At 39.4% G+C, this 106,971-nt stretch overlaps 3 protein-coding genes across 4 annotated transcripts; 2 read left to right on the top strand and 1 right to left on the bottom strand.

Annotated features, from left to right (window-relative positions):
* Positions 1-17,202: 17,202 nt before the first annotated feature.
* Positions 17,203-42,770, bottom strand: ppp1r12c (protein phosphatase 1, regulatory subunit 12C). The gene is made up of 20 exons (XM_039804306.1): positions 42,409-42,770; positions 38,778-38,952; positions 38,536-38,666; positions 38,003-38,121; positions 35,029-35,188; positions 34,037-34,181; positions 33,782-33,856; positions 33,631-33,695; positions 32,815-32,927; positions 32,651-32,712; positions 28,885-29,015; positions 28,591-28,678; positions 25,058-25,175; positions 24,106-24,221; positions 23,034-23,086; positions 21,903-21,942; positions 21,521-21,625; positions 21,175-21,225; positions 20,746-20,796; positions 17,203-18,681 (listed from the first exon to the last, which is right to left on the bottom strand). The coding sequence occupies exons 1-20, from the start codon at positions 42,615-42,617 to the stop codon at positions 18,595-18,597; spliced, it is 2,094 nt and encodes a 697-aa protein (XP_039660240.1). The 5' UTR covers positions 42,618-42,770; the 3' UTR covers positions 17,203-18,594.
* A 5,363-nt stretch (positions 42,771-48,133) lies between these two features.
* LOC120562765 (nicotinate-nucleotide pyrophosphorylase [carboxylating]-like) lies at positions 48,134-60,630 on the top strand. Its single transcript, XM_039806684.1, has 5 exons — positions 48,134-48,227; positions 51,795-52,040; positions 52,632-52,942; positions 59,516-59,647; positions 59,736-60,630. The coding sequence occupies exons 1-5, from the start codon at positions 48,215-48,217 to the stop codon at positions 59,943-59,945; spliced, it is 912 nt and encodes a 303-aa protein (XP_039662618.1). The 5' UTR covers positions 48,134-48,214; the 3' UTR covers positions 59,946-60,630.
* Positions 60,631-60,882: 252 nt separating this feature from the next.
* On the top strand, positions 60,883-93,430 carry zmp:0000001082 (integrin alpha-D). Of its 2 annotated transcripts, XM_039794694.1 has the most exons (32): positions 60,883-62,089; positions 64,028-64,154; positions 68,986-69,077; positions 70,139-70,221; positions 70,332-70,446; positions 70,587-70,717; positions 70,817-70,959; positions 71,177-71,327; positions 71,631-71,769; positions 71,885-71,958; positions 73,105-73,222; positions 73,850-73,992; positions 75,740-75,886; positions 75,999-76,196; positions 76,663-76,793; positions 78,160-78,317; positions 78,413-78,579; positions 79,504-79,620; positions 80,860-80,930; positions 81,010-81,151; positions 82,695-82,796; positions 82,980-83,059; positions 83,191-83,271; positions 83,386-83,461; positions 89,450-89,557; positions 89,662-89,715; positions 89,810-89,935; positions 90,009-90,119; positions 90,233-90,265; positions 90,373-90,483; positions 92,482-92,653; positions 93,107-93,430. In XM_039794694.1, the coding sequence occupies exons 1-32, from the start codon at positions 62,032-62,034 to the stop codon at positions 93,193-93,195; spliced, it is 3,648 nt and encodes a 1,215-aa protein (XP_039650628.1). In that variant the 5' UTR covers positions 60,883-62,031; the 3' UTR covers positions 93,196-93,430. The 2 variants fall into 2 exon arrangements, with proteins under 2 accessions (XP_039650628.1, XP_039650619.1); XM_039794685.1 differs by lacking the exon at positions 70,139-70,221 and having other exon boundaries at positions 60,886-62,089; positions 64,028-64,147.
* Positions 93,431-106,971: the final 13,541 nt, after the last annotated feature.

Raw genomic sequence — 106,971 nt, 5'->3', positions numbered from 1 at the left:
AAAAAGAACCACAATATAGTATGTCGAAAAAATTATAAAAAGCCATAGTATAGTATGTCGACATTTTTTAATAAAAAAGTCATAGTATAGTATGTAGAAAAAGTGATAAAAAGCAATAATATAGTATGTAGAAAAATCCATAGTATAGTATGTCAAAATTTTTTTATAAAAAAGCCATAGTATAGTATGTCGACATTGTTTAATAAAAAAGTCATAGTATAGTATGTCAAAAAAAGCCATTGTATAGTATGTTGAAAAAAATAATAAAAAGCCATAGTATAGTATGTCGAAATTTTTTAATAAACAAGTCATAGTATGTTGAAAAAAGTGACAAAAAGCCATAGTATAGTATGTCGAAAAAAGTGATTAAAAAGCGATGGTATAGTATGTTGAAAAAAGTGATAAAAAGCCACAGTATGATACGTCGAGAAAAGCCATAGTATAGTAGGTTGAAAAAAACCATAGTATAGTATGTCGAAAAAAACTGATAAAAGAGCCACAGTATAGTATGCTGAAAAAAGCCAAAAGCTATAGAATAGTACGTCGAAAAAAGTGATAAAAAGCTATAGTATAGTAGGTCGATAAAAGCCATGTTATACATATTATAACATGGCCTTTTTCGAAAAAAGCCATAATATAGTATGTCGGAAAAAGCGATAACAAGCCATAGTATAGTATGTCGAAAAAAATTGATAAAAAGCTATAGAATAGCATGTCGACAAAAGCCATGGCTTTTTATTACTTTTTATCACATACTATAGTATGTGATAAAATAGTATTGTATGTTCAAAAAAGTCATAAAACAATCATAGTATAGTATGTCGGATAAAGCGATAAAAAGCTATAGGATAGTATGTTGAAAAAAGTCCAAAATGGTCCAAAAAAGTAATAAAAGTACTGTATGTTCAAAAACTTGAACATACATGAAATGTTAAAAAAAGTCATAAAATAGTCATAGTATAGTATGTTGCTAAAAAAGCCATTGTATAGAATGTCGGAAAAAGCAATAAAAAGCCATAGGCTAGTATGTTTAAAAAAGCCATAGTATAGTATGTTGGAAAAAATTTATGAAATAGTATGTTCAAAAAAGTCATAAAATAGTCATAGTTATTTCGAAAAAAGCCATATGTCAACATTTTTCTATAAAAATGTCATAGTATAGTATATGGAAAAAAGCCATAGGATGTGATGAAAAGTAATAAAAAGCCATAGTATAGTATGGTCAAAAAAGTCATAAAATAGTCATAATATAGTATGTCGCGAAAAAAACATAGTACAGTATGTCGGAAAAAGCGATAAAAAGCCATAGTATAGTATGTCGAAAAAAGCCATATTAAAGTATGTCGAAAAAATTGATAAAAAAGCCATAGTATATTATGTAGAAAAAAGCTTTTTTTATAAAAACATTTCGACATACTATACTATGGCTTATTTCAACATGCTATATTATGGTTTTTTATCACTTTTTTCGACATACTGTACTATGTATTTTTTCAACATATTATACTATGTCTTTTTATAATTTTTTTCGACATCCTATACTATGGCTTTTTTCAACATACTATACTGTGGCTTTTTATCACTTTTTTTGACAATCTATACTATGTTTTTTATTAAAAAATGTCGACATACTATACTATGGATTTTTATAATTTTTTTCGACATACTATACTATGGATTTTTATAATTTTTTTCGACATACTATACTATGGCTTTTTTCGACATATTATAGTATGGCTTTTTTCTACATACTATACTATGGCCATTTATCAGTGTTTTTGACATACTATACTATGGCTTTTTTATTAAAAAATGTCGACATACTATACTTGAAAGCCATATGGCTTTTTATAATTTTTTTGACATACCATACTATGGCTTTTTTATTAAAAAATGTCGACATACTATACTTGAAAGCCATATGGCTTTTTATAATTTTTTTGACATACCATACTATGGCTTTTTGCGACATACTATACTATGGCCATTTATCAGTATTTTTGACATACTATACTATAGCTTTTTTATTAAATAATGTTGACATACTATACTATGGCCATTTATCACTTTTTTTTACATACTATACTATAGCTTTTTTATTAAATAATGTTGACATACTATACTATGGCCATTTATCACTTTTTTTGACATACCATACTATAGCTTTTTTATTAAATAATGTTGACATACTATACTATGGCCATTTATCACTTTTTTCGACATACCATACTATGGCTTTTTTATTAAAAACTTTCGACATACTGTACTATGGCTTTTTTCGACATACTATACTATGGCTTTTTTCGACATACTATATTATAGCTTTTATCACTTTTCGACATAATTATACTATGGTTTTTCAACATACTATACTATGGCTTTTTTCGACATACTATACTATGGCTTTTTTCAACATATGGTTTTTTTCGACATAATTATAATTATGGCTTTTTTCTACATACTATAATTATGGTTTTTTCTACATAATATACTATGACTCTTTTCGACATACTATACTATGTTTTTTTCACATAATTATACTATGTTTTTTTTCGACATAATTATACTTATGGTTTTTTTTCGACATACTAATTATGGCTTTTTTCACGATACCATATACTATGGCTTTTTTCTACATACTATACTATGGCCATTTATCACTCTTTTTGACATACTATACTATAGCTTTTTTATTAAATATGTTATATAAATCTTTATTCTATCATACTATTTTTCTTTTGACATACTGTACTAGGCTTTTTTACATATATCTATGTTTTTGCATACTATACTATGCTTTTAGATTTTTAATTTTTTTTTTTCCATTCAATATTTTTTCTACTATATTTTTCTTCCTCCTTACTTTCATCTTTTTTCTACTACCCCCCCACTATGGTTTTATAATTTTCAACCTACTATATTTTTTAGACATATTATGCACTATACTTTTTTCACCACCATACTTATATACTATATTGGAATTTATCCTCTTTTGCATATACTATGGCTTTTTATTCAATAATGTTGACATACTATATTGTGACATTTATTGTATTGTTCACTATGACTTTTTTTATTCAACTAGACATACTGTACTATGGCTTTTTTTCTCGTACTATGCTTTTGACATATACTATGGTTTTCGACATATGGCTTTTTCGTTTTATCTTATTTTTCACCATATTATACTATGATTCCTCCTTATTTCCTCCTGTCCATTTCCTCTCCTTTTCCTTTGTTTCCTTCCTCCTCCTCTGGATTCCTTTTCTCTCTCTTCCATTTCCTCCTTCCATTTATCCACCTCTGCCATTGTCTCCTCTTGTTCCTCCTTTTTTCCTCCTTTCCTCTGTCCTCCTTTCCTCCATGGATTCCTGTTCCTCCTCCTCCTTTCCTCTGATTTCATGTGTCTGTGTCAGTCCTGTCCTGTCTCATGCCTGCGTTGTGTCTGTGTCTCCTCTGTCTGTCTCTGTCTGATTCTCCGTTCTCTGTGGCTGTCTCTGTCTCTGTGGCCTCTGTCTCTGTGCATGCCTTGTTTCTGGATTTGTGTCTTGTGTTTCCTGTCGGTGTGCCTGTGTGTGTCTCCATTTTCCTCCTTGTGTCTCTGTGTCTGCTCTGTGGTTTTCATATTTTTCCTCTTTTTGTTTGTGTCTCATTTTTGGTCCGGTCTCCTCCTGGGATTTTCTTGTGCTTTCCATTGTGTCTCTCTGTGTCTCTTCCTCCTCCTCTTTTCCGTGGTGCTCCTCCTCCTCCTTTTCTCTCATGTCTGTGGTCTGTGTTTTGGCCTTCTGCTGCCTTTGCTTGGGTTTGTTCCCCACTCCCATTCCATCCTTTCCGTTTCCTATCCACTGTTCCTCTCCTTTCCTCTGTCTTTCTCTTCCCATTTTCCTTCCTCTCTTTCATTCCTCTTTCCTTTCCGGCCTTTCCTCTTTTCTTTCTTTTATGTTGCCTGGGATTTTATTTTCTTTTCTCCTGTGTCCTCTTTGGTCTGTGTTGTGTTGAGGGTTTGTGCCTGTGTCTCCTTTTTTCCTTCCGTTTTCCTTTCCTCCTGTGGCTGTGGTCATGTTGGTCCTCTTTGTCTTTTGTGTGTCTTCTCCGGTGTCTGTCTGTGGTTGTGTCTCATGGGGCTGTCTGCTGGCTGGGCCATCACTGTCTGTAGGCTTTTTTCTACATGATGTCTGTGGCTATGTGGCTTTTTCTATGCTGTCTGTGGGGTTATATGGGGCTTGTCGATTGTCACTGTGGTTTTTTCACTGTGGGCTTTTTTCACATCTCATGCTGTGGCTTTTTGTTTGGGGCTTTCCTGTGGCTTTTTCTGCTGTCACTATGGGTTTTGGACATACTATATAGCTTTTTGTCTTGCACCGATTATGCCTATGCTATGGCACCACTGCTCTGTGGCTTTTTTTCTATGGCTTTTCACGTTATGTGCTGTCTGGCTTTTTCTACATGTGTCACCTGTGGCTTTTAGACTGTCACTAATGGCACAGACATGCTATACTATGGCTTTTTGTTAAGACATACTATACTATATGGCTTTTTTGACCACATACTAATACTATGGCTTTTTTACATGCTGAACTATGGCTTTTTTATTTAGCACCACATGCTTACTATGCTATGGCTTTTTTCACCACATGCTAATACTATGGATTTTTGGACTACTATATTTGGCTTTTATCCTTTTGACATACTCATACTATGGTTTTTTTCTGCATACTATACTATTGGATTTTTTTCCACATATGGTTTTTTTAAACATACTATCACTATGAGCTTTTTTTTTCTATTATGCTATGTCTTTTTACTATACTGTGCTCATGGTTGTTATATACTTATTGGTGCCCTATGACTTTTTTTATTAAATGTGTTGACATACTATGTTATACATTTATGTACTATTCTACCTACTATACTATGGGTTTTTTTACAATACTATTGCAAACTTTTAGTTACATGCTATAGCTATGGCTTTTTTCTACATGCCTGCTCCTGCTTTCATTTTACATGCCTGTTTCTTTCCTCATCTCCTCCACTCTTACTCTTTGTACATTCACTATGCTCCTCGCTTTTTCATTTCATGTTCTACTATGCTTTCTTCCATTTCTATTTCCACCTGTCTTTTTCTCTTTCGACTCTCCTATACTATGCTTTTTATTAAAACTTTTTTTCCTCTCTGCTCCTCTGCTGTCTTAGTGTGTTGTCGTCTGTGCCTATGTGATTGTTGGTCCTCCTTGTCCTTGGTCTCTGTGTGCCTCTGTGGTATCAGGGCTTTTCTGTCCTGCTATACTGTTATGTGGGCTGTCATTGTGGGCCATGCTCCACTGTAGCTAATTTTGTTGTTGGGTCTGTCTCTGTGGGGCTTTTTTTTTATATGCTGTGCTATGGCTTTTGGTCTGCCTATATTCTCAAGCTTTTTCACACCCTTGCTTTTCGACATACTATACTGGCTGTGGTTCCCCATGCTGCTATGGTGTTTTTTTGACATACTATTTGGCTTTTTTAAAATGTCACATACCTATGCTTATTTCTACATGCTCTATCCTCCTTTTTAGACATGTTATCCTTCTGTTTAGATCTATATACTATTGCATTTTATCTATATGTCTTTGTTTTCTACATACTATCACTATGGCTTTTTTTTAAATGTTGACATGCTATTGTCTCTAATGCTTTTTCACTATAAGCTTTTGTTAAAGTGTTGACTGCTATTACTATGGCCTTTTTTTTACATCACTATACTATGGCTTTTTCTACCTCACTTTATTATGTAGACTCTCATATTACTATGGCTTTTTTTATATTCTTTGGCTTTTTATAGCGTATTTTTACATATACTATAATGTTTTCACTATGGCTTTTTTGACTCATCGATATGCTATGTATTGTAGGTTTTTATGCTTGCTATGGCTTTTTTTCTACATACTATACTATGGGGCTTTGTATGTTAAAGTTCACTTTACGAAATACTATACTATGGCTTTTTGCTCTATGGTTACCCCGGACATACTATATGTGGCATTTTTATTCACTTTTTTAGCGTACTATACTATGGGCGCCTATTTCTATATGCCTGGCTTTTTTACATGCTACACTATGGCTTTTTTCTACATACTATGTACTGTGGTTTTTCTGCTGCTTATGCTATGTGCTTTTTTTCACCGTTATGCTATTCTTTTCACATGCGTTATTTTTTCTACATACTATACTGTGGCGTTTTTCTATACTTTTATACTATTGGCTTTTTTTACAGGCTTTTTTTTTTTGGGCTTTCTACTATGGTGCTTTGCTATATGCGTTTTTTTCAATATACTATGGACTACTTATGTTTTCTCAATTTTTTCAATATACTTACTGCCTATGACTTTTTTTTTCAACGCTTGCTTGTATTATGCTATGGCTTTTTATACACACTATACTATGGCCATTTTATCACTCTTTTTGACATACTTCACTATAGCTTTTTATTAAAAAAATGTTGAGGAAAATACTATATTATGTCCATTTATTACTTATTTCGACCTTACCTACTATGGGTTTTTATTAAAAACTTTATTCGACATGCACTATTACTATGAAGCTTTTTTTTCTATATACTATACTGTAAGCTTTTTTAGACATACTTTATACTATCGCTTTTTTCTACATGTGACTTTTTTCGATTGTCCTCATACTATGCTTGCTTTTTTACCACATGTTATACTATGGCTTTTTAGTACATGTTCTATATATGGCTTTTTAGACATGCTATGCTTTTTTATTAAAACTTTTAGACATGTACTATGCTATGGCTTTTATTCTAATGCTATACTATGGATTTTTTTTTGACTCCTATATTATAGCTTTTTATCACTTTTCGACACTACTCTACTATGGCTTTTTTGACTGCTATACTATGCTTTTATTTATACTATACTATGCTTTTTTTCTGTACTATACTGTATTTTTTCATGTTACTCGGCTTTCTTCTACCGTATCACTATGCTATGTTTTAAGACATATTGCTAGTGTATGCACATGTACTATGCAAGCGTTCATCCGGTGTTTTTGACATGCTATACTTCATGGCTTTTTTGTTAAAAAACATACTATGTAGCGAAATACATGTGAGCTTTTTTTCAAAGATTTTGACATACCATACTATGGCTTTTTTCGTTATACTATATACTACTTAATCACTATTTTTTGACTACTATACTATATTTTTTTATTAATCGTATTTCGAAATACTATACTATAGCTGCATCACTTTTTTACATATCTATGCTATGGCTTTTTAGTTAAAAATGTTGACATACTTCTTGGCCATTTATCACTTTTTCCGACCTACTATGCTATGAACTTTTTCGACCGTACTATACTAAGCTTTTTTTTGATAATATTATACTATGACGCTTTCGTTATATTAATACTATGGCTCTTCGTTATACTATACTATGGCTTTTTTCGACATACTATACTATGGCTTTTTTGACATACTATACTATGGCTTTTTTCGACATACTATACTATGGCTTTTTTATACATACTATACTATGGCTTTTTTCTACATACCATACTATGGCTTTTTTATTTAAAACTTTCGACATACTATACTATGGCTTTTTTCTACATACTATACTATGGCTTTTTTGAACATACTATATTATAGCTTTTTTCACTTTTCGACATACTATATATGCCTTTACTCTAATTGGCTTTTAACCTATACTATGGCTTTTTTATCTTTTTTTACTATTGCTTTTTATACATACTATATGCTCTTTTCTATATACTTAGTTTTTTTATACTATGTCATACTATACTTTGACATATATAGTTTTTATTAAGATCTTCGACATACTATACTATGGCTTTTAACGACATACTATTCCTATGGCTTTTTATCACTTTTTTATACTATTGCTTTTTTATGAAAAAAATTTCAACATACTATACTATGGCTTTTTTATACATTTTTTTCGACATACTATACTATGGCTTTTTCTAAATACTATACTATTGCTTTTTGTCACGTTTTTCGACATACTATACTATGGCTTTCTATAATTGTTTTCAGCATACATACTATTTCTTTTTTTGACATACTGTACTATGGCTTTTTTATTAAAAAATTTCGACATACTATACTATGGCTTTTTTGACATACTATACTATTGCTTTTTTATAAAAAAAATTTCAACACACTATACTATGGCTTTTTTATTAATTCTTTTCAACATACTATACTATGGCTTTTTTCTACATACTATAGTATGGATTTTTTTCGACATGGTGGCTTGAACGCAGCATCTGTCTTGTTTTATGGTTGTGCAGAGGCTTGGGGGGTTATGTAATATCCTGCCGGTGCCGATTTATAGCGCAGCATGGCGAGGTCGCGTACAGCTCTTTTTTTTAAGCGGTGCGCGACAAAGCGGAAACAGGAGGCCTGAACGAGTTCGTTGAAAACAACGCAATGCCAGGACTCTCTTGTAAACTTCCTGGGTTAAGATGAGTTCTTTTATGGCGAATGAAAGGCTTGATCCGACGAAGTAGGTCATCCAATCAAATCGAAGCATTGATGTCAATGCTGCTGCCAGTTCTGCCGTTGCTTACCTTTTTCTTCTTCTTCTAATCCGTAAAAAGAGCAACGTCGGAAGCCTTAGCGCCACCTCTGTTCAGGAGAAGACTGCAACTAGTGTCACGACCACCAGCGCGGGTATAAATAGACACGGCGATCCCATGACGTTACATTTGCGCGCACCAGCTGGGCTGCGTCTAACATATAAGAGCCTTAAGTGGCCTGATGTTTATACTTGTGCGCTGGTGTGTGCGTTGAGCCGGCGTGTGTGTGTGTGTGTGTGTGTGTGGGGGGGGGAGTGGGTGATAGAGCGAGGGAGAAGTGAGAGTGACGGCGAGCGAGTATGACTCTGGAGTCATAATGAGTGTCCCCCCTGTGTTTTCTGACCACGGTGGGAAATCTTTAGCAGGAAACGCTTCAGCATTTAGTGTGCAACGCTGCTCTGCTGTCTGCTCTGGTCCCTGTCTGCTCTGGTCTCTGGTCCCTGTCTGCTCTGGTCTCTGGTCCCTGTCTGCTCTGGTCTCTGGTCCCTGTCTGCTCTGGTCCCTGTCTGCTCTGGTCTCTGGTCCCTGTCTGCTCTGGTCCCTGTCTGCTCTGGTCTCTGGTCCCTGTCTGCTCTGGTCTCTGGTCCCTGTCTGCTCTGGTCCCTGTCTGCTCTGGTCTCTGGTCCCTGTCTGCTCTGGTCCCTGTCTGCTCTGGTCTCTGGTCCCTGTCTGCTCTGGTCTCTGTCTGCTCTGGTCTCTGGTCCCTGTCTGCTCTGGTCCCTGTCTGCTCTGGTCTCTGGTCTCTGGTCCCTGTCTGCTCTGGTCTCTGTCTGCTCTGGTCTTTGGTCCCTGTCTGCTCTGGTCCCTGTCTGCTCTGGTCTCTGTCTGCTCTGGTCTTTGGTCCCTGTCTGCTCTGGTCCCTGTCTGCTCTGGTCTCTGTCTGCTCTGGTCTTTGGTCCCTGTCTGCTCTGGTCCCTGTCTGCTCTGGTCTCTGGTCCCTGTCTGCTCTGGTCCCTGTGTATGTGCGCGTCGCAGAGCCACCCACAAGGCGGCCTCTCGGGAATTATGTCAAACAACAAAGTACCGTAGTATTGTGTGCAAAGCGCCACTCAGTTTAAGTACACGCTTAATGGTCCCATGAAAAACAGTGAAAACCGGACATTTTCATGAATTTATAAAAAAAAAAAACGGACGCCCCGGACAGTAGGTAAAAAGTGGACATGTCTGGGCAAAAGAGGTTTGGTCACCCTATTACCTAGTCTCAGGAAAAGGCTGTTGTAGGGCCCGCTGGAGAGGTGCTTAGTCCAGAGGACCCACTGCTAGTTGACTTAGCAGTGGGTACGTCCCATAGCCCTTAAATTGCATCCCCGACTCCTCCACTTGCCTCCCTTCCTTGCGTCTTAGTCTCTCCCACTGAGGAGGCACGGAAGAGAAGGAGGAAATCATCGGAGGAGGGAGGCAACGAGCGTCTTTGGAGGTATGAGCATGGATGTATTAAGAGAACGGGTATGAGACTGCAAGGCTTCCGGTGTCCATTTTTGAGCGGGGAAATATTTGTCACGAGTTTACACGAGAAAAAGATAGGACATACATTAGATTACATACATACACACATTTATAGGACATACATTACATTACATACATTCACACATTTATCATGGATAAAGACATATACAAAGGTATTCTCTGATACTTATCAAGTGGTGAGTATCCAGAGGGATACTCCAGTTCGTCTGATGGCCAACACTTTTGATGTGCAAGGTAAGAAGACATCGTGATGCATTGCATATACGTTGTCAACCACCACGCATTCATTAATTTATAGATAGATCAGTTTATATTTGAATGTGTGATCTGCTCTAATGCAATAACAGATTATGTTAGTAATTAATTAACAGAACGCCTGTGAGTAATGTTAGTTATGAAGTGCACCAATATCACATAGATTATTGTGATTTTACGGTACAGTTTCATAATTTATAAAGGCAACTTTTATACAGGTATTTATATAGAATAGCCACCACCAAATAAGTCTGTGCTCTCTATTATAGACCTATACATCACTTTTTTTATAATCCAAACTAATACAGCCTACTATTTTTTTCCAAAGATGGAAAACTCTTCTCCAAGAAGAAAAAAACACACCATAGAGGTAGTGTGTGGACCTGCAGAGGCTGCCACAATTTTTTAAGATTTTCACGACAGCAGCACAGGGGCGCACTGTGGCCAAAAAAAACAAAAACAGGGATGCCATCAGCAAACGGTTCTACTGGCCTGGAATGTCAGATGACATTGACACATGGGTAACTGTTTAAGGTGGCCTCTACAGCCATAATCACACTGTATGCTCTCACACTTAAATACATGTAGGTCTACTGTAATTCATCAATGTTTGAAATCTTAAATAACAAAAATACTTGACTGCTTTAACAAGCTATTATTAAATATTATATATATATATAATCTTTTAGAATAATAATAAAAAAAAAACTTAAATGTCATCTCTCCCATACCACACACACACAAACTATAATGGCTAAGCCTAAAACTTAAAGCCACTGAGGGGCTGCTATGCGGACTTAAACAATCAAACAGTCTATGGCTAGTAAACGAGCTGACGTGCTCTCTTCTACCTGACCTACCGCTCAGTAGTCTCCTGTTGAAATCACTGACTCCAATAGTCATCGTTGCGTTTTGCTGGGCATTTATTGATCACAAATATTCTTCATATCAACATGCAAGAAACCATGTGTCCATCAAGCTCCATCAACAAACATTTCATCATCCATATGAGCGTTGCGCACTGTAGCGATTTGATGCGGTCAAAAACTGTTTGTGCTCCTTCGCTTAACAGCACCCCCTAGTTACCTGTTGAAATGTTCCTACCTATATAGACGTGGCTCATATGCCTACTAGTGCCACCAGTGGACAATTTGTGTCCTACACCCAAACCAATGAAAATGGCTCTTACACAAACTTTTAAATCTTCTTCATTCAGGTGGCCCAGTGTGTGCACTGCCAGGCCAGTGGAGCTCAAATCAAGGAGGAGAAGCATCCCTGACCAATCACTGTAAGAAAAAAAATCCAATATTTGTCCTGATTCATTCACCTCGTGCCCATCTGTCTAGTGTCTTTTTCGTATTTTCCCCTTGGTCTGTCTTTCTCTCTTGCATTGTCTCAGTGTTTTTCCTATGTCTTTTATCCCACTTATCTCACTTGTGTCAGCAGCTGTTGTCCAGTCATGTCCTATTCCTTGTTCTTGATGTTCACCTATATGTCTTTTAGGTAATGCATCCATTTGAGCTTGTTGGCATGGAGCTGTTAGGGAAGCTGACTGTGACTACTGAGAGATACAGTTACATCTGTGTAATGATTGATTACCTGACCAAATGGGCACAAGCTTACCCTCTTAGAACAGAAAAGGCTAAAGAGGTAACTGGCTGCATCCTCAAATTGGTTTACTAGTTTGAGGCTCCCAAGAGGATCCTTACAGACCACGGGAAGGAGTTTGTAAATCAGGTAAAATAAAACTACTTGCTATGTAGCTACCAACAATAATTTGTGAGGGCAAAATAAAATACCATCAGTCACTTGAAAATTTGTTTGTAAAGTGAGATAAATGTATTTCAGATCAACACTGATGTCTGCAAGATCCTTTGGATAAAAAGAAGCCTTTGTACCCCTTATCACCCTCAAACCAATGGTCTTGTTGAGAAAATGAATGGTACCATACAAAGGTAAGCAAAATGGGTGGGAGTTGTGAACCTGTATCAAGAAATACAGCCCCTATTTCTACACTATATAGGGATTAGAGCAGAAATTGGTCATGCACTCTGCATTACAAATCTTCCCAGACTGCATAAGTAGCTGCAGTTAATTATTTATGGGCATTTTTTACAACATATATTTATATTCAACCATATATAAAAAACAAAAATAAATATAATTAAAGCTGCAAGCAGCGATGACGGGCCCTCGCTTCTTGCCCCAGGGGGTACTGGCAGATGCAACATCACATGTAGACCACACATTCTAAGTTTCATGTAAATCTGAATAACTTTTGCCAAGATAGAACCGTTCGTGTTTCGACACCCACCTACAGGAAGTTGTTCCTCCATAACTTGATCATTGTGTTAGCTATCAAAATTCTTTTGATAACTTTTAGTCACGAGGTTCCACCGAGTCCAATATCCAAGTTTTCGTGCAGATTGGACTCACGGCCCTGGAGGAGTTAGACAAAGTAGGTTTCCCATATATCGCGATGTGAATAATTCTAACAGCGCCATCTAATGGCCGATTCACTCTAAATTTGGCATGGATGCTCAAGCCCCTATGCGAAACAACTGTGTCATATTTGGTGGCAATCGGAATAAGTCTTGGTAAGATACGCAACTTCCTGTTTCGACAGCCCCCTACAGGAAGTTGGTCCGCTGTAACTTGCGCATTGTGTTAGCTATCAAAATTCTTTTGATAAATTTTTGTCATGACGGTCAACAGAGTCTACGTGCACATTTTTGTGCAGATGGGACTCACGCTCTAGGAGGAGTTAAAAAAAGTAGGTTTCGCTCAAAGCAAATTAGCTAATTAATTAAAAAAAATTAAAACAGCGCCATCTAAAGGCCAATTGACAACATATTTGGCAAACAGCCTCATTGGCACATGAGGAACAACTTTCTTAAGTTTTGTGTCCATTGGAATAGCCGTTGGCAAGATATAACCATTCCTGTTTCCACTCCCACCTACAGGAAGTTGGTCCTCCATAACTTGCGCATTGTTTTAGCTATCAATATTCTTTTGATAACTTTTTGTCACGAGGGTCCTCCGAGTGTATATGCAAGTTTTTGTGCCAATCGGACTCACGTCCCAGGAGTAGTTACACAAAGTAGGCTTCCCATATGTCAATATTTTGATGATTAAGTAAAATAAATTAAAACAGCGCCATCTAATGGCCGATTGCAGCCAACTTTGGCACAGTTGCTAAACCGGCCAGGAGGAACATCCTTGTCAAGTGTCGGGGCAATCGGAATAATTGTTGTCAAGATAACGCAACTTCCTGTTTAGACAGTAAGTTGCTATAACTTCCGCATTTTTTCAACTATCAAAATTCTCTGGATAACTTTTCATAGATAGATACTTCCTGCAAAGATTCAAGAAGATTGAAGTCACGGCCTAGGACGAGTTCGAAAGAATGTAAAACACCTGAAAAATGCATAATTAAAAATGGCCGCCTTCCGGTTGGGCGGAGCTAATGAATGTAAATGGGAAATATGTCTGCAATGATTAGAGCAATATGGGTATAAAAATGGCCGCCTTCCGGTTGGGCGGAGCTAATGAATGTAAATGGGAAATATGTCTGCAATGATTAGAGCAATATGGGTATTAAATCTGGTGAAAATCGGAGCAACTATGTCCAAGTTAAGGCCTTCTACGCATTAGGGGGCGCTATGGAGCCCGCTTACAGGTATGGGCCAAATCGCTGTACAGTCTCGCAAAGCCCCCAGGTGTTTATGTGGGCGCCAATTTTTGTGAGTTTTCGTATATATTGAGGCCGTCAAAAATGTGCCCAAGGGCTAAAACCAATTATGGGGCGCTATAGAGCAACCATACCACTCCCAGGCCTAAATGTGTATTCAGATGAAAGAGTTTAATATTCTGCACATGGCTGCAAAATTTTGAGAGTTTTCGTGCATCCTAAAGTCCTCAAACAAGTGTTCGTATAATGAAGATTTTTGCACGAAAACCAAGATTTTGGAAATTTTTGAATTTTGTAATTTTTTATAAAAATAGCTCCATGGAGTTCAAGATGAGACCTATGTTCCCTCAAAAGTTGGTATATTAACTTCTTACTTTTTCCGAATTAAAGGCGGCGTTAGGGGCGCTATGGAGCCCCCTGGCAACACCCGAGGCCAAGCACTACAGAACTTTGCAATTTTCACCAGTTGTGACAGGTGTGCAAATTTTTGTGAGTTTTCGTGCATGCTAACGCCCTCAAAAATGCGACAAAGGACTCGGAAAAATAATAATCTGACGAAAAACAATAGGTTCCTTCGCACTTTCAGTGCAAGGCACCGTTGGGGCATTGCACTTTCGTGCTCGGGCACTAAATATATTTATTAATATATATATATATATATATATATATATATATATAGAGAGAGAGAGAGAGAGAGAGATGGATGGATGGATGGATGGATAGATAGATAGATAGATCTCAACTCAGGACAGCAAAGTCTGACAATCACCCAATTTGCTATAGTTGCATGGTATGAATTAGGGGTGGAACGGTACACAGAAGTCATGGTTGGGTTCATACCTCGGTTCAGACATCACGGTTTGGTTCGGTACAATGGAGGGAAAAGCAAAACAAAAATGCAGAAGGCAATTTTTTATTTGATCCTCCTAATTGGACAGATGGACTGTCTGTCTTTTAACAGGAAGGAGAGGTGAAAAACATGGAAAAGCACCTACTTTTAACAGATGGACTGTTAAAAGTCCGTCTGTCCAATCAGGAGGGTCCGTCCTCTGCTACCTTTTCTGGTAGAAGTTAATGCCGTTGTGTTTTATGATTTGTTGAAGTGTTTTCATATTTGCTGTCGTGTTTTCCTATTTGCCGTTGTGTTTTATGATTTGCTGTTGCGTTTTTCTATTTGCTGTTGTGATTTGCACTTTCATGTGAAAAAATAGTCAAATATCTGAAAATTGCTGATCTGCAAGCTTTTTAATATTATAATATTGTAACATTTTGAGAAAAAGAAAGTTACATCCTAATATTACAAGAATAAAATCACAATACTTCAAGAAAAAAACACCTGCAATATCGTATGGCCGTGCATTATGTTATTGCTCTGCTGATTTGGTAGTATCTGAGTCTGACAGACAGACATTCCCGTTTGGGTCTCTGGTCTCTGAATGAGACAAATGAACTGAAGCTGCTACTGTACAGCTGTGTTGCTCGTCTTTAATTTACAGAACAGACACGAAGCGACGCACGGGTCTGCTCCAGAGCTCTGTGTGTGAGCCTGAACCATATAGACGGGAACACGGGAACTGAAACTTTGTGTTGCCTACAACAACTAGGCTAATGACATTCGGCGCTGAAGTCCTTCAAAAATGATCTAATATTGGTGCAAATAACTATTTAGACTAGTGCCCTTTATATAGAGAGTGTGGCCAACTAGGGAATAAAATGTTCTGAGCTATCCCTTGGTTCCGAGCGAGGTGGTCACGTGTTTCGTGGACTCCATGTTGGATACCAACATTCATCTGATTCCCATTGACATAGTGCAGGGAATAGTGGAAAAATGTAACAAATTATTTAAAAAATGACATAAATCACTGAAAAAATGCCCAACTGTTGTGCGTTTGGCTGCAATGAAAGACAGGGAAGCAGCAAAAGATTTCACAAGTCCCCCCGTGAACAACAAAGGCGAAAAGTATGGGAGCTGTTCATTATTGTGTGAGGTAAATGTCAATTTCTCTCTGCGATATAACAACTTACATAGGACAAATATAGTAATACCATCGTTAATGTGTACCATGCTGTCAAAAAAACACTGCTTTAGAAATGAATGAAGTTTGAATTTAGCCTTATGTCAGGGTTAGCTTTTTCGCTAGCACTCCATGTACCTAAATGCTTGCGATCTTGCCATAGTCATAGCTATGGCTTTTGGCCTCGACCGAGTCCAGGTGTCTTTATTATGTTCATAAGTTCATATTGGAGGGAAAGTGAAACACAGCTTGGACGGGGATGTTGTTCAGCTTTTCACAAGTTTAGACAGCTAACGCTACGCCAACGTTTGCTAATGTTAGTGCAACAGCGTTAGCCTAGCCTGCTAGGTAAATATTACACTGGAATATTTCCATAAGGGCCTTTTACATATTGACAAACGTTGATAATAACATGTATATGCCTGTTTATGGTGAAAATAAGCGATTTATTTCAAGATAGCATATTCGACCCATAGGGTAACACTGTAGAGTCATCTGACGTTGGTATCCAATATGGCCCCCATGCTTTGAGTTGGTCACACTCTTCCATATGAAGGGCCAAAATGTATCTGAATGGAAGGCCAAGGGCCAAAAATAAATGTCGAAGAATACCATAATTCTTGTAATGCTTCGTAGATAACACGCATGTAATTTAATAGGGAAGTTTACATAGCTGTAAAACTGGGATTAAGTACTTTTTAGCTGCACAAAATGTACGTGCCATGGTGGGACAAAAAACAGGCCAAATTTGGTATAGTATGTAAAGTCAGAAAAAGTCATAGTACAGTAGAGCTAGGCAATATGGAGAAAATCATCAGTAACATGAATATAATGACTAAGTGGGTAAAGGCAAATAATGGAAAAGCTAGAACAGTCTGGTAAGTTCATAGAATTACATCACTTTACTGTAATGCAGCCTGTAAAACCAGGAAAAGACTAAATGTATGCCATATTACGATATCCAAAAATCTATATCTAATCTTGTATCACAATATTGATATATTGATAAATTGCCCAGCCATAGTTGGGTGTCAATACAGGAGTTCAATGCTAATATAAGTGTTTGCTAATATTTTCATTTTGTTTAAGTTTCAGGAATTGTGCCAGATATGTGCAGAATGGGACACTTCCCTACTTGAAACAAATGTAGAGCTCTCTGGTGGACCGAACATGTAATGGCAACACTTATTTTTTTTAATTACCATTTCAGCCTACATTTTTTGCCTATATATCTGCAAGCAGATAATATTGGCAAATATACTGTCAGGTCTCTAGTGTCAACCCTTTAATATTAAGTTCTTTTCAGAGTTATACTGTTGCATCAACTTTTTTTTTTAAGTCAAAGATATTGTACTTTGATTTGTAAAAACAAAAAACAGATACAACAGAGCCTTAATAATTTATGCCCATACTGTATTTTATACTTAACAGTGTACGTCTGCCAAAGCAAAATAGAAATATTACTTAGAAATGTATATCGAAAGGCACAGCATCAAAATACAATTTGACATGCAAGGTTTTTCTTTAAAATTGGAGTAAACATTCAAACGTTGACCCATCTGGCCTGGTCTGTTCAATACTAACAGGCGTCTGTCACAGGGTGAATACTTAGCTTAGGGGTCGTTGCTTTCAGAAGTGTCCAGTCAAAATGGTAAAGTTAAATTACTACTGACTCACAGTACTAAAGGACAGAGCATGCGTTCTCCTAAAGCTCTTGAAAGATCTGACGTTTGTAACAAACATTTTTCCGTAAAAATCTCTCTGAAAGTGAGCTGCACCTGACTTCCATGATTAGCACCCGAAACTCTCAGCCCTTTATACATCAAGAGATCACGACTACACCTTTACATCACTGTCCGCACAGATGGCCCCCTGTACATAAATATACATATTAAATATACATTCAGAGGAGCAGGGAGAAATGAGCAAGCAAATTTGGTCCACCTTTACAGCAGTCAGCCAAAACAGAAAGCATCGACCCAAGACTCATCCTGAGAAACAACACTGACCACTTGGGAGTTTTTCCCCAAAAGGACATGCAAAACTGGGGCTGGCTTTTGGCACATTAACGGCAAGTCTTTTTTTGTTATTTTTTGTCCCCTTAAACCAGACCCACCCCTTCAGGAGGTCAAGAAAGCTATCTTAAACATTACCGTGAGCTCGCACTGTGCATGGCTTTAAGTCTCTTAATACAGATTTTATAAAAAAGTATCAGAGGAGCAAAGCACATTAAAATAGTCCCGTTAAAAAAAATACAACAATAAAGACTATATATAAAAAGTGGATGTGAACAGGGATGTCCCGTCAGTCCACAGGAGGTGCAGTTCAGCTTGTTATACAGTAGATCTGCCAAAACATAAAAGGCCCAAACACAGGCGAAGAACCCTGAAATCTATACGTTGTTCCAGTTACTGTTGAATGTGCTGCGCAGGCGTTTTGATGCTGCCGTCTCCCTTTCCCGGTTTGTGTCTTCTGAGTTGGGCAAAAGAAGAATCTGTAATACTTTTTTATCTCCATGTAGGTTTTTTTTTTTTTTTTTTCCTTTTCTTTTTTTTTTTTTAAGGTTCATCTAGAGAGTTTGCTGATGACTCGAATGAGCGCGGCGTTCTCATCCTTGAGCCGCTGGTTGTCTGCTCTGAGGTCCACCAGAACCTACAGAAAAAAAACATCATCAAACATTGGTTTTAACACTACTTCAAATAGAACAGTATCAGTGTCCTCTTGTGCTTCTGCTCTTTTACCATTAAATAAAATCAGGGTTCAACAGTAAGAGTTGCCCGACGGCCCAGGGCAACGAAAACGCAATGTCGGGCATCATCGTTTCATAAATGACTACTTTACGTGTTGTTTTTTTCCCCCCTGACACTTTTGATGTTTTTTTGGAGTTTTGACATTGGTATTTATTATTATTTTTTTTTTAAGCTTTTGACATTTTTTCGATGTTTTTTTTTCCTCGATAAAAAACATTTGCCTGAAAAGTGAAAGTGAAAAAAAACCTTAACGTTGAGCGCTGTACATTAATCTTTATGTTAGCAGTCTTTGTTTCAGGCACGGTGGTCTACCTCGGTTTTAAAACCCAACCTTGGGTGATCATACATTCAATCTACAGTGGGAACTGGTCTTGCAAAATGAAAAAATATAACTAACAAACTGACCACATGTCCTTGCTGCTGTACTGAACTGTACTGTGGTGGTTGCTATGACTGACCTCTTCAGTTTGCCAGATAATCAGTTGCTCAAAATGAACTGAGAAAAAGGAAACTTTTAAAACGCAATTACACAATATTAAATTAGTTTCAAAACATAATAAAGTTGCCTTTGTGGGATCATACATGGTAAAGATTTCAATATTTAGAAATCTGTCCCCATACTGAATTGTGTGAACCCCTGTTAAAGCAGGTCTGCAGCAGGTTTAACTTCAACCTCTCTTATGATGACATCTAGGGGTATTTTGGTGATTGCTATAGGACACGGGAAATGGGGTTTAGAATGAACAGGTGCATTTTAAACTGTAGCTCCTGCAGTGACTACATTTACATGCACATAACATTCCGGTTTTTGCCCTTATTCCGAAAAAGAAGATATTGTGACTAAGCTGTTTACATGGCTATGGAAAGTGAATATTCCACTAATATTCCCCTTTACATGCAGCCGTGCAAAATACGATTTTTTCTAAGTTTACCAGCGGTGGTGGACTTGTTGGACCGTGCGAACACAGCGTCCCTCTTTCATTCCTTCAACCAGCTTCTTGAAATGGTTGGCGTAGCGATGTGTGTGCACATCCAAAAACCAGTTGATATCCAAGTCTTTGATAATGTTTAAAAGTAGCGGTGTTTCTCCTTATCGGGTCTGCAGCCTTGCAAACTATTAGCTGGTTGGTTTGTGTAAAGCAACCATAGCAACGCACAGAGCTGACCATAAACCGTAAACAGGCAAGAGGCCGCAAACTGGGCGTAAACTGCGGTAAAAACGCCAATTGAGACACATTCTGAATGCGCTGTATACATGTCCAAAGAATGCCTCTAAAGTCCGAATAATACCGGATTATCCCACGTCTTGATCTGAAAATGCTATATTCAGAAAAAGGCCTTATTCGGAATATCCAACCGGAATATGCTGTTTACAGGATCTGTATCAAATTAATTTTGTCATATTCAGAATAATAGTGGAATATTGGTGTGCATGTAAACGTACACAATGAGGTTTGAGTACATGTGATTTTGCTCCAGACAACCGATGTTTGAGTCCATCTTAAAACTGTAAACTGCAGCCAACTCTGGCCCCCAGTTTGTCTTATAATTTTGCTTTAGAGCAAAATATTTATTTTCCACTTAATTTCCCAACTCGTCAAAAGATGGGAGGACAGTGCTGCGAGTGAGTGACTGGGCACTAAGGACGATTCATTGCTGAGCAAAAAATATGAATGCCCTGTTAACGGACCTCCTGATGTTGTTGGCTGTAATAATACAATAAATACAATGATCTCAGTTTCTCGAAACTAGTGAAACCTGCAATAAGTGCGGTTAGGTTCACTTTAAGATTGTGGAACCAATCTTTTTGTGTATTGTGGAACTGACAGTTGTAGTCATTTCTTATTGTATGCGTTTTGTCTTGTATTTGTCTGTCTTTTGCTATGTTTTGTATTGTGCTATGGACCATTTTTTTGTGTCCTGAATAAAGAATCTGATGAATCAGTGTTGAAGTGAACATCTGTACCTTCAGCTCATCCTCCAGTTCCACTGCTTTCCTCTGAAGGGCCAACTTCTCCTGTGAACAGTTTCAACGTCACAAACTGACTGACAGGCAAACATTTCACATGGTGTGACTTGAGTGAGCAAATTCTTCTATTGTTTGACACGTCATGCTTCATGCTCTGCTGAACTTGTAGAGCTGTTTCAATGCAGTCATTTAACGTATTTTTGTATTTGTAGATTGTCTTGTTATGTTAATGCTTTACTGTATTCCTATTTCTATTCCTGCTTTGTTTTAATGTCTGCCGTTTTTAATGTAAAGCAACTTGGGTTTACATGTAATGAAAGGTGCTATACAAAAACAATGTGCTATATATTAGTATGTATTTAAACAGTATGGGAGGTTTGTTACTAAAGAGGACGGATGCGGTTAAAAAAAAAAAAGCAGACTTACAAATCTTTCCAGTTCCAGCAGGGCCGGTCTGTCTGTGCTGCTGTCTTGACTCTGCCATGGAGAGAAGAAGTATTCATAAATTTGATTTTTACGAAAGAATATAACCTCATAAAAAAGGTTCTGATTGATATATCCAAACTTTATACAGAGTGGATGGTTTATGCCTTGGGGTATGCTGGTTTAAAAACGTGAAACAAACAAACTATTAAATGGTGATTTGTGCTGCTGTCCCAGTTCACACACTCTGCTTGTTATGGCTGACTCAGACAAACATACACATAGCATCCCTCTGTTCATAATATAATACACTTTTAAAAGGTCAGATGTATCAGTAAACCTGTCCAACCTGTCGGAGTCTTTCCAGCTCCACTTTGTTTTGGCTGAGAAGCAGCTCCTTCTCCTGCAGCTTGTCCTTAAGAGCCAGGTTCTCCTGCAGTACCTTAAAGTACAGCTACACACACACACACACACACACACACACACACACACACACACACACACACACACACACACACACACACACACACACACACACACACACACACACACACACACACACACACACACACACACACACACACACACACACACGTTAAGCCTGCAGGTGAAAATAGCTGGGTTGATTCTACAGTACAGCGTTTGTCTACATCTCAGCTATAATTCACTTTCAGCCCTGTGTTTTTCAGGAATGTGTGAGCTTTTCAGTGAGAAGAGAGTCAGACACGTACCGTTCTGTAGTCAGCCGACGAGTCTCCCAGTTGACTCTCACTGCAGAGACAGACAAAAGACTTTTAAAGCCCCATCAGACAGAGAATCCTCCACACAATTACAGGGCTATACATTTAGAAAACTAAGAATTTACCTTTGTGACCTGAAAATTATACATTTGTGTTACTACCTCACGGTAACCAGCAGGTGTACATACAAATTCAGAGTACACCCAGTCAAACATTTTTGAATAGTCTTCCCCTGCGGCCCTCATATTCGACCTTCAACTCCACAACTTAAAAAAAAAGTAACACAAGTCATAACATGATCAAAATCCAGCTTTGTACTTCTTCCTTTTTTGTTTTCTTCAAAGGGAAAGAAATGTAGAACCAAAAGAAGTCCCAAAAACAGTTATCTTGGCTCGTCTTTCAATTGTGTGAAATTACAAAAAAAATGTCACAAAGGAAAAAAGTTAAAAGGGATACTTTGCGGATTTGAATCCAGCTCTGTGTCATCTTTGTGTGGGCAGTGTGTTTAAATGAACGGTGTTTGGCTTTGCGGGGCCAGTGCACAGAGGGGCGGGGCAGCAGAGGTCCGAGATCTGCCCGGATGACACAAAACTTGACGTTTCAGATTTCTGCAGACCGCTGCTGATCTGCTCCGCGGGGAGCTCCCAGCACTCCCAGCAAATCAGAATCAGAATTGACTTTAGTGTCTTTCTAAGTCCATACAATGAAATTAAAAGTGCTATTCTATGGTGCAAACACACATGTGAAGGTAGTAAAAAGGATTAAAACTAGAATAAATAGTAAAATAATTTACTTTGCACATTATTACGTAAAGTGCAGGTGTGTAGCAGAGTAGATGAAAGTGCTTATTGTTTTTTCCTATTCAATGTGCAAATTGCTTATGGAAAAAAATCTGGAGGTGCGTGTTTTGGCCGACGTATAACGCATCCAAGAGGGCAACAGTTCAAAGAGATGATGGCCAGGGTTTAACCTGCTGAGATAGTGTGCAGTGGCAATATCCTCCAGAGAGGGCAGTGGGCAGCCAGCGATTTTCTCTGTAGTCTTTACTGCTCTCTGGAGCGCTTTTTTTTATCCGTACCTAAAGATCTTTTTAGGGGCTGAAACCAAATACAAAACACTCACCTGGAAGTACTGTTACTGTTTGCTTCGTCCAAATAAGCATCCTCGTCTTCATTCTGGAAAAAAAGAAGCTCCACATGGTCAGCTGCACAGCACTCCTGTTAGAACAGCACTTTACCTGCATGTCTCACTGAAGTAAAACGCACAACAGGGCAGATCACGTCACATGACTCTGATACTCCCCTATGTGATATTTAAAAGGTGGACATATGTGGTTTTATTCATTTATCCATCCAACATTTGGTTTCCCAGCAACTTTAATGTTGTTCAAATCATCTTATTCTACACTGTCTGACAGTATCATATATAATCTATATCAACTTCTTCTGGCATTTTAATAAAAAGTATATGATGTTCACACTGATGCTCAAATGTGGCTGCTACTCATGGACTGTAAATATTAATTCCATGTTTGAGATATGTTTTCTCTCGTTTGGTGGGTGAGTCTCTAGTTTATTGGCTCAGGTCACAGGTGATACCCAATCAGCAGACGTGTCTGTAAACTTGTGGTAATAAAAAAGGCAGAGCGCTCTCTCCCCGTGGGGTCGAAAATCAAGCTGTTCCACTTAGCTGCTCCCTCTAGACGTCTGGAGAACTTCCCTTGTGTAATCTGGAAGCGTTTTTCTGTTGCATTTGTTTTCGTTGTCAAATTTATGAAGAGGTTTTCTTAATTTGCGTGCGTTTCATTAAGTTGCAGTGCGTTTGCCCCTGTCGGCCACCATATTTAAGAGATCATATAGTATTACAATCTTGATGCATATCAGTCAAAAACATTTCACTAAAAGCACCTATCATTAAGACTTCCTGTCAGTAATGTTCCCATTTTGTAAAAGACCCAGAAGTGTGCCCATCAAATATTCAGTTACATTATGACAAAAGGGGAAGTGGTTTGGCTGTCCTTTCCCTGACTTAAATACTCACACATCGCTGCAGAGATGAATACATGTGTTTGCTAAAACCTGATGCTAGCTGTACAGCAAACCTCTGCTTTGGTCTGTTTGACAAAAGTCTTGGACCTGGTTGGCGGTGAGCTCTCTGCCATGTTTGCAATGATGTAAGGTTGTTTCTCTCTTACCTCTCCACCTGGCTGAACGATGCCAGTGGAGCGCCTTTCCCTCCTCCCTCTCCTCCTTTCCTTCACTCCCAGACGCTTCTCTCCCTCCGTCTCCCCCTGGCTCACCGGCTCTGTATCTGAAAACACATGGAGGTGGACAGAAAAACACTCCTGAAAGGACATTTTGGTTGAGTCAAAAATCTAAGAACCACATCTAGGGCTTCAAAATTAATCAGGTGGGGGTGGGGGGGAGGTCAAACCATTCTGAATGAAATATTGTGGTGCTAATATTATATTTATTATATTTGCTAATAATATGTTGGGTTCATGATAAGACATTTTAAGTTTTAATAAAACTTTCAAAACAATAATATGGTGGCCCTCTGAGGAACCTCTATGGGTCCCGGAACCCCTGTTAAAAAGGACCTCTGGGGGTCCCTGGACCCCACTTTGGGAACCGCTGGTCTAAGCAACTATGTAGTCATCAGGTAGATTAGTTTCCTGGACCTTATCTTTCTACTCCAATCTCTGCGAGTCGAGGCTTGAGAGCAGCAAGCACAGTTACAATGAAACAAAGTGCTGTGTTTGACTGCTGGGAGATAATGTTCCAGCAGGTTAGCGTTCAAAACTGACCTCATGTGTTTACTGAGCTAACAGGCCGATTCATGTAAACATGGTGTCAACAGACAAGACAAGGAAATGCTCACTTCCCCATATATAAAAAAAAAAAAAAACACAGGTGGGAAAGGGGTGACAAAAACATGATAAAGAGGAAGATGTACGCAACTTTTGACAATCTGAGTATAAGGTAGCCACCCTGCCGCAGAAACCACACCTAATGAGCCGCATCAGCAGTAGCCCTTGAAACCCATGTGAGAAACCTCCTTTCCTTTCACAAGTACCCAGAAGAGCACTCCACCCAAAAAATACATCATGTTTATATTTAGTAGTCCTGCAGTTCATCCTCACTCACCCCTTTCAGCAGGCGTGACAGTAACAATGGGGCTGACAGGCTGGATGTTGCGAGGCAGCGGATCCGCAGCTTTGACCACAGTCTTCTCTGCTTCTTTCAGGTCTGTCAGAGTCACACCCTGCCAGCACAGAGCAAAAACAAAGTTGTTGGACTCAGAGCTCAACAGTCTCTGAAAATAAACTATATATATATATATATATATATATATATATATATATATATATATATATATATATATATATATATAAAAACTTGGTGTGCTGCATGATGCTGCACTTAAATCCTGCAATAATCAGGTTAGCCACATCATTACTCAGTCAATGAGTCACTCATTCCAAACTGTGTTCAGGCAGGTTAGCTGTTTCCTCAAATGTTTAAGTATCCACAGCATTAGAGAGATTATTGCACCAAGTGAGCATTGGTCAATCAAAGTTTGGCTTGGTTTTGTTTTTAGCAGTTACTACTGTTGCTCCTGATACCCACAACAGCAGCTTGCAGCATTGAGAAAAGGCCGTGAAAGCTATGTGACTATACAGTGCAGAAAAATGATTTACAGCTACTAAATGATCTCAGGGCCTCGTCATTAAATAGAAAGACAGAAAAACGGAATAAAGTATGATTGAATGTAAAGATACACAGAGTTTAGACTCCAGAGCTAGCCTGACGTATAGGGAAACTAAGCAGCTGCTGTGTCCCCGTGGTTACTAGAGGGCCCCCAAGAGTTCTTCAAATGTCCCACACGAGAGTTAATAACAGAGTGGGTCAGCCCATACGCTAACTACGCAAGTTGGGTATGCCCTGGCAAATTAAGCAAGGGCCCGCCTCCCTGTCGTGGGTCAATGTTTACAACTTCGATGAGGGAATTAGGCAGAACGGTCCGGTCTTGAAAAGAGATAAAACACACCAAATGAAAATGGAATAAAGTATGTAAAATGCATAAACAGTTATTAGGTAAACTTGTGTCCCCTCCTCTCCAAGTTTGATGTCAGCAAATAACAGTAATGTTAAGTTGATGTCCTAGCTTGCAGTGCATCGCTTTCTTTCTTTTTCTTAAAGATTTTTTTTGGGGCATTTACTAAGGCTGAGCAATTTTATCGATTCTGCGATATAAATCGTTATTTTTCCCCCCAAGAAAGTAGCGATTTTTAAGCCACGAGTATCGATACATAAGTTCCATTCAAATCCCCAGTGTATACGTTGCAGGAAGAGCGATTTGGTCAGCCAGCCGCTAGTGTCGCTGTAGAGCAGCCAACGTCAACTGGCGGCCCGCCGCCAAAGCTTTTAGTCTGGCCCGCAGAATAATCATGAATTCACAAAATGTAAAGAGGAAAAAATGCATTCTGTTATTTATAATTTCAAGCATTTAGAGCAAAAACCCAGCCCCCTGTATTTACATCTCTATTCACATGCCGGGATTCTGTACAGCGATGCCCGAGCTCCACACACACGGCTGAGCCGAGATGTGTGTGCGTTAAAAGTTAAAACACGCAGCACCTGACTGGGAACGATACGGCCGCTGGGGCAGATGAACTCACGCTAGTCTCTTTTCTGTAAATAGAACCTTCGTGAGTAGAAAGTCAATACTTATCAATGCACTCACCTGTGTAGACCAGCATAAACATGTAGAAAGCGATATTGCGCTGTTTTACGCAAACACAGCTCTACTCTGCAAATAGCGAATTTTTACAAACAAGCTAAAACAAAAGCTGTCGGTTTATAGTCTAACTGTTTATCTTAGGTTGCCGGGAATCTGGAAATTTTGACAAATTCTTGTAAACCTCACTGTTGGCTGAACAAACCAAACTCTCCGCTAGAACGGACAATCTGGAGCTACTTAATATGCACGTGAATGACGCGATCGTTTTGTTCGAGTGATGATGATGATGCTGGTTGTATTATTTTGCAACAACATCGTTTCATTGCAAATGAGGCATACATGACGAGTGCATAGCCTGCTTATCAGTCCATTCATCATTAAAGCTGGGCTTTTGAGCTTTCCCCATCAACGTCGCCAACGTCAGACGCCGGCTTGACATGTTTACCTCGACACCCCCCCTTTTTTTTCACCTTTTTTCCCCATCAGGTTCCTCCTTCTACAAAAATTTTTTCTATCACAAACTTTAACCATCACTCCTCAGTGAACTGCCTCCTAGTCTGAGATCTTTTTCTAGTTAAAGAGCCAGTTATCATTATGGAGTTTCCATGTTTTTTAGGAGTTTGCTCACACTAATACATGTAAAAAAAAAAGTAGCATTAATTCAGCAAGAAAGTGAAAATTTCGAACAAGAATAGGCTGGGTATAAATTCTTTTTATTTTCTTTATTTGAAGGTCGGCCGCCAGAGTGCTTAGAAAAATTCTGAAAAAAATGTAGTTGATGATCCCTGCTGTAGACTCTCTGTCCAGTCAGAGACATATATTGTCTAATTGATGTTTTCAGTTCAATTAATTAAATCCAAGTAAATGGAACACTCACAAGATGTCACCAAAATCACTCTGTCCCCTTTAAATCTTTCAGAAAATGATGTAAGTGTATCGAATTATATTGAATCGTATCGTTGGCTGAATATCGTGATATATATCGTATCGTGAGCTGAATATCGTGTATCGTATCGTGAGATTAGTGCATTTACACCTTTAATGGATAGGACAGCTAGACATGAAAGGGGAAGAGAGAGGAGAAAGACATGCAGGAAATGGTCATAGGTCGGACTCGAACCCTGGACCTTCTACGTCAAGGCATACACCTCTACATGTGCGCCTGCTCTACCAACTGAGCTAACCTGGCCACCAGTGCTGTCTGTCTGTGTGTGTGTCTGTGTGTTTTCTCGCTTGCAGCCCCTTCCAGGGTTCTGTGACTCTGCCTGACTAAAGTGAAATATAACTAACGATATTTATTCCGTTTGAAAACGAGCAACTGTGTTTATAAGCTGCAGCTCAGAAAAGACAACCGTGCAGCAAATGAACAGGAGGTCAAAGGCACACATCATTTTAAAACAAGACGATTATTCAGTCTCTCAGTCAAGGTTTATGGAGAGCAAAGGATTTACAGTGCCTTGCGAAAGTATTGTTGAACTTTTGCCTTTGCCCATTTCCTTGTTTTTGTAATTGTAATCTGCTTTTATTTTAATTTTAGCTTTTGTTTGGTTGTCACTGTTTTTTTTGTTTTTTTTTCTTAAAATTTGAGGCCGGGAAAGGTGAAACGTTCAAGAATACTTTCGCAAGGCACTGTACATTGACCATTTGCAGATGCACATCTCTCAGTAAATCATAACCATCAAGTATTCAGCCAAACCAGAGTATAAATAGGCTATATCATTTATTTACATATGTATAGAAGGAAATCTGAGGGAGCCAGTACTAGTACTAGTAACAGTACTGTCTATAAGAGATATAATTGAGTTTACAAAGTGACTTTGCTTTTGTAAGCATTGCTGTTGCTGCTCTAGAAACAATATTTTGTAATATTGAAGAAATATTAATAAATTACCTGGGTTTTTCTCAGCACAGTATTAAAACAAATAAGAAGCAGTACCTGTGTGGAGCGGCGAGACTGCCGCATCATCCGAGAGCGAGCTTTTCTCTGAGACTCAGACTCTTCGTCTCTGACTGGAGCTTGAAACCTTAACACACCAACATCCGCAAAGTATATATTACATACACAGTATAATATACATTTCAACTATTATGTGCCATGCATGCATATGAAAATATAGGAGAAAAAAAAACAATCACAGAACTGTTTGGGTAGAGCATAAAGTAAAAATGAACTGGTGTAGAACACAGAAATGTTTTGTGTTCCTGTTCAAACCACTGTGCCGTTTCTTACTTGCGCCTGTCAGCGTTGGGGGTGTTGGGGCTCTCAGCCGTGCCATCCCTCGTCTGAGGAGTTGGTTGGACTCTGGCAGTGCGGTTTGCCTTGTCCTGCTCCTTCTCCTCCTCAATTTTCTCCTCAGGTGTCTGAACAACAGACAACACAAGGGGGGGAAAAAGCCAGAAGCTTAACTGTAATCAACTGTCCCTAATGAAAGGGTAACTACTGTTTGTTTTTTTACCCTATGTTCCTATGTTTCTGTGTCTAAGTGACTTATGGGAACAACCATCAGTGACATTGGTCCAGTATTAAGCGAGATCGCTGCAGTCGGCAGTCAGTGAAAACAAGCTACAATGTAAGTTAACAGGGCAATTGTCACAAAAATATTTGTTTTGCCACTGACAGGGAAGTGTCTGACAACATTATTGAAAGGATTTCTAAGGAGATCAACCTTTCTGTTAAAGAGTAAGATCCTTTTTTAAAAACCTAAAAACATCTGTGAAATTGCCTTCGCTAAAGCAACCAGACTCCATGTAAATGAATTGTAATTTTAGCAACGTAAAATACACTTCATTCAAAGTCAACAGAAAAATGAAAATATGTTGGCTCTATAGACGCTAAAAGTATTGTCTTTTTAAATTTAAAGTGATGGTTCGGAGTAATTCACCCTAGGGTCCTTTGCACCATGACCTCGAGCCAAACACCCCCCCAGAAGCTTTTTTCACCTGGGTCTAACATTGGGCGAGTTAGCGTAGAGTAGCGTTAGCCGCTGAATAGCTTAGCGCGGGGCTAATGGACCCACGTTTGTATCTCTTAAATGACCCCACTAATAATGCCCGAAATGATACCAAAGGTCTACACTAGTATATATAGGTTATGCTCTCATAAAACGATGGATTGGAAAGTTTGTAAGTACACCAGAAGTTTATGTAAATAACACTTGCCTGCTGGCTTCTGCTCTCTGCTGTTGTTGTTGCTGCTGTAAGACGAGTGCTAAATAAAATATATTAAAAATAAATACATATTTTTGTTGTATCTCTTTTCGGTGTAGTAATTTATAGACGGCCCTAAGCACTCGTCTAACTGCAGGTAGCACCAGCAGCAGCAACAGCAACAGAGAGCAGAAGAGAGCAGGCAAGTGTTCTGGTGTACTTACAAACTTTCCAATCCATCGTTTTATGAGAGCATAACCTATATATACTAGTGTAGACCTTTGGTATCATTTCGGGCATTATTAGTGGGGTCATTTAAGAGATACAAACGTGGGTCCATTAGCCCCGCGCTAAGCTACTCAGCGGCTAACGCTACTCTACGCTAACTCGCCCAGTGTTAGACCCAGGTGAAAAAAGCTTCTGGGGGGGTGTTTGGCTCGAGGTCATGGTGCAAAGGACCCTAGGGTAAATTACTCCGAACCATCACTTTAAGGGGTGATAGAATGCAAAACCGATTTTACCTTGTCATAGTTGAAAAATTACGGGGTAAATTGGTGGGTAACTAGGACATACATAGAACCTCTAAATCCCATTGACACCTCTTTCCTCTGCAAATCTCACAATTTGAAACTGCCTCTGAAAACGGGCGAATCTCAACAAAGCTAAAAGTTGACTTCTCAACTCCACCTCATTTGGCTCTAGTCTCTCTTTGTCACGCCCCAACATTTACATAGGCTACACAACTGACCTGAGGTCAGCTAGTCTTCTGAATCTAGGTCGCACAGATCTCTGCTATTCCGTTACAAAATTCACTTCTGAACATTTGCGAGAAATCAACTATGTAAAGCTCAAATATGGGCCGTTTTACGAAAATTGATGGCTAATTGTAAATTTTGTCCGACTGCGTGTCGGAGTTCAACTGCCGGTGCTGCCTGGGTTGCTACATCGCCGCCCTGCCTGTCCTCCTTCACAGACCCCAGCCTACTGTGAGCTCAATTGAGGCAGCCTGCGGTGCTCAATACCCGCGCAAACTCACACTTTCTGGGTGACTGGACTACCAAACGCCGCTGCCCTCACAGAGCTCAATGGCCGGTGTGTGACTGAAAGCAGGGTCAGCGAGCTTGTTACGCCTGCAATCTCTTACCACAGGTTCCAGTTAATCTTATAATGTGTCAATATGTGTGTTGAGTTATTTAAACAAACGATTGGGGAAATAAACGCCTCTTGTCCGCGAGTCTCATCTATAGAGCCCGCGGTGAGCTGGAGTCCATCAATGAGAGCTAGCTAGCCTCCTCCTAACGAGACCTCTGAAATTCACAAAAATGTATTATGGAAATCTGACAAGTATTAGCTTTGTAAGACTGTAAAGATACTATAGTTATGCCAAAAGTGTAACTAGCTAGTCGCGATCTTTTCCCATTGTATTGAATGGGACATATAGCTAGCTAGCTGCTCAGAACGGCACAACCTCGGAGCCCCGGTAGTGCAGTAAAGGGTGACTTTGCCCTGGGTATGGAGCCCAGAAGGCTGCCGCTTTCTCGTCAGACTGTGTGGGGCTCCTAAAGTCCGACACTCTTACCAAATTTGCAATTAGCCATAAATTTTCGTAAAACAGCCCATATTTGAGCTTTATATAGTTGATTTCTCGCATAAAAAAATATGAGATTCTGTCGTGTCTCTAACGTGTGTGTATGGGGATTCGCTCAACCAATCAGCGCTCGTCTCTAACGTGTGTGTATAGGGATTCGCTCAACCAATCATCGCGCGTCTCTAATGTGTGTGTATGGGGATTCGCTCAACCAATCAGCGCGCAGCTCATCTAAATATTCATGAGCATACCATATTTGGAAGAAAAGCTCTTGTTACAAATAGAGCCAAAACACAGTGATGCATAAGAGCCAATAAAATATCAGCCAAGCCATTTTCAGCCCAACCAATGTTACATACCCCATTAGGAGACCTTAAGGAACAGTGTGAAATACCCTATATCAAAGATTGTTGCTCCTATCAGTCACTTACACACCAAAACATAGGAAAATGATGTCCAGGTTGAAAAAAAAACTAAATTGCCCTTTAAGATTTGGATTCATGGCCCCGGTGGGGAAACTTAATTAATGTCAGCATACTAATAAATTCATCTTTTTAGTTGACCATCCAGACCAAAGGCCTTCCCATCTGGAGTTTCCACACACGTCTTTATCAGGGGTGGGTTTAAAACCTCTGTTCAAATGCTTAATGCTGGGTGTGTACTTCCCCAATGGTAAATATCTACTGTATCATTCCTGTTGGTTTTGAAATTGCAGGTACACAACCACATTCTGGCTTTTCTTCAGATTTTCCATGTTCATAATATTGCTGTTGGTCATTCTTTTTTGATATAGTTAAAGTATTGACTGAAAATGAAAGAAATACTTGCAAAATCCCAATCCAAAACAACAGCTACGTTTCCATCAAACTGCCGTGCAAATGTGGGGTTTTGCTTTTAGGAAATTTTACAAATTAGGGTTAGGGTTAGGTTTACTTCCTGTGAACACCTCAGGCGAGCATAAAACTGTTTGCAATATCAGTGATTGATCACATGCTGTCTTTTCCTTCTAGCCTTTCTACAATGTACCTGATACAAAGGACTTGAGAAAGAAAGCTATTGTATGCCACATTGGACCAGCAGCTCTATAGCTTGATCTGTCCGGTCTGTCACAGTTTTTGCCTTAGGAGGCTGAAATTTGGCAATGAGGTCAAGTTATATGTGTGTGTTTGTGTTCATTCCAACTGTCCAAAGGGGGGGTGTCAATGGATGGATGTATGCATGGACGTCTTGGTCACAGCTATTGCGAATTCACGCTTTTTACCTTGTCAGCAGGGCTGACTGTGGATGTGGTCATACTCTCTGGACTGGACACGGTGGAGCTTTCTGTGAAAAGAGAACAAGCTTCTTTTGGAATCAGCACAATCAAGCGCATTTATAGAGTATGTAGTACCACTGGTCAAACTGTCAACACAGCAGCTGGCTTACCAGGGCTGCTCTCTTTCTCCTCACTTAGCTCCAGGCCTCCTGAAACACCCCTCTCTTTAGACTGGTCCTGCACGTTCATCTTGTCTTTACTGCTCATCCTGCACACCGAGCTCCTGGAAGACATGACATGGAGACAGATGTTGGCATCTGAGGGACCTCATTAGTTGGCACTGCCCAAGGAGACATTTTTCAGGTCTTCTGCGTTGATTACATGGTAGTGTTTACTTTACCGTGTGTCTCACTGCAAGTAAGTAGTATCACAAACTTTGTTATTAGGCAATATATGGAGGAGTTACTGGGAGATATTCATTTGTTTTTAGTTTACCTGTCCTTGGTGTAGGGCTGCACGATATGAGGAAAATATGCCATAGGCGATAACTTTGTTGAATATCATGAAAACGATATAACTTGCGATAAATTAAGATATTGAAGTGTAATCAGTTCTGCCTGTTTTCAGTATTCTGCTAAGATACAACAAATTGATTGTTGAATTTGAAACAAATAAAGGGAAAGCATTTCTAACATACTTTGTTGAACATTGAATTGAACATAAAAGGCACCACTAAAAAACGAATGAGTTACATTTTAATTAGCAGTTTTCTACTGATATTTTCTTTAAACGAACACAAAAAAAAATCTCGTAGTGTCTATGGCAGCCTTTCGCCATATGTTGATATTGCAATGACAACAAACATACATACATACATATATAGTGCAGCCCTACCTTGGTGTTCACAGGAAGGAACTATTCTTTTTTTTTTTTAAATTGGGAACATATTTAATTCAGAATTTCCTTATTGTACAGCTGGTACTAACCTCCGCCGTTTGTTTTGTGCGTTTGCAGCGGTGGAGCCTTGTTGGTTTTGCCAGTCCAATATGGACTGGGGAGAGAGAGGCAGCTGTCAGTGATCTTTCAGTACATAAAGTAAATGCATAAAATACCAGGTAAAGACAAACTCTTTCTTACATTTGCTTGTTTCTGTGCCAACTCCTCCAGGAGCTCCTCAACGCTTTCATCAGCTACATCAAATGGTGTCTGACCCTATAAAGTAAGAAACAACATGACAAAAATGAAACATGGAATTTACAGATTTGCAGTATAAAGTTCGCCCTATAAATTACCTAAAAGTCTTGGTAAATGTTTCTTCTGTAAATGGAAGAACAAGCTGGACAAAAAAGTATAATGTAATAAGAAAAGGTTTTTATAATTTTTTGGGCCTACCGCATTGCTGCGGGCCTCCATATTGCACAGTTGTTCAGCCAGAACGCGACAGGCCTCCCCCTGACCCCAGTGTGCTGCAGCATGGAGAGGCGTCCAGCCATCAAAGTCCATGGCTGACACGTCCAGCCCACACTGACACAATATCCTGTACAACACAACAGCAAGGTGACAACAGCAGAACTGTGTGAGACATTGTATGACAAAACATAGACTCCCTCAAGAAGTAAAGAACATGTTTGTTTTTTATATAGATTTTCCATGACAGAGAGACATACAAGAAAAACAGTATGAAAAATAGAAGGTTATGACTTTTAAACAGACATTACTTTGCAGAAACAAATACAATGAGACCAGGACTGAATACTATGAATTCAGCAAAGACCTAGTTCTATTACAAAGAGTAGGGCATGATGTTGTGAGTGAGTCCAGGAATGACCCTATTGTGACGCATAAGGCATCTCTACCCCTACCCAGATATGACAGGGATGATGCAACTTCTTCCATACTTATAAGGTGCAGGTAGTCCTCTAGCCATTTATTTAAGTTAAAACAATTGTCCTTTCAAACTTTTTAGTTTATAAGAATTAATCATTTTGTTGCATGCTAATGTGAACATGTTTTATGCAAATTTACAATTGATGCATGTAGCTGGACATAAGGGTTCAAGTTTAACATCTTTGAGAAATGTATGTCTAACTACATCTCAGAAGGCCACAACATCTGGACGGAACCAGAGCCTAATGAACAGATTGCGTGATAAGAATCTGTGACATGGCTTCACTTTTGTTCCAATTTATTTTATATCCAGAAAATAGGCTAAATTATTTGGTTGTCTCTAAAATCTTGGGTACAGAGGTAAGTGGATAAGATAGTGTTAATAGGATATCATCAGCATATAAATTAATCTTGAACTGATGTCTGCCCATTGAGAAAATAACATTTCTAAGCTATGTCACCTACATCCATTTAGAAAAACACCAGGAGATGCTTACTTGAGGGCCTCTAGGTAGCCTTTGGCAGCGGCTACATGCAGTGGGGTGGCCCCGGTCCTGGGGTGTCGTACATCAGCGGGTAGGCCCTCAGTCAGCCAGGTCCGGGCGTCTGCCATGATCTGTTCCTCCTCCAGCCGCTTGGCTGCCTCCAAGTCCACACCTGGACACAAACAGAAAATGACAAATGTTTTTTCTGCGTGCAAGTAACAGAGAATAACATCTCTGTTAAGAAAATGAACAGTTGTATAAAAACACAATTATAAGACAGTACATAGTCACTGTACAACAGCAACAACAACAGCATCATCAGCAACAACAAGATTTCTCAACACTAAGGGGGCTTCCACACCTACCTCGTTTGGTCCAGACTTTCAGACTTTTCAGTTTGATCCGAACCAAAATTACAGTTTTGAAACCTCCTATGGACCAGGGTCTGGACCAAACAGCCGAAATGTGGTCCGACCAAAAGGGGTAGTCTGTATTTGGTCTGAATCAAACTGAACCAAGGTTCCGGTTTGAAAGCACTTTTTGGATGGTTCGGACTAAATACAGGAACTTCTGGCAGGATATCGTCATGTTATAAGAGAAGCGTAGCTCTTTTAAGGAATATCTCAGTGCTTAGTGTGTAGCCTACATGAGAGAGAGCGACGGTGAATGCGCTTAGAGCAGACAGCTGCTGGCTTTCAGAGCAGAGAATATATCAGCAGTTTACTTGATATGTGGTAGTAAATGTACAGTGTATATTTCAGTTTGTCTCTGAATAAATGCCGCAGCCCCTCAAAACCCAAGTAAAGTTCCCGTGTCTTGCTTTTCAAAAACGTAACAAAACGAGCAGCGGTAGCACGGGGAGCAGCATTCAGAAAAAAACTCAAGACACCAGAGAAGATACGAGAGGACGGGGAAGCCCATCTACAAACCAAACAATTACAAGTATCAGGAGACGTATGTGACGATGACAGGACGTAGTCTTGTCATGTATAGTTCTTTAGCGCGGTCACATAACTGCAGTGTGGAACCAAAACTAACCGGATCAAATGTATACAATGGAACAAAAACATGAACCATGGTCCAGACTTTCAGGTGTGAAAAGGCCCTAAGAGACACATCAAGTGTTGCGTTCAATAATGATAACCCCTAAAATCCCATATCAGTGCCTCTCTACTAATTATGCTTCCTATTAGTAGTATGCAGGGTTTGAACTTATCTCTTAAGCGTTCTCCCCTCCCCATTTTTTACATAACCCCTCCTGTCATGCATGCCTTCCAGAAGAGAGTATCGTGATATGGTGAGAATGGTGCATTAAACAGATATTGTGTCAGCTCCCTCTCTACGTGGGCCGGCTTTCACCCCGTCCTCGACTGTGGCCGCTTGGAACCGGTATAAAATACTTTTTCTTTATAACGTGCTCGGATGACATGTCATTAGGGCTGCACGATATTTGTTACATCGTCTACATCGCCATGTGCGCATGCGCGAGAGTCACATCCCAGGATGTTGCGATGTTGACGCTTAAACTTTTTTGCTGCTTGATAGAAAAGTAAATGTTTCACCGTTCTTTTACATGATTGTAACCTGCCGATCCTTCCCCTTTAAGACAGGTAGCCATGTGGGCAACGTGTGTATGTGACGGAACGCTAGTCTGACGGGGTTTGTTATGGGAAGTGAGGCTCTCCGTGTGTAGAAAAGTACAGTGCCGCTGACACAGTGATACACTTTTCCATGGGTATTGAAGCGACGGTAGTCAGTGTTTTATGTTCGCTGCAACGATGAACTAAATCACCTGATTAATGCAACGTTATCACGACATCTCCCGGCCATTTTTCAGCACAGAAAGCTGCTACCAGCCAGGCTAAAGCTAATACAGTTAGCCTAAAGAAAAAGTCCCAACTAACGTTACGGTTCGGAGCCGCAACGCTGGAAACATAACACTAATCTACAACATCAGTCTGTGCCTGATATAACGTAATTTACACTGACTGAAGTGTTCTTGGATACACAGTTTGCTGCTAGTGCATGACATGCAGGTCTGCATGCACAGCAAACCACCAATCACAATCTATGTTGATCAATTTATCTAACAAACAAGCAGGCCCCGCTAGTCGACCACAACCTAAAATTTAGACGAAGCAATATGCATGCATTATTAATATCATTTACTTTAGCCTGGACTGATAGTATTATATGAATAGGCTACAATGGTGTCATGTCAGTCAACCAGTGTATTTAACTACCAATTGTCCCTCTCCAAAATCACTTCAGAAGAGTAGTCACGGCGCTTACTTGCTTTGGTGTTTGTAAAGCATTAAAGTTCATCAAAGAATGGTTCACATTAGAAAAGTTCCTTTTTAATTTTTACTTTCTATGTAGATGCACTCCCCTACAAAATCACCCCAGTAGTCGAGAACGATTTTTGACTTTGACATCTTTTTTCCAATATCGTGCAGGTTTGTTTCAAGCACATAACCCTGCTTTAAATCCTCTGTCCTCCAGTCTGTGAAATACACATCAAGGCTCATCAAAGATATTCCAAATTAGTGATAGACAGATTATCGGCCTGTTTTCTGGCAGTTTGCAGTTCATCTGTACTGGCGTTTTTGTTTGCCTGATAACCGATAAAGTTAATGAATTAAAAAATTTAAAAACTACTACTACTAAACTACTTTGGCTCTGCTACAGCTCTGTGTCTGTCCCTCTGCTTCGGTTTTCACTCACCACTGAGTCTGTTTTAGTTTTATAAGACTTACCTACTGCATCTTTAAAGCATCTAAACAAAGTTTTATGTTGGATTTTAAAATGGACTTTTCCATACCTTATCCTTGTTTCTATTGAGCTCGGCAAACATATACAAAAACCTATGCTGTAAATTTAACAGGACATGCTCTAGAAAGCAATACAAACACATTTGCCATAGACAGGAATGAAAGAAAACATCCTTTTAAAATGGGATGTGTAGTTGTCAAAGGAGAGCACTCACCCTGTCTCCGAGTGTAATCCTGAAGGAGGGCCTCAGTGGTCTCATCCAGAGCAATATCCAGAGGAACGTCACCATCACAGTTCACAGCAGAAAGAGACGCACCTTGCTGCAAAAGAAAACTGACAAAACAAACATGAACAGATTGAGAATGCATTTAAGTGCAGAAATGTTTACAAAGTATACACAAGGACAACCAGTTCTTAATAGAGACACCTAATCCTATCACATTATCTACAAAGCGAGACCAAAAGGCATTATTCACAGAACAAGAATCTGTCGGAAAAAAGGTGCAACGATTGTTAAATCGTTTGAGCTGCATGCATTTGTGTGTCATCCCACTCATGCTTTAGCTGACTTGTTGTGCTGCCAAACAGGACAACAATGTTAGTATTGTTGAATGCACAAATACTCTGGCACCCACACTGCTTTCGGACTTATTTAAAGTGGCAAAGAGTACTGTATTACACATAGCTGTTACGCTGCTCTATTCTGAAAACTGTATTCTGCTAACTATAGAGACATATACTACACACTCTGCAATGTCGGGGTGGCCGCAGGAGGCAGCAACATGCAGCGGTGTCCATCCCTCATTGTCAACCTGATTCACGTTGGCACCATGATCCAAAAGAAAGGACACTATGTCCATGCTGCCATCAATGCAGGACTGTGTAGAAAAGAGAACAACAAAAAGTCAAATAATGCAACTGTAAATGTTTCTCATTCATCTCAGCATCAACTGATAATTTTGATTAAACAAAAGGAGTAACTGCCTCACCTGGTGGAGAGCAGTGATTCCATCGGCATTGGAACAGTTGATAATTTCTGCCACATCCTCCCCCTTCTTCCTTTTGGTTTCTTTGGCCTCCTTCAGCATCACCTGGGCCTCCTCCGTGTCCCCGCTGGCACAGGCAGCCAGGAACTCTGCAGCCCTGTCAAACCTCACACTTTTCCTAAAGACAGGGGATACAGACAGCTAGATGACCTCATTGGTTAGCTGTTGTAGCTGGTTTGCCAATTTGAAGAGAGAAACATGTCGTGCAGCACCAGTGTGTTCCAAAAAGGGAATGGACAAAAAAGACACAACTTACAACTAGGGTTGCACAATATCAGGAAAATATCTAATTGCGATTACTTTGACTGATATTGCGATTTGCGATATGATTCACGATATTGGAGGGAATGATCATTTTTGTATCATTATTCTCATTTTCATTGAAAGATATTCACATAAAAAATGATTATAGTGCGATTTTTGGAAGGATCTGTACCAAACAAAAGCTATGTTCACACCGCAAGTCTAATGTCTAATTCGGATTTTTTGCTCAGATCCGATTTTTTTTTGGGCTGTTCACATTACCTTTTAAAATGTGGCCTATATCAAATTCCAGTGTGAACTGTTTGCAGTTTCGAACTGACCCGCATGCGCAAAAGAACAATGATACTAAAGTTATGGAGGAAGTATTTTCGCTTTTATTTTAAAATGTTTGTGTAATGGCAGCCATAACATTAATGAGCAGGTGCTGAGGAGGAGAAGAATGAAGAGAAGGAGAGACAAATTGGCTATTTTGGCCTTTTGCGGGGTTATGGCTGCAAATTCACAACAGAGGTCTGTGTGACCGGACGACCGATTTGCACATGAGGACCGTTACTAGAGATGGTCCGATACCACTTTTTTGCTTCCCGATACCGATTCCGATACCTGAACTTGCGTATCGGCCGATACCGAGTACCGATCCGATACCAGCGTGTCATATATTTCATTATGTTTTAACATCTGTATACTACTATCTCTGTATGGATGTGATATGTTGTCGGTCTGGCTCAGGTTAAACTCTTTGTGAAACATGAACAAACGCAAACAAGGAATGCCCCAGAACTTTCTTTTATAGTTTTAATGAAAAAGAACATAAATAAACTACTTTAACGTAGATTTTCTTTAGGGCTTCATTACGTGGTATCGGATTGGTGCATAAACTCCAGTACTTCCCGATACCGATACCAGCGTTTTAGGCAGTATCGGAGCCGATACCGATACTGGTATCGGTATCGGAACATCTCTAACCGTTACGGGCCTCCACCAGAGTTTTACACCGTTTAGCTGTCAGCATTTTAACCGTGTTTACTCCAGCTGCTAGCTAACGGTAGGCTAACGTTACCTGCTGCCGAGTGTAGTGTAGTTGTCCCATGTGGCGATGTTTCAGTTCCCTCTAATGTTCCGTTTTCGGAGCATCAGAGAAAAGCGCAGGCATTTCAGAGGCACCTAAATAAGGCACCGAAATCCGGATTGCAATTCGGTCCGGCAGACAACGGTCGTTAAGGCACCGGTGCCGTATTAGCACCGGGTCTCGTGCTAATAATTTTCCCATTCAAAACGGCGATTTTCGCCAAAAAGCGACTAGTTTGCAGGTATGTGGATGGGTGCACTGCATATGGTTAACTGTGCAAGGGTAAAAGGCTTTAATCAACATCTACAACACAGACTTGCTGACATAAGACACATATAATCAGGTCAGGTCAAAATGTCCTTTGTCAACACATTTAAATAATTTAAGAAAACAATAAACCTGAAAAGTAGCCATTGAAATAAAATGCTTGATTTTTATTTTAAGACTGCCATGGTGCTAGTGGGGGTGGGCCAGTGCATGGTCTGCACGTGAACTGCAGCGTCTCCACGATAAAACCGGTCTATTACTACTGGCGAAGCGACGCGGTTGAAGCCCACTGAGGACAGTCCACCCCGGTCGACAGCCGCACCGGGAGAAGGGGGCCCCGCCACCTCCGCCTTGGTTGTTCACACTGCGGCCGCATTGAGAAAAAATAAATAAATCTGATCTGGGCTAGATTTGAGTGTTCACACTACTTCTGAAGAAGTCTGACCTGGTCACTTGACCCCCAAAAAATTGGATTTGGGCCACTTTTGCCTGCAGTCTGAACATAGCCAAAGAGGTTTTCTGTAGTCTGTATGATATGGTTTGTAGGCTGGGGCGTCTCTTCAGCACCACAATACTTCATTCAGAATGGTTTGACACATATTTTGCCTTTAATAAATATTGCTCCCCTCCAGAGATTTGGATATTGCACTAGTCCATTTTGCGATTTCGATAAAACTGCGATTAATTGTGCTGTCCTACTTACAACACAGTTGCAGTAGCCCATGGGAAAAGGGGGTTAGTTACAGGATAAGCCTGGCAATATTCTATGGTTTTGTTCGTGTCCACAAATATAAAAAAAACAAGATTTATCATCACTTGATATTTTTAGGCATCCTTACCCTATCTGTGGATCTCAGCCCCAAAGCCATTTGTTCTTACAGAAGACTTAAATCTTTATAAATAAAAATATAATTTATTAAAAAGGACTAATATCAATACTCAAACCAGAGTAAGTTATATATTTCTTAGGGACTACTGTCAACTGTGTATTTGGTGCGTTAGTGATAATTTAAGGCAGCAGGACAGTGTATGTGGAATCGACTCAAAATAAACCACAGTGGCCTTCTTCATATTACTGAAGGAATAGGTCACCTAGCGCAACAGTGTGGGTCACTGATGTGTTTTAATAATCTTTGGACGACGATGGAAATCTATGGAAGGAAACATGCAAGACCAGCTTTGAATACACAGGCAATACTTGCTGTAGGTTCAGTTCATTGGTTGTTTTGGTCTTCTCGTGGGATTGGTTAACAATAAGAAAAATATTAAATAACACAATGATTACAACATAGTCATTTCTGAAGCCATATTTTTTGGTGTTGTAACACAAATGTCCCTCTAAGTGTCTTTCAGTCAGCGTTGGTGAGGGTCTTCTTGTGACCACTCTTTGCTAATGCGGTTGATGTTATCATAAATATTGATCTTCCTTACCATTACCCATATTGTTAAATTGAACACCAATTTATCAGTGAGGTAGCTATGTGTCAGCTTAACAAGAGATAATCACTGCCTGTATTGTACACAAGTACTGTAAAATTATATCTTATGGCAACACCAAAACTCATGATATATGAAAAGGTGAGAAGTGAATTAGCAACAAGGTGCTAGACAAGCACACCCTCAACAACACTGACTGTATGACACTTCTCTTGTTAGCTAGCTAACGTTAGCTAACACAAACACAACACTAGAAACTGTGGCCTCAGCAATGACCACTGACCACTGACAGTTTCAACAAAAACAGAACATTATGACCTTAAATAAACGCCAAACGTTATTTAGCAGCAGGGGGCTATATGTGGTATAACGTAACGTTACTGTAAGACATTTAGGGTATGTTATTTTGTCCACCCCTTGTCCAAGCCCACGCACAAAATTCCTCCTTTAGCATTATCTTCAGATGTTAAGCTAAGCTAGGTGGCTGTTAGCCGGGCCGATTTTGTAAAAACGGTTTGGCAGAAGACGTTTCCTCACCGTCGTTTGAGGAGGGGTCTGATTTCATCTCTGCCTTCACACACTGGCTGGTCTTTCGGCGGGTCGCTGAGCTCGGCCCCCGGCTCCCTTGCTCCGTTCTCGGCATCGCCCCGCCACCTCCGCCTGGGCACGGCCAGGGCTTTGTCGGTGCATGAGCCGGCCCAGCGCTTCAGCTGCTCCCGCCGCTTGGTCCTCGCCGAGTCCCCCATAATTTATCGGAGGAGGACTGGGTTTTTAAAAATAAAACATTCACTGGCAGGGAACGACACACCCTCCATGTGTATACTTTCACTTCCTGGTTCTTGCTCTGGTGTAGGAAGCCTCGGCTCGTGGTCGTTGGCGTCGGGAGCGCGCAAAGTTGCTCAGGCTCGTCTGTCTGACGTCACCACCGCTGTTCCGTGTAGAGAGTAGATCATAGACTGTATTTTAAAATGTAATTTTCTGCCAATTAAATTGACAATTAATTTATCAAAATTCCATCACCAAGCCCTTCTAGCTTGGAAGCTAGCCTTTGTCCACAATTTTTCACCGCATAAGACTTGCCTATGGAACAATTGTAACATACTCATTAGGAACAAATCCTTATTTTTTCCTAATTGGTTCCAAAGAGATTTAAATCACATTCTTAATCTTTTCGATGGATCTGGTGATATGCTATCTTATGAATAGTTTATGGATGTACACAGTTTTCCAATTCCTTTCAGATAATTTAATTCTTTAACTCGTGCAATCCCAAATGGTTTAGCCTTTTTATAAAAAATTACTTAACCTATGATGCACACGTTATATATATAACGTGTGCATCATAGGTTAAGTAATTTTTCGAAAAAATAAATCGAAACATAATTAAACGGTGATTCAACCATGAACCATGACGTTGTTTCAACCGTAAATAAACGTTGAAATGCCAGCTGGTATCGCAGCCTTTACTATCATTGGATGGAATTGAAGAACGCACATAAAGTGTAACAATAAGCGTATTCGACGAATTTTTCAGAGAAAGAATACAAGGGGCAAGTTTGTGTCAAGATCAAAAAATTTAGAACATAAATTGGAGAAAGGCTTGGCTTCTACCGTATAAGTAATGTGTTTCTAACAAAGCTAAGGAAGTACACCTCAAAATTTTACATAACATATACCCTACTAATCACCTTGTTGCTAGATTTACCGACATTGACTTTTCCTGTACATTTTGTAAACAGAATATTGAAACAATATCTCACCTTTTTTTTGATTGGGAAATTTCCAAAAGATTTTGATTGATTTTGAAGATTTTGACAGATTTGGAGTCTTACTTTTTTGAACCCACCAACTTTATCTACTCCTTTAACCTTAAAGATATTATCTGTTTCTACGATAATTCAGGTAATGGTGCTCTTTGTTTTTTTTTGGTTTTTTTTTTATTTTTTAATTTTTTTTTTTTGTTTTTTTTTTTTTTTTTTTTTTTTTTTTTTTTTTTTTATTTTTTTTTTTAAAATATAAATTAAAAAAAAAATTAAAATATTTATTTTTTTTTTTTTTTTTTTTTTAATTTAAAAAAAAATTTTGGATTTTTTTTTTTTTTTTTTTTTTTTTTTTTATAAAAAATTAAAATAATTAAAAAAAAAAAAAAAAAAAAAAAAAAAAAAAAAAAAATAAAAAAATTTTAATTATAAAAAAATAAAAAAAAAAATATATTTTTTTTTTTTTTTTTTTTTTAAAATTATTTACTAAAAAAAAAAAAAATTTATTAATTAATTGTTAGGAAAAAAAAAAATTTTAGAAATTTTGAGTAGGCCTATCTAATTAATTTCGTTATTCAGTATGCAAAATTCTATATTCACAAGCAGACATTTTCTAACTCATCTCCTAATTTTGTACCTTTTCTCATAGAATTTAAATCTCTACTGAAGTCACTTAGAACGTTGGATAATAAAAAAGTATTAAAATTGTGGAAACTGTAGAGCTTTTTTCCCCTGAAACCCCCCTAAATTTATGTCTTCTTGTACTTTTTGTTTTGTTTGTAATTCAATTCAATTCAATTTTATTTATAGTATCAATTCATAACAAGAGTTATCTCAAGACACTTTACAGATAGAGTAGGTCTAGACCAGAGATCTTCAACAGGGGGTCCGGGACCCCTAGGGGGTCCTCAGAGTTACTGCAGGGGGGCTGCCAAACTATTGTTAATTTTTTTTTTGTGTTTTTTAAATAATTAAAATGTCTTAACATGAATCATAAATATTATTAGCAAATATAAATGAGCCTATTTGTGAAACAAATACACTGATGATAGGCTAACTGGCCTATAGGTAAGGTAGTCACTAAGATAGCCAAAAGGTATGTAAAGGCTTTAGGTCACCCTACAAGTTATTGTAGACCCAGTTATGCAACTTTATTGTATGCAGTAGGGGGTCCCTGCTCCGTCTCTCTCTCTCAGTTAAGGGGTCCTTGGCTTAAAAAACGTTGAAGACCCTTGGTCTAGACCACACTCTATAATTTACAAAGACCCAACAATTCCAGTAATTCCCCCAAGAGCAAGTATTCAGTGCAACAGTGGCGAGGAAAAACTCCCTCTCAGGAAGAAACCTGGGACAGACCCAGGCTCTTGGTAGTAAGGCATGGATACCCGACCCGAGTCCGACGGAACCCGACGGAACCCAACGGTACCCAACGGGCCGGGCCGGGTTCGGACAGATATTTAAAAATTATGGTCGGGTTCGGGTCGGGCTCGGTCACATCAGCGTGATAAGGCATTTGTTGTGAATTGGTGCTGCGGCTCCTTTAAGAGAGCTCACTGTGTGTGTGTGTGTGGAAAGTGGGCAGAAGAGAGATAGAGAAAGAGGAAGCAGACATGTTGTAGGCTATGCAACCAGAGCAGAGTTGGTGGAATAAGTTTAAGTTTTGTAGGCTACACAGTGTGTGCGGTGTCCGAATTAAACCCCAGACTGAAAGCCAAGTTCATTCAGCTCACCAGAAACGTGATTTTATCCCCGACGATATTCATTTTATAACCTCGGCCCTGGAGGTAACCAGTCTCCCTGGTTTTCTGATCACGGTCAGAAACGAAGCGATCAGGAAAGGTTAACCCATTGAACATTTTAACAGCTTATTAACATGCGCTTGTTGCCCCGTGTGCGCTGATGCGCTCATCTGTTGACATTTCCGATAGTTGCTTAATAAAAGCTGGTTTTCCACACAAAAACGTAGCCTACATGTGTCATTAGTATGAGAAAAAAATTATTTTAACTGTCTGGCTCGGGTCGGGCTCAGGCACAAATTTCTTAATGCCTGTCGGGCTCAGGCCAGTTTCGGTCACGGCTCTGTTGGACGCGGGCCGGGCTCGGACAGAAAAATTCGGCCCGATCCGGACTCTACTTGGTAGGCGGTGTCTGACGGTCCCGGTTGGGGGTGTGATGAACAGTGGCAATAATAGTCACGTTAAAGATAATGGATCAGTGACTAGAAATAGTAGTTGTAGTAGTTCATGGCATAGCAGGGCACTGCAGGGTGTCACAGGATGTAGCAGGGTATAGCAGGGTGTCACAGGACGTAGCAGAGCACTGCAGGGCGTAGCAGGAATTAGCAGGGCACTGCAGAGTGTAGCAGTTGTAACAGGGCATAGCAGGGCGCGCAGCAGGACCACGGCGACAGTCTGCAACCATGACTTAGGGGCCAAGAAAACATAAGGACTCCGGGGAATAAGCTCCCCAGAGCTAGGTTAGTAACAAGCATTTCTGGAACATGGAAGCACACAAATGGAAAGAGAGAGGAGAGAGAAGCATAGTAGTGTCTCTGTTATTTCTCTTTTGTATTGCCTTGTATGTTTTTATTTATATATTTTTTCATAAGTTTGTGCACTTGATGTTCATGCTATTATTGCTTACCTGATTCTCTGAAAACTGTATTTTATCAATAAAAAAGAAGAAAAAAAATAGATCAAAAACATGAGTAGAATATATAAGGATTATTTTATAGAAAATCATCCATTACCCATACACCATCGCTCATGGTTTGACAATGGAATTATGTTAGTTCGTCAATTAATTGAGAGGAATAGCGTGTTATGTCATATTTAGAATTTAAATTCCCAATCCATCCACAAATCAAAATGGCCTGACTTCAAACAGTGTTTTCATCGATTTATTATATTTCAATATATAATAATAATGATATTTTTATAATGTTATTTAAAATGAACAAGTCTACATTTTCTTTGCACTCTAAAAGGACTTTAAATGAATGGACTTCGGATTTGTGTGGCTCGTTCAAAGTTATTTATTGTTTTTGTATGACAATTTTACATCTTTGTTTAAAAAAAAGACCCCAGAGGGGAAATGTAGAAATAGCTCCATGCCTGGGCATTGTGCACAATGCTGCACATAGCCTACAGTTAGCACTACACTTCCTGTCATTGTGCTTCTTTTGAGAAATATGCAAGCTCTTGCCTTAAGGCAGTAAGTGAGGTGCGAGTCCTCCTGCTCCATTCATACACTACGAATAGGCCTCTCAGGTCTTCTAACCAGGGATTACTGGTTGTCCCACGCACCCGTTTAAAGACTAGAGGTGACCGTTCCTTTGAAGCGGTGGCTCCAAACCTGTGAAATGCTCTTCCTATTGTCTTACGTTCTGCAGTCTCTGTTGAAGCTTTTAAAAAGCAGCTGAAGACTTGTTTAAATTTGTTTTTGATTCCTGTATGTAAAATGTTGTCTTTTAATGACTGTTTTTAGTCTTTTTAGTTGTATAACTTACTATGTTTTGTACAAATTTGTATCATGTGAAGCACTTTGTGACTCTGTCTGTGAAAGGTGCTATATCAAATAAACTTATTATTATTATTATTATTATTACTTCACCGGGCATGTCTTCATCTAGCACTGCTCTGTCTACAACGGCTGCTAGCCTGAGGCTGAGATAAGCAGCGTTCATAAAGTCACCAGGTGTTTAAAAAGAAGCAGTCTATCTTGTCTGCTGCAGGCTGAGTTGATTTTATTGCGTTTCACTGTGGTTGGTGTTGCAATAACTTCCCTGTGCATAGTCAGCACACTGCTGCTGGCCACCACACCATTGGGGCAGACATTGAGAGTAAGAGAGAGACCCAAAATGACCTGATTACTGGCGTAGAGCCTGTTTTAGGAAACAGGAAGGAATAGGCTTGTATGCAAATGCTGAAGATGATTTTTCACAATGTCCAAATGCAAAAGAGTTGCATATTGTAGTTGTTACGCACAGCCTGTGGGTTAGCATGCCTACAGCAGGTTATGCATGTATGTTGCTTATGCCGACTTTACACCAAACAACTTTTCAAGCGATTCCACTGTCACAGACAAATTTCCAATATTGGAATGAAATCACAGGAGTCTTGCTAGAATTGGACACGCTCCCATCGTTTCAATCGTTTGGTGTAAGGTGGTCATAAAACTTTTGTTTTAAGTTTTTAAGTTTCAAGTCTTGGTAGTTTTTAAGTTTCAAGTCTTATTAGTCTGTAACTAAAAACTCCGTGAGATTATGACAGATTGTCTTGTTGATGTGAGATGATTGTCTTTAGATGTGAGAACGTGTCTGACTTCCTCTTTTCAAAGTCTTTTCAGAGTCTTCTAGTGTATGGTAGGCATTGACTCGAAATCTTGTATTTACCTCAATTCATTTATCCAAATATGCATTCTGGCCTGTGAATCAGCCTTGTTTAAACAATCAATGTTAAACCTAGAACGCTAACAAACATTCCAACATGGACGCAGGGTCAAATTCCATATCACATTTTTCCTGTGGCTCTGTGTGCTCAGCACTACAACTCTACAACTCTACAGTCTGGGACCAACAGAAAATGAAGAGCCATTGTAAGTAAATATGTAATTTGCATTCATTTGTGCTGTTCCAATCTGGGACTAGACAACTATGAACTTGTGAACCAAGTGTGACAGAATATACTGTGGTTGTAATCAGCGGTGGAAGAAGTATTCAGATCTTCTACTTAAGTAAAAGTACTAATACCACACAGTTACATTGAAAATGTTACTTAAGTGAAATTATGCAATTATCATTAGGAAAATGTTCTTAAAGTATCAAAAGTAAAAGTAATCACTGCAGAAAAATCTGGAAACGATCCAAACAGTTCTGTGTTTAATGGTCTAATCATTTTACTTTGACTTTGATTTACTTGACTTGTAGGCCTGTAAATTGTTGGGTAGTTTAGTTTATAATAAAACATCATATTTTATGATATATGTGTGCAAATTTGTAAAGTAAATAGTAACTAAAACTCTCAGGTTAATGTAGTAGAGTAAAAAGTAAAATATTTATCTCTGAAAAGTAGCAGAATAGAAGTAGAAAGTGGCATGAAAAGAAAATACTCAAGTAAAGTACAAGTACCTCAAATTTGTACTTAAGTACAGCACTTGAGTAAATGTAGTTACAATCCCCCCCACTGGTTGTAATAAATCCTTGTATACTAGTTGTCTACATTTTTGCAGCTTATGATACAGCACTAACTTCTTCAGTGGAAGCAGACACGTTCACCCTTTTTTAAAATGTAGATTAAACTGAAAACAATGATCAAAGTGAAGCATGTACAGTTGATATGCAGCACATATGCATGACAAATTAAAGGGAACACCAACATAAAGTGTCCTGGTGGTGTGTTGGTTCACCACAAGCCTCCAGAACAGCTTAAATGCTCCTCGTCATAGATTGTACAAGTCTCTGAAACTCTACTGGAGGGATGAACAGCATTCTTCCTAAAGATTTCCCCTCGTTTGGTGTTTTGATGACGGTGGTGGAGAGCTGCAAAATCTCCCATGGGTGTTCAGTTTGCTTGACTGGTGACTGTGAAGGCCACAGCATATGATTCACATAATTTTCATATTCAAAAAAAACATTCAGTGAGCACTATGTGAGCACTTGTGCCCTGTATTATTTAGGTTTTTCCTTTAATTAGTGCAGTGGCCGTTGAAAATGTGCCTGTTTGGAACGGGCCGATTGCTTGGCCTGTGGTATTGCTGCTTGTAGAATTCTTCAAAACCAAATTGTACCCCAAAATTACTTACAGAAGGACCCCAAACCACTTAATATGCAACTCCACTGTACAGCCTACTACTGACTGACAGTGTAGGCTACTTCTACATCAGAGGCAGACATTGTACCACTATATTTGACCTAACAGAGAACACTGCAGATTCAGAATTTAATCACAAAATATCACAATGAAAATGTGGAGTAATCAGACATTATCCTCATGGACTCATGGCAGTGCCCTACCCACCTGGCCCATTATGAGAGCTAATCAGCACCTATCTGCGTTCATCAACCACCAGAACTGGACCGTGTGTGCGCGTGCACAGAGAGAGAGAGAGAGAGAGAGAGAGAGAGAGAGAGAGAGAGAGAGAGAGGGGAAAAAAGATTTTAACACTTCAGCAGAGGACGTGTTCATTTCCATACAGGTTTAGTGGCTTGATGGTTAACGGTGAAGTAGGGGATTTGATTCGTGGGGGTATTTTGGCGACGGTAATGTTATTAGTGTTGTTAGTTAGCAGTAGACTTAATTAACTTGCCCCAGAGTGACTCTGATGAAAACTGATGTGTCTGCCCAGTTCAACTCTGAGATTTTCTTACATTGCAGTGAAGGAATAATCTCAGAGATTACATTATGTTCTGCCAGCTCACAGCAACTTAATACAATAACAAGAAAAGAGTCCCCCCGCTGTTCTAAAGCGTTCTGCATGTGGCGTCTGTGTGTGACGTGCAGGTTACCTTCCCCCCAAACACAGATATACAGATACGTCTCGCTTTATAACATAAATAGCCTGCATCACGCTCTGTCTGCACTTGTTGTCTGTAGCTGGTTGTGCTTTGCATGTGTGGGATTCTGAAACGTCCTTAAATTCGGGAATTGTCGTTTGTTTATTCAAAGTCAAAGACAGTCCAAAGTAGTGCAACTTTGCACATTTTTGTGGGTCTGAGGTGTATGTCACATTTTAGCTGCCAAAGCTCTGCTGCTCTCTGTCCCTGGTCGTCAGTGTGAGAGGGGCAGTGGCCAGCGGCTAGAGCGGCAAAAGCCAATGTGTGCTTCTTTTGCCGATATATATTTAACGATATCTTTTGCATTTCTAATCCAAACAACGTCAAACTTGGCACTGCACTTACTCGTGCCCGTAGCAAGACACCTGTCAAGTTTGAAAACCATCGGACTAACGGTTCGAGAGATATGCACATAACACATAGACAGACAGACAGACAGACAGACAGACAGACAGACAGACAGACAGACAGACAGACAGACAGACAGACGTTCCTGCAATTTATAGATAGATAGACAGAAAAAATAGTTTGACATAAAAGCGGAATTTGGTGGACGGGTTGCTGAGAAACTGATCTGTTGAATGTAGTCTCCATACATAGATATTTCTTTAAATTCTCTCTTTTTTTTTAATCATGCTTATGAGGTTTTATAATAACAACAACTTAATAACTTCATAATAACAAACCCCCTTGCAGTTTTTGTAGCTGCCACTCAGACAGGAAATCTGTCACAGTGTAAGATCTGCTTTTGTGATAATTCTCTTCTGGAAACAGAGTGAGAGAAGAGATGGATTTCTATATCACACTTTCAAATTCTATATCTACTCCCAACCAGGGTACTTGTACCCATAGGGGTACTTCTGCAGTTGCCACGGGGTACACAAAAATGCCTAAATTAACTCAACTAAAAATAGAGAATATGATTTGATTAAAATAATATATCCACATTAACATCAAGTCAACTGTAACACCTGAGCACTAATGTATATATATATTATTTATGTAAGAGAAAACGAGCACAGAAGTTTGAACAGCTGAAAATAATGAACAAATTCTAGAAATAAATAGGTAAAAGTAAGGACTGAATGGTCGAAGGGAATTGTTTAAAGTAAATGAGTAACTGTTAATAAAGTTAGCAAAAAGTATGGTCGAAACACTCCAAATATAGCAGTACTATTGCTGACCAAACCAACCTTAATATGGACAATTCAATTGTATGAAAAAATGAACAATACACACACTTTTATATAATAAATAATGTTATACATTTGGAACATACATCATAATCAGAATGGAGTTAATTAGTTAATTCACCCTATGTGGAATTTTCCTGGGTGAAAGGTGCAGACATACACAAACAAACATTTTAAACATTAATAAGAATAAACAATAAATACAGAAACAAATATATACAAAATAGCTGTTTAAGTAATTGGGAATCAATGGAGGGGTACTCAACGTGAGTTAATTCATTCTGACGGGGTATGGGGGTACCTCAGACCTGATTTCTGAATCACACTGTTATTGTGAGACCAGAAAGCAGTTTGAGAGTCATTTCACTTCATTATCTGATTTCAGTTTCCGCTGATACACGTTTCCTCCATTACCAGGTTACTCACACAAAGCAGCACACTCCATTCCACCTCACACTCTGACTCGGCTGGCACGGGAGTGGCTGGCAGAGGACACACCAAACTTTGACCTGGCAGGAGTGTGTGTGGGCTCGCTGGAGGTTGAGGCGAGGTTGCTGTGTAAAACACCACACAGCGTCCTGGCAGGGAGCCCCTTTTTCACAGCAGTGTTCACTGAGGTCGGCTGCACCGTGGACTGGATTTACCAGGAGGGAGCTGAGATTGGTAGGCATTACGCAGTGTCTTTCAAAGCACCAATACAGTATATCACATTAGAGAAGTTTATAAACCCTAGAGGTGGAAATTAGTTTGTTCTCGCTCAAGCAGAGTGACAAATGACAAAAGATGCACCAATCAGACAGCTCACAGCAGACATATATACTATCACTACAGTACTAACACAAAATCACACTTGCATATTGCCCCTGCTGCTGAGTTGCATTGTGGGAATTCCACCAGTGTGTTGACTAAAAAGTATAGTTTATTGACATGCTTTTATTAAGAATAGTGAAATATATTTGACAGTATTATTTTTTTTTTGGGTCATTTTTGTCACTTTCTCTACCGCTTTTGACGTGATTTTTGTTGACATAAAGCTCTACAAAAAAAAAGTAATTGCAGTTTGAAAAACACTTTCCTGTCTTTTTGGGTTTGGCGCACAACTAGATTACATTTATTGTGAACTTAAATTGATATGCAGGCCGGATCAAAACCTGAGAGGGGCCTTGAGTTTGACACATCTTTTGGAACTCTCTAAACTGTCCTAACTCTCTAAACTCTCTAAAATACACTAATGTCTTTGCCTCACCTCCACAGGCCAAGATGCCATCACACTGACTGCTGTGGTGAGAGGCCCAGCAAGGTGCCTCCTCCTCGGGGAAAGGCCAGCTCTTAACTGCCTGGCCCGAGCCTCGGGGATCGCCACCCGCTGTTCTCAGCTCCAGGCAATGGCAACAACAGGAGGATGGCATGGCGAAGTGGCTGGCACACGCAAAACCACCCCAGGCTTCCGTCTGGTGGAAAAGTACGCCATGCTGGTTGGCGGTGTGTCCATGCACAGGCAAGACTTGAGTGGAATGGTGATGCTGAAGGACAACCATGTCTGGGCTTCAGGAAGTATCACACAGGTGAGCAGCTGCACCACAGGTCCAGTTAAAGGTCCAGTTAAAATGGCTCGCACAATGTATGTTCTTACAGTTCATTGGAAAGTAGGCTACAACACCACTAACCTCTCCAAGTTAAGAAGTTTAAGCAGTGTTAAAGAGAAAACAAAAAAAGGCCATAATGATTTTTATTTTGAATTTAAAAAACAAAATACATAAATGCAACATTTACTGAACACATTAGGTAGATATAAATGCCACTCTGTTTATAGCATTTAAATATTTTACTTTTAAAATGACCTATTTAATGGTGAAATTATGTTCTTTCCACCAACAGTGCTCACTGGAACTTTCAGAAGTTTAGATATTTGTCTGTAACCAGTGCCATCCGTATGTTTTTCTACAATAAGCTTGCGAAGGTCTTGGGACAGCTCTTTGCACACCATGAAATACTTCTTGAGTCACACTTTGGTAATAAGAAACCTTTTATAGGTCATCAATTAGGACTAATCCAGCTGATATTAATTTGCACTAATAGGGGGCAGGATTGCTTCCTAAATACTGACAGATTTCAGCTGGTTTATTGGCTTCCCATGCCTTTTTAAAAAATGTTTCAGGGCTAAATTATTCGGTTTTGTACTGGTGCATTGACTCGCGTACTTGTCGACATTGTTACCAGCAGTTTAGGCAGCACGGAGGCTTATCTGATACTGGTATCGGTATCAGAACATCTCTACCTATGACAGACGTCAGTCTCTCCTGTCAGGCTTTCGTTTTAGAGTTTAATGTTAGACTCTCATTTATTATTTTTATAGATTGGTTTGATCAAAATAATATTTACTTGCAACATGTCATTATTTTATGAAGGCATACCAGTATTAATGTTTTTACTGTGTGACGCTAGTTACTTTATGCCGGCTGTGTACATTTGAGCACCTTGAATATATTGTTTTTTTATTGTACAAACAAATACAATCCGAATTTGTGAACCCTACAATTGCACAACTTTTAACAAGATAATTGAAATGACATACTGTACATTCAGAGAGATGGTCTTCAAAGTCAAATATAGAAGTAAAGAAAGGGTTTCATTTTATGAGCAACTGAATATACAGAGAATTGAACCTCTTCTGAATACAATTTTTAGATTTTAGATCCACATTTGACCACTAAACGTGAGCAACTTGAATGTAGTTTTTATTAGCCATGCTAGTGGCATGGCTTTGGGTATGGCACTGTCTGATGTCTTTGGGTCAGTGAGTGGGATGGATTTTAATATAGGTACAGACTTTCATGGTCCCCAGAGGATGAAACCAATGACTTTGGCCTTGAAAGTACCATTAGTTCAAAAGTTTCAACTTTCAAATGACAAAAACCTATCCCCATAAACCTTAGCTTCATGCTAATTGATCTTCCCCCCTCCCCAAAAAAAAAAAAAAAAAAATAAAAAAAAAAAAAAATATAGAAATTCCCCCCCCCCCCCCCCCCCCCCTTCTGGTTTGGGGTTAGACATCCTATCACATCAGTTATTATTGATGTTTTATTCCAGAACTCATGCACCTGTTCACACTCCCAGACCATGTGCAGGAAAGTTCCAGTTTGTTCAGGTTGACAGAACGTGTAATAGGCAGTAGGAATACCTTTAGAGACGTATCTCTTCTGAGGTGTCCAATATGTCCTATGGCATATGTTGAAGTGGATCTGCTAGTGATTTGGGTTCTTGGAACAGTGGGAAATGTTGTCCCAAACTGTCTCCCAATTAATTACGTTACCCTCCGGGCTCAGCTCTTGCTCCCATTTATTTACTATTGGGTGTTCTCCTACGGATACTTGCATCAATTTAGCATAAATCCTGGACACTAATCCTCTCACAGGAAAATCAACAAGCCATTTAATGATTGGGTGGGTCTCGAGACTGTTTCCCCATGGTACTCCATAACATTTTAGGGGAGACCTTAAGCGAAGATGAAGGAAAAAGGATGTCCTAGGGATCTCAAAGCTAGTTCTCAGGTCCTCAAAGCTCAACATACCTTCCCCATTGAATAACTGGTCTAGAGTATAAATACCTCTGTCACGCCACTGGTTATAAACAAAAGGATTGTTACCAGACATTAAGTGCATGTTGTGCTCATATGCCAATTATTGGTGTAGCAACGTTGCTCTTCTACCTGTTTAAAGTTGGTCAGTGTGTTGGTGATAATAGGGCCATAGGCTAGCATACACTTTTTTGGACACACACCTGCAAAGACGAGGTCTTGCAGTCTTAGACTTCCAGTGAGGTTTTGCTCTATTTCTCTCCATGGGACTGTAGATGAGGGGTCTATCCACACTTGTAGCTGAAAGGCTCTATGGTACATTTTAAGGTTAGGGAGGGCCAGACCTCCCGTGTTTGTGGTACGTTTCAAGGTAGAGTATTGTAGCCTGGGTTGTTTACTATTCCAAATATACTGCCAGATTATGGTATCAAGTTTCTTCCAGAAATGTAGGGGATCATTGTACTTAAGAAACGCACACAAGAAACTATGTTCATTTTAACGACAGCAATCCTGGACCGTAGTGATGCCGGCAGCACAGACCAATTAGTCAGATCTCTTTGAATACTACTTAGTATAGTTTCATAGTTGTCCTGGACAACTCGCTGTAGCGATGCATGGATGGTGATGCCCAAATATGTAATTTTGCTTTGGGTATTTTATTGTATCACTAATAGCTGATATCACCTGTTTGTTGTTCAACAGGAGCAGATTAGATTTATTCCAATTGATTTTATAGCCGGAGATTGAGCCAAATTTGTTAAAGATCTTAAGGATTTTTGGAACAGAGTCCTCAAGGTCAGATATGTACAGTACAATATCATTGGCAAAATAACGATATTGAGTTGTTATTGGATTTAATCTGGACATTACATATCCTATTTTGTCTTATGGCCTGGGCTAACGGTCACAAATAGCGTAGGAGATAGCGGGCATCCCTGTCTCGAGCCCTGCGTGATGGGGAATGGCTGAGAATGCAGGCCATTGGTTGAGACTATGGCCGTGGGATTCGCATATAAAGTACGTACCATGTCAATGAATTTGGCTCCAAAACCAAGCCTCTCCATTACTTGCCACAGGTAGTTCCATTCTAGGCGGTCAAAAGCCTTTTCCGCGTCCAGTGATAAAACTGCTGCCGTTGTTGGGAGGTTTTTGGCTTCTTCTATTACATGGAGTAATCTGCGTATATTGTCTCCAGCTTGACGCTTTGGTATAAACCCTGATTGGTCGGGGTGGACTAGCTTCTCGATGAAGCATTCTAGGCATAGTGCCAAGACTTTGGAATAAAGCTTAATATCAGTCCCAATGAGGCTGACGGGCCTGTAGTTTGAGCATTCAGTAGGATCTATGCCCTTTTTGTGAATGACCGAAATCAGTGCAGTGTTGGTTTGTTGATGAAAGGTGCCCCTCTCTATGGCCGAGGTTAAAGTTTGTAAGATGGTACGTCCCAGTGTGTCAAAGTACTGTAGTAAGAGTTCTGATGGAATTCCATCCAACCCGTGGTGTTGTCCCTTTCTTAGCTGTTTTTAACGCTGACTTGAGTTCCTCTGACGTAATAGGTTGACCCAGTTCTTCTGCCTCCTCTGGGTCAAGAAGAGACAGGTTTAGCTCTATTAGGAACTTTTGGCACTGTGTCGGATCTGGATTGCAGGAGGATTGATACAGCTTTGAATAAAAGGATTGGAAAGTGGCAGTAATCTCCTTAGGATTCGTTGAGATACCTCTGTCCGTGCGGATGCTATTGATTGATAGCCTTATGAATTCAGCTCTACTTTTTAGCAAGTCATTTAGCTCTGCTCGATTTGTGACTAAAAGAGTATGCGTAGATTTAGAAAAACAAGTCTTAAGAGATTGCTCTAACGATTTACAACGTTCTTCCAACTCCGCAATCCTTGCCTCTCTCTTTTTCTTCAAATTTGCTGCAAAGGAAGATGTGAAATCTCTAATAAATCCTTTAGTGGCTTGCCAGATGTACGCCGGGTCTGAAACTGACCCAGTATTGAGTGATATGAACTCCACTAGTTTGGCTCCAAATTCTGTATTAAAAGCTGTGTTTTGGAGAAGGGAATTATTGAATTGCCACCTTAACATATGATAATGGAATGTGGTTATCAGTGCATTGTGGTCAGACAGGATTACTGGTTCCATTGCTATTGTGTGGAACATTGCCTTAAGTTCACTGGAGCACAAAAAATAATCAGTGCGGGAGTGGGTGAGGTGACGTGTGGAAAAAAAGGTGTAATCGTTGCTAGTAGGATTGTGCATTCTCCATATATCTGTAAGATCGTGGGATTCCATAACTGCATTAAACATGTCCGATATGTGTTTTTGGGCTTTCGTGTGGTTGTCCCCTTATCTGTCCTGATTTAAGTCTAGTACCGCATTCATGCCTCTCCCTATAATTAATGAGTATTCATTGAGAGAAAGCAATTCATTAGGTGTGGGGAAAAGCTTTCATCATATGTAGCGGTGCCTATACACGAGACAAAGGCTATTTTTCTACTCCTTATTGTAATACATATATATGATATCCTGCCTGAAGAGTCTTCTACTTCTGTCTACGGTGTGTGTGCATCTTCGTGACAGCAGCACAATGGAGCCCTTGGTTCTGGTGTTGTCACTAGATGCAGCAGCAACTTTGAAATATTTATTTTGTAGACGATTTACATCTCTTTTACGCAAATTTGATTCTTGAATAAGCGCCATGTTTATGTTCTTCCTTCTTAAATAGTCCATAGGAATTTAGCTCGTTTGATCGGCCATTTGGCCGCTGATGTTAACAGAAAGGATTGAAAGTTCAGCCATTTTCAAAATTTACGCTTTTATACTGACTATAATATCTCAAGTACCCTACCGGAATTCACTGATAAATTTGTAGCAAAGGGTGAGCTGTTAGATCTAAGCACAGTGTGGTGAAAACACAAAAAATAAAATAAATCCCCTAGCCCTCCGAGACCACAGACCCCCTTCCCTCTCTGTAGGATATCAAATGCAACTCGCACAAAAACTCAGCTCAAAACTGCCCCTCCTGTCTAAAGTCACAGGTTAACTGAAACAGGTCTAATGCTTTCCTATGTTAAACATGAACAATGTTGCAAAAAAAACTTGAAACTATGTCCCAACCATCTATTAAGTTCTGAATTAAACTGTATGAAAAACAAATCAGCCATGTAGGAGTAGTAGACATAGATTATAAAATGTAGTCTAATCAGATGCTCCTTATAACTCGGCTCCCAAGCTCATACACTATAATTCGACCAGCTATTACGCTCTGAAATAGACTATGTGGGAAACAAACCATGTAAGAGTAGTAAATATAGATTATAAGATAAGTGTTTATCGTGTTCGTAGGCTGTGTAAAGTAAGCAGTCCATGTCCCTCATGTTTTCAGCCTCATCAAACATCCCTCCAAAGTCAGTTTGCTAAACTTACATGCAGAGTCCTCGGTTAAACTTGCACAGTTTTCCAGATACGTCAATCCACAGTCCTTGGGTCCGCCCACTCAGCTTCCCGCACCGGAGGCCCGCACGCCGCCCTCTGGCCCGATAACAGCTCCCGATCCGATTGCAAGCGCCCAGCGTGAGCGCCCAGCGTGAGCGCCACGTCTCCTTTCTTCATCTCCAAATCTCAACAGAACTTGTCCGCCTCCTCGGGTGCAGTGAATGTGAGCATTCTCCCTCCGTGGTTTACTCTCAAAGTTGCCGGATAAATAAGAAAGTTTGGGATGCCTTTAACATGCAGCTTATTCTGCACTCTTCTAAATCCCTGGTGCCACTGGACAGTGAGAGCGCTGTATTCAGGCTTAAAGCACAGCGTTGCGACATCATATAGGAAGGATGAATGGAGAAATGTACCGTGACATTCTTGATAAGAATCTGCTGCCATCCACCAGGATGCTGAAGATGAATCAATTGGTTTCAGAGAAAGAAAATCAAGCTGTTAGAATGGCCCAGTCAATCACCACTGAATCCAATTGAAAACCTCTTGAAAGAACTGAAGATCATAGTTCATAGAATATGGCCTGGAACCTTCAAGATTTGAAGACAGTTTGTGTGGAAGAATGGGCAAAAATGTGTGTGACTAGTTTCTTCATACAGTTGGCATCTTGAAGCTGTCATTACCAACAAAGGCTTTTCTTATTAACTAAGTATTAAATAAATTTCAGCAAGTGTGTTCAATACTTTTTCCCTGTGTCTTTTCACTTTATTACACACAACTTCATTTATGGACTTATTTGTTTTGACATCTTTGTATGTGTGGATTACTTGGGTTGTTACTGACATCTGGTGAAAATTTCATCCTGATAGCCCCATCAGAAATATCTTCACTGAGAAAAATGTTGACGCATTAATACTCATTTTCCCCGCTGTATATATATATATATATATATATAGTCGACGGAGAATTTCTTAGTCAAGAACAGACCTAATCTTTTTTTTTTGCTCACTGGTATTGGGTTGGTACTTGGTATATATCAGCCAATTAGCAAGTTTAGGTATTGGAATAGGTATAGGGAAGAAAAAAATGGTATTGGAACATGGAAGAAAACCTGTTTGTTCCCTAGGCTGTGAAAGCTGCCCGGTCAGTGTGTGGCTTCAGCAGTAAGATTGAGGTGGAGTGCCGCTCTGCAGAGGAGGGCAGAGAGGCAGCTGCCGCTGGAGCAGACATTGTTATGCTGGACAACTTTCAACCTCAGGTAATGAATAATTTTTAATGCCAGGTTTCCACTCACTCACTTAAATACATGAAATAATACACCCCCTCCTCCCTGTCTCTCACTATAGGAGCTCCATGTTGCAGCTAATGCACTGAAGAAGGAGTTCCCAACACTACTGATCGAGGCCAGTGGAGGAGTGACTCTAGAGAACTTAGTTATGTATCTCTCTCCACATGTAGACATCATTTCTCTGGGCTGCATAACACAGGGCTGCCCAGTGGTGGACTTTTCTCTCAAGGTTCAAAAGCCTCTTGTTCACTCAAGCCTTGAAGAATGATGATCTTTGTGTCGCTATAGCTGTCTTTATGTCATCTGTTGATGTATTAGTCTATGTATATTGCCATGTGCATAAAACAGACTGTGAAAACAAATTTCCCCCACGGGAAAATTAATATCTATCTATCTATCTATCTATCTATCTATCTATCTATCTATCTATCTATCTATCTATCTATCTATCTATCTATCTATCTATCTATCTATCAGACACAGGTATTGAGTGCTTATTGAATGAGAAAATGATGTGAGATTTTGTTCTGATGAACAGAGGAGATTTTTAGCGTGCACTAAAAACTACACTACTTTATTGTACTGCAATTACAATGTTCTACTGTTTCTAAAGATTGAGAAGTAAGTGACATCCCGTTTGCTCACTGTGTCATCAGTCAGGTGATAGAATAAAAGAAGAAATGAAAAAGGAAACAAGACTGTACTTGCTTCTCTGCCAGAGCCATGTAGGCCCAATGACAATTTCATATAGTTCCTGAAAAACAAATTATGAAAGGCTGCTTTGCCAAAGAGGAACAGCAGTCACATGTTAAAAACGAATCAGCAGAGATTTCGCAGAATAAAAGGACAATTGACATTATTCTTCTTAACTTAGCGCCGCCCAAGACGATTGTGATTGGTTTAGAGAAATGCAAACAACCCAGAGCGTTATTTTCCTCCTATCCTAGAATGTATCTGTGTTGTAGCCATGGGCTAAAAAAAATAATGGACAAAGGTTCCTGGCCTAAAAAAATGAAGCCAATGCGGAAGTTCCTTAAACCTGCATTGTATCTAATTTCCAGTAGGGGGCGACTCCACTGGTTGTAAAAAGAAGTCATTTAGTCAATCTATAGAAGTCTATGAAGAATAGTTGCCCTTTAAACTTTGACCCTCTCACTGTGTGTTTTCACTTCAAAGTTAATTGAAAATGTTGCCTAAAAATGTCTTGTTCAGCGTTCTGCCAACCAAGCTAGCTAGCTACCGCTAGCATTAGCTGGTAACTTAAGGGAAAGTTTGCTGTTTTTTTGTGTACTGCTGTACATGGAGATGTGCCAGATGTGAAGTGATTGCCTCCAGGGGGTCCTGAGATATTTAATATTACCCCCTACCATTGTCGCTCTTACTATGTCATTTTACAGCTGCATTATACTAATTAATAACACACTAGTTATATTACCCAGTATATAAAAAGGTTTAAATTAGCTCCACCATGACAACATTAAAATGCTGCTCACATGATAATGCATCAGTAATATTTCAGTGATGAATGGGCCAATCCTGTGTAAGGGTAGTTTTACTTACTTAATACTTTGTACTTTTACTCAAGTATAAACCTGAAAGCAGGAATTTTACTTGTAATGGAGTATTTTTACACTGAGGTACTGCTACTTTTACTTAACTTAAAGGTCTCAATACTTCCACTACTGGAATAAACCAGTTTCACCACATTTATGAGATGGTATAATTTTCAGAGCGCACTGATCGCAAGTTTCTCACTTTACTAACTACTGTTTCAAGGCACAACAAGTACAGTGGAGCAGTCACAGCAATACAATTCTTGTTCTCAGCAAATCTTTCTTATTATGGTGTATGTTGTGGGGGTTACCCAAAATGTGGTCCAGGCTAATGTTAACGTTAAATATGATACGAACAAACAATAAAGAAATGTAAGGGAAAATGCCCCAGTGAATTGAACCCTATCACCAATAAGCTTGAACGTGCATAATATCTGTGTGTCTATATCTTCCTCCCTTGTTTAGTAGACTGTCTAACCACAAAAACGTCTGCAGCTATGTGTGTTTGCTCGTATGTTTGAGTTACACTGAGATGCCTGTGGTAACAATAACTTCAGTTGTTAGAGGTTAGAGGCAGCTAACTTTTTCCCCCTAAACCAAACTATTTTCTGAAAAGGGCAAAATGAAAAGAAAAGATTTAAGCACGAGGGCAAAGTTGCATTCTTCTGAGAGAATTGCAGTGAGAGCAGAAGTGTCATAACCACCTGTTACGGAAACACCCTCATTTAAAAAGCACACAGGAAGTATTGCACAGTCACATTTTGAAAAACACCCGCAGCACTGTTCGCTGAGAGGAGAGTGATGGGAAAGATGCATGGGCAGCGTTGCATCTTCCTGCTCACCTTCATGGTGGCTGTTGGTAAGAGCTAACATTTTTGCTACATGTAGAGTTATTTATGAGAGAATATTCATCTAAAAAAGGAAACATAGGAATGCTTTTTGTGTGTGGGGAAAGATGTGAAAGTGATTTTGAGGCCAAAACCCTTACAAAATGTTTGATGATGTCTGAGCTCATTTTTTAGGGGAAAAAATAATTGCATTTTTTGTAAAGTTGTAAAACCCTATTACGTGTTTTCTTTTACTTGAGTGTTCACCATACAGATTTGATCATGTTGTATTTATTATAATCTATCTTTTAAAGTTTCATGTAAAGAAACTGTGCTGTGTGCAAACACCCAGGAAATCTATGGTGAGCCAGGGTAGACCACGAATTCATTCTAGGCGCAATGTGAATTATTCATGCAGTTTCAGGTTTCATTACAACACTGACTCCAACAGTTTTAACTAGAACTACTTTTTACAGAAGAAACGGTTGCAATAGAAACTGAGAAGTCTGGGGATTATTTAGAGGAACCAGTTTTTTTTTTTAATGAAACAAATTGCTTTTGAATTTTTTCAAAAAGTGTCCGTTTTTAATTTCTCTGAGCAGCACACACTTTAATTTGTAAACTGTAGTAGGGTGGCAGAAAAAAAAATCAAGGGTGAATATTACAAAACTTCAGCACAACAAAAGAAACTATCAATACAACTAGTATTAAAGGGGAATTGTTTGGGAGATTTAGGTGAACTGTCTCTCTAAATCCTGACAATATGTTGTAAAAAATACACAGAGAGAACTGAACACACTGACTTTTGGCCTGGGGGCAGCATAGCATTGAGAAAACATCACCATATAAAGCTTTTTATGTAAAACTTGTTGACACATCCACCAGATACGTAGCAAATTTATTTCTGTTATGTTCTTTACCAACTCTTGAGGGAAATATGTGGCTCTTTAGCTGCTAAAATGCACATTTAACACAGAAGAATAACATTTAAAATAATTCCTTCCGTTTCAATAGGGTCTTAGCCACAGTTCTTTTTGTTCTTCAGTCAGTTCTCTTCTTTTTCTCTTTGTCTGGCTTAGTATCAGCCACAACCACAAAATATAAGATCAAAAATAAAAGGTCCTTAAGTAAAAAATAACCTCCTGCTTCTTTTTAACTGGCTAACATGCAAATTATTTACTGGGAAACTTTGCCTGAGAAAATTCCGGTCTGTGTGCCGTGAATAATTTTGTCTGTGTGAATCACACCCGGGGTGAGGCATTAAGAATAACTATAGAGAAAAAGCCAATCATCTTGCTCATGGTTTTGTTTGCTTATGTAAGTCATATAGGCACTATTATCAATTGAGACATTTATCAATTGAGATAACCAGTTAAAAAATCCTTCTAGCTGCTTTAATCTGTAAACCTTTGATGTTAATTTACAGCTAAAATCTCACAGTATCTTACCGTTTTGATGTTATACAGGATCATACTGTAAATAACAATGCATTCTGGAAGAAAATAATATTACAGCACTATCTGCAAATGTTACAGATTACAGGTATTTACTGTTAATACCAATGCATCTTGGGGAAAATAAAGAAAAAGGCAGGAATTACACTGCAGACAGTATATTACTGTAAATTAAAAAAATACAGTAAGAAACTATGTCTATTTACAGTAAAATGCCTTCAACTTTAAAAACAGTATGCATACTATAAATAGACAGTAGTTGAAGCTGCTGCCATTATATTACTATAAATTTATGGTGAAAAGTTTTACAGTGTTCATGAAGAACAACTGTAGTGATTAATGCCTGGTAGTGCTAGATTATTAACCCATCTTTAAAACATGACATTATTTCTAAAACCGTAATGTAATTTTTTTCTCAAATTTAGATTATTTATTAGTAATATATATAATTAGGTGCTAACTATTTAGATAAAGGCTTACAAAACTTAAATGTGTTCTTTTTTTCACATATTGCAGCCATCCCGGTATCTTTGGCTTTCAACATTGATGTGATAACTCCTGATGTCTATACTAATGAACAAAATGATTTCTTTGGATACAAAGTGCTCCAGTTCATGAATGGCACGAACAAAAAGGGTGGTGAGTTTTCATTTGCAGCTTGGCGGTGCAGTTGATATTAATTGTTACTGTAATTGTCAAAATTGTTAAAAGTTAAATTGGTCAAATTTCTATCAGCCATGCATGGTTACCTTTCGCAATTATTGTGTCAGTGGAAGATAATTCCGGTTTACTTTATCTCAAGCTTCTGTGAAAAGCAGCAGCACTTTGTGGTTTATCACCTTGAATAATGTTGCATCCTGCCACTAATCTTTCTGATGCATCTTAAAGATCATTCTAACTCCCTGCTTACAATAGCAACCTATTTTAACGATCTAAGTGCACGACGTGAAGCGCATGACACAGGTGTGTTTAGGGCGTGTCCAAATCTACTTTTGCTAGTTTTGCGGCGGAAAAAAAGGGTCCATGCGCCGGGTGTATAGTGTGTTCATTAATTCATAGGTGTGTTTTGGGCGTAACATGGGCGTTTGGACCTTGATGACGGATTTGCACCATAATATTTTTATTTGTAATCTTTTGCATGTTTGTGTGCTGCTGCGCTTCCCTGTGTGTGTGTAACAAGCATAGTGTGCGCGCACTGTGCATAAGCCTAGGTGCATTTTACTAATGCACTGTGTAAATAACAATGAAATGCTGCGCTATTGACTTTAGAACAGGTTTTTTTGGCGCGATCACTTCTTGCTGCCTCAAGATAGCAATACGCCAAGAACCACCCTGTAAGACAAGAGGTCCGTTCCAGAAAGCAGGTTTAGTGAAAACTCTGAGTTTGTTAACCCTGAGATGAGGGAAATTCTGGGTTTTCTGTTTCTGAAAGAGAGGTAACTTAACCTCAGAGTCAGTTACTATGGTAACTTCACCTCAGAGTCAGTTACTATGGGAACTTAACCTCAGAGTCAGTTACTATGGTAACTGAGCCTGTGAACCTAACCTGGTCGGGAGCAGGTTTTCTTCTCTCAGTCTCCTCCCTCTGACAAAGCGCCCTTTCATCTCCTCATTCATTCATTTAGTCTGGATCAGGTGCATTTTAGCGCAGTTTGTTATCGGCATGAATAAAAAAGAATTACGTTGGTTTATTAACCATGTTAGGCAGACTATAAAACATTTTCATACAAAACATGGCATTTCCTTTTGTCAACGATCCAATGGATGAAGAAGCTGCTTTTCTTCACAGAGAGTTAAACATACGTCGGGAGATGATATTAGGGGCTATTATAGGAAAGCACAACCTGTCATTTCATTGTTACGCAGATGATTTGCAAATCTATTTGCCTATGAAAGCAAATGATAGTGTCGCACTAAATTCCCTGCTTAGTTGTATCGCTGATATTAAGTTGTGGCTTTCAGAAAACTTTCTTAATTTGAATGAAGATAAAACGGAGTGTATTATTTTCAGTACTTCAGGCACGAAAAATGGTCCAGCTTTGAATCTGGGAGCTCTGGCATCCTACACTAGGTCATCTGTCAAAAACTTGGGGGTTACTTTTGAGTGCAGCATGAAATTTGACAAGCAGATCAGTAATGTTTGTCTTTTTCCAGCTTTGTCTCCTGGCTAAAGTTAAGCCTTTCCTGAACAGGCACGATATAGAAAAGGCGATTCATGCGTTCATTAGTTCAAGGTTGGATTACTGTAATGCTCTTTATGTTGGTCTGAATCAGACTTCCATCTCACGTCTTCAACTTGTGCAAAATGCTGCTGCTCACTTTCTAACAAATACATCTAGACGTGCACATATTACTCCCGTTCTCCACACTCCCTGAGCGTTTTAGAATAGATTTTAAGATTTTATTGTTTGCTTTCAAGGCCTTAAATGGTCTGGCCCCGGAGTATTTGTCTGAAATTTTAACTTTGCGGGAGCACAACCGGTCATTGCGGTGGGGGGTCAGGCTTTTGCAGTTGCTGCCCCGAGACTCTGGAACAAGTTACCCCCTGATATTCACACTACCACAGATGTAGCTCTTTTTAGATCCAAATTTAAATTGTATCTGTTTCGTCTGGCCTTTAATACGTAGCAGTGGTGTGACAATTTCATTCTTTTGTTTCTTTGTAACCTTTTCTGATTTTACTGTTTTCTTTGTTCATTCTTTCTATTGTATGACATGTGTTTCTGATGTTAAGCACTTTGGATACCTGCTGGTTGTTGTAAAGTGCTATATAAATACATTTTGATTGATTGATTGATTGATATTGAAGTTTTAATATTCAGATAACTTCCTATTTGAGCGGTATGGTTTTTCTTCCCAGTCGATCAGTTATGTAGCCTACATAACCTTATCCGTCCTCATATCACTAACGTCACCCATCTATGCCCTTACATCCCAGCAGATTATTTGTGTCGCATTACGTTTTTTTGCAAATGGCATTTGTCTTTACAACATTGGTGATGTGGAGCATTTTAGTAAAGCCACCGTAGCAAAGCGCCGTCAGAAGAGTGTGACTCGATCTGGAACGTGTTTTTAAAAGGAGTTCCACAGTATTGCAGGTGAATGATGTAAACCCTTTGAAATAAAAGATTATGGATTATAATTCTGATAATGATGGTGCTGCAGCCTCAGAATGGGATTAGTAGGACTTTTTCGCCCACAGGATTGCACCTAAATGAAATAGATTATAGGTTCACTCCCATTTCACCAGTAATGTTAGGCTATACTTATGATTAAGTATGATATACACTAAATTGGAATATACACATTTACTCTAAAAGCAATTGTCTCTCACACAAATTCTCTCTCTTTTGCAGCAGCCGCTGTGTTGCTTTTTTTAAACTCGCTGTATGTGCGCATGAGGATTTCTGCCGACCCGTTTGTTTGTGGTTGTTACCATGGTGAATCGTAGAATCATGACTCCATTCATGCTGCCTTTTTATTGTGGTGGTCCACGCACATGAACCTACTCTGAGTTGATTGAACTATAACTCATATCAGCTGTTCTGAAACCGAAATCTCAGAGTTTCCCATCTCAGACCATGTTTACACGTACATGGTTATTTTTACAAACGGAGACATTTCCCTTCGTTTGTACCCTTCGTTTACACACAAACGGAGAATTGGCCTCCGAAACCGAGTCTTTCTAAAAACTCCGGCCAGAGTGGAGATTTTTGAAATCTTCGTTTGCACGTTTGCATGTAGACTGAGACAACCGGAGGTTTAGGCAGCCGAGAGAGAGAGAGAGAGAGGAAGTGATTCGTTGCTGTTATTGCTTTTTTTGGGATTCTGATTGGCTAACGTGGGCTTGAGCTTCTCGTTACACCGCCACCTACAGGTTTGGCATGCTCTTGACTGCATATATATACATGGGTACATGTAAACGAACTTTTCTGAAAACTGACAGCTGTGCACAATGTTATTTTTGAAAACGGAGAGGTTGAAATGTCCGTTTATGAAAATAGCCGGCCACGTGTAAACATAGCATCAGGGTAAATCAACTCAGACATCAGGGTTACACTCAGAGTTTGTTAAACCTTCTACCTGAAATAGGGCCCAGGGGTCCTTTCCAGGAAGGAGGTTTAACAAACTCTGAGTCTAACCCTGATGTCTGAGTTGATTTACCCTGAGATGGGAAACTCTGAGTATTCGGATCCAGAACAGCTGATATGAGTTGGTTCAATGAACTCAGAGTAGGTTCACTCAGGGTTACGCGCGTGCACCACCACAATAAAAAGGCAGTATGAATGGAGCCATGATACTATGATTCACCATGGTAACAACCACAAACAAACGGGTCGGCGGAAATACTCATGCGCACAAACAGCAAGTTTGAACATATATTTCGTTAAAAAAGCAAGACAGCGGTTGCTGCTGCAACAGAGAGAGAATTGGTGTGGGAAAAGATTGCTGCTTGAGTCAATACGTAAACATTGACAGTGTATTAATTTCATATTTAATCACAGTTAACTTATAATATTACTGGTGAAAACTGGAATTGTGTTACACCTATAATTTCATTTGGGTGCAATCCTGCAGGCAAAAAAGTAAACTATATTAATCCCATTCTGAGGCTGCAGCACCATGATCATTAACATAACTATAATGTATAATCATTTATTTCTTTTTAATGGCTCTCACTGGTTTGTGTCCAGGGAACACTACACAAAACGTTTCAGAGCGAGTCACACTTTTCTGACGGCTCTGCATACAGTGGCTTTACTATTACAGTATGATCCGCTACACTGTTATAAAGAAAACTGTCGTTTGCAAAAAAACATAATGCGACACAAAGAATCTGCTGGGATGTTAAAGCCTGTCCACGATAGTGGATGTTAGTGATATGAGGACGGATAAGGTATCTACATATCTGATGGACTGTGAAGAAATTTGGATCATCTCCCGACGTAAACTCTCTGTGAAGTAATACAGCTTTTTCAGCAACGGGATCGTCGACAAAAGGACATTACATATTTGAGAAAAAAACTTTTATAATCTGCCTAACAATAAGTTTTTTTATTCATGCAGATAACAAACTGCATTAAAATGCGCCTGATACAGACTGAATGAATGAATGAGGAAATGAGAGAGAATAAACCTCTGACGCTGTGTCAGAGGGAGGAGACTGAGAGAAGAAAACCTGCTCCCGACCAGTTACCCTCATCTCAGGGTTAACAAACTCAGAGTTTTCACTAAACCTGCTTTCTGGAACGGACCCCAGCACGCCCATAGGTGCTAACATGGGCACAGGTCCATTTGCTATTTAAACGACGTGGGCACTGGACAGTCTTAAAATAGCAAAGACAATTGCGTCGGGCTTTGCGTCTGGCTTTGCGGCAGGTGCAAGTTAGGGCCCAGTATGTTTTCCTTCAGTTTAAAACTGTGCTGCTCATGTCAGCCTGCCTGGCCACTAAAATGGTTGACGTCATCCACAGAATAATCGTTACTGCACCGTTGCAGCTAAATGGATCTGGGGGAATATGCAGAACGGACCAAATCCAAACCACCAAGTGCTTCAACCCTGAAGGTATATAAACGTGTTTTTTAAAGCATAATTTCCTTTCTTTCTTTCTTTTTTTTAAACTTTACCCTATTTTCCTATGTATTTGTGTGTAAGTGACTGCTAGGAACAACAATCTTTGAAATTGGTCCAGTATTAAGCGTGAAAGCTGTAACCGGCAGCCACAGGCCGGGCTGCAATGTAACCCTATGGGGCAAATGTGCATTGTTAATGTGGTCCACTAAAAGGGCTTTTTTTGCCACTGAAAGGTTCAGATTATTATTCTAAGTGTCTGACAACATTATGGAAAGGATCCCTACAGAGATAGAACTTTTTAAAACATCTTTAAGACTTTTCTGTTTAACCAAAAACAGCTCTGTGGTCGGTAGCACTAAACCCACCAGACTCCATTTAAAATAGCAATGCTTTTAGCGTGTATAAGCCAACATATTTTCACATGTAAACTATGTGTTCATTTCAACCAAAACTAGAGTTGCGATTGTTGGAAAAGTGGAAAGACGACCCAAAACAGCTTTTTATAGTTTATTTTGTTTCTGTTGACTTTGAATATAGTGTAATTTACAATGCTAAAATTGCTGTTTATTTATATGGAGTCTGGTGGCTTTAGCGAACACATTCTCGCGGATGTTTTTATGTTTAAAAAAAAGGTAGACCTTCTTAGAAATCCTTTCCATAATGTTGTCAGACACTTAGAATACTAATCCGAGTCAGTGGCAAAACAAGCACTTCTGTGAACTTAAATACAAGCTGCACAATTGCCCAATAACTAGGGCTACAATGTAGCTAGTTTTGCCGCTACCGACTACAGCTATCTTGCTTATTACTGGATCAATGTCAAAGATTGTTGTTCCCATCAGTCACTTAAGACACAAAAACATAGGAAAATAGGGTCCAGGTTGAAAAAACCCTTTAAGTCAATGTTACATGAATGAATCACACAATTAAAAACAGAAAAAGTACAGTTCCAAACCATGTAGAAATATGAAATGTTAAATGGGAACACTTTGTAATATAGTTAAAAAGCTTCATGTATTTTTTAGAGGAATAATCAAATGCCACTGTCGCAGATTTTTCTCCAACAGACACAAAAATACCAATTAAGCACTTTGGCTTGTCAATAGCTGAGGACTCCAAACGCTCCCAGTTCACTGTAAGACAGTCACAAAGCTCAATGAAATACACTTTCTCTGTGACAAGTTCTGAGCAAAACAAACCAATATGATGAATGCTTTTTTCCCCCCATCATATGTTATGATCTAGGTTTGCAGTCCAAGTCTAGTCCATGAATGTTATGGGAACTCCTATATGAACAGCGTGTGCTACAACATCACAGATCATCTTGAGCCAATTTCCTCTTTCAGTCCGGCTTTCCAAGGTAACAGACATTTAGAGAGTGTAAACTTTTCCCACTTTGTGATTATACCATATTGTCCTTTCTGAGGTAAAATATTATTCTCAAAGTTTTAGTCCTGACTAAACATTCTTTACAAAGTTTAAATCTGTGATTTCCTTCAGAATGTGAAAAAAAGACAGTGGACCTTGTCTTTCTATTTGATGGATCAGGGAGTATGACCGAAGCAGAGTTCAACAAAAACAAAGATTTCATAGTGGATATTATCAACAGCCTTAAGAACTCATCAATCAAGGTCACTGTGCTACTGCAACACAAGTGTTGGTAACATTTTTTTTGTTAAATTATATACCCATAATGTGAAATACTGATTTGAATTGTCTGTGTTTTTCAGTTTGCAGCAGTTCAGTTCTCCACAGAGTACAACAAAGTTTTTGACTTCAATGAATATCAAAAGGGGAGCTATCTCGAAAAACTTAGGAACGAACTCCATATGAGGAGTCTCACCAACACACACAGAGCCCTCAAATTTGTGTTGTAAGTTCAGTTACATTACACAAACAGTTCTCAAACTCTAACAATTGAATGATGTTAGAATTACAGCAGGGGAAAAACATGCAAGAACTTACTATAGTATAGTAGTAGTAGTACAACTAAAAGATAATGTGTATCTTATTTGTTTAAGTAATAGGCCTACATGTTCAGTTATAGATTAAGCCTTTTTTTAATACTTTTTTTAAACATTTTTTCTCAGTGAAGAAATCTTTGAGAACCAAAAAGCAGGTGCCTCTGCTGATGCAACTAAAGTTCTGGTACTAATCACAGATGGAGATCCCAGTGATTCAGACTATTTTAAGACTATCAAAAGATATGACGACAACAACATTATTCGCTTTGTCATTGGGGTAAGCTGTGTTGTGATATACCATGTTTCATTATTCTTTCTCCCTGATAAATATTTTTATTTAGCTAAAATAGTAACATGTTGTATGCCTCAGGAACCAATTGTTTTGTTCATTGCTATGCATATGATACACACTCATACATAAACAATAGTTTATGTATTTTTACCACCCTGGGAAGAATGAACAGGAACTGATTTCAGTTTTGAGTCAAAGATTATACAAACTGTAATCTTTATCTTGCTGACATCGGATTCTGAGGTACTGTACCAAGGAATATAATTTCAAGCAACATTCTGGTTTCAGGTAGGGAGACTGGCAAACCTGGATAAATTTAGGGGCATTGCTTCAGAACCGACAGCAAAATATGCCTTCAAAATTTACAACTATGACGGACTCACAGGAATACTGGAAAACTTTCAAAAAAAGATCTTTACAATGGAAGGTGATGTTGAAATGGTTTTTCACTTCTTTGCACGATAATGTTACAAAAAGCAATGTTATCTTCTTGCTGTACATCTGCCATAGCAACATTAACTGCTAATGTCTTTATATTTAAGGCTCCAAAGTGGCTCGGGCAGGAGAAATGACTAATGAAATGTCTCAGAGTGGATTCAGTGCTGTCTTCTACAAAGTGAGTACAGTCAAAAAGACAAAATCTGGACACATTCAAAATCTGTTCAACTATTCAACCATCACAGTGCTTGCTAACATTCATACATACAGGTACAGGTAAACAGTATCTCTAGACAGAAATATGTGTAACAACAGTTTCATAAAATATGAATTAAGTCATTTTAAAGGTGCAGTAAGCGATGCTGGGCAAATATTGTTAATATTTGAACTCAACTGCCAAACAAATACAACCCCCACCTTCAGAAAGCCCAGTATGAGTGGCCATCTGGAACATTATTCACAATTACCTCACACACATACATGTGAAATGCTCTCACACACTCTACTAGATGCTTTAATACACACTGGTGAAAAGGTATATTCTCACATACTATACTTAAACCTCACACACACATAACTGAAATGCTAATAGTGAATAATGTCCCAGATGGCCCCTTATACATATCAAAAACAAAAAACAAAAAATAAAAATAAATAATACAAATAAAAAATAAATAGAAAACTAAACAAAAAATACTCATAGTAACACAAGTGAGTTCTGATAATACAGGTCCCAGATTTTTCATATGAAATCACACATGTATTGGCAACAAACCTTGAGCAGCTACTCTGTCCGAAATGCAACAGTAGAACTTATTTATGGGGAAAAGGTAGCAATAAAAACTACTACTAGAGATTGAGTGTGAGTGTGTGAATACATTGCATAGCTCTTAACCATGCAATGGTTGTGCTTGCACATGAATGTTCAAATTTTATGTTATAATATTCCCATTTATTTGTCTTGAAATAAAAATGTTTGCTGTGAAATGTTTTACTTTTGAAGCAGGCAATTAAACAATGATACTATCCATAAATAGTGTGTGTAACTAAACATTTTTTACTTTAATTGACAAAATGCTTGCAAGCCTGTTTTTTTCTGGGTGGGGCCATTAAAGGGTTTACAATTGGATGTCAACAGACTAATGCATTTAATATTTACATTTTATTTTACAATGGCGACAAAATGGTTTCTGCTTATTTGATCTCTGTTTCTGATCTTGATTTTTAGATGTCTGTTCAAAGATTTTGTCTTTTGCAGTTGATCTGTCTGCTTCCAACATAACTACTGCTACTACTGACTAGACCTGAACATTTCTGTCCACAGGATACCTTGATTCTGGGTTCAGTGGGATCAAACAGCTGGCGTGGTTCTCTCCAAGAACGTCATGAACAAAAAGAAACACAAATTGAAGATCCTGACATGCCAATGGACTCCTACATGGGTAATGAAAAAAAGCTATATCTTTTTTTTTTTCAGATGATCTGCTTTTTTATTAAAAAATAATGTTTTTTGGCTTGAGATGTTTTTATTTTTATTTTAGGTGATGCTTGGCAAAAAAAAATATGCCTCAATAAATTACCTCTATCAGTTTCCAATCTCAAATATGTATAAAGATAAGATGAGATACGCCTTATTGTCTCCTATAGGAGAAATTCGTCTTGGGCAGTCGAGAGAACAAAAATAGCGACGCATCGCACATAAACACACAATGAACATACAGTAAACATACATTAAACATAAGCATACATTATCTCATCCGAATACGTTCAATAATCATTCGATAAACCTCACACAAGACCTTCCCTCACACTCACAGAAGAAAGAGAACCCATTACATGGCTTTGTATTTTAAATGTAGCAAATAGATAAGATGGGATCATAAACTGAGTGAATGTATATCTGCAACCCTTTTTACTAAGACACAAAAGCATTAGGTTTCTTAAAAAAGAAAATCATTTTAGAAACTGAAATCATGTTTCACCGCATTTTAACTCCTATACTATTGTAACCTCTTTGACGCAAGTGAACTTGTAACATATTATATCCTATGTGCCTGACACTGTTGCAGGGTATTCGATTGCTGTTGGAGAGAAGAATAATGCTCCTTTATATTTCACGGGTGCACCGAGATTTGAGCACAAAGGACAGGTCGTACTTTTCACACATGATGGCACAAACTGGACCACAACCCAAAGAATAAATGGGAAACAGGTTGGTTACTGTCTTGAGAAAGTTTTTTTTAATGAAATTAGTGAAAATTAACACTTTATTTGTTGCTTTTTAAAAACTGTTTTTGTGACTTTTTTTCCAACGCTTTTTCTTTAGTACCACCAGTAGGCTATATACACCACTAACACCAACTTGTTTAGTTTTACACTTCTTTTTGCAATTCTTGGTCAACAAACCTCATTTGTATCGAATTCTACCTCATTTAGTTTTTAAAAAAAAATTGATGAATGAATGAATTGTGACTAATAGTTAAGAGGATGTTGAGTGGATCACAGACTGGTATATGTCAAAGTTTAGTCAGGATACTGTTTTGAAACCATTAAAAAATGTTTTCAAAAGATATAAAATTGAATAAAACACCCCAAAAATTATTAAAATGATCTGATCCTTCATTGTACTTGCTACAAACGCTGTATGGAACCATCCATGTTATTTGTGGGCAACTTGGTTGAAAGAAACCGATATTTCTGAAATAAAAACTATTTTGAAAACGGGTGAAATATGACCTGAGGACAACAGGGTAAGGTAATCTAATTTATCATACATATTCCAAAACAAGAATATTTTATTTCTTTTTTTGCTTTATTGGTGCTGTATTTAGCATGTTTAAACTTCAATCTGCCATTGCCTTTTTTTTATACCACCAATATTCTATCCTTTTTAGGTCATTTCTCATGAATTTAAATCCAAGGGACAGGTTTGTTTTTAACCTTTGAGATAACGTTGCTCAGTAAAACCCAGGAACCCCTAATATTAACATGTCCTGTAAAAATACTTGAGTTGTGACGTTGCAAAGTGACTCAGAAAACTAAATTAACATGCTTCTTGGAAGAGGCTCCTTGGCCATGACTGTAGTTTTACCTCAAAGAAACCATGCAGATTTATTTGATAAAATGCATTTACAGATGTCAAATGCTGTATGTAATGTAATGTAATGTTATGTAATTTTATTTAAACAAGTACAATGCACAATTAAACATTAACCTTGTATAAGAACAAGGAGAGATGCATTGCACCAGCTTGTAGCACAACTGCTGTTTTCCGCCCATAGTTCCTTGTTGTCACCTTTATGTGCGAAGGCACAGTATTTCTGCGGGTACAGAGAGGAAACCAGAGCACTTCCTTGCACTGGCTCCTAGTTTTGCTTTTAGAAAAACTGTGAGAAAATGAGTAAATGAAACAAGTTGTTCGAAGCACAATACACATTTACCCTCACTTACATGTATACATGTAGGCTTTTCAAAAATGTTTGTCACTTTTTAACTTAACCCTTGTGATGTCTTCCCGTCCACCATGCAACTTTTTGTTTTTCTAGGTCAAAATTTTAAATGAAAACTTTTTTTTTTTCCAACGTTTTGGTTGTCTTTCTTTGACACTTTTCCAATGTTTTTGTCGATTTCTTCTGCGTTTTTGACGTTTTTCGGTTGTTTTCCCCACGTTTTGGAAGCGTTTTCTGACATTTTTGTCACTTTTTTCAACGTTTTTTTATCAAAATTTTTCAAATGCTATAAAATTGAATAACACACCCAAATCCATTGAGAGTAGTGAACTGATCATTTATTCTACCTGTGAAGAGTAATGGTTTTATGGAACCTTACACGATATTTTTTTTTTGACAATTTGGTTGAAAGAAAACTCAATTTATTTTTATATAGAAACTTTTTGAAAATGGGTCAAATTTGACTCGAGGAAAACAGGAGGGTTAAATGATATAAACTTTGCTTTTCAGATCGGTTCGTACTTTGGTGCAGAGTTGTGCTCAGTAGATGTCAACTCAGACGGTGACACTGATTTCCTGCTGGTAGGAGCTCCACTGTTTTACCAGCCTCAGGAGAAGAAAGAAGGCCAGATCTACATCTACACACTGACTGATGAGGTGGGCTTAGATAAAGACTCAGAAACAGTGTTTGAGTTTAAGTGAGGTTACTGGGAGCTAATTAATTAATTCATTTTCTTACTCTATGAACGTATGTTCTTCTTTCCCGCAGTTGAAACTGGACAGTGAACTGACTGTGACTGCACCATCCATGGGGAGATTTGGCACCACCATATCAAGTCTTGCAGATCTGAATGGGGATGGACTCCGAGACGTTGCTGTTGGAGCCCCCCTTCAGGATGATAACAGGGGGGCGGTCTACATCTACCTTGGTGACGGACACAGAGGGATACGCAGCACTTTCAGCCAGGTAAGACAGAGAAAACCTGACACATATCTTGTTCTAGTTTTGTTGTATTTTGGGGGAATGAGAGAAAGTTGGCCCATGAAGAAAACAGACACAGATTGGGTGAGTGGTCACTATGCTGGGAGCAGGCGTTTCGTCTCTACTGTCTGTCCATGGATGTAAAATGTGACGTGAAATACATTTAAAAAAAATGAATAGTTCATCAATATCATGAGGGTTCGACAAATGTGTTTGTTTGCCAATAGATCAGACTTAAACTGGCTTTCAATCATGGCTTTTTATCGTTATTTCGTAGAGGATAATATTACCATCAGGGTATTTTTCAATGATTTTGATGTTTAGTTTAACCTGGAAATCTACCAAAATAACTAAACACACTGCATTTGACAACACTTCCTCTCTAATGAGCATATTCAAATATGTGTGCAAATCATACACGGTTTCAAATGTGCAATCTCTGTTATTCCAGAGAATCATGGGACAGAAAATAAAGCCTGGGCTGAGATTCTTTGGACAGGCCATTGCTGGGGACATTGATCTTGGGCAGGACGGACTCCCAGATATTGTGGTTGGCTCACAGGGCACTGCTGTTGTCTTAAGGTATGGATACTGTGTATGTTATGTATGTTGTTAAGTATGTATGTTAAGTGCTAACTACTCGCCTCTAAAAGCCAGATTACATCTCAATACTCAGTCTTCACAACAAAAGAGTGGAACACATTGCCTGAGAATCTACAAAAATTCTATGAGACAATGTACAAACCAGACCTATCATCATGTACTGTTTATGGCACACATGATAAGCAGTGTTGTGCCTGAACGCGTTCATTGAACGATAGTTCATGAACTCGTTCATATTTTGGGTGAACGTGAACTGAACGTACTGTATTACTGCCTGATAAACGTTACTGTGAACTCGTTCATTCTGGTGTCTGTGAACGGCACGCTCTCTCAGTTTAACTTCGTCCAATAGGGTGCCAGATTTCTATAGAGCATTCTAGGAGAAGACCCGGCTAAATACACTGTAAACAGGCCTGTATGTAGCGGAAAAAACACCCAATCTGGCAACACCAGCCACCAGTGTCGCTCCGCCGCATGCATCATCAAAACAAAAAGCAGCATGGAGGCGACGTATGATCATTTAAACAAGTTTTATGATGAGGTCGGTGAGGATGGAAAAATCTGACATTTCTGTGTAAAGTTTGCCCGCAGGCTTTGAAAAAGAAAATCCGCACTTCAGTCCCATCCACAGCAAACCTGAAACGGCACATTGAACTGATTGGATATTAAGATGAAATCCGACGCATAGTTTCAGTGTTAAAACTGATAAAATAATTGCTGTCTGTGGTTCTATATGGGCTGTGGCAATCATTTTGAAAAATAATAGCTCGCGGCAACATATGGAAAAAAATAACCATGAAGTAGTTCATTTTGGGAACTGTGAACTTAGTTCAAAATGTTTAAGTATGAACTATGAACTGAACTAGTTCATTTTTAAATTTGTGAACTGAACTTTGAACTAGTTCATGTAGAAAGTGAACTTTTCCCAACACTGATGATAAGTGTCTACTCACCGACTTCTGACACTCGAGAACTTCATGAACATAAACTAGATGTTACAGAAACTAGAACACAAATGTGATAATAAACAAAGTCATAACACATTTTTGTCTCAAATGTTTCACAAACTGATTCCATAATAAAGGTTGGGGTGAAATGTAATGTTTCCTGAATAGCTGCCATTCAAAAGGACCAGTAACAGCCCATTAAGCAGTGTTTTCAACCAATCAGGTGTAAGGACTGTTATTATTGTCCGAGTGAATGTCAATCATCTCCTGTATAAGCTACTAAAATAAAAAATCTCAGACTGGGGTTCATGCATTAGTATACAATCGTCCTATAGAAAGGTTCTGTGCAAAGTCTAATCATCAATTATTTTTTTTCCATTTTGATGAATGTCTTTCAGGTCCAGGCCCGTTTTTAATGTCACGTCACGTCTCTCTTTTCAACCTAAGGAGTTAAGCACTGAATCAATTGACTGCCTTGATAACACTGATGCACATTTACCAATGGTTACCTTACAAGCCTGCTTTGAAATGGTAGAAACAACAAAGTGCAATGCAGGTACGGACCTAGCCCAACAATGTGAATTATTAACAGCTGTGGATACTACACACCGTATCAATGAGTTATTTGAATCCTGCTGTATGGCTTTGCAGCGGCAATGGACCTAGGACTGAACATCTCGTACACACTCAATGTGGATCCCAAGAGACAAATGTATCGAGGGTTCTTCAGTCAAACCGACAAGAAAGCAAGGAATATCACCTCAACCTACGAGCTGACGGATGCAGAAACCTGCTTCAACTTCTCCATCTACATGCCAGTATGGATATTCATTCATTAATTGTCACATCTTCTTTAACTATGAGAGGCTATCGTACCATCTTTACATCTATAAATATCATCCATGTCTTTATACCCCTATTATCGCACACAACCCACTTTAAATCCAAGAAAGTTTTACACAGCATGCCAAGTATATTGATTCACTTTTGTTGGTTAAAATAATGTAACAGTTATGGGCCATTACCCAAAATGTGGCATGTGTTCTAAGCATTCTGTATGTTATAGATCAGAGATCTTCAACAGGGGGTCCGGGACCTTTAGGGGGTCCTCAGTTACTGCAGGGGGGCCCCAAGTCATTGCTTAATCTTTATTTGTTTCAAAAGTTAATATGTATGGAAATATACAAACATGAGTCCAAAATATTATTAGCAATCCACAGATACAGTTAGGCTTTAAGGATTCACTGTGCTACATGTCTGTTTACATTAAAACATGATGTATAAATATATATATGTCAATAATAATTATTTTAATAGCTTAGTATTGAATGCACCATAAAAAAGGTAAGTCCAAAGGCTTTAGGCAACCCTACACGTTATTGTAGGCCCAGTTTAATATTCAACTCAATTTAATACAATATGTAGTCGGGGGTCCCTGCTCCGTCTCTCTTTCTTAATGTAAAAAAAGTTGAAGACCCCTGCTATAGATTCTTCCTAACTGTGTTCAATTGTGTCTTCAAAGACAAGAACATTTTCTGATGATTTCCATTCAAACTTACATGCTTGTTATAATATAAAAAAGAAAAATGCTTAAATCTTTCACCTGCCCATGTAGCAACACCTTTATCTGTCACATTATCAGAAATGTATCTTGTAAAACTAATCCTGACTCATTATTTAACTTCATTACCAAAATTCCTCGCTTCAACAACATGCAGATGACTCTTCTTTTTTTCTTGCAGAAATGTGTGAGAGACACATTATTGCCCATCATCATCAATCTAAACTTTTCTCAAGTTGACAGTGAGCTCGCAGGTGCTGTCCTGAACATGGACAGCAAAATGCAGGCTGTTGTTCAGGTATGTACAGTGACAGTCACATGAGTCACACTGCTTTTCTGTTTACATGTGTCCAATTAAATGTATAAGACATCAGTGTACACATAAAGAAAAAGATACACACTACTACAGATGGCACATACACTAGGATGTGAAATAGTTTTCTGTTTTAAATATGTGATGTTCCCTTTTGTTAATTTGTCTTGTGTCCCACATTTCCAAGTGGGGATTTACCTTTGATAGCAAAGACTGTCTTGAGGACAAATTTGTGTCTATATCCTTGACGTTCCACTTCCGGGATTGCTCCGGTGCTGCAGGAGGTTTCCTTCCGCTTTCTTTTTTGTTGGAATTTTAAACTCTGGTGGATTTATGAAGACTATGGTTAACTGCTCCTCAGATCTCTGCAGGGAAAATCCAGACAGCTAGCTAGACTATCTGTCCAATCTGACTTTTCTCTAGCAGGAATATTTTGCAGCTGCTCCGTGCGGCGCTTAGCACCGCCCATGATGATTGTGATTGGTTAAAAGCAATGCAAATAAACCATAGCAAGTTTTTCTCCCATCCCAGAGTGCTGTGTGGACTAGCCAGACCGTCCTCCGCAGCGCTGTGGAGGAAGGTCTGGCAATGCAAGACTATTTTCCCATAGACTTCTATGGAAACAGACTGCTTTTTGCAACTACGGGAGTCGCCCACTGCTGGAAATTATATAGAATACAGGTTTAAGGTGCTTCCACATTGGCTTCACTTTTCAGACCTGAAAGCTTTGTCCATTATTTTTACAGTCTATGATTTGTGTGGTCACCAGTGGAGGAATGTAACCAAGTGACTATTTACTCAAGTAGTGTACTTAAGTACAAATTTGAGGGACGTCTACTTTCTACTTCTACTCCACCGCATTTCAGAGAAAAATATTGTATTTTCACAACATGACAGCTTTAGTTTGCACTCAAAACACACATAGTTTATATAATACAATGTTTTATTATAAATTAAACTACCCAACAATATATAGGCCTGAATAATTAGCCGATTAAACACTTAGTTGATTGACAGAACTGATTGGATTGTTTGTTAGTACTTTTACTTAACAGTAAGTAAAGGATTGGAATACTCACCACTGGTGGCCACAGGTCACAAAACCTATATTGGTTATATGTTTGCTTATTGTGTTTCAAAGGAATCCTGTGTTAACACCATTTTCTTCTGGCCTGCTCTGGATTTCCAAGCGTGACATGAACAAAAGTGTATTTTTATTAACAGGTTCCCTTTGAAAAGCACTGTAGAAAAAATGACATCTGTATTGCTGAACTTGAGGTGGATTTCAATTTCAAGTAAGTATACATGACAAGCAAAGCAACTGTAATATTAACATTATATGACCAAATGTAACAAGTACTCTCTTTCTCTTAGGACCAAAACATTATTGGTGGCAGAAAATACATACTTCAGCGTCTCTGTAAAACTGTCCAATCATGGAGATGACTCATACTACACCAGCCTAACAATGCACTATCCTCAAGGCCTCTCCTTCTCCAGGATGACTCTTAAAGAGGTGACTTAAAAGTCTAACTTCTAAATCCTGTCCAACTCAGTGGCCACTTTACACTGCACACCTGCTTTTTTAAGGGGAAGTTTAAAAGTTTACCAGGCATCATTATCCCTGCTTAAAGGGTAACTACTGTCTTTTTTTTTCAACCCTATTTTCCTATGTTTCTGTGTCTAAGTGACTGACGGGAACAACAATCTTTGACATTGTTCCAGTATTAAGCAAGATCACTAACAAACAAGCTACAATGTATTATAATAATAATAATCTGAGCATTTCAGTGGCAAAATAAAGCCCTTTTAGTGGACCAAACTGACGATGAACATTTGCCCCATACGGTTACATTGCAGCCCGGTCTGTGGCTGCCGGTTACAGCGTTCACGCTCAATACTGGACCAATTTCAAAGATTGTTGTTCCTATCATTCACTTACACACAAATACATAGGAAAATAGGGTCCAGGTAAAAAAAAAAAAGAAAAAAAGAAGAAAATTACCCTTTTAGGCTAGCAACTCAAGGCTACTTAGGAGCAACTAGCATAATACACCAGAATCGCCGATTTAACTGTCAGCAGTGCAGTTGCATTGTGGGTGCCGTAGGCGCCAGGTTTTAACAAGGTAAAAGAATGAGTGAAATAAAAAGGACAATATCTCTGGTGCTGCTGTGTCCATTTTGATCAGTGGAGCGCTCTTATACTTCCTGTTTTTCTCCTGTCATAATGACAATGGCCACTAAAGGGTGGAACAGCCTTACAATAAAACGTAAATATGTACGGATTACTTGTGACATTGTTTTTTGGGAGAGGACAGTCTCCAACAGACATTATTTTGGGCCGGGGTCCTTTTTGTCAAAACAGGACAGTTGCATGAAAACGCCCATCTTAATTTTATTAAATCTGGGTTTGCCACTGATGTTTTTTGGTTTGCCTCTAATATGGCATGGTGACTGGAAGAGAAGACAAACATAACCCCAGTTTCTTCAATTTAAGATACACATGATTACCTTATCTGTGATTTGTCCAGTTATCCTTCCAATCATTCCATCAGAGAATAGTTGAAGAAAATGCCTAATCATTCAGTCTTTGTTGAACTGCTTTTCAGAATAAATCACTTATTTACATACTGTAGTTACTCAAATCTGACAGCAATTCCTAAAACACACTATCACATATCTGCACCCCTTTTATTTAAGCTGCATATAAAGAGATTATTCATATATGTCACAAATAAAATCTGTCAGAAAAAAAACATTCATAAAATGAACCTCCACTGATGTCAAGTGCATAACGACTGCAAAGCTTTATTTCACGCGTTCTGTGCCCCATGCAGGATGTGTAGGTTGTCGTGTTTCTAATCACACATCTTACTTTGAGAAGTAATGCTGTTTGAAATCTCTCTCTCTAGACTTGCCTGAAAGGTTTAAACTTTAACTTATTAACAGTATATCAAAGTTCAGTCAGGTTCACACAAATGTCAGAGCATTTGATACAAACTAAAATCTTTCATTCTAGAGGGTCTCAGTTCTCCCATTTTTCCTTCTTCTTATAACAGTCGACAAGATCAACGCTCCACAGCTGTCAAGATCTACCTGGAGAAGGCACAAAAAAAACTGTGTGTAATGTCAGCCCTCCTGTGTTTCGCAGCAAATCATCTGTGAGTCATTCTGCACCCTGACACAAAAAAACAGACAGAAGTGAAGTTTCATAAATGAAGAACTGTGACCAGTTGCCTGAACTTTTGACATTTAGAAACTTGGAAACTCCTCTCATGTAGATATTACCTCTTCCTCTTTGACTTACATCTTACGCCGTTGTCTTTTTTTTTCTCCCTATGAAGGCAACATTTATAACTTCTTTCCACATCATGGAGGACAGTGATTGGAATGACACATTGTTGATGACCATTACTGGAAACAGGTAGAGGCCTTGTTATACAATCTGACACACAGAACAAAGCCAAACATGTTCTCTATATTATCAAGATATAATTTACTATCATTACATATTTTATGTTTAATATTCACAATTTATGCTTTTTACATCCTCAGTGATAATACAAACTCCAGCAGGACCAATTCCCAGACCAAAAACATCACAGTGAAATTTGAAATTAAAATGGCAGTCACTGTGTAAGTGCCACTTATCACAAATAGTATTTTTGAAACTGTAGTTCTTTTATCCAGTCAGTAGTTATATTATCCCACAGCTCGCTACATATTGTGATCATCCTGTATTGGTTTCAGGAAAGAAGATCCTATCACTTATCTGAACTTCACAACAGAGGATACTGGACCGAAAAAAATGGTTACTATATATAAGGTGAGGCCGGTAATAACTATACAACAAGCAACCATCCAGTCCAAAAGCAAATTTCAACTTATCAATAAAGGTTTGGTAGGTAACCTTTTATAAGGGACTGTTCATTATTTATATAAAAGGTCCACCGGAGGAGTTTTGGGACCTTTAGTAAAAATAGACATGACCCTCCCTTCACAAGTAAAAACTTTCTATGACCCTCCAAAATGACTGCGAAAAGAGGCATGACCCTCCCCATCAATTTATGGAGGTCTTCCATACTCGTTAGTACTTGGTAAAGATGTGCAGATGCTACTTATTTTTTACAGCCATGACATGCATGATTTAACCTCCGCATTCTCATCTTACACATCCCACTCCTCTGTTGTGGTGTGGGGGCCATTTCAGTAGATTTACTCACTAACGTTGTTGTGGAAACACAATAAGCATGGAAACTAAATGCACACTTCCTGCATTACTGCATTACTTCAAATACTAAGTAACTCATCTAGTAAACTAGTATTCACATGAAATAAAACCATAAAACATTGAGACCATTCACCAAAGCACTCTGGGTAACAAATTCAACACACAAACTGGTTGCTATGGACTCGTCACTAGGCTTCCTCAGTCATTGTATATTTTACATAGACTGTAACAGTCTACGATATTTTAACACATAGGTAAGCTGAACATTATATTCCAAAACATATATGTTTATTTTTAAAGCAGATTTTAAATTACATTGTAACAATTTAACAATTCTCCCTTATGAAATCCACTCGGCTGTCTTGGAACACAATAGACAGACGGTGGCGGAATTACCCGACACTTAAATTCAACTCAAATGTAACAGTGAACACTCAGTGTTGGACCTCCAGTCTGTTGAGATGCCTCTCAAAACGCAGAAACCAAGCGCAGTCACACCATAAAGCGTTAAGACACGTTAAGAAAAAAGATCCGTATTTTGCCGTAATCCAATGACATGAAAAAAAAGTAATCCACAGCGATCAGTAGATCCACTAATAGTCCCGGTGTATCCAGCAAGGCCTATACGAGCGTCACATTCACCAGCCAGCTCCAAACAGGTGAACGAGGCCTCTCCACTTCGCCGTTTAAACAAAGTGGAATAAACGTATAAAAGTCCAAATCTACACAAAACCCGCAATCAATTAGTAAGCTGACATCAAATGTATATGCATGGCATTTAGGAAACTTTTATTGCAACGTTGGCACGGCAAGATTTGCAGACATAGTGCAAAAGTAATTTTCGTTTTTTACGTCCTGCTGCTCCCATCGTCAGCCAGGTAGGCTAATATTTTTTTTATAATAAAGCAGTATATGAAATCAGATGTATTACCTACCACCATTTAGTTGTTTTGTGTTTTTCTGCCCCCCAGCAAACTCATGGGTCACACCCCTCTGGTAGCGGGGGCCGAGACTAAGAGCTACATGGAAAAATATGCACCAAACAAGCCATTTTGAAAAGTTGCTGTTTCATGAATACAAAAGTTGCCTGACCCCCTTGACTGTAAAATGTTGGGTGACCCTCCCCTCTACAAAGAATAAAAAGACATGACCCTCCCGTTTTCCTCTGGTGGTCCATTCCATAAATACCGAACGGCCCCTAAAAAGTAGATTTTTTTCATATTTGCTGAAACTGTCCCTATATCCTGTCACTACTACATGAGACAGCTAATTTGTGAAAATAAAAAAAAAAGTTCCACTGCCTCCCCCTCGTGCTCCAATGACATTTGTAAGTTTCCACAGCCCCCTAAGGAAAACAACCAGTCAGAGCCGAGGAATCTCTAATGAAATGTCAATGACTCAAAGTGTAAGACTAGGAAGGGCTGATTAAATATGATTGAGAAATCAGCCAAAACGCAGCACCACCCACCAGCCGATTGCTCTGACCTAACTTTCAGATTTTACAGCTAAACAGTAGACTAAAATATGTTTCTGAAAACATTTGACAGCAATAGGCAATGCATTTTGGTCTCAGTTCATACAGTATGCAGTCAAAAGGCTCGTTGGAGATGAACTGCGCCTCGTCTGTTGAGTGGACGAGAGCAGCCGGGGGTACTACAAAGAGCCGCGCTCAAGTCGGACAGTTTCCAGCCATTTCCAGCAGCCTTCAGGCTGAACAGGAAGTGACAGAAACACTCACATCCTGTTAGGTATTATTCATTCAAATGTTGTCAGACCCATATATCAGCTTGTTAAAAGTCTCAAGCTGTTTTTATGACAGAGTAGCTGTCAAAATGCTCTGCAGGCAATCTGTTGCTGATTTTAATAAACAACAGACTGTAGATGATCAGTAATCTGAACAGATTTAGTCTCTCTGACTTCTGACTTCCTGCCTCTCAAGACTGCAACCGCCGTGATCTCGTGAGGTCTTCGTTGCCCACGTGTGCATGACGTCAGAGCAAGTCGGAATCAAGTCAGACACAAATCTAACCAGCATGCAACGGGCGGCGATCGCCGGTGATTGATTCTGCGCAGACCTGGCTCATATCCAACGAGCCTAATAATACTGTTAGAGTCTCCTCGGCTCTGATTGGTTGTTTTCTTTATGCCTCCTTATTAGCTGCACCAGGAGAAGGCAGAGGATTGGCATTGTTTCACATATTATCTGATTCATGAAGTACTGTCAGGATATAGTGACAGTTTCTGCAAATATGACAAAATGTTTTTTTTTTATAAAAGTTAACAATTTTAGACATACATTAATTTACCTGATTATTTGGCTTCTGGGGGGAAGCTGAACACAGTGGTGTAGTCTATATTTTTGTAGTGAGTATGCTGTGATTTTCCCCTCCCAGCCTCATATTCGCCTGTCTCAGAGCGACACTCCATACGCTAAGCACTGTGATGTTTCCATATACAAACTCATATATATATATATATATATATATATATATATATATAAACTCACCTAAAGGATTATTAGGAACACCTGTAAGATTTCTCGTTAATGCAATTATCTAATCAACCAATCACACGGAAGCTGCTTCAATGCATTTAGGGGTGTCGTCTGGGTCTAGAAAACCTCCTGAACTCCAAACTGAATGTCAGAATGGGAACGAAAGGTGATCTAAGCAACTTTGAGCGTGGCATGGTTGTTGGTGCCAGACGGGCTGGTCTGAGTATTTCACAATCTGCTCAGTTACTGGGATTTTCATGCACAACCATTTCTAGGGATTACAAAGAATGGTCTGAAAAAGAAAAAACATCCAGTATGCGGCAGTCTTCTGGGCGAAAATGCCTTGTTGATGCTAGAGGTCAGAGGAGAATGGGCCGAGTGATTCCAGCTGATAGAAAATCAACTTTGACTTAAATAACCACTCGTTACAACCGAGGTATACAGCAAGGCATTTGTGAAGCCACAACACGCACAGCCTTGATGCGGATGGGCTACACCAGCAGAAGACCCCACCGGGTAACACTCATCGCCACTAAAAATAGAAAAAAGGGACTACAATTTGCACAAGCTCACCAAAATTGACTGTAATTTTAAAATTGTAAAAAATGTTGTCTGGTCTGATGAGTCTCGATTTCTGTTGAGACATTCAGATGGTAGAGTCAGAATTTGGCGTAAACAGAATGAGAACATGGATCCATCATGCCTTGTTACCACTGGGCAGGCTGGTGGTGGTGATGTAATGGTGTGGGGAATGTTTTCTTGGCACACTTTAGGCCCCTTAGTACCAATTGGGCATTGTTTAAATGCCACAGCCTACCTGAGCATTGTTTCTGACCATGTCCATCCCTTTATGACCACCATGTACCCATCCTCTGATGGCTACTTCCAGCAGGATAATGCACCATGTCACGAAGCTCAAGTCATTTCAAATTGGTTTCTTGAACATGACAATGAGTTCACTGTACTAAAGTTCATATAAGCTACTCTCACTTACCAGGTAACCGTAACGCTGCGGTAACATTTTCGGGCTGGTTTTCTGTAACGGTAACATCGGTTCATCATGATCTGTAGCAGATCCAAATAGTGTTATTTGGGTCTTTTTCGTTACATATCTTGTTACTTTAAAACTTTGATGGAGAAAGGAAAGACCGCGCAAAGAATGACCAAACAACTTGTTGTTGCTTAGTAACTTTAAAAGTGACGTCGCGTCAGATCCAGGGCACGGCCACGGAAGCCCAAAGATCCAAATGTCAGTGCTTCACAACATAGACGGGGTGAATTTATGAATGAAAGTGAGAACGTTCTGTCACAGCGATGTTGTTACGTATCATCGCGCTTTTGTAAGTGGGTATACGGAAATCCTTGACTTTTCTTAGTGGGTATACGGCGTATACCTGCGTATCACGTTAGACTAGACCACTGGCTGAACAAGCACCAACACCACACTGATACATTACCCCCTTATAAAGAGGTTATGGCGAACTTGTTACCGTAGTGACTATTTGCCCATTTACACATCCAGCAGACACAGAGCATCTTTAGGATTCATTTGGAATCGTGTTTCCGTTCACCTGCAAATTGTAGTCCAATATTCATTTTCCTTTTAGCTTGGTTTTGGTCTTCCCCAATTCTGGGATGAATTAGTTTCTAAATGCTCTGCCATGTTTACCAACTATTCGCTAACCTTGGCTCTCTGCTGTTTGGTCGGTGGGCAGAAGAGGTGTATAGTCCAGGTGCCAGAAAGTAAAAATCCTGCCATGTTTTTGGATCTGCCTCTACATCTAGAACAGGTGTTTTCACTAACGAGCTCATCTACCTGGTAGAGGAGGTGGTTTAGTGATGGTTGGGACAGCTGCTGGACAGGATTTCTACTTTCTGGCACCTGGACTATACACCTCTGGTGGGCAGGTAGTGTACAGTACGTGGGTTTGTACACACTGCAGAAGAGCCATAACGTTCTACTTCAGCTGTAAAAGTGCTTGTAGGCATATTGTGCTACCTTACAGAGCCAGGCTAGCTGTTTAGTGTTTATGCTAAAGCTAAGCTAACCCGCTGCCGGCTTCGTATTAACCTTACAGAGTTGTATTAAAAGGTCCCATGGCATGAAAATGACACGTTTTTAACATTAATATGCGTTCCCCCTGCCTGCCTATGGTCCCCCGGTGGCTAGAAATGGTGATAGGTGTAAACCGAGCCCTGGGTATCCTGCTCTGCCTTTGAGAAAATGAAAGTTCAGATGGGCCGATCTGGAATCTTCTCCTTATGAGGTCATAAGGAGCAAGGTTACCTCCCCTTTCTCTGCTTTGCCCGCCCAGAGAATTTGGCCCACCAATGAGAGAGAGACATCATGGCTTTCAAATGAGCAAAGTGGCAGTTGGTCAAGGCCACAACCCCACCCTCCACCTTGCCCCCCCCCCCCTCTCTCCTCCTCAATAGCTACAGACACAGAAATGGCACATACTAAGGAAAGCTCATTGTGGGACTGGCTCTAGTGGCTATAATTCTGCACCAAGGCTGAATTTCAGGAAAGAGACTTCAGATACAGTATTAGGGGACCACTACGGTCTATATAAAAGAGACTTCAGATACAGTATTAGGGGACCACTACGGTCTATATAAAAGAGACTTCAGATACAGTATTAGGGGACCACTAAGGTCTATATAAAAGAGACTTCAGATACAGTATTAGGGGACCACTAAGGTCTATATAAAAGAGACTTCAGATACAGTATTAGGGGACCAAAAAAAAAAAAAAAAAAAAAAGAAAAAGGGGGGGAAGAAGGAAAAAAAAAAAAAGAGAAAAAAAAAAAAAAAGGAAAAAAAAAAAGAAAAAAAAAGAAAGAAGAAAAAAAAGAAGAAAGGAAAAAAGGAAAAAAAAGGAGAAAAAGAGAAAGGGGGGGGGGGGGTGTTAAAAGGTTGAAAAAGTATTAGGGGAACACTAAGGTCTATATAAAAGCATCCAAAGAGCACCATGTCATGGGACCTTTAATCTTCTCATCTAACTCTCAGCAGAAAAGTGAATATGTGTATTTCCCAAAATGTTGAACTATTCTTTTAAAAATAGACCAACTGTCTCTCTATATTCGCAGCTAGATAATATTGGTTTCAAGGCCTTTCCTGTCGATGTGTCCCTGTTCTTCCCAACTAAACTGGAACATAACTTTGAAATGACGAACTATCAAGTCTATGTCCAGCAGGTAACTTGGCAACTGCCAGAACACTACACATACTTATTAATACTGCTGCTGTGTATTGAATTACAAAGCCTTAATGCTTACCAATTACTCTTTTCTTTTTAAAGAACAAAAGTCAATGCACAGGTGTTACCGACATGGTACCGAATTCTGAAGTACCGGTAAGTAAAAATTTTTTAGTATCAAAATTATTCAAACTGAACATGTTGTGAAATTACAGATCCCTTAATTAAATGAACTGTTGTTGTTTTACAGTACTGCTCGCCAGAAAAAAATTGCAAAGTCATAGTGTGTGACAGTTTCATCCTGGAGAGAGAATCATCCACTGAGATTACACTGTCAGGAGACTTACACTTTAAGGATCTAAAACAGCATGCAGCGGTATGTAAGAACAGCACATAAATCATGTTGAAAGTGGGGAATATATCATTAATGACATGCTTTTACTTTGCAGAATATTGCCTTTCTTAAACGATATACTGGAGACAGCGCAGAGGTTAAATTTAAAAGCTTTATACGTGTTAACTATGACAAGCAACGATATATGCTGAATTCTTACAAAGAGGTATGTTGACGTTTGACCACACCAATGCCATTTCAAAAGACATGGCTTTTATTTTTTTAGGATGCCTAATTTATCGTGTTTATTAACCACAAGATAATTATGGTTTCACACAGGAGAGGTCTGACAACATTCTAACAGGGACAATGGTACGATCAGCCTACACATGAACAGCATAAACTATTTTATCTACAAGATCTTTTAATTTGAGATCCTCGTTCAAATAAGCCACTTTGAAAACCTTCTCTGCCAACAGACTGAAGTTCGTGTTGAGTTCATAATCCTCCCGAATGAACTGCTGATCATTGCAACTGGAGCTGGAATGGGACTCTTGCTTCTGCTCATAATCACAGTCATCATGTTTAAGGTGAGAGTCGATTTTCCAAATTGAAGTTGTTCATTCCGAACCACAATTCTAACACAAAATAAAAGTTTAGGGCGTGGCAGTAGGTCAGTCAAGTTTTTTTCTAAATTAAAAAAAGTCTTAACATGAATCCAACATATTATTAGCAAATAAAAATCCCCACTGCTTACTGGCCTATAGGAAAGGTAGTCACTAAGGCCATCCACAGATACAGGATTCACTGTGCCACATGTACTGTATGTTTAACAATAAAAGATGATAACATAATAAAATCATGCCTACAATGATTAGGCTATTTTAATAGCTTAGTATTCCATGCAAACAATGTACGTAGAAAGCCTTTAGGCCACCCTACATGTTATTGCAGGCCCAGTTTATTTTATACAATATAATGTATGTAGTCAGGGGTCTACTAAATCCCATAAATGAAACGTCGTCGAAAAGACTAGTACGGACCATGGTACGGAGTGTGGGTTATGATAAGTGTACATCAGAAGAAAAGAGGGTTATGATGAGTGTACATCAGAAGAAAAGAGGGTTATGATGAGTGTACATGATGACGAATTGGAAAAGCAACTGTGGCTGTAGTTATGTGCTCTGAATTGGTTCAGTTGAAAATGAACACAGCGGACACAAGGGGATGGGATGAACGAACAGGGGAGAGATGGGGTAGCTGGAGAGGTGCCAGTTCTGCCAAGGTGCCCTTGAGCAAGGTACCAAACCCCTCACTGCTTTGAGTGGCGACTATGTGCCAGCCCCCTTGCTGGGACATCTCTCCACGAATGCATGTCTATAGGGATTAATAAAGTACTATTTATTTTTAAAGACAAACTTATATCTTAATGTTAAGAGTTGTTGCTTGAATGTTAGTAACTGAAGAGACAGGCGCTAAAACGGAGCGTTTCAGACAGAGGGAGAATACAGGTATAGTTCGCAGCACAGCGGAGTAACGTTAGCTAACGTTAGATGCTGGCTATATTGACAGTCATAGAAGCCCGTGCCTGTTTGCTGCTTCCATGGCTGTTACAGCTGTAGCGCGCTGGGTTTACCTTTTTCCAGGTATATCTGGCAACCCGGCCTGGCTGTCAAACTGGGCAGTTGATACCAACACACAGGCCGAAACACAAACAGACATTACGTCACGGAACAGAAATTTCAAAAGGAGAAAATCCTGGCATTATCATTGTTGTCAGAAAAGATAGTATTTCAACTTAGCATGTTTCCTTAATATCTGATGACGCATTGGGGTCATTTTTGGATTTATTACAGTAAATATATGACATATTAGACCTTCAAACCAATCACAATGGTCTTGGGCGGACGCAGCGACGGTGGCTCTGCTAAATAGTCTCAGGAAGGAACTTGTTGCGGTGGAGCATTTGCACCCCGCAAAAGAAAACACCACATACAATATTAAATGAAGTTAACCATTGACACAATACAGTAACGTGAACAATTTAAATGAGCTGATACATGGTTATAAGTCATTTGCTCTTACCAGTGTATCTCAATACAGCAATCCCCGCCGATCTGTCCCGAAACGTTCCAGTTAGAGAGGAAATGCCCTAAACATATTCTTTGTAAATCTTTACAATCATTCACCAAAAGAACCAAGCAGACCTGCCTTGTTGCACCGTCCACATTGACATGTTCAGCGTGTAGCTTGCTAGCTCGAAGGTTGCTATTGTTTCCCGTAGCGAAGGGAGTTTGAGAACGACAACAAACAGAGAACGGAAGGTGAACGCCGGATGTCAGGCTTTATTCTGGAAATATACTTTAGTTAGACTAATACAGGTATATTCAGACAGGCAGTATGATAAAAAAAATAATGCTTTTTAAACATTAAAGCATGTAAACATGTTCTAGTAGGAACGCAAAATACAAGTATGAACCTGAAAAAATATGCAAGATAGTTCTTATTCAAATTTTCCTTCAAAACTTGTCAGCTGTAAAATAGGTCTCTGTGTAGTTTGGTCAAATTTTTTTTGTCTCTCTCATAAGTTGGGCTGTTTTAAGAGGAAAACGCGTAACGTAGAACAGGAGGAAGAAACTGCTCTTCAGGATGGCATCCCTGCTAATTCCACCACTGGCACCACCAACGGGATCGTCAGCGAATCAGAGACTGACTGCATATCTGACCAACCTTCAGAGGACAAAAAGCTCCTTGATGATGGTGAGGCCAACAGCAGCACCCTGTAACCCACCCCAAATCTGATGGTTGTGTTTAAAACTTTTAAGCAGGGATGATGTGATTGTGAGATCAATATTGGTCATCATGATAGGACATTTTGTACATTCATCCAAGCTAATTTGAACTGAAGCCAAAATCTTCCTTCAGATGTAACACAAAGTATGAGTTTCCTATTTTCACTTATTAATCAGACACAAATAGCTCAGGTTATGCCACTTAATTTTAAATGAAGAAAGCTGCGACCTACTGGGCGTTGCACCCACTAGGTGTTGTTCTTTTCTAAACTGGCTGCAGAGGGAGAAACAGCGAACATTTATCTCTGCATGAAAAGGAATTAATATCCTAAACAGTGATTCATTTTCTTTCTTTCTTTCTTTCTTTCTTTCTTTCTTTCTTTTGATGGTGGTGTCTGAAAACCTTTATCTGTTGACACAGCTGTACGGCAGGACTGTGTGACGGTCTGCGAGAGCGAGAGCGAGAGCGAGAGCGAGAGCGAGAGCGCGGGTTCGACGGAGGAGCGGTGAGTTTCCACTCTGCCAGCCGTAGGAGGAGAGAGCGTGGTGGACAGCGGGCTGGACCCTGAACTTTAGGCTTGCGCCTGAGTTTGGATTTCCATTTCTACTATCTCACCAGTAAGGTCTTTCCCTCCTGTGGACTTGGAGGATCATGTCGGATACATTTTTTTTTCTTTTCTGACTGAGCTCAAACAGGTACTGGGTTGTGCATAACTAAATTAAAGGGACTATTGCTGCAGCAAAACTTAAAATGTAGTTTCTGGCCAGAACATATTATTGTCATATGTATTTTGGGGTGTGAAATGACTTTTATATTTTATATTACTATTTTCTTGAAAAGAGTCAGTGTGTTTTCATTCTCTGTGTGAAGTCAATAATCTACAGCCAAAGACAAATTAGTTATTAATAGGGCTGTCAGCATTAACGCGTTAATCGCGTTGCAATTAAGGGGCGAGCATAATGCGTTCATTTTTTCTAATCGCATGCCGCCATTTATTAATATATTTTCACTTCACTCGGCTTCGCGTCGTGGCTAACAGGCTACTATAGACCTTTTTCATGGCAGACATGTTGACATGTCATAGTAGGAAACGCACAGGTGTATTCAAAACCATTACTGATGGCTGCATTCCACTTAGGAGAGGCCCTGGTATTGTGCATGCTGACTCACTGAGATATCTTACTGGGACACTTGATGGAATTGAGCCATCATTAAGGTTATCAATTTCAGCTGTGCTCTTCCTACTAGGACAAGTCAAAATGTCTGCTATGAAAAAGGTCCATTTTGACCCTTTGCAGCACCTTTACTTATCATCAAGCTGCCATACTTCCTAACACATCCTCCTCCTGCAGGCTGCAGCCATGATGGAGAAATGCAGCAGCAACACAAGTCTGAATGGAGCTTTTTATTTTCCAAAACTCCCGGACGGCTCGTAGACAAGTCGAAAGCCATACGCACATTGTGTAAAGCCAAATTAAAATGTCACCGAAGCACGTCAAGCTTGAGCTACCAGCTACGAGCTAAGCATATTTTGGAGAGTGCTACTCGCCGACTTGTTGTTGAAACCAAAGGGCAAACGCTGACGTCTGAGTCATCAAAATTATTTAGAAGTTACTGCGCACTATATTGACTCTGGTAAGTAGGGTTGGGTACCGAAACGTGCCGACCTAAACGGTGGTAACGAGACCAAATAAGAACGAAAATTTCGGTGCCTCATTTCGGTGCCTGACTTTACACTACACCTGACAGCAGGTAACGTTAGCCTACCTTTAGCTAGTAGCTGGATTAAACAGGGTTAAAATGCTGACAGCTAACGTTAAATAGTGTAAAGTGTGACTGTATTTCACTGTAGAGGATTCCAACAACGGGACTTAACAGTCTGCTCTGCAGCGCAGCAGCTGCCGGAATTAAAACAACACAGACGGTGCGTTCACTTCAAACAGGTAGCCTCGTGGTGCATTCACAGTAATTGTAAAATACTGTTTTCCCATCTGGTGGTTGTTTTTGTCGTTCAACAGCAATTTACTGGTGAAATAAGTTATTTTCAGAGGTGGGTAGAGTAGCCAAAAATTGTACTCCAGTAAAAGTACTGTTACTTCAGAATAATATGACTCAAGTAAAAGTAAAAAGTAGTCATCCAAATAATTACTTGAGTAAGAGTAAAAAAGTACTTGGTGAAAAAACTACTCAAGTACTGAGTAACTTTTGAGTAACGTCTGGTTTATTTTTTTTTAACACAAACGGACGGACAAAAATACAAAATAATCATCTTTAGGCAAATTATAGCCTAGTTCATCCAATCAATAAAATTAATTTAAATTAATTAATTACAAAATAGCTTAAATTAAAATAATCCAGGTAAATTCAAATACTTAAAAAATAAAATCAATAAAATAATAATACATAAAAAATAAATAAGCACAAGTAACACAAATTTCCAAACTTTTATACTTTTTTTTTACCAGGCTCTACATGCAGAACTAGAAGGTAATGTAGCTGCTGTTTGGCACATACTAAGGTAAACATGCTTTCATTATGAGGCCAGAGGCCTGTACTACGAAGCAAGATTTGGTTTTCTGTATCACGAAGGTGGATCACTTGTTACCGGGTTCAATCGCCGTGGTAACTCATGCTCGACGCCTAACCTGGTCGGGAGCAGGTTATGTTGGAGATCAGAGATCAAGCGGTGTAAAAGCACCGCTTACTGACCAATCAATACTCGATTGATAACGCCGTCACCGTTCTTAGAAGATCAGGCAGAGCTGGGTGCGCGGAGAGAGAGAGAGAGAGAGAGAGAGAGAGAGAGAGAGAGAGAGATGCGCTCATACAAAAACCATTTAGAGACCGACAACCCCGTTAACATTCCCTGATGGGTATATTTATGAAATATATAGATTTTAATGGGAGGGAATTACATATTGGCTATTTGTCGGCTTCTTGAGTCGTGTGTCGCCAATGTGCACAGCGGTTTGAATTATGTTTTTAATATTTTTTATTTGCTCTCACGATCGCTTCCACTGCCAGGGTTGCAACTGAAATAATAGGCTAAAGCAACGACAGTTTATGGAAAGCACAAGTGCAGTGTTTCCTCTAGGATTTTTTTTAGCAATGGGGCCAGATCTGTCGGACCCCCCCCGCGCGCCCCGCCGGCAAATGTTTTACGTATTAAACAGAACTGACACTTCGCTGCAACACAAACAAATATATTTATTCACCTCTATTCACACACAATGAGGCATATTTTGATTTCGTTTTGATTGAACTGTATTTTTGAGGAACTGTAGGTCTACAAAATGAATTTTACAAGAAATTCTTCATAGGGGAAACCAAAACCCAAATTAGGTTATAGTATGAAACCATTCATAATGAAACTAATTGCATATTTGCCTCAGTGGCAAAGTTGGCAGCCTTGCAGTGTGCATTTGATTTTTCTTGGCTTTTGGAAAAATAACTCCAAGGCTGGGTTACACTAGAACAGCCAGGACGGTCATTTTGACCGTTTTGAAATTTATATGTGTAATAACTTTGCTAAATAAAAAAAATACAATCCTGCTGATACCTGACTTTTCCTAAAAGAGTCTGTATTTTCATTTTAAATAGTTTTTATATACTGTACATTACACAAAAGGCAAAGAAAATACAATCACTTTGACCTATTTTGGCCATACACTGTCATATTGACTGCTCGGATTTTCGCGTTTTTTTTTTTAATCTTTTGCGTGGTTGAAGATGTATCTTGGTTGCTTAGTAATAATCATAGTCTCTGTCAGAGAAACGTAACTAGCGGTCTCGAGTAACAAGTGTGGGCAATGCATCACCGATGGGCCGAAGGCAAAGCCAGAGTCGGTAACGTAGCCTACGGCGTGGATGGTTCTGAATCAGAAGAAAAGCCCCGGGTGATTGCTCTGTGAAAGGCGCAGTACGGTAGCTGTCTATGTGTTCATATAACTTTATACATGCTACAACTGGCTGGAATCATTGCACACAGCTGAGAGCGGAGTTTATGGAGGAAAAAAAGGGCAGCGGCGCACGGTCCAAGCTGCGCTGCGCACCGCAGCAGACACCAAATCGGAGGCAGTGCCTGCCAGGTTAGGTTAGGTTATAAATGTTCAAATAACATACTTTTAATTGTTATTTGGCTGTGAATTATGTTGAATGAATTTCCCCCAATATGTTTCATGAATGTATGAAATAATCATGGTTTAGCCTACTATGCCATGATATGATATCAAGGGCGTTGTATTGAATCAACAGCCACGTGCAATTTAGCTAGCAGGTGAAGGTGAAACTAAAATGTGCGAGAGCTATAGACTAATACATGAACTGACAATATAAGTTATACGACTTACAGTTGTCAAGAATGCACACATGCCATCTCAACCGGGTCCTCCGGACAGCCTGTCTCTTTTTTCTTTCTCCCTTTTCTCCGAGTGGCACGCGTGCCCACTCGCGTTGTGAAGCGCGTGTCTGCGCTATTCTCCGTCGACGCGCTCTTTACAATCACTGCTGATAGACGGCTTTTTGTTATATATATTTCTGATACCGTGGCGGGAGAAATCTAACCGTGGCGGACCGCCACTTGCCAATCAACATAGAGGAAACACTGCAAGTGTAATTATGGTCAGATGTTGTGCCTGACTGATGGGGAAGTGATTGATAAGCGTTGTGATGTAGGCTAGCCTATACGCATTTTTTTTTGCCAGCTGTCCCCCTTTTTTAGGAAGCAGCGACTGTATTGCACCGTGTCTGTGTTCTTCATATTTATGTAGAATTATAGTTTGCTCTTCTTATGTAAAATATGTGGCTATTGGTCATCTTGTGCAAACATCGCCCCTTTTATGTGAACACGCGCCGCTAGATTGGGAAACCCTGGGTTGATTGAACCAGTTGTTAACCACCGTTATATATGTCAGGGGTCGTGACACAGCTTGCGGGGCCGCGGTTGTTAGGTTAGGTGAAGCCGGGTAACTGAAAGAGATCCAGGACATGTTGATCTGGCCTCTGGGGTGTTCCTCCTTATCTGTGTCTGCATTGCCGATGGCTGATTCTGACATTGTCATTTTTGTTTTGCTGCGACTGTAAAGCTAACCCGTCCCGCCGATGATATTGAGTACGGTCACGTGACGAGACTGCCAAATACGTTTGATTGGTGAAACACAGCCACGTGGTAGAGCCTTTAGCGGAAGTCTCTCTCTCTCTCTGTCAAAATAAAACATTAAAATGAGGCTGTCAGTACCCGATGTGCAAGATGACAAGTATGCCATGACGTATGCGCAGATGATAATACCGTTTTACGACCTGCCCAATCTGTTCCACGCTAGCCTCCACCGGGATAGCTAACAGCTAATTTGGCTAACCGCTAGCCGACAGCCTTCAGTCTAAAATAACGCATGCGCAGAACGGATCGTGCAGGCAGAACCTTTTATATATGTCAATGGACAGAACGGACAGCTAGATTCAGTCTAAAATAACGTTAAGTCAAACATAATGGGAAAAGCAGGCTACAGCTAAATTAAGACTTTACAGTTATAACAATAAAGACAAGTATTAAGTGATTGTATTTTAAATGAGCACAAGTAGAACTGACGTAACAGCTGTTATATATGTTAACGTTTATTTTCAAGTTTTATTTTGAGGGTCTTTTAAAGTTTACATGCTGTCTCAGCTAGCGGTTAGCCGAATTAGCTATTAGCTAAACTAACGTTAGCCTAACTGTGGAGGCTAACGGCAGACCGCTACAATCAGCTAGCGGTTAGCCAAATTAACCGTTAGCTAAACTAACGTTAGCTTCCCGGTGGAGGCTAACGGCAGACCGCTATAATCACCTAGCGGTCCGCCGAATTAGCTATTAGCTAAACTAACGTTAGCTAGCGTGGGAACAGATTGGGTAGTGTCGTAAATCCTCGTACCACAGCGCTTGCGTGAACATCTTGCGCATGCGCAGAACGGATTGTGCCGGTGGAACGGATCGGGTACTGACAGAGGCGTACGCGGGGGGGATAAAAACAATGACGCGTAGAATACCAAACAGGTAAAAAGAAAAGTAACGAGCTCATTGTAGCCTAATGTAGTGGAGTAAGAGTACAGTTTCTTCTTCACAAATCTACTCAAGTAAAAGTAAAAAGTATAGTGATTTAAAACTACTCCTGGAAGTATAATTTTTTCAAAAACTTACTCAAGTAAATGTAACGGAGTAAATGTAACTCGTTACTACCCACCTCTGGTTATTGTTATAGTTATTACATTAGCTAAGGTTAGCTTTTTCTGGAGCTTTCAACTGCATCTCAGACACTTGCTCAGCGGGTAGTGTTTTCTCATTTATAATGGAAATGGCTAAGTATGGGACTTCGGTCACTTGATAACTGGTGGCCAGGAATCAGGAGGGAGAGAATAACCCAAAAGACAAGATTCTAACTCTGATGTCTGAGTTGATTTACCCTGAGATGGGAAACTGAGTTTTCGGTTTCAGAACAGCTGATTTAAGTTGATTCAATCAACTCAGCGTAGGTTCACGCGCGTGCACCACCACTATAAAAAGGCAGCATGAATGATACTACGATTCACCATGGTAACAACCACAAACTCATGCGCACATACAGCGAGTTTGAACATATATTTCGTTAAAAAAGCAACATAGCGGCTGCTGCAAAAGAGAGATAATTTGCGTGGGAGAAAATTGCAAGAGTAAATGCGTATATTCCAATATCATATTTAATGATGATGTATAGCCTAATATTACTGGTGAAATGGTATTGAACCTATAATCTATTTCATTTAGGTAATTAGGCAATACTGCGGGTGAAAAAGTCCTAGGCCTACTAATGATTCTGAGGTTGCAGCACCATCATTAACAGAATTATAATTCATAATCTTTTATTTCAAAGGGTTTACATCATTCACCTGCAATACTGTGGGACTCCTTTTTAATGTCTCTTACTGGTTTGTGTCCAGGGAACTCTACAAAAACGTTTAAAAAACGTTTCAGAGCAAGTCACACTCTTCTGACGGCTCTGCATACAGTGGCTTTAGTAAAATGCTCCGCATCACCAATGTGGTAAAGAAAACGGGCGTTTGCAAAAAAAAAAGTAATGCGACACAAATAATCTGCTGGGATGTAGAGCATGTCCACGGTGGTTGACGTTAGTGATATGAGGACGGATAAGGTTAGGTAGGCTACATAACTGATCGACTGGGAAGAAAAACCATACCGCTCAAATAGGTACTTATCTGGAAATGAAAATACATCTATAGTCGGGGTCTCAATATCATCTCCCGACGTATGTTTAACTCCCTACGAAGTAATACAGCTTCTTCATCAACGGGATCGTTGACAAAAGGACATGCCATGTTTTGAGAAAAAAAACGTTTTAGCCTATAGTCTGCCTAACATGGTTAATAAACCAACCCTGTTTTTTTATTCATGCCGATAAAAAACTGGTCTAAAATGCGCCTGATCCAGACTGAATGAATGAATGAGGAAATGAGAGAGTGCTGTGTCAGAGGGAGGAGACTGAGAGAAGAAAACCTGCTCCCGACCAGCTTAGGTTCACAGAGTCAGTAGGTGAAGTTCCCATAGTAACTGACTCTGAGGTTAAGTTCCCATAGTAACTGACTCTGAGGTGAAGTTCCCTCTCTTTCTGAAACAGAAAACCCAGAGTTTCCCTCATCTCAGGGTTAACAAACTCAGAGTTTTCACTAAACCTGCTTTCTGGAACGGACCCCATAACTAGACTGGATTAACACCAGAAATATCAGCTGTCTGTAAACGTGGTCACAGCATCGACTGGGGGAAAAAAAGAGAATAAACATTGAGGCTATACACATACACCACAGACTTTAAACAGAGAGAAGACTTATAGACTTAGACAATAAATCTCCCCCTCCATATACAACAACCTGTTATCATATGACTGACGATCCATACCTACATGAGGTAGAGACACCTGAGCAAACTCTGCTAACGTGGTGAAGTGTTTCTTTTTATAGTAAGTGTGCTTTTATATTAAATTTACATGCATGTTCAGGCTGCTTTAGGATATTTTTTATGTAATGTTATGTGTTACAATGTACATGTAATGTAATGTAAGTTCGCAAAGTATCCCAAAGGGCACTCAGGTGCAACATTCTCCCTCAAAAATGGTTTAATTCCTGGTAGTGTTACAGCCAGCTTTGTCATAACACACATCCTCTTCACTGCACTAGCATCTCTTACTCTTATCCATTAGTATTATTAATACATGTATTATTTGCATTTTAATATCCAGTAACTGTACAGAAGCACGGTATTTATTAAGCGGACATGAATTGATCTTGTATTATAGCTGACTGCTTTTTAACTTTTTTTTATTATGATCATTTGAGTGGTACATTTGATGCATTGTTTATTAATTATCCTGTAAGCATCAGTTGGGATAGTAACACAACACAGAGCACAAAAGTGTGAGTAGTTACTAAGGAACGATGGAGGAGGAAACCAATGGTTGTATTTGTTAAGATTATTGTTATTTTTGGGGGGCATTTTTGGCCTTTTATATGATAGGACAGCTTAGGACAGAGAGAGAGAGAGAGGGGATGACATGCAACAAAGGGTTGGAATTGAACCCTGGGCAACCTCAGTATGGGGCGCACAATCCCAAATTGTCACCTAATCATTGAACCACTGCCCTTATAATATTTTTGCATCATTTAGTTTTTGTAGTCTTATTATTCTGCTCTACTTGTGGCCACGTGGCACATAATGTATATTTTAGTCAGTGTTACTATGGTTACACTTGATTAAGACATCCATGTGCTTGATGGGTAGATTATTATATTAGTGACTAAACACAATTTTATATTTCAGACCAGAGGGAAAAAAACAAGAACACTTTTTTTAGTCGTACAGTTTGGCCAGAAACTACACACGTACACAGGAGATCTTCTTTAAATCCAACTGTGCTAAACGGAAAGCTCAACACTCATACATTAACAATGGACCTTTTTCACAGCAGACATGTTGACTTGTCGGAAAAGCACAGCTGAAATGTATAACCTTAACGATGGCTCAATTCCATCAAGATGTCCCAGTAAGATATTTCAGTGAGTCGGCATGTACAATACCAGGGCCTCTCCTAAGTGGAATGCAGCCATCATTAATGGTTTAATACCAGGGTTTCTCCTAAGTGGAATGCAGCCATCAGTAATGGTTTAATACCAGGACCTCTCCTAAGTGGAATGCAGCCATCATTAATGGTTTAATACCAGGGTCTCTCCTAAGTGGAATGCAGCCATCCTTAATGGTTTAATACCAGGGTCTCTCCTAAGTGGAATGCAGCCATCATTAATGGTTTAATACCAGGGCCTCTCCTAAGTGGAATGCAGCCATCATTAATGGTTTAATACCAGGGCCTCTCCTAAGTGGAATGCAGCCATCATTAAGGGTTTTGAATACACCCGTGCTTTTCCTACTGTCAACATGTCTGGCGTGAAAAAGGTCTATAACGTATAAAATAATGTACCTGAGCAAGCTGGAGGAACTTGGAGGCATGGTGAATGGAAATAGAAAGGTAAATCACTTTTTGAGAGTATTTTTGGTGGCTAACAATAAATCTTTAATAAGGAAATGGCTGAAGAAAGACATACTGTTATACAGTATACTGTTGATGAATGGACAGACCTGGTATATGGAGAGGATTACTTTTTACCCCAGGAGGATCCATCTGTTGGACTGGAATTGCATATCTTTGAGATCAGCCTTTGTGGAATAATTTGCAGTATTGTAAACCGACTTTACACTTTAATGTTTGTGTGTAATATATATCATTTTGCTTTTAGATTGTCTTGTTGATGCAGTGTTGTGTTCATTTTGATAGATGTTTTGTGCTCTTTCAATTAAAAACACCTTGATCATATCGTCTGATGAGAGCTGAATTCTTTATCAAAGTATTATCTTGTGTTTGTCATGTATCGTTCCATGTTGCTTTGTGGCACCGGACCCCTTTAAGAAGTACTCCCACAACACAAACACGCGTTTCCTGACTGAAAGTCTTGTGTTTTACCCTGGGACACGAACTCCACTTGGGCAGTGGTGGCCTAAAGGTTAGAGACGTGAGCTTATGACCGGGAGGTTGTCAGTTCAATCCCCAGACTGACAGGATCAAAATCTGGGTGGGGAAAGGGAAAGAGCAGTGCTTGTCCCTCCCTCATTACCACCACTGAGGTGCCCTTGAGCAATGAATATATTAGTTTATAATATAATGCAGTATGTCTTTTTTTACTGTAAGATTCAATTTTTTTGCAACAAGAAAGTGGGCCCTACACATGTAGGTAGATTAGATTAAGGCAATGGTCAAAAACAGCTCTGCAACTTGAAGTCAAACTGGCAAGCAAATCCAACAAGTCTAGGCACGTAGGCAGGTCAGAGGCAGGCAGCGGGTCTGAAAACTGGAAGAGACTACAGGCAGGATTTGTGGAGCAGAAACGGTACTGGATCAGGATTTGGATCGTAATGGCATCATTGCAACTTTGAAAATCTGGCAGGAAAGAGAGAAAGTGTCTTCTATATATGTTGAGGTTAAGGAACAATTAGTCTTGCATTGCCAGACCTTCCTCCACAGCGCTGCTAGCTAGCTAATGTAAAACTGGCTTTAGAATAAAACTTGCAATCCTCTGTTGATATGACTGAGATGAGGATATGATTATCATCACGGGTGGCAATCTGGCAGTAATAAGTTAAACCTGTAGAAAACCTGAATGAACAAAAAATATACGTACAATACTAAATACTAGCACTAAATATTGGCTACAGTTCAGCTTTTGTTTCCTTCAAAAAATGACCAACCGTCCACCAAAATAACTGTAAACATGCACACGAGTGCCTTTAAATGTGTGCAAATTATGCACTGTTTCGGTTGTCATTATTCCAGAGAATCATGGGACGGAAAATAAAACTGTATATGAAAGTAGGTAAGTAGTGAATACAAAACAAACTTTCCTGTGTCCTCACACTCCGTACTGGGCCCCAACCCCAGGGTTGTGCGTTGATTCCCCTGCTCTACACCTTATCCACTCACGATGAGGACACCACTGTAGAAGGACTGATTCACAACAATGATGAGACCGCCTACAGGGATGAAATCCAAAAACTCTCCACCTGGTGCTCCACCAACAACCTGTCTCTCAACACCTCTAAGACCAAAGAGGTGGTGGTAGGCTTCCGCAGGAAGAGGACTAACCTTGCCCCGGTTTACATCAATGGGGACACTGCGGAGAGGGTTAAGGACTTCAAATTCCTGGGGACATACATCTCACAGGACATCACCTGGGCAACCAAGACCACAGCCCTTGTGAAGAAAGCACAGCAGCGGCTGTACTTTTTCAGGTCACTCAGAAGCTGCTTTTATCCTTTAACAACCGTTCTGTCCAAAGTATCATCTCGCACAACATACTGGTGTGGTTTAGGAGCTGCACCACTGCTGACAAGAAGGCGCTGGACAGACTCAGGAAATCAGCACAAAACCTAATTCACACACAGCTCCCCTCACTCACTGACATACAGTATATCTGCAGCGGGCAAAAAACATAATTAAGGACTTGTTCACACCCAGGTCCCAACCTCGTCACTCTGCTGCCATCTGGAAGGCGTTACAGATCTTTCCAGGGTCGCACTTCCAGACTTTTGAATAGTTTTTTATCCAAGTGCCATAAAACACCTGAACTCATAACCCATATGGACTGCACTGGACTTTATGGACTATGTCTTCTTTTAGCTATGTATCAGTTCTTATAATGTATTTACTTATTTATTACGGTGTTCATATTGCTTAGGTCTCTTTTTATTATGACTAAATTCATGTTTTACTATGTTGCTTTGTCATACTATGTGTCACCATCAGGGGAAGTGCAATTGAATTTCGTTATGTGCAATGACAATAAAGGCATTCTAATTCTAAACTAAAAATGGTCTATGGCTTTGCCAGAACACAATAAGTTGGGAATTTTAGCCTTTCTTCGCAAATTACTATACCATCATCCTCTGTCTTTATGATACTTTTTTTAATCAATGTAATCAATGTCTTTCAGGTCCAGGCCCGTCTTTAATGTCATGCCCCATCTGTCTTTTCAACCTGAGGAGATAAGCACTGAGAAAGTTGACTGCCTGGGCAACACAGATGAAAATGTACCAATGGTTACCTTAACAGCCTGCTTTAAATTGGTTAAATCAACCAACAGCATAGCAGGTAGGAACCTGACCCAATAAGGGACAGTATGAAAATGATATGGAGATGCTTGGGAGTAAGAGGTTACATTATGACGGGCATTCAAACAGCCACCCTGTGGGCAACCACTCACAGGGATAGGTATTGGGGACCGGTGCATTGTTACCTGGGAGGAAAGCAATGGCAGGGACCTAGGCATGCTGACCACCGGCACTGTAGAGGAAAGTGGAGCGATACCATCTAGATGTAGTTGGGCTGATCTCTACGCATGTCACTAGAACCAAAATCACGTAGAGGGGTTGGGCTGAGAGACAGGGTAACCTTTATGCGACTATGACTTGCTAAGAGGACAGAAGGTTGTCAGTGACTGTCATGGCAGAAACCTCAGCCAAGCTGAGGAAGAAAGTCTTTTGGGCTTGGTTGGCCGAGGGGTCTAATGAAGCAGCAGACAGGTATCAGGAGACCAGAAGGGGTGTGGCTTCGGGGGTCATGAAAGCAAAGACCAGTTTGGGGAGGCTATGGAAAAGAACTTTCAGTTGGCCTCAAGGAAGTTCTGGCAAACCATTAGACGGTTGAGGGCTTGGCTCAGGCGGCATTCAGCAGGGGGGGGACTGCTGAGCCTGACTGGGGTTATTGCACTTAAGGAACCCCTGAACCTAATAAATGTGGGACATTTCAAGTGGAAGTCAGGGGCATTGGCAGATTGGTGTGGTGGTTCCCATTTGGTGTGCTCCCATTGTCTAGTCTACATGTGTTTTGTGGACCTTGAGAAGGCTAACATCCGTGTAACACTGTTATGAGCCATTCAGTCCCTATATAACTACAGCGAGAGCCTTGTGTGTATGCTCAACACAAATTCGAACATGTTTTCAGTAGGTGTTGGGTTCCACCAGGGTTGTCACTTGATACAAGTACTGTTGGTGATTTTCATTGACAGGATAGTGTCCAGTTCAAGGACCATTAGACATACTTATTACACCTAACCACACACATCAGGGGTGTTGGGTGTATATATGCAGTGTTCGAACTATACTGTGGCCTTCGGGGGAGCCCACTTTTTTTCCACAGGGGGGGGGGGTTCGTGCGCTTGAAACTTACCATGACTTACAAAGATAGATAACAGCTACACTGCTGGCTGTTCTAATTTAACGGGAGAGAGGAGCAAGAGAGGTTAGGATCATCTTCAGCCAGAGAGGACATTATTTCTTCAGCTTCTTCTTGCGTTGTCACCCCGGGGGGAGGTGTGCTAACAGGGCACCGCAGCGCCGCCGCGCCTTGCTGCTCATAACAAGAATAGCATGTATAGTTATCTTTATTGAAGTGAATTAGGTTTAAATCGCCGTCATGCATGAATGAAAATGTTTGCAATTTTACAAATAATAATCCCCGATGATCACTTTACACAAAACTGAAATTGCACGTCAAAATGACACATTGTCAATATTTTTAGAGACCCCCCAAAATTTCACAAATCACGTTTTCAGGGGAGCCCATGTCTTATTAAGGGGAGCCGAGCTCCCCCGTAGTTCGCACCCTGTATATATGTGTAATAAAACGACACAAAATTCAGCTGCACCTCTCTACTCCACTGAAAATAATGGATCGGAAACCAACAATGTGGCACCACTGTTTGATAGTACAGAAATACAAGCTTTTAAATTTTGATAGCTTTATTAAGTTTTCTTTTCTTAAACTGACTTTCAAATGCGCAAATAATTTAGCTCCAGCCGTACTCTGTCCTTTTGTGACAAAAACAAATACAAGCAGAGTGGCCACTAGGGGAGCAGTGGGTGGCAACAGCATAGCAGAGGGGCGCAAATCCACTTTCGGCCAGTCAAGTTTTTCAGTGATAGGGACCCATTTTTGGAATGATTTACCAACAAATAAAAAAACAAACTGAACTGAAAACATTTAATAGAATGATGAAATACCTGTGCATACCTCACAGCTGCAGGTTCTGCTGCTTCAGAGCACCGCAGCGCATAGATCTATAATCTATATCTATATCCTCCAGTTTAACTGCCACAAGTAGTTGTTCTTGTAATGAAGATCTCATCGAGAAAAAACACGCTGTATTTTTGTATTTTC

Source organism: Perca fluviatilis, chromosome 1 (genome assembly GCF_010015445.1).
Source record: "Perca fluviatilis chromosome 1, GENO_Pfluv_1.0, whole genome shotgun sequence".
Taxonomy (NCBI): domain Eukaryota; kingdom Metazoa; phylum Chordata; class Actinopteri; order Perciformes; family Percidae; genus Perca; species Perca fluviatilis.
The sequence above is the reverse complement of the archived record's forward strand: the minus strand, read 5'-3'. Positions and strand labels throughout refer to the sequence as shown.

What these genes read in the sequence shown, in the direction of transcription:
- LOC120562765 (XM_039806684.1), top strand. An exon ending in CCAGGAGGGAGCTGAGATTG is followed by an intron (nt 52,041 to 52,631) that starts GTAGGCATTACG and finishes TCACCTCCACAG; the next exon opens with GCCAAGATGCCATCACACTG. An exon ending in CTTCAGGAAGTATCACACAG is followed by an intron (nt 52,943 to 59,515) that starts GTGAGCAGCTGC and finishes TTTGTTCCCTAG; the next exon opens with GCTGTGAAAGCTGCCCGGTC.
- zmp:0000001082 (XM_039794694.1), top strand. Translation starts at nt 62,032, where the DNA reads ATGGGAAAGATGCATGGGCAGCGTTGCATCTTCCTGCTCACCTTCATG. An exon ending in TACGCAGCACTTTCAGCCAG is followed by an intron (nt 76,197 to 76,662) that starts GTAAGACAGAGA and finishes CTGTTATTCCAG; the next exon opens with AGAATCATGGGACAGAAAAT. An exon ending in AACAACAAAGTGCAATGCAG is followed by an intron (nt 78,318 to 78,412) that starts GTACGGACCTAG and finishes ATGGCTTTGCAG; the next exon opens with CGGCAATGGACCTAGGACTG.
- ppp1r12c (XM_039804306.1), bottom strand. Translation starts at nt 42,617, where the DNA reads ATGGGGGACTCGGCGAGGACCAAGCGGCGGGAGCAGCTGAAGCGCTGG. An exon ending in GGATTACACTCGGAGACAGG is followed by an intron (nt 35,189 to 38,002) that starts GTGAGTGCTCTC and finishes GTTTGTGTCCAG; the next exon opens with GTGTGGACTTGGAGGCAGCC. An exon ending in AGTCTCGCCGCTCCACACAG is followed by an intron (nt 25,176 to 28,590) that starts GTACTGCTTCTT and finishes CTGTGCTGGCAG; the next exon opens with GGTGTGACTCTGACAGACCT.